The sequence below is a fragment of the Corvus moneduloides genome, chromosome 23 (genome assembly GCF_009650955.1).
Source record: "Corvus moneduloides isolate bCorMon1 chromosome 23, bCorMon1.pri, whole genome shotgun sequence".
Taxonomy (NCBI): Eukaryota; Metazoa; Chordata; class Aves; order Passeriformes; family Corvidae; genus Corvus; species Corvus moneduloides.
The window spans coordinates 6387260-6492561 of NC_045498.1; the positions used below are offsets into that span (position 1 = coordinate 6387260).

The window sequence follows — 105302 nt, forward strand, 5'->3', positions numbered from 1 at the left end:
ATCAGGGGGATGAGACTGGGGTGTTCTGCAGGAGAGAGGGAAAAGCATGAGGTGACACCAGCAATGAAAAGGAGGGAGCAGCCAAAAGCAGCTGCAGCCGAGGAGAGCCGGCACACGGTGGAGGGATCCTGGCAGGGAGCAGAGCGGGGCTCTGACACCGAGATAAACGCTGCTGCTCCATCTCCGAGCTGACAAAGGCTCTGGAAGTGCCTGATCTGACAGCTCTGCTCCCCCCAGCAGCAGCAGCAGCCCTGGCAGGGGAGGAAGGATCGGGAGGGATCATCAGGGGGAGAGAACCGGGATGATCCCGACCCTTTGGCACAGGGAAGCTCTGGCACTCCGTGGGCAATTGGTGCAGCCTGGGGATCTCCTCATCGCCCTCTGATGCTCCCAGGCAGGCTCCGAGGAGCAGCTCTGGCCCCTGGGGTTTTGGCTGCTGGGATTTTGGCTCCCGGCTTTGCAGCTCTGAGCTGGTGAGAGGGGATTGAGCCCCGTCCAAGCCGCAGGCGCTGCCAGGGTGGGGAACCACAGGGAAAGCTCCTGATGGGCTCTGGCACCACAGACCCACCCTGAGCTGAGCTCAGCCAGCTGGGACTCACCAGCCCCCTTTTCACGGGAATTCCCAGGGATGTGGGAACGTTCCAGCCATCCCTGGGTGCGTGGCTGGGGCAGTTCCTGCCCGCAGATGTGGCTGTGCCCTGCCAGAGCCACCATTCAGTCTCTCCAGCCCCTCGAATGCCACCAGGACACAGCTCCAGCCGGGGTCTCTCCCTTTCAGAGCCCTCATTCACACTCCTTGATGATCTCTGGGTATTCCCCGCTGGGGACAGGGAGTGGCACTGAGCTCACCTGGCAGAGCCTGGGGTGGCTGATTCCTCCCAGACTTAGCAGGGAAGTGGGAGAAATTGGGATTTTGTGGGGTTTTCTTTATTTTATTTGAAGAGTCCAGTCAGCAGGAAAAAGGGCCAGAAATGCATCTCACAGAAAAATCCTCCAAGCCCCGTGTCCAATTGGAGCTGCAGGGAGAAATGGAGCTTGGCAGAACAGAATTATCGCAGCTGGAGCTCAGCCAAGACCCCGGGGCTCAGCCCTGCTCCTCCTCCTCCTCCTGGGGAAGTGCCACTGGATGTTTGATGGCTCTATTGGGTCCCAGCACTTGGTTTTATGGATCCCCTGAAAGGCTGGAGCAGCAAACCCCCCCACTGGCTTCTGGCTGGAGCTGAAACTGTGGAGAAACCCCTCTGAATTCCCAAGGCACGGCTTGCTGCACCTGAATTTTCCTTGGCCATCCCTATCCAGGTGCTGAGAGGCTGCTCTTCTTCCCGTGTGGAATACTCTGGCAGGATCAGAGTCCCCACATCTGCAGGCTCTGCTCTGCTGGGTGACCCCATTCCTGACCCCCCCAGAGCCTGCAGCAGGCAGGGAATCCGGGATGGGAGAGTTGTTCCCTGCCCAAGGATTTTCCCGGAGCATCATCAGGTGGCCCTGCCTGGTCCCAGTGACCAGAACGGGCCAGAAAACTTCCATTTTCTGGTTCCTTAGTGTGAAAATTCCACGTGACCCAGGGAAGCTGTGCCAGTGCTCGGAGCAGGGCCCACGTGCAGGGGAGGTTTTTATTAATTATCATGGAACAGCTCCGAGAAACAAACGCAGGTTGCCATGGAAGCACCAGCAGTGACAATGTCACCTCGGTTTTAAGATGCTTTCGATGTTCCCAAAACAATTCCCCTTCTTTTTTGAAATAGACAATGGAAAAATAAATTAAAAAAAAAAAAAAAATTAAACAATGGGCTGTGGCAAACTTGGTGTCCCCTTGTGACAACTTCGTGCCTGAGTCGGCGGGGAGAGGGCAGAGGGGGCTGCAGGTGGAGCCAGTCCAGGAGGCAAATCCAGGATTGGATTTGGGAATGGGGCTGTTCCTTCCCCGTGCAGGGCTGGGGATGCCCAGGGCAGCCACTCTGGTGACCCCTGAGCCTTGGGAGGAGAGCTGAACATTAAAGAGGGGGCACAGAAGCTGCCTCAGAGGATTTGGCTGGAATAAATCGAGATCCTGTCCGGGAGAGGGAATGGGCGAGCAGGAACGCTGGGAATTGGTAATGCTGCGTTAATGAATGCAAAAATTGAAATTATTGGAGAGCAGGGGAAAGCTCCAATAATAAATGCCCGGAGTTCTGCCTGCCCCTTTCAGGCACCTGTGCCAGGCAAAGGTGACCTTTTAACCCCTTTATTTTAATGTACTTTCTGGTGCCTGCCTTGCCCTGGGAATTGTGGTTTTAGGGATGGGGCTGGTGAATCTAAAGGAAAAATCAGCTGTAGCCCCAAGCAAAAAGGGAATTGTGCCACCCAAACCTGGAGAGGGGCAACTCCAGCATTCATGGCTGGCCTTAAAATCTCCCTTGGACTCCCAAGGAAAGCTGCAGCCTGCTGTGTGTTTGAAAAATAGGCACTTAAATGGAGTTAATAATGAGAAAAAGCATTTTAATCAGGAAACTGAAGGCAAAAGTGAACCTTGGTTCTTCTCTGGGCTAGAGAGGGTTTGTTCCAGGCCAAAACAGGGTCCAGAAGCTGAGGGCAAGGTGGGAGCTCTGGCACTCCCCAGCAGAAAAACCACATTTCCCACCGTGTTTCTGAGGGAATTCTTAACAGTGACGAGGCGAGGTTTGTGTTTGGTTGGTTGGGGGGGCGGGGGGTTATTTTGTCTCTTTTTACAAAAACCACCTCCTTTTATTTGAGTTTAAAAAGCATTTTGGTGTTTCCTACCCCTCCCACCTCCTGCCCAGCAGCTGCTGAGGAGCCCAGCCCCGGGTCCCAGGGTGGCTGTGCCAGCAGGGAGCACTTTGGGACAGCCTGGGCAGCCTTTGCTCCCTGCTCCTGGCTGCTGGCTGTGCCCGGAGCCAGCCTGGATTCATGGATTATCCACATGGGGAGCCAGTTCCAGCCCGGATCTGCCGGGGTTTGGGGTTTGGGGCTTGCTCCTGACCTGGAGGGAGCTGTGGCCGGACAGAAACATCCTGAGAGTTGTCCCCTGAACTCGAATTAACCACAGAATGTCTCTTTCACACAGAGCTCTCCCCCAGCTCGTTTGTCTTGTCCTCTTCACGTGGCAGATGGAGAAGACAAAACTCCGAGGAGCCTCATTTGTCATCCCTGGAGTTCACCTGCACCAGCCAAAAGGGCCCAGATTCCCCCAAATCCACAGCAGCACACTCACAGCGAGGCAACGCTGCTTCCATCCCGCTCTCCTTGTAAAAATTGATTGAATTTGTCTGATTTCTCCCTCTGATTCCTCTTGAGAAGAGTCACAAACCATTCTCCTCCTCAGAACTTTGTGCCCCTTGTGGGAAGGAGCCCCATGTTTGTTCTGGATAAACACCACAGCCCTGGCAGAGCCCCAGGGAGGGGATCTGAGGCTCCTGTGCCACGCCTGGGATGGGAAACTGGGGCTGGACGGTTCCTCCCAGTATCAAACTGGTGCTGAGAGCATCCCTGGGGAAAGCCCGACCTCGCCAGGGCTCAGTTCCTGCCCGCTCACACCAGGCACAGCACGGGGATTTCTCCCTCGGGCTGGAGGAGAAGCCAAATTTCCCCTCTCCCGCCCCTTTCCCCAAGCCTGGCACCCCCACCCAGCTGGAATTGGCAGGGTGCTGCTCCCAGGGCTCCCCAGGCTCCCTCTCCAGAGAAAAGAACAACGACAAAGGTGCCTTTTGGGGCTTTTCCTTCCCAGAGGGAAGCACTGCAGGGCTGTGGGAAGCTCGGGGTGCTGCTGAGGGCTGTGTGAGGGGAGCGCTTCTCAGCCCGATGAGAAACCGAGAACAAAGGTGTTTTATACAGCAGGCTGCGTTGAAATCTGAGGGACAATTTAAGCTGCTTTGTGGGGAATAACACGCCTTTGGCTGGGAAGCTGTGTTTTAAACATGGAATTAATGACAGGAGCTCTTGGTGACCCTGTTTGCAGGGCAGGCTCCGCTCTGCACTGGCACTCGAGGGGCTTGGAGGGACTTTAACCCTTCAGGGACTTTTGCCTGGTTAGGGACAAGCTCCTCAGCTCTTTTCTGGCACATCAGAGACCTGGGTTTGGTTTTAACCCCGGTGGGGACCCTCAGAGCCCTGGGTTTGGTCTCTGACCCCGGCGGTGAGCACCAGAGGTTTGGTCAGGTCCCTGCCCACGCTGGGAGCACCAGGTTTGGGGGCAGAGTGCAGGTGCCCCAGGGCAGGTTTATAAGGAGCCAGCCTGGATCCCAACCCTTCTCCTGGTTCATTCCCTTGTGCCTGGGCAGGATTTTGGGGCGATTCTCCCCGTGGCTCCCATTCCACGTGTTCCCCCTGTGCTCCTCCTGGGTCCTGGCTCCCTGCCAGCGCTCCCTTGATGCAGTTTGGCATCTCTGGGTGAGAAGCGCCGCTGCTGCCACCTTCCCCTGTCACTGTCCCTTTCCTGCAGTGCCCTGGCAGCGGATGCCATCAGCTCAGTAATTAGTGTCGGGTGTAATTGAATTGTCAGAGGGAGCTTGCAGCAGGGCCGGGCCAGTCAGGACCTCCTTTGGTCTCTCCTCAGCTTTTTAACATTTTCTCTTCATCGCTCCAGCATTTATTAGTGCTGCTCACAGGTCGGGATTGGCCTGGGAGGTTTTGGGGCAGGGAGGGTTTGGGGCAGGGAGGGTTTTGGGGCTGGGAGAGTTTGGGGCAGGGAGGGTTTTGGGGCAGGGAGGGTTTGGGGCAGGGAGGTTTTTGGGGCAGGGAGGGTTTTGGGGCTGGGAGGGTTTTGGGGCAGGGAGGGTTTGGGGCAGGGAGGTTTTTGGGGCAGGGAGGGTTTGGGGCAGGGAGGGTTTTGGGGCAGGGAGGGTTTTGGGAAGGGAGGGTTTTGGGGCAGGGAGGGTTTTGGGGCAGGGAGGTTTTTGGGGCAGGGAGGGTTTGGGGCAGGGAGGGTTTTGGGGCAGGGAGGGTTTGGGGCAGGGAGGGTTTGGGGCAGGGAGGGTTTGGGGCAGGGAGGGTTTGGGGCAGGGAGGGTTTGGGGAAGGGAGGTTTTTGGGGCAGGGAGGGTTTTGGGGCAGGGAGGGTTTTGGGGCAGGGAGGGTTTTGGGGCAGGGAGGGTTTGGGGAAGGGAGGGTTTTGGGGCAGGCTCTGCTGCAGCTCCAAACCTGAGCAAGGGCCCTGCCTGGTCCCTGCCCCATCATTGCAGCCTCTCCCTGCTCCAAGCTCGGCCAAATCCCCGAAGTGACCGAGGGGACATTCCCCCCCAGTGGCAGCAGATGTGCAGGGGCTGCTCCTGCCCTGCCAGGTGCAGCCAGCTGCTCAAACAGCAGCTGGGAAAGGCTGGGGAGCACCTGAAGTGCTGCTAAAAAGGGCCTGAGGCAGCTCTTGCTCCCTGCTGGTGCTTCCCTTGGGATGGTGTCCCCATCCTGGGCCCTGTCCTGCTCCTCCTGGGCTCTGCTGCCCGTCCTGCTCCTGCTCTCAGCTCTGCCAGGAGGTGTTGAACATCTCTGCTTCCAGCTGAGCAAATCCTTTGGCTTTGTCACAGTGGGGGTAAAAAAAAAAAAAAAAAAAAAAGAGAGAGAAGCCAGCAAAGACTTCCAGAAAAGGATTTGGCGACTTTTTGGAGTGGTCAGTGGCCGCCCTTCCCTCCGGACAGCCGGGGAGGGCCCAGCTCTGCAGCCACGTGAGCGGATCCCAGTTTTTCTATTTAAAGCTCCAAACCCCAGAGTCAGCTCCTCCCCCGGATCCAGAGATTAAAAAAAAAAAAAAAAGTGATGTTTCTCTGCTTGCTGTGTGGATTTTTGAACTCGTGTTATTCATATTTCCAACCACAAAAATCCCGAAACCTCATGTTTTAATGGAAAGGGAGACTTGTAACCTGATAACACCACCCTGGGGGCTGTGTGAAACTCCAGGGCTTGTGAGAACAGGCCCCTGCCAGAGCTTAAAGCACATCCAGAGCAGAGCCAGCACTAAAATGTGACCTCTGCCTGCACAGGCTCAGCGTGAAACATTTATTTTCTATTTTAACTCTCTGGCACCTCTCACACTGCCCCAGCCCTGCCCTTTCTCCATGGGAAGTGTGCTGTGAAGAGAAATCCCTGCTGGAATCCCCCCCTGGGTGCTGGTTACACCTCACCGAGGTGCAGGGATGTCCCAGGCACAGAACAACCTCGGCACACACGGCAAACAACAATCTGGGCTGCAGGGCAAGGAGATTATGGGGATTAAACACGGTGCAGAGAGATGTTTACAATTATTATTAGCTCCTAAATCTGCCCAACCAGAGCAGCACAGGCACTGCCCATCTGTTGTTCTACAACAGCCTCGCTGCCTTTGTTCCTGTCTGCGCCTTAAATTTGATATTCTGGCACAGCCTGGATGTGAAAGCGACACCAGCAACAGCAAAATCTGCCCCTGGTGCTGCAGGGCTGGAGGGGTGGGAGGGAACAGCTTGGGGGGGGAAAGGGCCCTGCAGGGAAAAAAAGCAGCTTGGAGAGAGAGAAATCCCCTCATAAATGCAGGGGTGCAACGGGGAGAGGGCAGAGCAGCACTGCTGGGACCAAAGGCAGCCCCGAGGGTTTTCCGCAGGGGAAAACTGAAAACTGGCTGTGATTGAGAACACCTCGAACCGAGCTGAGCGTGGGGTGCACGGGGAGCTCACGGCTCTCACACGGGTCAGGGTAACCCCCTTGGCATCCTGGTAAATTCCCTCAGCCACATCTGCTCCAGCCTGGCAGGGAAGCGTTGCCCAGGGCTGCCACGGCAGCAAAGGATGGCAGAGGAGAGGATGGGGAATGTGCCAGCAGCTTCCTTGAGGGGATGGGAAGAGGATGGAGCCTTTTTCAAAGGAAATACACAAAAATCAAGAGATGGGGTTTGCAGGCTCTTTCCAGATAAACTCCTCACCTCAGCACTGGGATTATTTCCAAGGGGAAATTTTACCTCTGCCAGGGGAGGATGCTGGGCCCAGGGCAGCCCCAGAGGCTCGGATGGGTGGGGAGGGGGAGGAGCAGGGCTTAAACCCTTCCTGAGACACAAATTCATGGCCGGTTTTCAGCTCAATATTCAGCTCTTTCAAAGCACATTTGACACATTGAAGCACGAGCAGCCCCAAATCCCAGGATGTCCCTGCAAAAATCCTCCAGCCTTTGGGATGGACAGGATTGCAGCTGGGAATGATGGGGGCCTAGCAGTGCCTGGATGAATATTTTGGATTTGCTTGGGGTTGTTTTCAAGCAGAGCATTTCAAAGAGTTGTCTCCAAACGCTTTGTTTTGGTTCGCTGCTGGTGAATAATTCAAAAGGTTTAAAAAGCTGCAATAGCCCTAAAAAAGCCCCTCCTGAAAGGGCTGCTGTGGTTTTCTCTCTCCCTGAGTGACCCTCGAGGGCTTTGGGGGGCTGGTGTGATGTTTGGGGGTGGCAGTGCAGCCACAGGGACACATTTGGGTGCTGGGGCACCTCTGGGGGACCCAATTTCACTCTGCCACCACGTAAACCTGAGCCACATCAGGCAGCCCTGAACCCCTCCACACCCCGGTGGGCTAAGGAAGCAGCACCCGGTGCTGGGAGCCCATCCCAGGGCGGGCAGGGGCACTGGGAACCCATCCCAGGATAGGCAGGGGCACTGGGAGCCCATCCCAGGGTGGGCAGGGGCACTGGAGGCCCATCCCAGGGTGGGCAGGGGCATTGGGAGCCCATCCCGGGGCGGGCAGGGACACTGGGAGCCCATCCCAGGGCGGGCAGGGACATTGGGAACCTATCCCAGGGCAGGCAGGGGCACTGGGGGCCCATCCCAGGGTGGGCAGGGGCACTGGGAGCCCATCCCAGGGCAGGCAGGGACACTGGGAGCCCATCCCAGGGCGGGCAGGGGCACTGGGAGCCCATCCCAGGGCGGGCAGGGGCACTGGGGGCCCATCCCAGGGCGGGCAGGGGCACTGGGAACCCATCCCAGGATAGGCAGGGGCACTGGGAACCCATCCCAGGATAGGCAGGGGCACTGGGAACCCATCCCAGCGTCGGCAGGGGCACTGGGAGCCCATCCCAGGGTGGGCAGGGGCACTGGGAGCCCATCCCAGGGCGGGCAGGGGCACTGGGAGCCCATCCCAGGGCGGGCAGGGGCACTGGGAGCCCATCCCAGGGTGGGCAGGGGCATTGGGAGCCCATCCCAGCGTCGGCAGGGGCACTGGGAGCCCATCCCAGGGTGGGCAGGGGCACTGGGAGCCCATCCCAGGGTGGGCAGGGGCACTGGGAGCCCATCCCAGGGTGGGCAGGGGCACTGGGAACCCATCCCAGGGCGGGCAGGGGCACTGGGAGCCCATCCCAGGGCGGGCAGGGGCACTGGGAGCCCATCCCAGGGTGGGCAGGGGCATTGGGAGCCCATCCCAGGGCGGGCAGGGACACTGGGAGCCCATCCCAGGGCGGGCAGGGGCACTGGGAGCCCATCCCAGGGCGGGCAGGGGCACTGGGAGCGCCGGGCTTTTCCTTGGGCAGAGGAACACCCGGAGCCGAATGGGAATCCCGGCACCCAGAGGTGCAGCAGGGGATGGGAAGGAAACCCCCAGGCAGGAGGAGAAGCCCTCAGGGAGGTCTGGGTTTGATCCTGGGCACAGAGAAGGCGTCGCTGGCGGGATCTGTTTGCCGGGAATGCCTCTCCTGCACCATCCCATGTCCCCTCTGCCTCTGCAGCGCCGATCCTCTCGTCTTTGGGGAGCTCAGGGTGCTGCATCACGGCCCCAGGCCCGGCAGTTTTAGGGATCAGGCTGTCAGCACATGGATAAAGGATCCTGGAAAGAGGATCTCAGTTCCCACTGAATTAAACCCCAGAGTCTCCATGGGAGCGAGTGACCTTTCCCACTGGGAGTACAGACAAGAGCAGGGAATCACCCAGGGCTTGAGGAAGGAGCATTTACTGAGGCTGCAAGGGGCAGCCTGATGCTGCAGAGGACGTTTATTTTCTCAGCCCAAGCTGAAAACTCACAGCAGCTTCCCACAGCTCATGGAATGAAGTGCTTGGAGCGGGCTTGGGAACATTCATCTCTCCAGACTGAGAGGAAACATCCAGCAAAGGTCAGCCACAACTCTTCCCACACAGCACAGGAAACCTTGTCCTGACACAAGCCCCCAGCCCCTCTCCACCAACTGACTGCCCAGGGTCCCATCTGGATGCTGAATTGCTTGGGAATTGCTCTGCCCAAAACTCTCTTGCCATCAGTGTGCTCCAGCAAAACCTTTCCATCTCGGTGAGATGGCTTTTCCCATTGGAAACCTCTTTAGTTTTAGTATTTCCTTGTCTGCTGGTGCTCCCCAGGTTCATGCCCTGCCCCAGGATTGTTCTGGCTGTGACCAGCGTGTGACAAGGTTTGAATAAGTCATGATTTGTGCAGTGCTTTGGTACCCTGCGATAGAAGATGCCCCGTGCATTCCTGCACTGGGATTTTCCCCCCATTTCTTCAGGGTGCATTAAATGTGTGGGTGCTCCAGTTATTTCCTCTAAGAGCTGATATTTTACCCTGCTGTATTTTTATCTTTGCTGCATTATATAACGAGATGTGCCGGTGTCAGTCTGGGAGCTCCAGCGCTGTCAGTGAAACTAATCCAGTTTAACATGAGGCTGAGATGAGGCCTGAATTCCCGGTGATAAAAAGCAGAATTAACCCAAATAAGTGACTAAACTCCTGCTCCCTCTGTTCTAACCCTGGGAGAACGAATTCCAGCCAACACCAGCTAACTTCCCCCCTCAGCTGCATCCCTGGTGTGTGCCAGGAGAGTTTGTACCCCGTGCTTCAACTCCCTGAAAGCTTTGGAGCCAAGGAATCCACGGGAGGAGCTGCAGGAGGAGCAACCCTCCCTTAATGCTGAGCAGCCTTTTTGGTGAGTAAGTTCACCACGAAACACAACATTTCCTGGGGAGCTCAGCTGGGCATGGCTGAGCTGCTCACTTGGCAAAGCGTGAAGAGCACCAAGTGTGAGAGGTGGGGAGGCTCCTGGGGCAAAATGGGACGTGCAGGGTCAACAGGAGGGGACAGAGACCCTTCTGAGGAGCGTTCCCCCTCTCTGAGGCGTGCTTCACCCTCGGGAGAGGAGACTTTCTCTGAGAATGAGCTCCGAGCAGGCCTTTAACTCCCAGGGGAAAATGAGCCCAATCCCTGCGCGGGGCTGCGGATTTTTGAGCCAAAACCTCCTGCCCTTGATGCCAGCCCTGTTCTGTGGGGTCAGGGGGGCTGTACTGGGCTGGGGAGGGCACAGCCCCTCCTGCCTCACGTGCTGGTGACCCCTGAGTGCGACAGGGGCTGATCCCAAATGCCCAAAGGTGCCGCCGTGCCCAGCTGGACACAGGGCCCTTGCCCAACTGCCCTCCCTGGGGCTCTGCTCCATCCCTGGGGCTCTGCTCCATCCCTGGGGCTCCAGCTGCCAGCTGCCACGTCCTGGGGCAGCTCTGTCCCCTGGAGGATGCCCCAGAGCAGACATGACCCTGGAGAGGGATGGGAAGGGACCATCCCAGCCCATCCCGAGGCTGCTCTCGCTCAGGGATGAGGGGGAGCTGAAGGGAAGCCCAGGATCTCTGCTGCCGGGATCCCTGGCCAGCATCCAGGGCACCCTCAGCTCCTGTGGCTCGGCATTCCAGCAGTGCTGGTGTGGATTTTCCATCCCTGGTCCCTCCCAGGGCCACAAGGGCGTTTTTCTCTGCGAGGAAGGGGCTGCGGCTCCGTGTCAGGGTGTGCCAGGCACCTCCTGCCTCCAGCAGCAGCACAGCTGGCACTGAGGGTGTTTTTCCCATTTACAGTTTGCTCCTCGGGTGTCAGATTTTTGGAGGCTGGTGCTGGCCACAGGGAGCAGCTGGGCTGGGGCATTTCCTCTGCAGGACAGGCCTCAGAGCAAATGCTGTGCAGATCTCCAAAAAAGAATGAGATTTACTAATGGTACCCCGAAGTCTGCGGGGCTGGGCTAATTAATAGATGGAATTTGGTAAGAGACATTAAATCTTCTGCTTTCAGGTTTAAGCCAGGCTCTAATTGCTGGGGATTAGGAGATGATCTGAGCCATGCTCTGTGGTGTCTGAGCACCCCTGGAAGGAGGAAGCTGTGCAGGTGGTGCTGGGATGGAGCAGCCCTGGCCATCCCATCCCTGCAGCTTTCCCAAACTGCTCCCGTTTCCCTGCTCAGCTCAGCCCTGGCCCCTCTCTGACGAGGCTGGCAGGCTTTGATTGTAATTAAGCTGCTGCTGCTCCTTGCCCTGGGCCTGTTTTCCATCAGCAGGGGCAGCTCAGCTCAGCCTGGTGGTGTTGGGCATGGGAGAGAAACACGGGTGTGGTACAGGAGAGTCTGCAAGAAATAGAAAATCCAGGCTGTGGGGCTTGGGGGAGCAGGGGATAATTAGTAATGGTAATTAGGGTGTTAATTTGACATCCCCCATCTCTGCGTGATGGGGGGGGAGCATCAGGGGGGGCTTTGCCTGTGGGATTTGGGCACAGCTCTGGAGCAGGGTGAGGATCCTGACCCGCTGGAACAGGGATAAGGGATGGAGTATCCCAGAGAGGGGACTCTTGTTCTGGCCTGGCTGCAGCTCCAGGTTCTTGAGAATGCTCAAACCCTTCCTGCTGTGTGGGAAACACAGGATGGAAAGGCAGCCCCGGGCTGTGGCTCCCAGCACCCACTTGGCTGCTGCTAAAATGAGTGTTTGGTGTCAAAGCTCCTTCCCAGCTCCAGCCTGGTGCTTCCAGGCCATCCCAGGGCATTCCTGGGCATCCCAGCAGCATTCCTGGGCATCCTGGCAGGGAAGGACCCCGGTGATGCTGGAGCTGGTCCCACCTGCAGCCTGGGGTGTGACACTGCAGCCCCTGGCACACTCAGATCCTTATTTGTGCATGCCATCATATTTGCAATGCCCTTTCTCCATAGATCCCGAAGCATGTTAATTGACTCATTAACAAATTGTTAATGACTGTGGTAATTGGAGTCCTAAGCACTCCTATAAATTAGATTTACTGACAGTGAGGGGCTGGGGTGGTTTCATTGAGGCTCGGTGGGGTGAGCTGAGGTGATTCCTGAGCTGGGGGAGCAGCTCAGCCTCTCCTGGGATGCTGCAGGGCCCTGGGAGGAGCCGGGGGAATTTGGGGATCCTGGGGACAGGGAAGTCCCCGTCGCCAAGCTCTCGCTTCATCAGGGCCAGCAAATGTCACTGAGAGCACGTTTGGAGCTGCTGCCGTTATTTTCTCCTTAATGAAATATCAGAGGAAGGGAAAACAGCGGAAAATGTCAGCAATTGGTCTTTTTATCACCCAGGAATTAGACGGGGCCCTCTCAGCCGATTTTTGAGGACGGAACTGTGGCTGGGTTTGGCCGTGGAAGGAGCTCGGATTCCCATCAGGGATCCCCTTTTAAGCACCCCCAGAGATGGTGATTTGCCACAACTGCACTCGGCTGAGAACACGAGGAGAGAGCAAAGCCTGGGGAGGGGGGATGTCCCCGGCTGGGGCAGCCTGGCTTTGCTGACTTCATTAATTAAAGCGGGGAGCAAACGAGCACCCACCCTCCTGCCCCTGGAGCCAGGGCTGCACGTTCGTTTTAAAGATCGCTCGAAAAAAAAAATCAGGGATAGCCCCCACGGGCTGGGAAAACACATCAGCAGTGCGAAACATTGCAGAAGTTTCCCTGAAAAGCAGAAGTCTCCCTGAAAAGCTGCATTTATTTCATTGCAAGCGCCGCGGTGGGGAGGAACTGGCCGGGATTTCTTGGTGTTTCCTGGATAGAAGAGGGGATGCTGGAGGTGAGGAGCTGCTGCACAACGGGAGCCGCAAACTCCTGCGTTTCGGTGAGGCTGCCAGAGCTGGAAATAACCTTGGGAGGAGAGCCCATGCGGAGAGGGGACAATAAAGGGGACACGGATGGGTGGCAGGAGGGTCAGCCCCGTGCTGCTCACCCAGGGAGAGAGAGCGAGGAGCTTTCCCCCAAAAATCGCTGCTCTGCAGGCTCAGCGCCCATGAAAGAAAAATAAATAAATAAATTTGCCTCTGCTTCCCTGGTCCTCAGGACCCGCCTGTCCCGGGATTTCTCCTCCCGGAGGAAAGCCTGGAATCCCCACCCAGGGAAATGGGCGTGGAGCAGCAGTTTCCAGCTGAGCTGCCTTCCTGGGGGAGGCGGCAATTGCAGTTTTTTCCCTCAGCAGGGATATTTTACACTCCGATGGCGACTTCCAAGGGGCCACGTCCGAGACCTTGGATGGATTCAGTGGGAAAACTCCGCTGGATGAGGCAGCAGTGCCCCGGCGCTCTCAGGCTCTGCAATAAAACGCCAGGGGAACAGGGGGACACCCCAAAAGGAGCTGCAGAGGTCAGCCAGAGGATGGTGGCAGCAGGAATTGTGAGGCTCTGTGCCCTTTGGGATGGTGGCCCGGTGGAATTGCCGTGGGCCTGAACTTCCCAGGTACTGGAAGTGGAACCCCCGGTGCAGTGAGGGCTGCTGGGGGGAAGCTGAGCTCATCCAGGATTTATTCAAACATTTGAGCTCGGCTTAAACCCCTGCAGCTTCCAGGTCTGAGAGGGAGCTTCCCGTCAGCAGAGATGGAGCAGGATCTGTGGAAGTGCTGAAATGTGTTCCTGACACAGCGATTTTTTGGGATTTTTGGTGTTTGCATGCTCTGAGCTCTGGGAAGTTTCTCCTTTCCAGTGTTGGTCACTGTCCCCAGCTCACCCTCACCTGCTCATATTCAAACCAGGCACTAAATGGGGACAGACCAGCAGCTCCATCCCAGTTTAGACTGGGATTTCTGGATTCTCCCAGGGAGAGGAACTAGGTGTGACTCCCGTCCCTCACTCAGCTCCCAGCTACAAACTGAGAGGGGAATGGCAAAATCGAACTAAAAGGGGGATTTTCAATTACACAAATGTTTCTGTGAATAATAGGCTTTGGGAGGCATTACTCTCCAAATCCCAAATACGGGGTTTAACCTCCTCATTATTATCCCTTTAATTTCGGAAAGCCTGGGAGGGCCTTAATCTTCCATTCAATCCCGTCCAGGCCGAGCTCGGAGCGGTTGGTGACACGCAGGGGTGACGTGCTCAGGCCAAACTTCATCAAACAGGGTATCCAAACATCCCACCGCGTTTTCCCCTTCCAGGCTGGGGGCACCAAACCCCTCATGGGGGCAAACACAACTTTTTTTGGGGGTCACCTGAGCATGGGGCGAGTGGGGGGAGGGGGAGCCCTTGCCCTGAATTTGAGTGGGGAATGTGGCGACCCCCTTGGGAAAGGGGGGATCCGTATGGGGCTGGGGGTGTCTCTAGTGGGGAGAAGCAGCCCCCGATTTTGGAGGCACTCACAGCCCCCGGGTGTGGCCGGGTCTCGGTGTCCCCGCGGAGTTTTGGGGTCCCCGGGCGGGGGGGTGGGCGTGGCACAGGGCGTGGCGCGCTGTCGTCAGCGCCTCATTTGCATGGCCCCGCCCCCGGACGCGGTCAGCGCTGGCGCCGCAGGAAAGTTTGCGGCGGGGCCGGGCCGGGATGGACGCGCTCAAGTCCGCGGGTCGGGCCCTGCTGAGGAGCCCCAGCGTCCACAAACCCTCGTGGGCCGGCGGGCGGCACAAGAGTGAGAGCCGGAGCCCCTTTTCCCCTCCCCGCACCCCCCTGTCCCGCACCCCGCGCTCCTTTCTCCGCTCCCCGGGCCCCGCGCACACTTTCCCCCCCCTCTTTGCACCTTCTTTTCCCTCTGCTTTACGCCGTCCGCTCTCTCCTCTTCCTCCCACCGCCCTGCACTCCCTTTTTGCTTTACTTTGGGTCTCTCTCGCAGCTCTTCTTTCACTTTTAGCCCCACTTTTTGCCGCACGTTTTGCGCCACCGCGTTGCGCACCCCTTCCCTTGCACCCCTTTCCCCGGGCAGCAGCGGGGCTGGGTGGGTGGCTGGAGCGGTGTCCCCGTGTCCCTGTCCCCGTGTCCCTGTCCCCCAGCCTGAGCCCGGCGGGTACTTTGTGACCTCGTGCCGCTGCTGGCTTCGTCACACGATCGATAGCCCCGTGGCGAGCGGCCACCCGGCCCCTGCCAGGCGCCCTCCCGGGCCAGGGGGGCCCACCCCGCGCCCCCCGAGGCGGCATCGAACTTGTGGCTGCCGCTGATCCGATGAGATCGACCCGGCGTGCTACACCTGGGATTAGGGATAAGCAGCAGCGGGGCACGGACGGGGCTGGCTTGGGGACAGCCGGGGGGGCTGTGTGACAGCTCTGGGGGCTGCCCCGCGTGGCCTTGCCCGGCAGGGATGTCCCTCGAGGCGCTGTGACCTTGCAAACCCCGCCCCGTGCCCTTTGCGGGGTGTTCGGGGGTGCTGGTGGTGAGGGCAGCGTGTGCCCTTCCTCTCCGAACGCACCTCGGTGGCTGCTTTCACACCGCTTCCTTTCCGTCCCGGCGCTGCAGGTGGCATCGGGTGGTGCTCGGGGGGTCCCCGGGCTCAGGGATTTGGGACCAGTGCCCATCCTTGGCACGCAAACCCCAGCCAGGGCTGGGGGGACAGGCGGCACCCCCGGCACCCTCCGTTTCCAGCTGGGACACCAGGGTAGCAGAGCACCCCGCCTGTCCTGGGCTGTTTCCTGCCCTCTCCAGGTGTGTTGGGTGAGAACCCCGCCTTCCTGGGGACCCCTCCCTCCCCTCTCCAGCCGGAGCCGTGTCCCAGGGCTCAGCCTGGCAGTGGGGGCAGGGTTTTTATGGTTTATCTCTCATCCTGCCTCCGCAGGGAGCCTGAGTCACCCGGGGTTGCTCCGGGGGCGTGCCCAGGTCCGCAGCATCCCCGCAGCCCTGCAGGTGTGCAGGGAGCTCTGGAGTTTGGCCCCACGGCCTGCTGGAGGCCTCAGGGCTGTGTTTTGTCTCTGGGAGCCCCATCCCTCCCAGATGTGGTTTCTCCTCCTTCCCCAGGGCTGTGGTTTCTTGCCCTCCTTCAGCACAAGCTGCACATCCTGGGGTGCCAGCCCCGTGTCTGGGAGTTGGTTCCTGCAGTGGAATTTCAGGCTTAGGAACTCCCACCTGACTTCCACCTTGGCCCCACACGTGTCCCTGTATTTAGAACCCTCATTCCAACGCTCCCAGCACTTCAGGGCAGAGGCCAGTGGTGGTTTGCAGGGGGAGAGCAGAGACCTCTGCTCGTGAGGGGCTCCTCAGGGCTGTAGGTGACTGATTTGCCAGGTCACAGCTCCTCGCCTGCCCGGGCTTAGCAGCAAATCCCATCTTACCCTCCTTGTGTAGGTGATGCTTTGTAGGGTCAGTGGGGTTCTGCCGTGGGCCTAGGTGCTCCCAGTTAAACTGGTGGCTCCTAAAGGGTTGCTGCTGTTCGTTGTGGCTCGTGGAAAACGTTTTGGGATTTGTTTTCGCTGCCTTGGAGGGCTGCAGGGGCTGCAGGGAGGCTCCCACGGGAACACCTCGTGGCTGAAGTGCTGCTGCCTCCTCTCACAGCCCCATCTCCTCCTCCAAGCTCCCAGCACGGGGGTCCAGGCAGCAGCTGAACCCTCAGGGATGTTCCTCTGTGTGTGTGTGTGAGCCCAAGAGCCTCCCTTGTGTCTGCAGAGCTGCCCGAGAACTGGACGGACACGCGGGAGACGCTGCTGGAGGGGATGCTCTTCAGCCTCAAGTACATGGGCATGACCCTGGTGGAGCAGCCCAAGGGAGAGGAGCTCTCTGCAGCCGCTGTCAAAAGGATCGTGGCCACCGTGAGTGTCCCTGAGTGGCCCTGCTCTGCTGGGGAGTCTCACTGGGAACAGTTTCAGAGCTGCAGCTGGGACTGGGGGGGCTCAGGATTGCAGCTCCAGAGGGTTTGGGGTTGCAGCTCCAGCCCCTGCAGAGGTGTAGGTGGAACTGCAGACAGTTCCAGGCACTGGGAAGCCCTCGGGATCAGCCCAGGCTCTGGCATGGGACACTCTGGGGAAAGCTGGTGCGTGGCTGAGCTCTGGCTCCCTGTGATAAGCCCGGGTGACGCTGGGTGTGTGAGGAGGCACTGACCTGCTGCAGTCAGCCTGCCCCGGGGCTGGGTCCCCTCAGCAAGGCAGGGACAGCGTTTGGAGCGTGGCCAGCGCCGTTCTGGGCTTGCCTTCCCAGGATTTGGAGGGTTAAGGTGGGAAGGGAGTGGGACAGCTTGCTCCAGTTCCCAGCCAGCACAGCCGCTGTCCCACTGTAACCTCAGAGGGACGGATTTCCAGCCATCCCCCTGGTTCCCAGCCCATTTCCAGCCATCCCCCTGGTTCCCAGCCCATTTCCAGCCATCCCCCTGGTTCCCAGCCCATTTCCAGCCCATTTCCAGCCATCCCCCTGGTTCCCAGCCCATTTCCAGCCATCCGCCTGGTTCCCAGCCCATTTCCAGCCCATTTCCAGCCATCCCCCTGGTTCCCAGCCCATTTCCAGCCCATTTCCAGCCATCCCCCTGGTTCCCAGCCCTCCTCCAGCCCATTTCCAGCCATCCCCCTGGTTCCCAGCCCTCCTCCAGCTTGGAGCCTCCCCGTCTCAGCAGGCTCCGGGTAAAATTAACACTTCTTTAAGCCCTTGTAAAAGTGAATGAGGCAGAGCCCCAGCTGAGCCCTTCAGCCTTGTAAAGCTCAATGGGGTGGGGAGCGCTGGATCCTCTCCTGGCACGTGCTGAGCTGGGCCAGGGAAGGAGGGAATCGCTCCATGGAACGGGAGCTGCTGGCAGAGCCCTTCCCATCTGCTCTGATCGACTGGGAATGGAGCCCTCGAATAAAGCCTCGGGGCTGGGGCAGCCTCAGAGGGGCAGGACTGCTTTGGGCATGGCTTTGAAGTCCCCAGGGAGTGGGGCTGAGGATTCCAGCCTGGAACTGGCTGGATTATTTCTTTTGGAAGGAAGCTGGGCAGCGAGCTGAGTGTGAGCTGCAGGCTGGAAGCACCAGGCCAGTGAATAAGAGAACGTGGCCCATAAAATTCTGGTTTTAATCAGTGTCCTGAGCTTGGTGCAGGGGGTGCTTTGCCCCTGGAGTGGGGTTTGGCAGCACAGCCTGGGAGCCCAGGAGCCATCCTGCTCCCAGCACAGCTCCTGTGGCCGTGCTGGTGGCCCCTTTGTCCAAAAGCAAAACTCGCAGGGTTTCAGCAGAACTCGGCCACAGCAGCCCCCAGTTGGTGCTGGTGGCCCTGGGGACATCCCTTCGGAGGTGCTGGGCCTGTGGGGTGGGTGGGGTGTGTGTCCCTGCCTGGTGAGTGCCAGCACAAATCTGGCAGCAGAACCAGTGATGCCAGTGTGCATCCCCAGGGTCTGCTCACACGCCTCTGGATGTGCCAGCCTTAAAGGCCTGGGCCTTCCCCTCCCTCTTTTCCTCCCAAAGGCAAAAGCAAGTGGGAAGAAACTGCAGAAGGTGACTCTGAAGGTGTCGCCCCGAGGGATCGTCCTGAACGACAGCAGCACCAACGAGCTCATCGAGAACATCTCCATTTACAGGTGGGTGTGGGGCTGCTCTCCTGGCTCTGTGCCCCAAGGCTGCCCCGGTGCCCCCCTGGGTGCGCAGCAGAGGGGTGGGAAGGAAGGTGGGTGATGAATTGAGGTAAATTTAGGGCTGGTGCAGTGAGGGTCCAGCAAGGCTGGGGTGCAGAGGGTGTCAGAGCATCCCTGAGCTGGGGCTGGTGTCAGGGCTGGGGTGACTCATCCCATGCCAGGGAATTCGTTCCCATCCAGCATTGACCTGGGGGTGCTGGAGGGGCCACGTGCAGCACAGTGACCTGCCATGGCTTTGGCACAATTGTCAGCGTGACCGGGAGGTTTTGGGAGAAATGGGAGAAAGGAGTGAACTCCCCAGCGCCTCTTTAATGAATCCAGAGCTCAGCTCAGCTCTGGGAAACAGAATATGGGCCACTGGGCAGAGGCAGCCTCACATGAACAAACTAATGTGCTGTAAATGAAGTTTGAATGTGGCTTTTTGGAACCCCGGCATCTGCTGGGAACTGGGACCTTCCAGTCCCCTCCCTGCAGCTCTCGGGGACAGCAGGAGCTGAAGGGGCAACGTGGGGCCATGGAGGAACTTCCACCGAATTTTTCCCCCTCTTTTCCCTGGGGTTTTCTCTTTCTTTACCCCTCTTTGATCGGGGCAGAGGCTTTGCTGGCTGCCAGCCCTTCCCACCTTGCACTAAACCTGTGCTCAGTCCTGCTGGAGATGATGCTGAGGGAGCCACAGAAGGGAGCACAGCCTCAGCTCCCCAATCTTCTCAGCCTGTTGCTCTTCTGGTTTGTCATTCCAGAGTCATCCCTGCCCTGCCCAGGGGCTGGGAGAGACCCAGAGATCCTGGGGATGCTCAGTGAGGAGGCTGAGCCTCCCTCCCACGTTCCCTGGGCTCGGGGCATCCCGTGCATGCTGCAGCTCCCAGAGCCTGAACTCAGCCTTTCCTGGGCACCCCTGCATCAACTTCTCTCCCTGCTCTGAGCCTGAAGATGACCTCCTAGGCTGAGAGCAGCTCCTTCCTCCTTCCTTATCCTCCAAGGAAAACCTTCTGAGCGAGTCTCTCTTCTGAAGGCAGAGCACTTGTGAGGTGCTGCTCTGCTGGCATCTTTCCCTTCTCCAACCTGTCCTTTCCCACAAGGCTCTTCCTTCTCCTCTTCTCTTCTCTCCCACCTCTCCTTGTGGTGCCCATGGATCTCACCCTGGTTTCTCTTACTGCCCAGCCCCATCCTCCACTCTGGGAAGTTGTCCCCAAGCCTGGTGACATCCCTGTGCTCCCTGCGTGGCCCTGGAGCTGGGCAGGCTCCTGCTGGCAGCCCCCAGGAGGCTTTGGAGCCTCTCCCCGGAGCTCAGAGCCCTCGTTGTGTCTTTCAGGATTTCCTACTGCACGGCAGACAAGACCCACGATAAAGTGTTTGCCTACATTGCCCAGAACCAGCTCAATGAGAACCTGGAGTGCCACGCCTTCCTGTGCACCAAGCGGAAAATGGTCAGTGCAGGGGAGCCGGCGGGGGTGGATGAGAGGAGGAGGAGGAGGAGGAGGCAGAGAGGGGCTGCAGGGCTGAGATCAGGGCTCAGGCAGAGCCAGGGGCCCAGGGAGAGCTCCCAGTGTCCCTCCTGCTGCTGTTACCCTGCAGCTCATCCAGGCTGGATCCAGCCCCTTGTCTTGGCTGGGAAAGCCTCCCTGGAGTGAGGCTGAGAGGAGCTGACCCTGCACCAGCCCCTGAAAGCCCCATCCCAGCTGCAGTCCTGGCTGCTGGGGCCCTGCCCTGCCCCACATCCCCCTCCCTGTGCTGCTGGAGCTCCCAAGCCCGGCGGGCAGAGAGGCTTTGGCAGGAGGTGCCCAGGGGACCCCGCTGGGGGCACCCAGCCAGCAGCTCCGGGCTCCCTGCCCTGGATCCTGGCCCTGCCCTGCCCTGCCCTGGAGGCTCCATGGACAATTTTTAGTGGCATCTTTGTAGCTGGGGCCGTGTCTTCCCCATGGGAGACCCCGCTGTGTGCAGGGGATGGGGCTCGGGGCAGAGACCTGGGTGTGGGAAGAGCCTGGATCTTGCTTTGAACCCTCCTGGGATTTCCTCCTGCTGGTTCAGTGCTCCAGGATGGGCAGGGACCTGGTGAAAAGAGAGGGGAGTGGGGCAAGGAGAGCCCTGGGGGGGGTCTCTGGTGGAGCCAGAGCTGGGACTGAGCCCCCTCCCTGTGCCAGGAAGGGGCTTTAGGGGAGAGGAAGGACAGGTCAGACCCTTCTGCCCCAGAAATCCTTCCCCTGGTGCCTCTTGCAGGGCCCCGGTGGGGAATGGGGTGTCCCAGATCCCCTCTGTTCCTGCCCTGTGCATCCCAGCGTGGTCCTCAGCAGCATCCCCGTGCCTGGAGCTCGGCCACCAGGGCTCTGTTAATATTCTGTGCCTCTCCCGGCTCGTTTTTTTTTCCTTGGAGAGAATAATGGGAGCTACAAGTTGTCTCTCCATTCCACGGCGTGTGCTCCCGTCCTTGCACGGCCAAGATAAGCCTCGCTCTGCAAATTAAAATTTAAATCTTCCTGCTGCTAAAAGAATTATCTCAGTGCTACATCAGCTCAGTGCGTCCCCTGCCAAATAAAGTTCTCCAAAAGCCTTTTGCGGCACAAAACTGGGAATAATTTCCTTTTTCCTGGTCTATAAAACACAGGAACGTCCTGCTGGTGAGGTGATCCCTGCTCCCAGCCTGGGAGCCAGCCCTCCCCAGGGCAGGGTCCCTGGATGCACCACAGCTCCCAGTCACTGGCATATAATTAGTCCATATTTTTAGTTCCTGGGTAATTCTCAACGGTAGCTGGGTCTATTAAACTTGATTCAGATGTGACAGCTTAAATTGTAAACAGCTGTGAGGAGTTTCATACTTAATTACCATATTTAAGGGGTTTTTTGCCATAAAGCATTTGCACTTCCATCAAGGATGTAAATAGCTCCGACATTCAAATGAGCTCTGCTGCTTCCCAGCCTTAATTGGCACTGATGGCTTTGGGGGTCTCCTCACCCCCCTGCCTGGGTTTTGGGGTTTTTTCTGGGTTTTTTTTGGCTGTACCCTGTGTGTGCCCCCCCCATGTCCCCCCCGGGAGCTGCCAGGGGTGCAGGTTCCACCCTGGCTCATTCACAGCTTGATAAAACAAACTCAGCCCCGAGGCTCGGGCAGTGCTGGGGGCGTTCCCCGTTCCCTCCCGGTGCTGGAGCTGCTCCTGAGCTCTGCCTGCTCCTCGTGGAAGTGGCATTTCTGTCACTGTGGCTGCACCTGCGGCAGCTGGAGCAGCTTTGGCGCTGCTGCAGCTCAGGGAGGGCTGGCAGGGAGGGTGTCCCTGCTGCTGCCACAGCCAGGCTGGCACGGGACAGACCCACACTTGGAGCATCCTGGAGCCCGTGGTCGTGCTGGGGTGTCCTTCCTGAGCTCTCTCAGGGGCTGATCCCTGAGAGATGTTGGTGGTTCTGGGGGTTCTCCATGGCAGCTGCAGCAGAACGAGCCCGGGGCTGGGTTTGGGTCACGCTGAGGGGTGGGGAGCAGGGAGAGCCCCCTCAGGAGCAGCTGCTCCTCCCCATCCATCAGCTCCATCCCTGTGACATCCCTGTGACATCCCTGTGACTGCCGTGTCCCTGCCTCCCCCTCCTTCCCTGGCGCCTGGGGACGTGTCTACAACGAGCTGCGTGTCCTACACGGAGCGAGCCTCTGCTCCCATCAATGTTTGATGGCTCTCCCAGCCCGGCAGGAGCAGGGACTGCTCAGATCCAGGTTAACACCACTCTGCAAAGCCAGTGATGGCAGTCCCTGCCTGCCCCAGCAATGTCCTGCCTCTCTGTCCCCTGCAGGCTCAGGCTGTCACCCTCACCGTGGCTCAGGCCTTCAAAATCGCCTTCGAGTTCTGGCAGGCAGCAAAGGAAGGTGAGCTCTGTCCCCTCTTCACGTGGAAGTTCAGGGGGTGGCTCTGGTGTCTTTCCAGCTTTCAAGTGCCTTTTCCTCTCGCCTCCCAAATGTCCAGGTTTCTCTGACAGCCCTGTAAATCCAGCCAGCTTTTGGCTGTGCTGCTTTCCTGCTGAAGGGCCTCAGGTGCCTCAGAGCCCTGGCACTGCTGGGATTTTTGCTTTCATTTTCCATGAGATGATAAAAGCACCCAGAGGTGGCCTGGCCAAGCTGTCCCCATCCCTCCTCCCTAAAAGCTGGCAGGCAGTGATGGGGTTTCCTTCTTTTGCAGAGAAGGAGAAGCGAGAAAGGTCCATCCTGGAAGCAGAAGGGACGAGCAGCCCCGGCTCAGAAGCTCCTGCCCGTCCTGTCACACGTGAGCCACCAGAGCAGAGCTGGGATGGGGGATTCCCCCAAACGGGGATGGGGACAGCCTGAGGGATGGGGGATTCCCCCAAACAGGGATGGGGACAGCCTGAGGGATGGGGGATTCCCCCAAACAGGGATGGGGACAGCCTGAGGGATGGGGGATTCCCCCAAACGGGGATGGGGACAGCCTGAGGGATGGGGGATTCCCCCAAACAGGGATGGGGACAGCCTGAGGGATGGGGGATTCCCCCAAACAGGGATGGGGACAGCCTGAGGGATGGGGGATTCCCCCAAACAGGGCAGGGGACAGCCTGAGGGATGGGGGATTCCCCCAAACAGGGATGGGGACAGCCTGAGGGATGGGGGATTCCCCTGAACGGGGATGGGGACAGCCTGAGGGATGGGGGATTCCCCCGAACGGGGATGGGGACAGCCTGAGGGATGGGGGATTCCCCTGAACGGGGATGGGGACAGCCTGAGGGATGGGGGATTCCCCCAAACAGGGATGGGGACAGCCTGAGGGATTTTCCCTGAGCAGGGCAAGCTCCTGGGAGGGCTCTGAAGGCCAGGAGGAGCAGCACTTCAGGGTTCTTGGCTGCCAGCTGAGTGCTTCCTTCTCCCCCTTAAACTTCTCCTGCTGCCACCCCAAATCCTGCCCCAGGCAAATTGGCTGTGACGTCCTTATGAGCTCAGCCTGGATCTGCACACCCAGAGCTCGGGTTTGGGGTTGTGTCAGACCCCAGACACTCCCCTGAGGGAGAGGAGGTGTGTGAAATAAAACAATTACATAGTAAATCTCCTCAGGATTCGGGGCCTGGCCCTGGGTCCTCTGCTGCCTCCGAAGGGCAGGGCAGGGAGAAGTGGGACAAAAGGCTAATCCCTCCTCCCTGCTGGCCACGGAGATAAGAGGATTTGGCACGGTGAAAAATAGCATTGAACTGGGCTTGCTTCCAGGCTGGCACATCCTGCTTCTTCCTGGGGAGGCTCAGGACTGGAGGAATCTCTCCCAAAGGGTGGCACATTGGGATAATCCAGCCTGGGGCTGCTGTGGATGTAGGAATGGGCTCCAGCCTCTCCCTGGGGGATGCTCCAGAGCTGGGATGCTCCTGCATCCACCCCAGTGCAGGGTGCTGGGGAGGGTTGGAGGCTTCCCAAGGTCTGAACTTCCCCCAGGGCAGGATTTGCCCTCAGTCCTATAAAATACCTTTGTAAAGTGTTGTGGGCTGAGCTGAGGATGTCGCCCAGGGGCTCTTCCCACCTGGGCATGGGACGGCCTGGGGCTCATCCTCAGCATCAGTGGGCACCCAGGAGCCTTCCCAAGGGCTGCATCCCTGCTGGGAGCTCCTCAGGTGCCTGACCTGGACACCCTGGATGAACCACAGCCCCCACTGGGGTGGGTGCAGCTCCTCAGTGCTCAGGTTTGGGGCCATCCTGGAGGAATTCGGTGCAGCCCTTTGCTTGCACTCTTGAAGGGAAGCGGCTCCTGCAGGAAGGTTTGGCTGTGTCTCTGCTCCTCTCCCCTCATTCCCTCTCTGCTCTGCCCACAGCAGCAGCCACAGGGAACTTGCTGGACTTTGAGGACCCTGCCAGATCCCCCCTGGGCAGCAGCACAGAGTCCCCACAGCTGGACAACAGCGGCTTCGGGCCCAGCCCCTCGGTCAACAACAACGTGGTGTGGGTAAGGGACAGCCAGGAGTGCTCCAGCTCCCATCCCGGGGCTTTTCCTGGGATAAACCCGGAGCTGTGGGGTGGCTGAGCTGCTCAGAGAGGTTTTGGAGATGCCCACAGCCGGGAAGGATCGCTGAGTGTTCAGTGCCTGCTGCCCTTTTTAGGTGTGGGGAGGAAATGAGCAGGACGTAAAGGCCCGTGAGGAACGCTGCTGTCAGGTCCTTGAATATTCCCTGTTCTGGAGCAGCGTTTCTCAGGGGTTTGTCACTTACTTGAGAGACCACCCAAGTGCTCTGTGCAGGGGCAGGAATCATGACATTGATGGCTTTTGTTTACTGCTCACTAAAACCAGGTTAAATTTATGTTCATTATTACTCTGACTTCTCCCTGCTCCTGTTCGTGGCTGTGGGAGCTTGGATGGCTTCTTGGAAATGCCCTCAGTCCTCTGGCTGTAATTGTTTCGTGGATCTCTGATAGAAAAGTGATGGGGCAGCCCTGGGTGTGCATCCATCAGGGAGCCTCTCCATGCCCCAGTGCTCCATCGTCCCCTTCAGACTGGAGGAGGGTGGGGTTATATGGGATATTGGGAAGGAATTCCTCCCTGAGAGGGTGGGCAGGCCCTGGCACAGGGTGCCCAGAGCAGCTGTGGCTGCCCCTGGATCCCTGGCAGTGCCCAGGGCCAGGTTGGAGCACCCTGGGACAGTGGGAGGTGTCCCTGCCCATGGCAGGAGTGGGAATGGGATGGGATTTAAGGTCCCTTCCCATCAGATCATCCTGGGATTCTCTGATCCCCAACCAGGCTGGGGCTGACCCTTGAAGCCCCACTTGACCTGAGGTCTCATCCCTGCCACAGACCCCGGTTCTGTTGGATTTTGGGGAATTGCAGGATAAGTGCCTTTGCCTGGAGCCCATTCCTCGAGCCTGGCGGGCCTGAGGCTTTCCAGGTTAAACCTGAAGATCAGCTCTAAGCCCGAATCAAATCCTGGAGGCTTATCAGCAATCTCCAATCCCTGCCTGCTTACAGAGCTTTCATACTTCACTTATTAATTGCATTAAGTCTGTAAGTGCCTCACAGGATTTGGGGAACAGCCCGGTCTGTCCGTAGCAAAGCCCTCGCACCGAGCAGGGAAAACCTTCCTCCCGAGCAGCTCCAGTGCTTTCCCTGGGAAACCCTGGCAGCAGGGCAGAGATAAAGGCTCCCAGAGCTGCTTTTCATGTCCCCCCCTGTGCCAGTGCAGAGCTGCTCTCCGTGATGCTGATCCAGAAAAGCCCCAAGGGACTCCTGGAGCTCTGTCCAGGTCCCTCCTCGTGGCAGAAACCGCGGAGCTGGGAGAGCGAGGGGTGGGTTCATCCCTGTGCTCCACTCGTGGGGTGGATCTAGGGGCAGGATCAGCCTGTTTGGGGATGGAGGGAAAGGACCAAGCCCCGGGACCACCAGGAGTTCACCTTTTCCCCTGGAGCTCGGGCAGAGGAGAGGAGGCAGATTGCAGAGGAGGTGACTGAGGCACTCTGAAGCCAACAGACACAGATATTTTTTGTCTGCCTTGCTCGAGTGCAGAGCCAGATCTCTAAATACACTTTGGTGCAGTTCTCTTAGCAACTACTTGTCTCTCTTTTTATCTCTTAACAAAGGAAATGGATGATGGGCTCGACGAGGCGTTTTCAAGGTAATTCTCATCACTCCCTTCACAAGTTCAGCACTGGGGAGCAGCCCCAGAGACTTGACTGGGGACTGGCTTTTAATAATGCTCCTTAATCTAATCAGGGCCGTGATCTGACCTAGGCAGCTGCTCCATCAGTGCCTCAGCTGGTAATTGAAAGATAGGCTTTAAGGCTGCCTGATCAGCCAAATATTTTGACAACCTTTTAAGGATGGAGAGAGGCTGTGTGTGATAGGGAATTTAATTCCCCGAGCAGTTGGTGTGTCTGCTCCCACTTGCCGAGGCTTTTTCAGGCTGCTGGTCCCAGCTTCTGGCACTGGGGGCTTTGCTCTTCCTCAGCCCACAAACTCAGCCCTCAGTCCGTGGGGTTTATTCCTCTTTCCACTCCAAATTAAGGAGTGGAGCCCGTGCCTGCTGAGCCATCCAGCAAAGCCAAACAAACCCGTTTCCTTTCAGGTGGGTTTTCCTGCCTGTCCTGTGGGGTTGGTGGAGTTTATGTGGGTCCCATCCTCCTCTTCCTCCTCCTCTTCCTGCCCCTCGGGCTGGGAGGTGCTGGAGGAGGGAGTGAGGCAGAGAAGGGTTTGCAGCAGTTCCTGCTCAGCCCTTGGGGTCTCATTTGGCTCTCAGGGATGATTTACAGCTTCCCCTTCCCCGGCAGCCTCGTCCCAGGCTGTGGCTGATAACGGGGCTGATGGATGTCCTGGACTCTCTGTTTTCCTCACCCCACGGGGTGCAGCAGATGTGGTTGTTTTTGGGGTTTGTTCTGCGTTGCTGGATGCTGAGCTGTCACATCACCCTCGGCCCTCTGGTGACTCAGAGTTTGGGCTGCTCATCCTCCGGCGCTCCCGAAACCATTCCTGCCACATCATCACAGCTGCACATTGTCCTTCTTTATTAAAAATCAGGGCTTCATCTCTGGCTTCTTGGGACGTCGTGCCTCCCCCTGGATGAACCCCCAGATGGCTGAGTTAACCCCCAGCCCCGGTGCTGCAGTATTTTCACAGGGGGGGATTTAAATCACACAACAACAAACTGGGGCTCCTTAGGTTTTGTGAAACATCTGGGCTGAGAAGCTCTCCCAGCTGCTCTTGGGGCTGGTAAACATCAGCTGAGCCCTCGGAGTCCCGAGCCAGGGAGCTGCTGCTGGGGCAGGGCTGACACTGCTCCGAGGCTGCTCCTCTGGGGAGCAGAGAGCAGAGCCCAGGGGTGGCTCCGGGGAGGAGAACGCTGCTCTGCCAGGCCAGTAATCTGTGGGATGTCCAGCCTGTAAATTCCCGGGATGCCTGCAGGGGAATTGTTGAGAGAAGCCAGCAGCAAAGCTGCAACAGACTTGAGAGTGCTGCGAATGTTCTGTGCCAGCTCCCCCCTCCCGAGAGCTTCCATTCTGCTGGAGGGTGTTGAAACGCGGAGCTGCAGCGCTGGGGGTGCAGCAGGCACGAAACCACCCGGGTTTGTGTTTCACTCTGTGCTTTTGTGCCCCCTCAGACTGGCCCAGTCGAGGACGAACCCGCAGGTGCTGGACACGGGGCTGACGGCTCAGGACATCCAGAGTGCAGAGACTCTGTCCCCTGTGGACTGGAACAAAATCGACCCCGGCACGGCAGAGAAGGATGATCTGTTCATGTTCTGAGGGCAGAGGCATCCAAGAGAGGAAAACCACTCGGAGCCTGTGGCCTGGATCGTGCTGTTCCGGGTGCTGTAACCGGGGAACCTTCGCAGGGCTCTCCAGCAGCTCAGAGGGTGTCACAGCCCAGTTTAGACCAAAGCTTCAGAAACCTAACGCGGATTTTTGTACCTTGCTTTTATCTAAACCACGAGATGCTCTTGGAGGTATTTATTCACAGTTTACAGGTGTTCCTGGGAGGTGTGGAGAGCATCTGCAGCAGTGCCTGTCCCTGCCTGCAAACAGCCTGGGCACCACCAAAGCCCCTCCGTGAGCAGCCCCCAGCAAAGGGCTGCGGAGGCAAACGCAGCTCTGAGTGTTTCTAATCCACGGATTCGGGAACAACACATCACCTGCCTGGCCAGGGAGGGGGTTTGCAGCAGCTGCTGGCAGTGTGAAATCAGAGAGGGAGCAGAGCTGGAGCTTTTGTGTGAGTGTCTGTGGCACTCTCACAGCTGTCAGTCACCCCGCGGCTCCCGGCTCTCCACGTGGGAATTGACGCTTTTTAACCCAAAGACTCTGCCAAGTTTTGCACTTTAAAACTCGAACTGAAAGCGATGGTCCGAATTGTCAAGGTAAGCAGTGCCTGGAACTTCTCCTCAGAAGCTATTTACCCAAAAAGAACCCACCCTGGCAATGCTGCAGCTCAAAGCTGACCCCTCACCTCTGACCGACTCGAGATCCTAAAGCTCCGTTGGCTTTAAAAGCAAAACCACCAGGGAGGAAGGATTTGTTTGGTTAAAATCTCTTGGAAAGGGCAGCTTGGGAGGCCCAGCAGCACCACAGATCCGTGTTCCCAGCTTGGCCCTGTGAGTTTGCCTGCCCAGGACTTGTTCCTGCCTCAAAGCCACGTGGTTGTTGCTCATTCTGTGGAGTTGGATCAGCAGGAGCAATACCTGGCTGTCCAATTAGCATCAGGTGCCCCTCCCAGTGGTGCTCCCACCCCTTCTCCCTGACAGCCACAGTTCCCAGGGGGCTCAGGAAGCTCCATCTACCCCTGGAACTGAAAATCAGCAATGCAGGTATAAAGTTTATGCTAATCAAAAGATTAAGTTTAATGATCCTAAACAGTCTCACTGACATCTCGCAGTGTTTGTGGCCTTATGTGAAGTGTACTAATCTGTTTTATAGATTTGTAACTTGGGTTTGAAGCACTAATTTCGTTCCCCAGATAGCTCTTTAGAACTCCCCTAAAACTGCTCGCAGGAAGGGAAAAAACCCTCTCTGTCAGCTGTAAGAATTCCTTGGGAAGCAGCTGAGTGACTGACTTAGATTGGAGATATTTTTTTTTCCCCCCAAGTGTGAGTGTGAGAAGGTGTTGAGGACTCGTGGAGCTGACTCATCACGGCTCTGGTGGAACCTGTGCTCTGTGTGTCCTGCTCTGGGCTGTTTAAAGCAGCTCCTGTGTGCAGCAGCAGGATGGGAGGGACCTGCAGAGCTGTGCTGCAGGCACAGGGCAGGGACAGGAACCTGCTGCAGCAGCCCAGCAGTGCTGGAAGCAGCCCCTTGCCCCAGCCCAGGGAGCTCTGATCTCCCCAGGAAGCTGTGGGATGGAGTGTGAAGGTTTCTCTGACCTTTCTCCTTTCCTAGAGACTCCAGCAGCAGATCCTGGAAATGCACAACACTACCCTTGTGTGTGTAGAGTGCTTTTTTTAAGAAAACCTGACGCTGTAAAGAATATTCTGTACTGAGGGGAATAAAAACTCTGCCATTTTTTGAAGCCTCTGTGCTGGGTGACTTCATTCCATTTTCACCGTGCTCCCTTTAATGTGTGGCAGCTTTTGTGGCTCTGGTTGAGTTCTGTCGGTCCCTGATTCATGGCAGGATGTGATCAGAAACGTCCTGGGGAGGTGATTCCAGAGCCATCCAAGTGGGGAGAGAGCTGCAGCTGGACCCTGAGCCATGGTCTGCTCCCGAGGAATGCTGTGGGGCTGGATGTGGCCCCGTGGGATGCACAGAGGGAGCAGGACCCGTCCCTGTGTGGCTGCTTTGGCCTCCAGATGAGGGTGTGAGGAGGGGGAAAAGAGGGGAGGTCAATGCTTCAGGCTCATCTGCGCACAAAGAGGAGCATCAAACCCCAAATCTCTTCACTGACAGCGTTCCTGAGTCACAAAGTGCTTCCCTCTGGGGGCAGCTGAGTTTGTGCAGTTGCCTTTTAGGTAAAGAGCCCAGCACAGCCCTGTGTGCTCAGCCCTCTGCAGCTCCCAGCTGCCCTCACCTCGGCTGGGAAGCACCTGGAGCATCCCTTCGGGGTGCTGACAGACGGAACCCGCGGGTGCCACCCCGTCCCTCCGCGTCCCCGCAGGGCTGCGGGCAGAGCAGGGAGGCTCTGCAGAGCCACCGCCCCCCCTCCCGCGGTGCTAACAAATATAAACCCACTAAAAGTCCATTTTTCAGCTGAAACTGCCTCTTCCAGGGTGAGCTGTCCCAGATTATGAGTGCTGAGCCCTCATGCATAACTGATGGCCCTGCTGAGGAACAAATTGATCCCTCAGTTCTGATGTGACCTTTTTTTAACTGCCAGTTAAGGAACTTTCAGCATCCATTCCCTTCTCCTGCCAGGGAAGGGAGGAGGAATTCACTGCTGAGGGGTGGCTGTGCCATGAAAAGCGGGCTGGGGGCTGCTGGCTCAGCTCCCCCAGCCCCACATTTCTCCAAGGGGGACGTGGGGTGACTTTGGTGCCCGTCCCTCCCCCGGAGCAGCCGCAGCAGCAGCAGCACGGAGGTGGCAGTGCTGTGACACGCTGGGCTGTCACCCTGCCTCGGCACGGGGTGTGGAGGGGCTGGCACAGCTCCTGGCAGAGCTGTAATTTCAGTGCCAAAGATCCATAAACTTCCACAGCACCGAGGGGACCCTGGAGCCCCCAGGAGCAGCTCCAGGAGCAGCTGGAATAACCTGGAGCCGCTTCAGCAGCTCTGACTGCGAGCAGTTTATCAGCAGCGAGCGGATCCTGCTCATGGCAGAGGGAGCCTTAATACTGCATTCATTCATTTCCTCAGCACCTCTCCTCGGTGCCAGGGGAGGGACGGGAGGCAGTGCCCGGGGCTCTGGGGGTTCGTTGTTATTTTTCCTCCCTGCTAAAAGCAGCCGTCCCCAGCGGGCCCCTGGCCCCGAGGAGAAATACGGGCTTTACAAGAAGGAGGGATGTCAAGTCATTGATATCCCTGCTCCTCCCTGGCACCCGCTTGGTGCTGAGCCAGCAGGTGAGAAAAAGCCTACTGAGACACCAAAATATTCCCCAAACACCTCGTTTGTCCCAAACTTTGGCCACGACAGTTTCGGTTTTGGAGCCACCGCCGCCGTCTCTCTGGGCACAGTGGGGGAGATGCCCTGGGGATTTTCCTTCTCTCCCTTCAAACCAGACACTGCAAACTCCACACCTCTCACTCTCTGCCACCAAGGGTTTGTTTTTTTTCACCTTTCCAGCCCTCACTCAATCCCTTCCTCAGCAAACACCCCAGCCTCCACGCCGGGCTTTTCCCGACGTTCCCTGCCAGCCACAGCGGCACTTTCTGTCTCAGCTGCTCCAATCCCACGGATGGCAACACCACTCCAGGCAAAGTTTTTTGCTTAAAAGCCTGGCTGATGATACTTTGCAGGGAGTTATTTGCCTTGTACCTTTGTGTTTCCATCTGCCTGCGCTGATGCTGCTGGAACAAACCCCGGACTCGCTGCTTGTCAGGGCTTGTTTTAGCTCCGAGTCCTCCTCCCTGCCAGCTCCCAGTGTGACATCCCAGCTCCCAGTGTGACATCCCAGCTCCCAGTGTGACATCCCAGCTCCCAGCCTGTCACTCGGCCACTGCCTCGATCACAGCCACGAGCCCCAGGTCTAATTAATGGAATAAAACGTGTAAAAGTACTAAATCTGCTCAGACGTGGCAATTCTATCACTTCTCCAACGCTGTCACAGCACGAGTAAAACTGACAGCAAGGAATAAAACAGTTGCGTCTCTGGCATTTTTTATTACTTTTAATGTGCTGTCCTTTTTTTTTTCTGTGAGTTACTGGAAATTTAAATTATAATGGTATGCTTCACTTAAAGAAAGTATCCATAGCAACAGGAACATCTAAATTATTGCAGGCTGATCACTTCTCTCCTGGAGTCACATCACACGCCTTTCAAAGGCAGTCCCAGAGGTGCAAGATTTTAATAGAATTTTTTTTTTTAACCTTTTTTTGCAAATAAACAAGCGGATACACAGCACTTTCTCCATCAATGCAATACCTACAGAAAGATCTAAAGTGAGTAAGTGCCAGCTCAATTTGCTACTCAGAGAGGGGGGCTCCAGGCTTGCTCTTGAATCAGAGACTTTTTCCTCTGAATCAGTGGTTATTCCGTGTGAAACTGGAGAATTTCTGTGCAGTTCAGCTGCTGGAAATTCTCTTGAACAGGGGGAAGGCAGCAGGGGAAGATCACTGAGCCTGCAGCATCGGAACTGTGCTTGTTTGATTCCAAGCTGGCCATGGGTTTATTTCTATTTTATTCTTTCTACTTGACAGGACAAAGGGAAATGGATGAAAACTCAAAGAAAGTGGGATTAGATGAAATATTGGGGAGAAATTCCTTCCCTGTGAGGGTGGGCAGGCCCCGGCACAGGGTGCCCAGAGAAGCTGTGGGTGCCCCTGGATCCCTGGAAGTGTTCAAGGCCAGGTTGGAGCAGCCTGGGACAGTGGAAGGTGTCCCTGCCCATGGCAGGGGTGGAATGGGGTGAGTTTAAGGTCCCTTCCCACCCAAACCATTCCATGATCCCCTAGAAAACAACTTCTGCTTGACATTTCAAAGGCGATGGGTGAGAGAACACCCAGGTATTTTGCTCCCTCCATCTGTGGCTTTTGGGCTGAGGCAGTTACAGCTTTCCACCCTTAAACAAATTCCTTCGCTTTAATCACGGCAAAAGCCCGAGTGATGCACGCGCCGAGCTGTCAAACGTGAGAAACAAACTCGCTGGAAGAAATAGAAAGGCTTTTTTTTTCTTTAATTCCAATCTCAATTATAGGAATCAAATGCGTCATCTGGATCAATAGTAGGTTGAGATTGCTCAGCCAGGAAGAGTTTAGATATAAAAAGCTGCAGCTGAGAGCCTTCCTCCGAGCTCATGTGTTATTGTAAGTGAAACGATGACAGTGAGCCATGTTTGCAGCCTCCCTTGGACAGCTCAGGGTAAGAACAAAGCTTTGATCAATGTCCTCGTGTGCAGTAACAGGATCCTGAGTCCAGCCAGATCTTATCGTGGTCAGGAGCAGCAGGGATTCGCCTTTAATGTCCTTTGATCCCCACTGCCCCGTGGTCATCGCATCCTGCGGGTCTGCAGTTCACGCAGATCTGTTTGCAGAGACCGTGCAAATCACAGGGGAAAGAGGCAGCCTTTAAAAATACGGGATATTCCTGCTCACTTAACCTCTGTCCAACAAGAGCTGATGTGCAGAGAAGTGGCTGTGGCTCACCCAGCCCAAAGGGAAACGTTAAAAACCGGGGAAGTGTGTCAGAATTCCTTGGGTGATTTGGTCGGTTTGTAAGGAAGGGTGGAGGTGGCTCCCTGTCCGTGGAAAAGGGGAGGGCTGCAGGTTTTGGGCACGGGGTTATCAGGGTGACAGCAGCAGAGGCAGTGACAGGAGCCAGGTGCATCTTCCATCAGCGACTTTCAGATCAACTTGGTTTCACATGGGAGTTAAAAACAGTCAGCACAGAAGGTGGGTGGTTGAAGAGGGTTGAGAATGATGCAAAAAATCTGCTGGACCGGCAGATCCGGCTCAGGTTTGAAAATCACCCTCTCCACAGCTCCCGTGAAATCACCTTTTAATGAAGAGCCTGAAACAGGAACCTGTAATTTCGTGGTTGGTGCACGAGCCAGAGGATGATCCAGCTGACTCTGGCAGAGCTTTCCTGCAGCTGTGGTCCAGCTGGAGTCAGGAATATTTACTGGCTGTTGAGCATGGCTCACCCAGAAATCCACAGCCCTGGCCTGCAGAGCCAGGCACGGAGCTGGAGCATCACTGCCCAGGCTCAGCTCCCTCCCAGCTGTTCGGCATCAGGTCAGGCTTCCCCCTCCACAGCTGGAGCCCTTTGACTCACAGTTTCCCCAAGTCCACCTCCTCACCTCTCAGAGGAACCAAATAAATCCCAAAGCCACGGCCACAGGCTCTGGAGAGGATTTGTCACTGTGGTATGGGGCTGTGCTGCTCTGCTGGCGATTTGCTTCTTATATGGGGCCAGATTTGATCCCCCACATTTGTGTTTGAGGTTTGATGGGTCCATGAGAGTTTGGGGGGCAGTGGGTCGGCAAAATGTGGTTGTGTGTGAAAAGAGCCAGTGCTGGGCAGGCAGGAGCTTTGCTTTTAGGGGACATGAGAGGCTGGACTTGTTTTTCATGCTGGTTAAAGCATCGTGATCCAGCCAGCGGCTGCTGGTGTATATCAAGATTAAATTGGGGAAGGTCTGTCAGAATCTGGGTCACCTGCTCCTCTGTGGTCTCCCGTTTATATTTCGAGCTGGCCTGACTCACGTCTGTGGAATGCGATGGGAGAAGTGGGAAAGCTCCCGGTGCAGTTATTCAAGGGCTGCAGACAGGTAGGAACACACGAGGCATTTCCCAGCCCTGACAGGAGAGGCTCGGCTGCCACACCGGCTGTGCATCACCGCTGCTTCCCCCTGCCCCTGACGCTTTGAGCCTCTCCAGTTCTGCTTTTCGCGTCCTCAGGACGAGAGCGTGGGCTCTGAGGTGGGGATGAGACGGAGCAGCCCAGGCTGGAGCTGCTGCTTGCAGTCCCGGGCGTTCCCTGTCTCGTTACCCCCATTGCACGAGGAGGTGCACTAGTGCCGAGCCCCAAACTGCATCCCTTCCTCTCCCACCTGACACAGCAGCTCAGAGAGCTGCAGACAAGTCTAAAGCTCAGTTGTTTGCTCAGAGGAGAGGTCTGGGCTCCGGCTGAGTGCCCGAGAGCCCCGGGGAGAGCTGCCTGCGGCTGCCGGAGCCGCGTGGTGCCAGCGCGGGGCTGGCCCTGGGCACCGAGCCCTGCGCTCCGCAGCGAGCCCGGGCTCACGGCAGCCCTGGCGGTGGAGGAGAGTCTGGGACGGGGCTGCTGAGGGCAGGGAGCAGGCTGACCAGCCCCAGGGGTGCTGTGTGTGTCCCCACGCCGCCTCTGCCGCCGGTGTGACCCCGCTCTCAGCCCCGCTGCGGTGCCCTCATTGTAACCCGCAGGGAGGCAGGGGTGTCCCTGCCCTTGGGTTGTCACTGCTCCTCCGGTGCTGGCCCTGCCGGCCTCAGTGAAATGTCATTGAATCCGTCTCTTCCGAGTGATTAACCTCCCTCAGAGCCTCAGGATGAGCCACACGCTGGGCCAGGAGCTGGGAAATGTCCGGGCTGAGCATCCCAACCTGCCCCGTGCCTCCTGCCGCAGCTCCGAGCGAGCAGGGAGTGACAAAGGCTCCTTTAAAGCTGCCTGCCCTGATGAGCTCGGGCTTTATCTGATTTGGGCTATCTCAGGGACGTGCTGGAGTGATAACACAACACATTATCTGCAGGGGAGCTCCTGGCTGTGTGTGAGAATCAGTAACGGGGGGAACCATTCTCAGTGCCTGCTCTGGCTGCACGGACACGGCTCAGAACCTGTGCCGAGCTCCAGGCTGCCACCTGAACTATCAGGGCTCTTGAAAGCCACACACAGCTTTTCAAACTTGTTTTTTAAAAATAATTTCCTCTCTCTGAAAGGCCTCTCCAGCCCTGGCACAGCCCCATATTCCCTCTCCTCCTAACAAAGTTTGATCCAGCAGGTGCCAAACTCCTTCTAAAGAGCGAGGAGGTGGCAGCTGCCTCGAGAGGAAAGCCCCTTCCTTGTGACCCGAGTGCCATCAGCCATGTGATCATCAGCCCCTGGGTTTTCCTGCTGTCTCTAGGACTCTCAGCAAAAGGATGTCTGAGAGCTTAAGTTCCTCCTCTTTTATCTCTCAGAGCTCAGAGCCAGCACCGGGGTGTTCTAGGATGAAGTGCAAAGAGCCCTGAGCAAGTTTGGGGGAAAGCTTTGGAAGCAGCCCGTCAGCCAGGCATTAAAGGCTGAGCTGGGTTTGCCTTGGGCCGTGCACTCACAGCCTTCCCTGGGCTCTGCAGGCTTCTCCCAGGGTTTGGGATGCTCCTGGGTGCTGCAGTTCCGTGTCCATCCCACAGAGGAGGAGTCCCAAATCCTCCCTCCTGTCTGTCACACGGCCCAGGGCTGTCCCTGAGGGTCACTCAGTAGCCTGTGCCAGGGTGATGGCTGGGACGGCTGACAAATGGAAGCAGACACAAAGCAACAACCTCAGATCTGCAGAGGTGACATCGCTCCTCCCTCCCAGGCAGCTAAAAATGAGCAATTCCAGCCTCCCTCCCCATGTCCTGCACAGCATTCCTTGTGCTCCAAGGGACATCAGCCTGTCCCAAGCGTCTCTGGCCTCCAACAGACCCAACACCTGGGGGAAAATCACCAGTGGAGAGTTGGCATTGCAGTGACCCAGGCTGGACCATGTATCCCACAGGTCTTACCAAGAAATTTTGAGGGTTTTTTTCCCTTCCCAAAGCCAGTACAGGAGGACACAGCCATGAGACGTTAATTTCCCTACCTGTCCCTTCCCCCAAGACTCCTCAATCCTTCCCTCCCTCGCATTCCTGATACCCGGCAGGTATTTTTATAATCCCGTAATTGTTGTTTTCCCCAGCTCCCATTCTCTGTGTTCCAGCCTGGCCAGAGCCTTTCCCATCTGCATGCAGCCTGCGTGGCTGGAGCAGCCCCTCAGAGACCGGCACGAACACCTCCTCTCCCCTTCTTTGGGCACTGGTGTGAGCTCACTGCTCGCCCACACATGGGGTGGGGACAGGGACAAGGCACCGACCCGGACAGGAGCTGTTGGGGTCCCTGAGGAGGATCTGCTCAGGCTGGGTGAGGATCCAGGGAAGATATTTTTGTTTTTTCCACATGGATTAAGCATTGCTCTGCGTGCGGTTTTAAAGGAGGAAAAGGAAAGATGAAATAGAAGTGGTTCTGTGGGTGCCTGTAGGAGATTTGTCATTTCAAGGGATCTCTTGGATAATGTGGAATGATGAGTCTGAGCTGGGACCACACGGAGACACCAGGAAGGAAAAACATTTCCCTGCTTCACACCAGCAGCATAAAATTGTTTCATTTTCTACCGACCCAGGAAAAATTGAGAGGACACTGAGGGCGTTTCTGAATGGACCTGGAGGGTGAAACCTCCCTCTCCCACCAGCAGCAGGGGCTGTGCTGGCACAGTGCCACCAGTAAAGAGCCCTCATCAGGTCCTGGGTGATACTGGAAGAGAAAAGCCCTCAGTCAGGGGACTGCCGAGCCCTGCCCAGCGCTGGTGCCGTGTCTGTGCCACAGGACGTGTTCTGCTTGCGGATGCCACGAGGAACACGGGACATCAGACTGGCAAAATGACAACAATTCGGTGCAGACCTCTCCAGGCTCCGGTTAAATATAGTGCAGACAGTGATTCATCCCAGCCAGCTTGGGAGTGACCTGTTTTGCAGGTCGGCACAGATGAACTTCACCCTCAAGGTGACTGAAAAGTTATTTTGGGCTGCAGAGAACCCTCTCCTTATTTCAGTGTTTGCCAGGGAGTTGGTGCAGTGCACAGCTGAAGGGGGTTTGGCCTTGAAGAGGGATATGGGCACCCAGGGAAAAGCTCATTTCTAAAACAGAGCAACAGTCCTGCCTTTCATGGGGAAAAAATAACCTGCAGAATAGGCCTGTGACAGCAGCACATCTGCAAAGTGCGCGTTCATCTTCTGTCACAGCTTTAGCTGCCGCCTTCCCGCGATCATTTAAAATCCTAACTCCTGCTCCTGGCCTGGGTTCCAGTGGTGGGACACAGGAACTCCCACTCTGGGAAGGCTGAGCTCCACGGGAGCTCTGTTTTCCTGGTTTGGTTAATGGCTGGAGAGAGAAAAGGGTAACTCTGTAATTTGGCAAAGCAATGCACAGCCAAGCGCTTCAACAGCTTTGGCTCCTCTCTGCAGGGAACAGAAATATATTTATTGGAATATCTGCCCCATTAACCTTATCTTTCCTTCTTCTCTACACATTATTGACCTCTTTGAAAGTGGTTTAAATTCTGCTCACCTCGACAGCCCCTGGGGAGGGGCTGCACCTCCCAGGGATCTGTGCAAAACACGGGAGGAATTTCTCCCAGTGGATCACCTGGTTCACTGCAGAAAGGGGCTGGTGGCACCTGAGAGGTGCCAATAAAACACTCTGTGTAAAAATCTCCACAGAAGATTCTCCTGACGGGCTCCACCCTGAGCCACTGCACAGCTGAGGGATGATTTCAGCCCAGCCTTAGAAGCCACCTGAGGATGGCCAATGGATGCTGCTGGGAGCTGGATTTTCATTGCCATTTTAAAGGACTTTTAGCTCTCTGGAAATGCTTCTTTTTTCCACTATAATGGCAATATTTGTGTTATCCCATTCAAATGCTCTGAGGTGTTCTGATTTCTCTTGGCCTGGCTCATAGCAGCCCGGTTCAAAGGCATTAAAGGGAAATGAGCTCGGCACCAAGGGAAGGGGGGAAACACCTTTCCCTCCAAGAGGGATCTGTTTGCTGGCTCTGGGATGGCACAGGCTGCTCAGTGACCATGTGCAGGGCAGGGACTCTGCAGCCAGCTCAGGGTCTCTCTGCAGCCCTTCAGGAGCACAGGAAACAGTTGAGAGGGGCTGAAGGTTTGACCCAGGGAGTTTATCAAGGCTTTCCTACACAGAGTCAGAATCCAATTAAAGTCAACAGGGTTGGGCAGTAACTTATCCTCTCTGTGGACAAATGGCCAGAGGAGCTCTGTGGCTCATGGAGTTATCACTTGCCATTAAGTCTAATAACTCTGATTAATCTGACCCAAAAGGGTTTTATACTGTTATCTCTTGGTGAAAAAACCCCAAACCTCTGACAGCTGATTTGATAAGGGTTTTTGCAACGTCCATAAACTGGTGGGGTTTAGTCTTTGACTTGTCTCCTAAAAACAAATGTCCTCTGTGCAGCTCTCCACATGGTTTATAGGAAATTGGGGTTTTTCCCCCCAGTATTTTTAACAGATTGCTACAGAGCAGTGAATTAACCCCTGGGGTCTGCTAACCACAAGCTGGAAATGTATCCTAAATTATTGTAGCACTTATCTATTAGTCCAGAAGAATTCACACACTGATCCTCATCTGGAGCTCTCCGCGTTGGGAAAGATCCTCTTCAGACCCGACCAGAGCTGAAAGCTGCCCCAGCCCTGCTGAAATCCCAATTATTGATGAGGGGACAGCCCAGGCAGAGGGGACAATGCAGGAGCTGTTCCTGAGGAGCTCTGAGGCATGGCAATGTATGGCTGTGCTTCATCTTTGGCCAAAACACAGAGCAGAACTGAAAGAATTCTTTTTCTTTTTGCCTTCTGGTCTGTGGACAGTGAATAGGATGAGCAGAAAGGTTTCTCCTCCCCTGCTCCCACAGGAGGATTCATCTCCCCAGCATTTGGAGATGTTGGTCCCTATTTTCTGGCTTGCCTTGAAGTCCACTTGCAAATGTGTTTTTACGATGAAAGAAGGGGTTTTTTTGTGAAATGTGCATTTGTTTCAACGTCCTTGGAGTAAACTGAGCCTAGCCCTTGGAGGAGAACAGGGATGGCTGCTGGAGTGTGAGGAGGTCTCTGGATGCAGGATTGAAGATGGATTGTGCACGTGGTCATCAAATAAGTTGAAATTCAACCTTTGGGAGATTATTTTCCTTAAAAACGAAACCAGTCCTTCACGACTTCTACAAAGCCCAGCAGTTTCCAATGACATTGCTCTGGTTGGCTCCTTCTGTGGCTGGAAAATTCCTGTGTTTTCTCAAACAGGGTCCCCTGGCTCATTTCTGGGCTGTGCTTGGTCCCCATCGATGTCTGAGGACATTGTCACCTCCTGGGTTCTTTCCAAACAGTTCAGGGGTCTGCAGACTTCTTAGGAAACATTGAATAGCCAGATTTTACCTGAAAAAGAGAGGAGATCTTCCAGCTTCAGACAACTCCAGACAGAATCCTGCCACAGACAGCAGGTGGCTCATTCCCAGGGGCCATCGGGGCCAAATCCACTTTGGATTGACTCCAGATGCTTCTTTGACTCAAACCAAATATTTAAGTTTGCTTGAAGATCGTTGGGTTTTCTTAATTCCTCTGTTTGTCCAAGACTGGGTTTGTTTCTCTTTCACCAAGTTCCTCCCTAATTTGCCTTCGGGTCTGGTTTGCCTGAGCTGCATTTCCTGGCAGGTGAAGTCTTTGGCTGAAAATTATTCTTAGACCTTTCCCACTTGGGATCTTATTTCTGAAGCCATCTAAAATAGGCTGTTGCTCCACATTCGCAAGAGCAAACTCATGGCATTCCTCTGGCCCTCTCCTTATTTAAGCAGGGGAAAATGGAACACAGACGTTCTGATGATGCTGATTTTAATGAAAAAAAGGGGGGAAAAGCTGCAGCCTGCTCCATTAGTCACCTGGTGTTACAGGAAAGTAATAAATTGAAATGTTCCTGCTCTCTCCTCCATGCACCTTATGTTGTGTTTCTGCCTTTGTACTATTTTTCAGCGTGTTTGATATTTTCCCTGGCACACAGGAGGCAGGATTGCTGAGATGTAGGCCTGTACCATAATTAAGCAAGATTCCTCCTCCTGTGAGAGCTCATTCCTACACAATTCCGGTGTGAGGGACTCAGAACAGGTTGTTATCTCAGATGTGAATGGGTTTTTTCCCCCCTCTTCTGGGATAGAACACGAGTCTGGCTGAGGTGATGGGCTTTACGTTGTGCAAATGTCTCCCTCCTGCCTGCAGAGAACCGTTGGAATTCTCAGCAAGGCTTCTGTGCATCCCTAAGTGTGACTCTTAACTCAGATAATTAATATCTTCTACGTAGAGAAGAACGTGGAGTTAACAGCAAAGCAGCCAGACCTGCAGATCAGCGTGTGATGATGCCCCTGAATTCAGAGCTTTTTGGGGCTAATTATCCCATTTTCTGTGGCCCGAATGTGGCTGTAGCATTTCTGCAGCTCCAGGTGAGGCAGCTGCTTTCTCTGCCCTGGCCATTCACTCCTGACTGGCAGAGAGGGGGCTGAGGAACCCCTTTTTTGCAGGTTTAGCTCGCTAAAATTCTCTGAATGAAATCAGGGCAAGCCCCACTTCCAGTTTATCCACTTCTGTAACTTCAGCCTGCAAGGGTCCTCCTTGGCAGCACAGGATGGTCAGGAGGTGCTGAGGGGGTCATTTGAAGGAGGAGGAGAAAGGCTGCTCCAAAGAACATCTTTCCACGCCTTTATCCTTCTCCTGCCTTCCTTTCCCACTTTATTCATCAGTTTTCCCCCACCTTGTGCGGGTCGGCGCCCCAGGCTGTGTCAGCTGAATTCCTCTGGGTTCTCCAGCCACCCCGCACAGGTGACACTGCTGTGGTTGGATTACCATTACAATTCAGCCTTTCAGGTGTTTAGTTAGAGTAATTCCTGCCCAAACAACGCCGGTAATCCCTCAGAACGTGGTTTAATCTGACAAGCAGTCCTGCCCCTCACTCCCAGCTCCTGGAGTAACTCGAGGCAGCAGCACTCAGCACCCCTGCAACGCACGTTCAGGGAGCAGATAACGAGCTGCCTTAATTACCCAGCCTTCTCCGCAGCCTCCTGTCCTCTGCTCGTATTTCTAAAGCCTTAAAATAATCGATACCACACAGATTTCTCCTGTCCAGAGTCATTACAGGCCATCAGGGATTGTTTTGCTCATTCTGCCCGCAGTGGAGATGCGCCCTGCTCGGAGAAGCTCCGGGCTGTTGTTTGCAGAATGCCTCGGCCAGGTTTCAGTGTCTGGGCTTCCCCTTATCTGATCCCAAGCAGATAAACCAGGGGCAGCTGCAGTGGGCCTGACACAATTAATAACACCAGCCCGTGCCGCTTTCGGGGGAGGAACAGCGGCTTTGGAAGCTCTGTCCTTCCCCAGACATTCCCGGCTGGACCGCGGGTGAGGCAGAGCCGGGTGGGAGCAGCGGGAGCCGCTGTGCCAGCGGGATGCTGAGATCAGGCTGCGGAGAGCTGAGCCCCAAACTGGGCTGCACGGCCCTGTGGAGTGTCAGAAATGCTGGGAGACGGCTCCTTGTTCTGTCAGCCCCGTGCTTGTTCCCCGGGAGGGGAAGGATCCCTTCGCTTCCACGGCTGGCAACTCCAGCAGGGTTTGCTGTCACCGCCTGCGCTTTGTAGTAGCTATCAGCAGGGTTTAGGTGTCTGGTTTACACGCTGGGGCTGCCCTGTTGTAGGGATGCGCTCAGATGTACGATCCCTTTCCACTACAGGGGAACAAGGCTGGGTTGTTGGGTTGATTTTCTTTTCCTTTCCTTTTCGTTCTTCCTTTTCACTCCTTTCCTTTCCTTCTTTTCCTTTCCCTCTCTTTCATTTCTTTCATTGACTCCCTTCTTTTCCCTTTTCCTTCCTTCCTCTGGCCTCTCCTTTCCCCTCTCCCCCTCTTCCCCTTCCCCTTCCTTCCCTCCCCATCCCCAGGCTGTGTTGGCTCTGCCCCTGCTGCCACTGCCACAGAGCCTCTCTCCCATCTGCCTGCTCCATCCTTTCGTGGCTGCGATGCCCAAAAATCCCCGTCTGGAGCCATTCTGGGAGCCAAAGAGGGTTTCTGGAGTGCTATTCCAGCACTGGGATTCATCCTGGCTGCTCCCGCAGCCAGAACCAGGAGTGTTTTCTGCTCTGAGAGAGGAATAAACATCGAGGCTCTTTGCAAGATAGTCTGGAGGCTCGAGTGCAATAATCGGGCCAAGCTCCTTTGCCCTGAGTGTCATCTATCACTCTGTAGTTTGCTTCCTCACAGAAAGGTGGATATTAAATTCTATTTTTCTTACGCCCATTAAAAAAAAAAAAAAGTAATTTTCTCTAAATTATTTCTTCCAGAGCTGCTAAAAAACAAGAATCATAATGCAGCAGGACCCCCATTTCCCCAGTAATTACACTCTGCCTCCTAACTCCTTCAACACCAATTTCTCGATTTATTTGCCTTCCGTCTGGAACTGCAGTCACAGGCAGAGCTGGGCTCTGTCTTATTATTGCACAGACAAAATTGTTTTTAAAATGTAATTAAACATTTACCTTGAAGACAATGCTTTGTCTTCTTTAAGAAGCATAATATCTTAATTTAACCTAATCTAGAAAACCTTCCATTTCCAAGCTTTTACCTCCAAGACAATGTTATGCTAAACACAAAGCAAAACAAAAAGATTTCCTAATTTAACCTAATTAAAAGATAAGCCTCCAACTTTTCCACCGCCGCTGCCTGGAATGAGGAGTGAGGCTTTGGTTTGCTCAGAACTGCCTATTTTATCATCCCTCTGGTTTGTTCTCTGCTGTCGATTTTTGTTTATTATCCTCCTTGATGCCCCCAAATCCTCTTAGGAAGTGGAGCTATCCAACCTTTCCCATCCTGGGGCCATCCCTAAGAAGATCAAGGGACCACCACCACTGGAACAGCAGAGAGTTTTGGTTTGGTGGGCTTTTCTTTGGTTGGCTTGGGTTTTTTTTTTAAATAAGGATGAGACAAAATGCAGCCTGGCTGCTGTGTGAGGTTTCCCCAGGGAAGAGGAGGTTTAAGGAAGGTGAAGGATTATTTCTGTACGGTCCGAGGTGAGGTGTGGGGAGAAGGCAGGTGGGAAGCCCACGGTGAGATGGTCTCTGGCTGGTGCTGGTCCCCGGGGGATGCCCGAGGTAGAAGCCCTGCCAAAATCCATTCCTGCTCAAAATAATGGAACTGGCAGCTGCCTCGCAGGGTTCTCCCCTCCTCCCGAGCAGAGCCAAACCCTCCTTCGCAAGCCGCTCCCGCGGGCCGTGAGGAGCCTGTGGAGCATCTGCCGTGCCCCGGGAGCGCCGGTGCCAACCCGCCAGGACGGAGCAGCCTCATCCTGCCCTGCTCTCCCTCGTGGTGCAGCCACAGGGCAGGAAGGGAGAGCGGCTGTGCCGGGCTGGCTCCAGCAGCTGCTCCGAGCAGAGCACGCCGTGCCCGGGCCATGGTGCCCGCCTCTCCCTCACGCTCAGCAGGCCCTGCCTGCGAACCACGGCGGAAAGAGCGATTTCAACCCCAAATCATCGAGATGCAAATCCGCCTCGGAGGGTGGCCACCTTCAAGGTCTGCCGGGCAGCCACTGGAGCTAAAAAGCATCACGGTTTTTTGGGGTTTATTTGGACTAAACCTGCAGCAGCTGTGGAGATGAGGGGAAGGTGAAGTAGGACGATCGCCAGCCTGGGGTCAAGGGCAGCTGCACAATCCTGTCATGGCACCTGCTTTATATGCCTTAAAGCACTTTTCACAGGAAAATGACAATATTAGCTGTGTTTCTGATTCTCAGAGAGCGTGGGGCCCTGCAGCACGCTGCCGGCAGCCCCAGCCATCAGCTCAGGTATTTGTCCCCTGCGGTGCCGGTTATTGTGCAGGAGGCACACACTGAGCGCAGGCAGACGCAAACAGCAGATGATTTCTTCCCTCGTAGCTCCAGCTCCTTTCCAGCCTACAAAATGTTCCCTTTTAGCTCTTCCAAGTTTAGTCACAGCCGTTCCCTGGTGGCTTCGTTCACCCTTTCCTGGGAGCCTCATCCTGCCCCCCTCCACCCATCCAGTTATTCCTGAGGGGTTTCAGATGCCTCTGGCTGTGGGTTATGCCCCTTTTTTACCTTTCATTGCTAGTTTTGCAGGTTTGAGTGCGTTTTTTGCTACATTTATGAGCGGAAACTCTGGTTCACTGTCTTCCCCTCTGGTACAGTACTAACTCACAGGGTCACTCAAATTTACCTGGTGACACGTTGAAGGTTAAGGTGAGGATTTAAGGATTTGGGATTAAGATGTGCTTCACGGCACTTGGACCATGGGCTCGTATAAAAAAAAAAGGGGTTCCCAAGATGTCTCCAGCCCCTCTCCGAGACTCCTGCTCCCCTTCTCGTGCCAGGCAGGGAGGCAGTGCCCTCAGGGCCGTGGAACCCACAGGGTACGGGGCCCTTCATGGGGGAATCTGTGGGTAAATCGGTGCCTCAGATCCCTCACGGGGCATGAGGTTCGGGAACGGTGGCGCCAGCCCTACCCACACCTGTCGAGCCCTCACAGCCTCTGGAGCCGCCCCGCGCCCGCAGCCCCTTTTTAAAGTAGCGGCGCCCCCCCTCCGCCAATCGCAGCGCGGACGGGGCGTTCCTCGCAGCCAATGGGAAGCCGCGGCTGAAGGAAAGGGGCGGGGCCACCGCTCTCCGAGCTCGAGCCGGGCAACTGTGGTAAACAAGGGGGCGTGGCCCGCGGCTATCCTGGCGCGGGCAGCAGCCAATGGCAGAGGCCGGGGGAGACGCACCAGCCAATAGAGAGCGAGGGCCGGCGGAGCCGCGCGCGCTGATTGGCTGGCGCGGGCGCGGAGTGACCGTTGGCGGGAGGGGGCGTGGCGGGGGGCGCGGCGGGGGCGGGGCCGGGCGCTGTCGCAGTGAGCGGCGGGGCGGGCGGGGCTCCCGCGCTGCGCGTGAGGGCAGCGGGCAGCGCTGCCGCGCCGGGCCCCGCGCCGGGCACGGAGCCGGGCGAGAACAGAGCCTCCCGAGTAGCTGGGCGCAGTTAGGTGCTTCCCTCCTGCATGCTCGGATGGGCAAGGAGAGGAGCTGTCCCCTGGAGAGCGCAGCCTCTTCCCTCTCCTAATTGAACGGGCACCCGGGAGCGCTGGCAGCAGCGAGGGGCTGTCGCTTTTGGGATGAGCGGGCAGGACTGAGAAGATTTTGCTCACTGTAGGAGCCAGAGAGGCTTGGATTTGTCAGAGGGGTGAGTAAACAGCGCTAGGGGTAGGAGAGCGTCCGCCCCAGCGGGTGTGACGGTGCTTGGGGGCAGCGCTGTCCCTGCCCGCAGGAGAAGCGGCGATTTGGGGGTCGCACGTAGGGTTTCAAGCCGTGTCCTGCTGCCTTGCGGGGTCTGAAAGTAGAGCTCTGTCTCTTCCACAAGGAGAGGATTTGTGTGGGGGGGGTGTATAGATAACTCTACCAGACAGAGATTTGGGAGAAATTTGCCGGGATCTATTTAGCAAAACCAAAACCCGTAAATTTTTGTTGTTGTTGTTGTTGTTACTGTTTTTTTCCTCAAGAAGCTCAGCCCGAGCCGAGCTTTCCGCATGGCTGGTTTGCAGCCCCATCGTCCCCAGCCCTGCGCTGGCGAAGGCAGCTCCTGGCAGAGGAGCGGAGCAGCCCCGTCCCTGCCTGCCTGCGCTGTCCCAGGGCACCCTGCCTCTCCCGGGGTGTCCCAGAGCACCTTGTCCCTCCCGGGGTTCTCCCTCTTGTCCCCCGGACTGCCCCGCCAGCAGAGCCCGGCATCCCGGCGCTGGAGGGGAGATGGTGCAGAGCTGGGAGCTGCTCGCAGACCGGAGAGCTGATGCCAAGTCCGGACAGAGGGAACCGAACTAGTGCCGCTGGAGGGTGGGGGACCGGCCGGGGACAAAGGCTTGTCTCGCCGGCCGCATCTTTGGCGGTGTTGAATGACCGCGCTCTTGTCTCCCCCCACCCCGCAGAAATGCTGCAGCATGAACCCACCGCCGCCTAGAGAGACGGGCTCGCACCGCCCCGGCGCCGCTGCCTGAGCCAGTGCCGGAGCACCGTCCGGCCGGGAGCCCGCACCGGGACCGCCGCCGCTCGCAGCCCAGCCCAGCCCAGCCCAGCCCAGCCCAGCCCCGCGCCGCCGCTCGCCGTCCGGCCCTGGCGGGATGCGCTCGCCGCCGCCTTCATGCCGGCAGGGGGGACGCTGAACCGCCGCTCCGCCCGGCCCGGAGCCACCCACGTGCGGTCCCCGGTGAAGGCGGCCGGTGGTGCTCAGGGCGGGCCCCCGTGAGCCTTTCGCCGCAGGAGCCAGCGGCAGCCCCCGGCGTGGCGGCGGGTCCCGCCCGGCGGCCGCGATCCGGTGCCCCATGGTGGTGCTGCGGAAGCTGCCGGGCATGCCGGGCTGGCCGGCGGCGCTGGGGCTGCGGCTGCCGCAGAAGTTCCTGTTCCTGCTCTTCCTCTCGGGCCTGCTCACGCTCTGCTTCGGGGCCCTCTTCCTCCTGCCCGATTCCTCCCGTTTCAAGCGCCTCTTCCTACCCCGCCGGGCCACCGCCTCCGCCTCCTCTTCATCCTCCGCCTCCTCGTCCTCAGCCTCCTCCTCCTCCACCCGCGACACCGACCTGCCCCGCAGCCCCCCCGCGGCCGCCGAGCCCCGCCACGCCAGCCCCGCCGCCCCGCGCCGCCTGCGGGAGAAGCTCCGCACGGCCGCCCGCATGGCCGGGCCGCCGGCCCGCACCGCGCCCGGCTCCCGGCAGCAGGTGCAGGGCGGCGAGAGCCGAGCCCAGCCCGCCAGCGCCGCGCCCCCGGCCCGGGAGACGCGGGCCCCGTTCCGCTTCGACTACGAGCGGTTCCGCCGGAGCCTCCGGCACCCGGTGCGGGGCGGGCGGCCGGGAGAGGACCCCGAGACCCGCGCCCGCAGGATGAAGATCAAAGAGGTGGGTGAGGAGCGCTCGCACCGCGCCGGCAGCGCTCACGGCCGTGTGCCCGCTCAGTGCTCCCTCGCCTCCCTCCGTGGCCCCCTCGGGCAGTCCTCGCCTCACCTCAGTGCTCACATCCCCCCTCGGTCAGCTTTCACCTCGCCTCACAGCCCCATCACCCCTCAGTCAGTCCTTGCCTCCCCTCACAGCCGCATCGCACTCAGGCAACCCGTGCCCTCAGTTTTCGGGGCCATGTCCACCTCAGCCCTCACATCTGTGTTCCCCCTCAATCAGCTGTCACTGCCCCTCACAGCCATGTCCCCCCGAGTCAGCCATCGTGCCCAGGTCCCTCCTCAGTCAGTCCTTGCCCCCTTCACAGCCATGTCTCCACCTCACTGCCCCCACTCTCCTCACCCACCCTTCACCTTGCCCCCATTTCTCACACAAGCTGCCCGTGTCCCCTTCTCCCTCCTTTTCCCAGGGAAGGTGGCAGGAATTGGGGTGTCCCTTTCCAAGGGAGTGTCCCTGTCACTGAGCACACACCTCCACGCACCAGAGAGGAGACGTTGGGGCTGGCTGGTGGGGTGTGACTGAAATTAGGGAAATTTAAACGTCAGCTTGGTTATTAGGAGGGGAAAAGGGTTATAGGGGGAAAAAACTCACTTGGTGGGAGATGTTTCTGGTTGTGCAAGAGGCTCCATCTCTTGGGGGAGTCGCACAGAAACTGGGAGGTGACAGAACTTGGCTGGTCCACAGGGACGGAGGGATGGGACGTGCCCGCAGAGGAGTCGGGGAGGAACGGGAGGCTCTGTCCCTGTAGATCCCTGTGGGACTGGCACTGGAATTGTCACCCACTCCCGGGAGCTGCCCTGGCCCTGACCCCGCTGAGGCGGGGTAGCCTCGTTGGGGGGGCTCTGGGGGTGTCAGGGCTCGGGGGGTTTGGCCCCGTGCCTCCAGATCGTGCATAAAAGCCTGGCAGCCTCACAGACATCACGGAGCAGGCTGTGACCCAGTTAACCAGGTTTGTGTGGGATTCGATTGTGGCTGTCGGATCCTTTGCCATGATGGATAACCAACTTGGAGGGAATTTTGCTCTCGGAAGAGGTGCCAATAAGTAAAAAGCACAGATTTAATTAAGCAGAGTATAAATTTCCTGGGTCTGTGCTCTCGCAGAGGTGCAGGCATCCAGCGACGGTGCTGCCCTGGGTTGAAGAGAGAATCAAGTCAGAGAATAACGCACCGAGGGCTTTCATCCTCTCCAACCTGCCTCTGAAAAACAGTTTTTAAAGCTCCCCTCCCGCTATCTTTGTCCGGCACTAAAACAAAGGCTGCACCTCTGGTGAAATTCCAACTCCTCTGCCAGGCGACCAGGCACAACGCACCCAGGGGTGCGGGGTTTCTTTATGATCCCAGGTGGGATTGAGCCATCCTTTCCTGCTGCAGGGTGTTTGGAATATTCCAGCACCCGGCCCTCACGTGTGCCTGGATCTCTGCAGATTCCCACCTCCAAGGTGTGTCAGGCAGCACGACATACCCGGGAATATAAGCCAGCTTCCACTCTGTGCAAACTAATCAAATGGAAAAAATCAAATTTAGGGGAAGCGAGTGGCATTCAGTCCTTCATTTGGAGTTAATTATTTTTTAAATATAGCATTATTTCAAGCTGTATGGATTCAGCCCCATCTGTTTCTAACAGCCATAATCAGTGCTGGGTAGCAGAGTTAGAGTTTTCAGGGATGAGAATCCATAAATATTAGTTTTATGCTGACAGCTAATTACTCTTCAAACAGAGCCCTTATTTCTTAAAAGTGCCTACACTTCTGTTTATTCAGAGAGAGAGAAACAAATATGGTGCGAGATATGAGGCTGAACACGCCGAACAAGGGAGGGTGGTGCAGCCTGGGAAGAGATAAGGTGTGTCTTTTTTTTTGTTAATCAAAAAGACAAGAGGAAGACAAACCAGGAAGGTTGGAAGACAAATGCTGTGTAAAAAGAAGCAGATGGAGGGAAAAAAAATAATTGCAAGGAAGAAGTGATGATACAGCCTTTGGATTAGCAAATATTGCTCACATGATGTGAGATGCCAGCAGGGCAGGGGGTGGCTTTGCTGGCTGTTCTGAGGTGTGTGCAGTAGCTGCAAGTGGCTTTTCTCTCCTTCCTCCAGAGCTTTAAGTCCTGTAACTTGCTAAAACGAGTCCCAAACTGTCCTTGTGCTGGAAGCTTTGTTATTTTCTTTGCCTTCCCTCAGGCCATTCTCGCAGGTCAGCACCTCTGTAAGGGGGAGGGTGGATGTGGATGGGATTTGTTGGTGTTTTTTTCCCCATCTGCCTGCCAGATGAAGGCCAGGAGGAAAAACTGGCGCGTGATCAAAGATGCCCAGAGGTGATGCCCAGCCTAGAGAGTTGGAGCTTTCTGTTTTCCACAGGACCCTTCAGTCTGAGGAATTCCAGCCAGGAATCCGAGCTGCTGCCCATTCTTTCCCACCGCCTCTGAGCTGCCTGGTGCTTCAGCTAAAGAAGAGGCTGTTCTGTGTGGAAGGTGTCAGCTCACGTAGCCCTGCTAGACTTTTCCTGCTTGAAAATTAGAGTGTGAAGCCCTGTGGCCTCTTCCACTTTGTTGCTGTTTGGGAAAGCCCTGTGGAGCGTGAGGAGCACTGGAGCTCTTTGCAGAGTGAGGAGCCAGGCTGGAGTGGATCTGCCTCGCTCCTTGCTTTGCGTGCCACTTCCTCGTGGTGCAGAGAGAAAGAGAGGGGGCTCAGCCGCTGGAGGTGGCACGTGGGAGTCTGTTAAGAGAGTAAATGCTGCAGAGAGCTGGGCTGATGTGTGTGTGCAGGTACCTTTGCCTCATACAGACAAGTCCAGGGGTCAGTTAACAGTTGTTTTCTCGAGAAGTAAAAAAGAGAGCACCTGTATTGCACAGCCTTTGCTGCTAAAGGTCACCTGGAGAACGGTCTGGGATACACTGCTGTGTGCTCCTGTGGGCAGCCCAGGGCTGGGGCACTCTGACCTTTCCAGGAGAGCTGCAGAAAGCCAAATAGCAAATCTCCCCATGCCGCAGGTTGGGAAATTTTGGGAGGGATTATTCATCTCTTAAGATGACCTCTGGAAAAGGTATTAGTTGTGTAATTGATCAGTCAGGCATGGCTTTGGGGATTAGCTGATTTTTTACAAGTGCCAAATACAAATCACTGATGCTCAGGAAAAAAAGAGAAGTGGTTGTAGCTGGCGAGTGACTGCAGAAATGCCACAGTGGGATTCCATATTTATTTGCTCTCAACAATTTCCAGATCAAATTGGCTCAGGGAAAAGTCAAAATTATTTCCCCTCCAACTGCTGCCTCTGCAAACTCAGCCTCAGATCTGAGGAAATCAGACCGTGTGGTTCCTGCCTTCTGCATCGTAACCAGTAATAAAGATTTTGCTGGTGGAGCTGAGCTGACAGTTTTGCTGATGATGGATGGAGCCAAACAGGCTGCTCCTTGCTGCACTCCTGCTGCGTTGGACTCATAGATCTCATAGGTGGGGGAAGCAGTGGGGAGAGAGGGAAGAGCATTTCTTTGAAGTGGTTTTATACTGATGCCTTTTCCTGGTCTTAAAATCAAGAGTCAAACATGGTTAGAAGGGAAAAAGGGGTTTTACCTTGGTATTTATTTTAAGGATCCTTAGGTGCACTATGTCCAGGTCGAATGCACTGAAATGCACCCCACAATGCCCCCCAAAAGATCGCATATGTCATTATAGATGTTACTAATTAGCAGATCTATCAAAGATTCCCTAATGAGAGGCTCGAGTGAGCCCCCCTCCCCAAGGAGCCTTCCCCTGGATGGTTCTTTCTTGGTTTACAGAATGTGTTCTGGAGAGGACCTTGGGCTCTGGGGCACACTATCCTCTACCTACGAAGCTTCTGAAATGTTGAGTCTCCTGGCTGAGCAAACAAGGCCAAGAATGGAGGCAAAAAGCACTAAGAATACAGAAGTTGTAAAAAGGTATAACAGGGGTATAAAAGAAAAGGCAAAAAATCATCATGGCATCAATACCAACCCTGCTAATGCCAACCACTGGAACGAGCCAGAGCAGAAAGCTCATCATTAAATACTTCTAGCTCAGCCATGGGGTGTGAGAAAAATGTGGTCAGAGAGATTTACTAGTTTTTCTCCTCTGTTTTGGGTGCAAAAGGCATGTTTCCATGCCTGAGGTGTGGGAATGCCTCATGCCTGAACCTGGCAGTGTCCTCTGTCCCTTTTAAATAAGGGAATGTGTCAAATCCAGGCAGGGATTGTACCCCTGGGTCTGACACCTGCAATCTTGTTTCACAGTGCAGTTCTCTTCATCCTGGCTTTTCCTCCCATCTCCACCTGTACCTGCCTCACCTGGCTGTCGCCTGTCCTCTTCTAACACAGCTCTGAAGATGTGTTTGCTCTCAGAAATCACCCCCTGGGGGGAAGGAGGCCACCACAGCCGGTGTACACAGTCACCCTGCAGTCACTCCACACATCAGCAGGTGGATCAGTCTTTCAAGCACAAATATCTTGACAGTTTATCACTAAAAGGTAATTAGCAAGAAACAGGGACGTTACCAGGAGCTCGGCTTCTGCACCAGGGAAGTCCCTTGGTGTTGGTTGCTGAGTTCCCTTTGTGTGTTTTTGACAGTTGTGACTGCAATGAAAAAAGTGCTCATTTTTGGGGCAGAGCTGGGGAAATGCTGCAGGTTGTCCTGAATTTGTGCCACAGCCCTGACCCCTGCCAGGAAAAGTCTCAGCTCTGGTGCTGGTTGCCTCTGGCACACCTGTGTGGGTGTGGGTGTTCTCCTGGAGCTCACAGGTGCACTGGGGGTGGGCTGTGATCACCAGTTTGTCAAAAGCAGGGCTCGCAGCAGTTCTCAGGCCGAGCTGGGCTGTGAATCCATTATTGGTCATTTCTGACCATCTCCTTTCCACAGCCAGCAGGACAAAGATGTCAGACTTCTCCCTTTGCCTGCACTGTGCAGCTTTCTACTCTTCCATTTGGAGAAAATGCCTTTTCTTGCTGTAATCTGGGGCTGAGCAGCACTCCAGGCCAGTCGAGTAATCTGTCCGTGGTTTCGGTACGTGAGGAGCACCACGCACAGTTCCAGCTGGAAATGCACCTCCCGTGCACATCTTCCTCATGGGGCACGTGGGAAATGCCTGATCCTGTGTGCAGATCAGATGGAAACCCAGGGACTTCCAACAGACTCGCTCAGGCTGCTGGGGGTGAGGAAACCAGTTCTCAGTAAAATATTTACTATGATGGAGTGGAATTATGATCTCAAACCAGTCAGCTGTGCTGTGATCTGATTGTGATTCTTTCTCTGGGGTAGAAATACCTCTGCAAGAGAGAATTTCTGTGCAGTTTGAAGCACTGGCTGGCTCCAGCCTTGCTGGAATTTTCCTTTGCTGCACACTCCTCATGCATTTATTTACCGAACCTGTGCGAGGGGTACTGTAGTGTAAATCCCACAAATGGTGCATGCAGTGGGTTTTTTGCTTCAGTAGCCTCCGGTGGATTCATGCAAACAGAATTTAGACCTGACCTCGAGCCTGTTTCAGCTGTAGGGGATGCAGTTAATTGACTAAAAATGTATTTGTTCTGTTGGTAGAGTGCATGAGCACAGGAAATGCCTGGCGTGCTGTGATCAGCGCTGCAGAGCTGCTTGCCTCAGTGGTACCTCAGAGCTCTCCCGAGCTGAGGGCACTGTGGAATTTGGGAGTGCTCTGCAATTTGCAGACACTTGCTCTTCTCTTCCCCAAATCTAGCACTGAAAGCACTTGTTCCACAACAGCTAAATTTGATGCTAGACTGGTTTCTGAACTGCCTCTTACAGCCAGCGCACGGCTCCAGCACTGCAGAGTTGTTGGCGTGCGGGTGATGAGTGACTGCGAGTGCTGGGCGTGGGGAGATGAGTTTCTAGGATGCTCACAGATGTGTTGTGCTGAAGGACCTGCACCTTCCTGAATCCCTTCAGGAAATGCACATCAGCTCCTTGAAGTTGCGTGGATTGGAAGCCAGGTTTAGGGCAGGGGGATGGAGCCTGGCTGTGAGCTGTCGGTAACATCCTGCTGTAACCTCCCTGCTCTGCTGACAGTCTGGGGCCTGTGCACGTCCAGGTCTTCAAATATTTACTAAAAAGCAGTCACCTGCATTAAGATTCCATCTTTCCAGCCAAAATTTTTGTGGGCTCATGATTAACTTCTAATCAATGATTAAATCTGCCCCTTAATGGGAGAAAGATTTTCGTGCTAAGTGTTCTTTCCTTTGGTTCTGTATGCAAGGCTTTGCCATGTGAGCTCAATCCATCATGTTTGGTTCACTCTGTGATTCTGTTATTGTATAGATTGTTTATCATTTTGATGTTTTTGAATATGTTTTCCTGTATTGAAAACAATTCAGATTTTAGATGGGGAGGCTGAGGGGGAGAAAGGGAAATGTACCTTAGTACTGAATGAGAGACTGACCTGAATATAAAGCTGACATGGAGCTGTCAGAAGGAGAAGGCAGGAAGGAATATTCACTCCCGTGGTGGGATGAGGAAATCTTGGTGCTGGGAGCATTCTGATTTCTAAACTCAAGGAAGAGACTACATTTATATTCTCCAGAAAAATACTTTTCAGTGGATGCTGTGAGTGGATTTGGCATGAGGAGCACACACTGCCATGATTGCTGTCTTTACTCTGGGTCCCCTGGCACTCGAGTTCATCATCTGACACATTTTGGAAGGGCTCCAGAGGAGCTGTCGTGGGCAGTGGTGTCTGTGAGCCACACATAATGTGAGGGCTTTGTGCATGATGGACCCAGAGCATGGCAGGAGACAGAGCACAGTGGGAACTGTGCTGGAGGACTGGAAAATAAACATCCCCTCTTTATGGGACAGGATGGCACTCATTTGTACCCTGGCTGAAGGGGCAGAGCACCCTCTGGTAATTAAAAGCAGGACACTTTGTGTTCTGTTCCTGAGGGCAGATCCATCGTGGCACCGTGTGGAGCCAGTGGGCACCTCTGTGAAATGGGCACACAGTGCTTAATCCCTAATCCAGCAGGGTAATGTGCAGCAGGACTCTTTCCTCCTGGGCTCTCCAGCATTCCCTGGGAGGACACTGGAGCGTGAGTAACAGCAAGAGGTTGCACTAAACTGAAGTGACTTCCGTGCTTCCCTTTTGCATCTCCTTATCCTGACAGCAGAGCTGCAGGGTCCCCTGTGAGAGTGAGTGTCTGCTGCGTGCTGGAGTCAGAGGAGAGCTGTGCAGCAGGTTTGGGAAGGGGAGGTGTGTTTGCGAGGCTTCTTCCCTGAGCCGAAAGGTAACGGAGTGCAGCTTTCTAGGAATGGGAGCCCTGCGTGCTGAAACCCCCTCGTGTCCTTAGAGCTGTCATGCAGCTGGGGACCTTCCCCATCCTTGTGTTTGGGATTCCTTCTGTGTCACCCGTCCCTGCCCAGTGTCCCCCTTGGCTGGGCGAGCCAGAGGCACCGATCCCGGCCGCGGTGCCTGTTCCTCAGTGGAACAGCAGGAACCTTGCACTGGCCCCCTCAGTGGGGCACTCTGGGGGTCTCCCAATGCTGGCAGCTTGCACTGAGCTTTGGTTTCTCTGTGACCTCTCCCCTCTGTCAAACCCAATTGAAGTTTTCCAGCTCAGGAGTTAGCGGGGAGGACGGGCAGACGACAGCGGAGCAGAAAACGGTTCCTGGGTTTATTTGAGCTAATTGTTCTGAAGGCTGGGATTGAGTGGGAGCCAGGAGCTCATTAGTTCTAATCTGGCCTCCAACACTTGCCTTGCGTGGCCCTAGAGCTGTTGTTAGATTTCCTCTCTTAGATATTGCAAGAATAAGGCTGCAAAGAATATTAAAGGCAAGAGATGGAGAAATCCTGCAGCATCTCGTGCCAGCAGCACTAGCACAGGATGATGATATACGGTGAATGTTCCTCCTAGAGAGTGTCCCTTCCCTTCAGAGGGACTCGGTGACAGAACTCCTGCTGATTTATGGAGCAGGATGGCTCTGCAGGCTGTCTGTGCTGAGAATTGGAGCCGTGTTAGCAACGTCCGAGCAGCCGTGTTTTAAAGCAGGGCTCTTGCTCTAATTGTGTTAACATGATTTCCCTGGGCAGGGAGGGAAGTGCAGAACCGTGTACTTTGCGAAGTAACAAAGGATAATTATAAAGTAATCGTGTTTCATCCGTCCTGAAACCCTCCTGCTGCCTGGGTTAGCCAGCAGGATAAAATACAAATAAAACACTTCCAGTGGAAACAGGATTTCTGGCTCTCCTTCCATCTGAGCCTCATTTTTCTCTAGAGTTAACTAGGAAGGACACGTATTTATGTTGGAATTCAGCGCTGATGAACCCAAACAAACCCTTGGCTGCTTTCTGGTGCTGTTTTGGCTTTCCTGAAAGCCATTCTCCAGCACCAAGACCATGTCAGGGTTCCTCAGTGCTGATCCACCATGGCTGCGTTCAATTATCTTATCTCTCAGAGGTTTGTTCTGGGTGTTGCTGATCCCAAACAACCAGAACGTTGTTGCTGCTGGCTGTGGCTCTGCCCACTCTCATCCGTGGCTGCAGAGCAGAATAATTTAAAAGGTTGATTTCTGAAAGGCAGCTCTGGCTGGCGTAGGATGAAGCCATAGACAATTCTGTTCTCTATCTGGTTCTTTCATTTCTGGCTTTCAAAGGCTTAAATAAAACTTGGAGTTGAGTGTTTGGGGTGGGATTTGGTAAGTGGAGGCTTGTTCCTTAGGCCTGAGCAGTTCTGTGGGTGCCGTTTCTGCACTGATGTGGGGTCTGTGAGCAAGGTGGTGCCTCCTGCCTCTAATTTGGATGAGTCTTTATGGCTCTTTTCTGTAGTTTATTACCCAGCTCCCCTCAGTGCCATTCCTTGCTCTATGCTGTCAGCAGCTCATCAGTCACTGTCGTGTGATGGCTGTGCTGGAGCGGTGCCAGGGCCGAGCCTTGATCCCTCTGAGGATGGGAGGTCAGGCCCAATGCAAGCCAGGCCCCTCCATCCTGCCAGCTGAATCCTCACACTGTTCTCACATCCATTCCATCAACCTCATTTTCATCAGAGATCCGTTGTTTGCAACCTGGTTTGTATGATTTATTGTGGGCTCTGGCACTCTTGGAAGGGTTTATCAGCCTCTGGCTAATAAATTCGCTACTGTGGTCCAAGAATTTCTTGTACCACTTTTGTAAGGTGACAGCTGTGACACGTGGCTCTGGGAAGGCTCTGAGTGAGTTTCTTGTGTCTGTTATTAGCTATTACCTGTGATAAATTGTTGGACTAATCTCAGCTGACTACTTAATACTTGAGAATTGCTCTGTTCCTCTCTTCAGAAGTTCCGATCACGAGGAGCTCTGGAAAAGGGAGAGGACAGCAGTGCTCCAATCTGTCCCTCTGAGCAAGGACTACAAAGACAGATGGGGAGCAGGTGAACCAGCAAGAAATCATTAAACTAAACTCATCCTCCCAGATTTCTCCTGCTAAGCCATCCAAGTGTGAGATGAAGCACGAGGTGTGCTGGCAGTCCTCAGCCTCCCTCTTTCTCCTGTTCCAGCATTTGGACTGAGACAAAGCCAGTTTCCAAACAGATGTTCCTCCTGCTCCCTAAATCCATTCTCACAGTGCAGAACAGGAGCGATGCAGGATAACTCTTGGCCTGTGTTTACATTTTTTTTCTTCCCTTCTTTCCTTCCTTCAGTTCTCCCATCTGCTTCTGCTGTGTTTTGGGCCCCTGAGCCATCCGTGTGTCAGAAGCAATTCACACCTTGTGGGTGCTGGGGGGAGAGGCAGCTCAGCTGCTGGGCCTGGAGCGGGAGAGTGAGACTGAAATGGGGAGAGTGAGAGTGAATTGAGCCTCTGAGGGAACCTGGGACAGGGCTGTTCCCTCCTCATGGGAAGGACTCCTTTTGTCTCTTACGGATGTGGTGGTTGTGAGGCTGATCTTCACTTTTTATCTCTGAGAATGCTTTGGAAACGTTCCCCTGGCTGAGCGGGAGCTCTTCAGCTGTCCAGAGAACCCCGGCTCTGGTGCAGCCTGATTTCCACCCCACACAGTGACTGTCAGGGTGTTGCTGCTCTGGGCAGGGAAGGCTTTATTCACCTGCCTCGGGAGGGCTCCGTGCCAGATTTACACACAGATATTCCGGAGCCTGTTGAGTCTCTCTCTTCCAAGCCCACCCAGGATTCCTGCCATGCTCCCACATCCAAGGCTTGGGAGTACCAAGCCTCCTATCTTCTCTGGTTTGTTTCTTTTCATTATTGATCTCTTTGCCACTTGTTCCCCAGCCTGTCAAACAGATGGGCCCAATTCTAGAGACTTCGTTTTTCTTTTTTCTATTTTCCTTGAAAAAGAAAAGCAAAATGTTTCCACACCTTTTCCTTTCCTTCCCTCTCCTTGCAGCATTTTGGGTTACTTATGGCTACAGCTCCTTTTGAGCATCCCCCTGGGCTGTGGCTCTCCAGAAATGAGAATCCTGTGCAGATGGTATCTGTAGGGGAATGGAAAAAGCCTTCCCTTGTCATAATGCAGGTCTGTAAAAACAATCCTGCTTCGTGTTTGTGTTTCCATCCCCCTTCGCTTTCAGTGTGGGGGGATTCTGGGGAGGAGCTGATGGATTCTGGCCTGGCTGTTCAGCTGCTGCCCATCACTCACCTGGAATGCTGGGCACTTTCTAGGAGGATTTGTAGTCTGTGTGTAATTAGGGATTTACAAGGCCCGTGTGCTGTACATGCTTGAAGGGAAGTAGCTGAAATGGAAGAGCCCTCAAGGCAGCCTACAGGAATGAGACAGTGCCCAAAATCTTGAGAGCTCAGGGAATTCATTGCGTGGTTTGTGCTGCAGGCACAAAACCCAGGAGGGGACTCGGAGGTGACATTTGAAGGAGTGTCATTACGAGGGAAGTAATTTTTCCCCCATTTCCCTTCCTTAAAGCATGCTGGACTGCAACAGCAGTCCCTGAGAAAAGCCAGACTGCCCAACCTGGAGTGAAAAGGACTTGAAAAAATGCAAATAGCAGTGTCACCAAAGTGTGCTGGTGGCTTTCTGGTCCTGCTGCTGTCCTGTGTGCCTGCAGGCCTGGCAACAGCTCAGGAGTTGTTGTGTTTGACAGACATCTCCTAATAATACACAGCAAGAGTCAGCTTGGGAAGTGAACCAGGACATTGGGGTGTAAAAACCCCAAACACCTTTTATCAGGACCTTGCATTTCTTCCCTGATTTCCTCACGCTTACAGACATTGCTCAGAGAGCTTCTTCTGCCTTCTGTGGTGACAGCAAGGGAGACCGGAACTATTCCTTTGGTTTCAAGCTCATCTTTCTTCAAGTGTCACCTCTTCAATTTTCAATCCTTCCTGTACCCCGCTATTCACCTTCTCTGAGTTTGCTGCCACAGCGTCTTCGCTTTGGCCTCACACAAGCCCCAGTCAGACCTGCCCTGCCACACTGACCCCAATCCTTTTTGCAGCGTGCCAGGATGACCTGTGGAGTGTCCATCTAGGGACAAACTCATCTCTCTGCTATAACAGGGTCAGCTCCCCTGGCTGGGGCTGCCGGGTGCAGACCGGACATCAGGGGTTGCCTTTTCCTGCCAGCTCCCCAAACCTGGTGACAGCAGTGCCTGAGTGGCCTCTGGAGGTGATGAGCTTAGCACAGGAGGAATATTTATGGTGTTTATTGCTGGTGTGGCTGTGCAGCACCAGCCTGGCCGTGCTCTGGAATATCCTGAGTCTGATCAGCTCCAGGGGCTCGCAGGGAGCACGGAGCTGAAGTGTCAGGGTGGCCAGGAACACAAATTCCTTTTATTCCTCTCAGAATTTTCCCCCGGCTTTGATTCTGGGAAGCGAAGGAGCCGAGGCTGCAGCTCCCCTCATCTCTGCACTAAATCACCGGGTGCTTTGGTCTAGACTTGCAAATTTGTTCTCAAACCGTGGTCGGCCTCTTCCAGGCCAGCATCTCATTACAGAGCCAACTGCAGAATCAACTGCTCGTGCTGACGTTTCCTGATTTAGATGCAGCTGGATCCAGCTGGGGTTTAATGCCTCAGATAGCCCTAGAAGGGTTTTATTTTTTTTCCTCTCTTGACACCGTTAAATCTAGTTGCATTAGGAATTTAATTGGGTGTTAGTTTAATTGTGGTTTGAGCTGTTTTCTCCCATTCAGCTTTCCTAGCAGGGACTGAATCAGGGAGACTCTTGAGTTCTATTTCTGTCCTTGCTGCTAACACTGACAACCTTGAGCTGCTCTGTGCTGGGCTTTTTTCTGTCCCCCTAGTGCAAACCAGGCTTCCAGTCCTGCTTTTCCCCTGATTGTGGTGGGCAGGGGGTGCTTGGCTCTGCAGGTCTGGGCTGGCGAACTCACCATTGCCCAGCTGGACTGGCTGGCTGGGAACAGCAAGGAGAGCTTAAAACTTACGTTTTTTTTATATTGTAACTTGCTGGAAGGTGATTTGTTCTGACTTCCTAAAGAATTCCCCCATTGTTCCAGTGATGGAGATCAGTTTTCTGAGCAGTGTCTTTGGCTGTTGTGCAAGGGAGGGTGAGCTGTGATAGCAGCTGATGGCAGAAAAATCCACCCTTGCAGGTTTGAGAAGGAGCTGCCAGAAAAAAATTGAAACCCCACTCACCTGTTGCTGGAACTGCTCTGTTACATTTACTTCCAGATAAAGCTGCCTGCAGCAAGCAATTCCCAGCTTCTATCTGCCATCTCCACTATCAGCTGATGTGTTTGCAGGCAGGAGCTGACAGAGATGGAGATTTTGGGTTAGAATCCTCCAGGAAGAGCTGGAGCCTCGGGGAGGAGTTCTGTGCCCAGGCTGCTGCTTTAGGTGTGGAAAATGAGCTGTTATCTTGTGTTTAAGGAAAACTTGAGTAGAACAGTGGCAGGTGGCAAAGAGGCGAGGCTTTCCTGAGCTTTGGGTGTCATTCCAAAGGGTGTATTTGCAGAAATCTGCTTTTGAGGGAGTTGGTTCATGACAGGAATCAGCCCTGTACTGTCTGGGAGGCCAATCAGCCTGGAAAGGGTGTGATCCCAGCGCTCCAGGGACACCTTCCACTCTCCCAGGATGCTCCAAGCCCTGTCCAGCCTGGCCTTGGGCACTTCCAGGGATCCAGGGGCAGCCACAGCTTCTCTGGGCACCCTGATTGACCAAGCGAGCTCGGGCTCGAAGCACTCAGCTGTTTCTTTATCCAGTGCACTCTGGATATTTCTGTGTGCAGTACACTCTGGACATTTCCACCATGCCCAGGGGTCTGAGAGGAGAGGGCTGAGGCTGTGTTGTAGATGGAGGGGCCGAGGCCCAGGGCAGTGGAAGTTGCCCAGAGGATGTGTCAGAGTCGTGAGTGGAAGGCACAGAGGAAAGAGCTGGAGCTGGAGTTGGGCCTGTGCTCTCTTGGCTTCCCTTTGGGAGCGACAGGCTCAGGTTTTACCCCTTTGCCATCAGTTAAAAGGATGAGTTTGATTTAAAGTGGGAGAAGAGAGGGGGTGTTGGATTAACAGGTGCCAGGGTGAGGCTCTCGTGGTTGGCAGCCGTGTGAAGGCCGATTAAATGGAAAGCTCTGCAGTTCCCTGAGTGGTTCATTCCAGGCAGGAGCTAACATGGCTGCTGGAAAACAGGCAGGTTAGCCAGCGTGTCTTTAAATTGCTCAGGTTCCTGTTGGGATCTATTGGATTTACTGTAATCTTTAATTATAAAGTGTAATTACTTTAGGATGGATTATCAATGTTGGTGTCCGTCTCCGGGAGTTGCTTGGTAACGTCCCTGGAGCTGCAGCTCCTCCTGCTCTGCACTTCCAGGCTTTTAAACCCAGCCAGTGGCAGCCTCTGGATATCAGTGTCTGCCTAAATGGAACATCTCCATCCACTGGAGTGAGCACACAGCCTTTTTTGTTATCATTTTGCTGTTACATAAAAGCATTACCACGGACAGTGGCCCAGAGAAGTAACCTGAGAAGTTGCTCAGCTTTCTATTAAAGGCTTTCAGATGAATTTTTGTAGCATTCTGCCCTGCTGTTTGCATGGATATTTATATCTCTATGTGATCATACTAAAGGCAGCAACACAAAATAAACATGATGCTGTTTCATTACCTTTTCTGCAGATCCTGAATTATACAGGTTTATGCAAGTCTGATAAGGGAAAAATACATCCATTATTCCAAACAGAAATGAGTTACCCAGTGTGTTCAGGCAGACTTTTTCTTCTTCTTCCTGCAAGACCGACAGTTCCTCTTTTTCTCTGCCTCTTGTCACCTGGCAAATTATATCTTATACAGCAGGGGAAGATAAATGGCATTATTGCAGCTTAAAAACCCAAACTGGGACAGGGCTGCCGTGGGGCAGCAAGGAGGTTAAAGGTGGGAAAGAGCAGAACAGGTCCTACTTTTGAAACTGATAGGACAAATAATCTGCTTCCAGCTGCAGGAAAAGGAAGAGAGGTGGGGGAAAAAACAAGTTAGGAATACAATGGGGAAAGAAATAATTAGGATTACACTCATCCCCCCCTCCTTTTTTTCTTTCTTTTTTCTTCCCTTTTTTTTTTTTAACCCAAACTAGAAGTTTCTTTGATACTTTTTAGTTAAATATTTGAAGGGGAGTTGAAGGAAGGAGGCTAAAGAGCCACAGAAGGGGTTATCTTGTGAAGATAATGGCTTTGTGTAATGTTCCTTGGAAGTGCTTGAAAGGGGCTGATTGGTTGGTATATTTAGATTTCATCTTTTAAGCATTTACTAATTATCCCAGTCTAGATGGATAAAACTAATCAAATAGCTGTTTGGGAATGCTCTGCATTTGGAAATCTTCCCTGTTAACAAAAGGAGGGCAAGCGATGCTGGGGGGGAGCTTTTTCTTCTTTTTCTCCCCCCCCTCTCTTCTCTCCTTTTGCAAGTCCATAAACCCAGAGATCTGGAGTGGTTTAGTTATTAAATGTGCTAAAGATTTGCTAATCTCTTCAAAGTGAAAATGCTTCCTTGGTCAAGTTTTCATCTGAGACCTGTTTCATCATTACCTGGATCACAGCATCCTCTGAATGCTTTTTGTTCTGCTGCTGCCTTTAAGAAACACAGGTGGGCTTGAAAGGCAGGTCCTTTTTGGGTTTGGATGGAGCAAAGCACGAGGAAAGATAAGGGTCTAAATGGTGAAAATGATAGTGCAGGTTTTCAGATTTCAGTTCTGTTGTTTCTAGATGATTTTAATACAGAATTGTCTGGCTGGGCAGCTGAAACTCTCCAAAGTAACAAGTGACTTACAGGTGAAAGAAAAGAAAAGAAAGAGCAGTCTGACAAATTAAGTTATAAATTTGGAAGTCCCTGCTATATATCAGTTGAGACCTACAGTGATTAGAATACCAGGGCCACATAGATAATTACCTATTAGGTGGCAGATGGCTCACTGGTGAGAACAAAATCTAAAGTTATGGATCTATTTCCATAATTTTTGTGGTTCTGGTACCATTTTTCAAATGCAAAGTGGCACAACGTTAACGCTGATGTATTGTGATGTGCCAGGACTGGAATGGCATAAAATATTCACTTCTAATCCTGGCGTCTCATCAGAAATGTGCCTGGAACACCTCACCACACACATTCCCCTCCCAGCTCCATCCCTTCCCTTCCAGCCTGAAGTTTGGGATCTCTGCTCAGAGGAAGCTGCTGTGAATGTGCAGTCCCCACTTTCAGGACTTTGCTGAGTCCCTTCAGTGGTTTGGAAGCTGAGGTGCTAAATTTGGACTGGAGAGGCAGCTGCAGGGAGCCAGAACGGGCAGAGTGGTGCAGATGCTTTTTTGGCTCTTCAGCTTTTCCAGTTGCTGCTTTTTGGAGCCGTCAGTGCAGAGAGGAAGGCTCTGGGATGCTGGGAGATGAAAAGCTGCCACATTCTGCATCCTGCCTCCCAAGTCTAGAGGCTTTAAAGGCAGCCAGCACAGCGTGCTTCACCTAAAGGGAACCTGGCAGCTCGATGAGGCAGCACTTCCAGTCCCATCCATGCCCTGTCTCCCTGATGATCAGCTCAGGACTGAGCAGAGCTTGAGACAGAAATCTTTTGGGGAGGGAATCTCTCGCAGCAGCGTGACAGAGACAGCTGGAACGGCTGAATAGGCAGATGAGGAATGCACGTGTTTGCTCCATCAGCACTCGGAGCCCTGGGTGAAGCAGAGCACTGTGGAGCCTGGCAGGCCTCAGGCCCTCCCTCCTTGCGTGAGGAGAAGGGAAAAGAGGAGATTTCCCCTGCAGGAGATGTGGCTGCTGGAGGCTGACTGACAGGAAACCCTTGGGTAGTTTTCCATCACCTCCCTGGGATGGAGGTGTCTGCAGACTCTGGATCCCAGGGGTCTGTGCCAGCGTGGCAGAGATGGCTGGGTTCACTCTGGACCTTCTGGAACTGAGGGGTTAAAGAAGTTGAGGGAAGGAAATAACTTTAAATGTCATACTCAGCTTAAAATGAGGCTGATTCAGAATTACAGCGTTAGGAGTTCAGGGAACAAAGCAGAATCATTTCCACATCCTCTGCATGTCCAGGCTCCCTGTGTGCCAGAAGGGTGGGTCCTCCTTCCTCAGCTCTGATTGAGAAGAGAAATGAGCCCAGGAGGTGCCTGGCTGTTTCCTTTTGGTGCAGGAGCCCTGCTGCTCGCTGTGGGAACGCTGTCTGTGTGGAAAACACCGTCCTTCCTGCTGGGAGCTTCAGGATCAAGCTCTTGACACATAAAAGCCTTTGCTCTGCATTGTCCAGAGAGAGGCCAGAGCTCCTCAAAGATTCACCCTGTTACGTTCCTGGAGAATGAGAACTTCCCATTTAGAATCTGCTGCCACTGGGGAAAAAACCCCAGAGATTTGGCAAAAATAAAGTGAACACCCCGAGTCATATGACTGGGACACGTTTGAATGCATTTTGTGGAGGGTTTCTTCCCCCACCCCAGGTCATTATTTAGTTCCCTCAGAGCAAAGCTCTCCACTGACTTAATTCATCCCACACTGAGTTTTTAAACCCCAAATTGACTTTATTTGTTTGTCCAGCATTCCGTCTCCTGGTGGTGTCGGAGCCTGAATGTTATCAATCTGTTCAGCAAATGTTTATCCTCCTCCATATGAACAGCTCCAGGAAACTTTGCTTTGGAAGCTTGACGTTTAAAAAGGAGGGGGGAATCTGGGGATGTGGCTTCTTGTTAATTAAGGAGGATACTGCCAGGGGCTTGTGATGCTGGGCTTGTGAAACACACAGCTGGAGGGAAGAGTAAGAACTGAGATGACAGGAGGAATTTCAGACCAAAGTAACCTGCAGATTCTAATCCTGAAATAGAGCAGCAAATGCTGCCGCAGACATGAGACGGGAGTACTCTGTGGAGGAAGGATTTGGTTTAAACTGTCATTTTCCATCAGAAGTCTGGTCTGAGGGAAGCGTTTCAGACTTCTCTTATCTTTGTTGAGCTCGGTGGAGAACGTGGTTGATTCTCTGAAGCCCCTTCTTCCCCTTTGTTATCTTTTTTCCCAGGGATTGAATCAAAGGATGTCAGGTCAGTGCGATGCTGGGGTGGAACTACTCAGAGCCAGGCTGGGGGGTTACAAAAGGCAGCTTTATTTAAGGCACTCCTTAGAAGCTGGCAAGTCCCAGTCTCTCCCACATGAAGAAAGGACACTTGTAGGTTTAATTTTTCCTCCCAGCTGGAGCCAGAGGGACAGGAGGACAGAAAAAGCTGTGCTGGGATATGTGTGTGTGTGTTGGAACTTGCACAAGCAATGCCTCGCAGCCCTCGGGGGAAGGTCAGTGTGCTGGGCCCGGGCAGGACGGTTCAAACATCCCAAAAGGAATTGTTTGAGTTGGAAGGGGTTGCTCAGAAATCACCCAGGCTGTGTGCAGAGCTCTCTGAAGAAAGGACTATGGGGTTTTGATAGAAGATAACAAAATGTCATGGATTTGCCCTTTGTGAATGTATTCTGTTAATTAATAGAATGAAAGCCTCTGTGCAGTCCTTAAGGCCAGCTTCTCCCTGTACTTAGGGACAGATCAGCTTTGGCCTTACAATTTTAGCCCATTTGAAGAACCATTCTGAAACACTGATGCTCCCTGAAAAAGGTTGGAAGTTCAGAGATGGAGACAGCTTTCTACAGTTCCCATTTGGTTTGCAGAGCCAAGGGGGAAAGCATGGTTTTGGTGTGAGATGTGCCAGGTTCTTCACCAGAAATGATGAGTTGGAGACTTCATCCAACCTCTGGATGCATCCCTACTCCTCGTGAATTAACATTTTATAATTAATGGACCATGGGTGTAGCAGTGAGTGGGGAAACTCCCATCGATTCCCAGAGCTCAGGCTGGGAAATTCTCAGTTCTGCTAACTGTTTCCATTCCCTTTTCCCCTCCCAGATGATGAAGTTTGCCTGGGACAACTACAAGCAGTATGCCCTGGGGAAGAACGAGCTGCGCCCGCTGACGAAGAACGGCCACATCGGGAACATGTTCGGTGAGTTGGGCTCAGTTTACTGCAATCTCACTTGGCTTGAGCTTTTGAAGGTCCCATGTCCAGGGCAGCTCCTCTCTCTGCAGTGCTGTGAGGTGTCTGTCACAGCTTTGATCTTGTCCCTCTTGCTGTTGGTGTGAAGCAAGGCTCTGAATCCGTGTCCTGGAGGTGAGCAGGGCTGGGAATCTCGTCCCGGTGCCAGCCTGGGTCACCTCTCCGTGCAGAGCCAGCACAGAGTGCAGAGAGCAGAGCTAGAATGAAAGTGTCTTTATTAAAACGTGAAGCCAGCCCAGCACTGACAATGCTGCTATTTGTCTGAGCTTGTAGGCTTCAGGACCTGACCAAATTGAGCATTTTCTCTCTCGTTTCTCCACTGTTGAGCAAGATGTGAATTCCATGAAATATTGAGTGAATCAATATTAAAAGCTCCTTATGCTACATGCTAACTGGCTTGTATCATTCTACTCTTTAGCAGATTACCTTTTTTTATGTGAGCCACTTTCAGTGCTATTCCCCTGCTCATTCTGGTCGGATACTTGTGGTATTTTTGGGGTATTTGTTGACTTTTTGACAACATAAATTGTCTTTTTACTCCTCTGCACTCAGAGCATTTCCCTGCTCTGCTCCCTGAGCCCCTGCCTGTGCCATGGAGAGCCCAGCACAATCTGCTTCAGCAGCCCTTCCCTATTCCCTATTCCCTATTCCCTATTCCCTATTCCCTATTCCCTATTCCCTTCCCTATTCCCTTCCCTATTCCCTTCCCTTCCCTTCCCTATTCCTGCTGTGCAGAGGGCTCCGGGTTCCTTTCCAAGGGATCTGTTGTGCAGAGATTATCTCCTGGAGCTCCTCACCCAGATCAGGGCACAGCAGAGTTCCTCAGTGGACAGGTTACCCATGAGCTGATTTCCTCGGTGCAGAGGATGGGACCGAGGGTCTGGAGAACCCTCCCATCCTGTTTTACACCCTGTAGGTGTCCAGGTCCTTCTCCACATCAGCTCCAGGACCTGGGGGGGACCTTTCAGGCTGTGGAGATCTGCTTTGTGTGGACCCCAACCCTAATCCTGCTCAGCTTTGGGGGCTGAGATGTGAGACAGGGAAGTGTGAAGGTGGAAGTGGCATCAGGTGTCTCTGACACTGTCAGCCTGGAGAAGGTTTGGGGTGACCTAATTATGGCCTGCCCAGCCCCACTCTGCCAGGAGCCCTGATTTGGGTGGGTTTGGCCTTTGCTTTGCTCTTCCTCCAACCCCCTCCAGCAGCAGCCAGGTTCTTTACTTGAGCATTTGCATGGAGTTCAGCACCAAGTTGAAGCATTTTGCAGCTCTTCCACTCTGGCAAGCTTGTCAAAATTCCTCAAGGAGTGTGCCAGTAAACAGACAAAAATATTGAAAGCTTTAAAATGCATTTATCGTGCTAAAACAATTGACAGTACTTAGGCTTGTTTGTAGTGTGCCTGTGAGCACTCTCAAGGAGAATGCTTTGGAGCACGAGGATTTGCAGACAATTGCAGAAAAGCAGCTACATGGTACATTTCAGCCTTTTAATGGGCTTTTCCTGCTTCTAACTGTGCCTGCTAAAGCAGGGCAGCAGCAGGCAATCCCTTGGTGCAGCCCTCTGCCCCTCTTGCCCTCAGAGACTTAGAGAAACGAGGGCAGGGCGCTGTGGCCCTGCTGTGCTGCCCATTCCCCCTCCTGTCACATCAAGTGTCTTTTTATTCCAGACTCCAGATGGAAAGGAGGCAAACCGGGTGCTCTCCAGGCTGGAAATGTCAATATTAAGCTGAGATTTCTCTGCAGCTGCTTCCACGTGGGAGGGGAGGAACCTCTTTGGGGCTGTTTTCGAGCGTGTTTGTGTGCATGGGAAGCAGTCAGCTTCCTGAAGGGCGATACATTTTGCTGTTGTGGATGTGCTGCTGCTGCTGCTCACTTGGAGCCTTCAGTTTGGCAGCCTCAGCCTGGGGGGACCTGTTCTGGATCAAATATTTCCTCTAATGCAAGGAGAAATACAACTGAACTCTGAATTCTGCTGCTAGAGTGTCCTGCTTCTCCTGACAGCCAGGAGAGAGCATTCCTCCTCCTTTTCCTGCCCAGGTAGAAAACTCTTGGATCCCCAACCCAGTTAATCTCTCCAGAGATGCAACTTTGCCACTTCCCAGGTATTTTCCAGCTACTCCACAGGCAGCATTCCCACTCTCCTGGACTTTGATCTGGTGACTTGGTCTCTCATTCCTGCTGGTGCTCGACGTTCTCCAGCTCCTGTTTCTAAGGCACCACTTTCATCCAGGCTCTCCCACGTTTCTGGACAGAGTTTATTTGCACAGAACTCCTGTGATTGCTGTCATTTACAATCAGTGCAGCTCAAGAGCCCTTTCCTTAAACCCACAAGCTGTGCTCCTTTCATCAGCATTAATTATTCATCAGTGATGCTTGTGATAAGATGTGCCACGCTAACCAGCCCTGCCCGTGCCCTCCAGTGGGGTAAACATGGGTTAGACTTTCAGATGTGCGATGATTTCCCTGGAAATGATGCCATGGGAGTGGGCAAGAGCGCTCCACGAGGGGGGAGGGATGATCTCTGCTGGAACAAACCCCACATCACGAGGTTCCAGGGGCTCCAAATGCTCCTAAAAGGCTGCAGAGCAGGTGGGGGGTTCAGGATTGCCTGCAAGAGCTCTCTGTGCAACTCAAGGAAAAGCTGCAGAATGCCAGGCACCGTTCAAATCGGGCCCCAAACGCGCTGATTTAGGAACTTTCAGGGGAAATGGCACAGCTGAGCTTGTGGCTGAGGGTGAGACTGGAGATCTGCAGGTCCAAATTCTGCTGCCAGTGCTGATGCAGTTACTTTAACCCTTCTCAACCCCCTCAGCACTCCTGCCTTTGGTGCTGTAAGCATGAAATTCCCTGATGTTTGCAGGTGGTTGCTGGGGAGGGCAGCAGCTCTGTGTGTCACAGCCCCTGAGATGCACCTGTCACCGTGAGCTCCAGAGCACTGGATTATTATTCTGCCCACTCCCCAGCTCTGTCAGAGCCACTTATTTTTCTGACAAAATGTTTTTAAATCCTGTTAGCTTTACAGAGCTTCTGTAGCTATGGGAGAGTGAGCTGGCATCTTGTTCTGCTCGTGCATCAGCTGAATTGTCAGTTACATTTTGATTGCACAGTCTTTTAACAATGATAAGGTGAGAAGGCTGATTTTCAGATATCTCTTGAAGTGTGCAGTGCTAGCAGCAGAAGAATCCTTCTTTGACTCATAACCTGAGCCAATTTGCTCTGAAATCAGTGACAGCAAGTAAATATGGAACCTTGCTGTGCTGCTAGGTGTTCTTCACCACCTAAATGCATGTTGGTATATTAATTTCAGTTTAAAAATAGCAAATCCCTAACCAGGTTTCTCCCCTTTTTCCCTCTTTCCCCACTCGAAATCGTGCCTGAAATCGTGAATTGCCTCATCGCAGCCATTGCTCCTCTCAGCATATGCTGAATTTCTGCAACGTGGTGAGGCTGTGGAGCTTCAGCTGATGTGAATCCATGTGACAACTGTCACAGCCAGGACACTGCCAGGTCACCGGGACCGGGTGGCAGAGCTCTGCCAGCAGCTGGGTTGAAAGGACACGAGGTGTTTACTCCTCATCCTGCAGCAGGGCCCTTGTGTTGCTCCACATCTGATTGCCCAGTGACAGGGGACAGGGTGGAGAAATTCCTGGAAAAATCCGTGGCTGCCTGGGCTGTGTTTGTGTGCCGGGCTCAGACTTTGGCCTGAGCTGTTTGTTTTGAGGACAGGAGGTCACTGGCCTCAGCTGCCTGGAAATGGGGCTGGTTTGGCTCTCCAGGATGAAAAAAGGGGATGAAATGGCTGGGGAAGAAAAGCAGTGACCACAGGAGTATACCCAGAGAGGCCTCTGCAAAGGACCAAACTGATTGAGGTCCAGAACCTTCAGGTTTCTTCTGCCTCACAAATCCCACGAGACTTTGCCCCTGCCCTGTGGCACGGTGACCTGCCATGCTCAGATCTGGATGGAGATTCCAGGAGTCCCACTGGAAATTCCAGGAATCTCCACTGGATTTAACACCACCAAGCTGCTGTGACAGCAGCTTTTAACAGCAGCTGCTCTGGGGCTCCCACCTCAGGCGCTGGACCCCAAAACCCCAAAATCTCTATGTCCTGGGGTTAGTCCCTCCAACCACCCCGTCTGGCCAGCTGAGCCAAGCATTTTCCAAAGAGCTGCTTCCTCCATCCAGGGTTTAGCAGGCAGGAAACACACCCACCTCAATTAGAGGCGACGGGAGCTGGTCTATGAATATACAACAGAGGAGAGGTAATTGAATGAAAGTATTAATTCAGCAATATCCCCACCACCAGAAGAGAAACGGGAGCCTCCATTGTGCAATCACTTGCTGCACCTTTGCTCTTCTGTCTCTGGGTCTCTTTCCCCATGATCACAAAATTGCAAAACCCTGGAGAGTCCTTTTATGTGATTAAAATAGTAATAATAATAATAATAATAATAATAATGGCTCTCTTAATTTCTATGCTGAATTATGCCTGCTGCCTATTGCACATGACATTGGATGCTTGGCTCCATGGGCTCTTTAAAGAGAAAAATACCTTGTAATGATGATGTTGTTGGAACTCTGTTGCTCCCTGGCATCATCTTTTTTTTTTTTTTTTTTTCATGTGTAATGTTCCCCAGATGAATAATTTTCAGGAGGGCATTTTGAGTTGACTTTGGCTTTTGCTGTCAGTGAAATCTGCAGTAACAAACTTTATTTCCTGGCAGCAGGAAGCAGGGAATCAGGATATCCTCCAAATCCCAAACTCACTGGAGTCTGGCTGCGTGTTGGAGCTGGCATTAATCCCTTTTGTGGGGTTTTTGTCCCCTGTTTTGAGATCAATCCCGAGGTAATTAATCCGAGATTTGTCCCCACTCCGCTCTCACCTTGGGTCCTGCTGGCAGTGGTGGCTCAAACATCAGAGCTCCACTGAACCCTAAACCCCACACAGGGGTTTACAGGGGCTCAGCTGACTTCTCAGCTTGAAATATTAATTTTAAAAGTTAAACCAGAAAAAACTCCAATGTCTCAGAGTGGCCTCCAGCCCTCCTCAAACACCTTTGCATCAAACCTTGGTTCTGGGGCTGAGCAGGGCAGTGACTGGTGAAAAAGTGTCCTTTGAACCGAGTGGATTCGTGTTAGATTTACGTCTCAGCAAAAAAATAAAGGCAGAAAGGAGAATTGGATGGAGAAGCTGAGATGTGAGAGCCCAGACTGGGGGATCTGGGGACTCTGGTCAGCACAGTTTGGCCTGGGCCAGTCCTGAGCAGCAAACTGGGAGAGCTCCACATTATCTCCATGCAACCCCATTAATCATCCCGGCTTCCTCATGAGCTTCCTGAACTTTCCACTGACCCCAAACAGAGTTTGGAGCTTAATGAGGCCTAAAAGTAGGAGAGAGTGTCTTGGGATTTGTCAGAAGTGCTTCGCACAGCAAAACGGGGGAGAAGGAAACAAAACAAGAAATAGAAAAACAGCCATTAGAGTAGCAAATGGAAACAGGAAAAGGGAGAAAAATGCGTTGAGCTTTGAGTGAAGAGGGTTCTGTGGGGCCTCTTTGGGCTGCTGGGGAGAGGAGCAGGCAGAGATGTGGAGGAAGCCACACGTGAGCGGCCCCGTGGCCGAGCACACAGGGAACAATCAGGCTGGAGCTATTTTGTTATCCTTTTTTCAGGCTCTGGGTGTAATTTAAAATACAGTCAGCTCATCTTCAAGATTTTTCCTTCTTTCCTTTTAATATTTTCTTTAAGCACCCCATTATGGATGTTGCCTGTGCCTCATTCTGGACACTAATTATGCGGAAATAATTGTCTAATCTTCAGAGATATTGAGCGTGTGATTAAAAGGCAGCCAGCTGAGAGTGGGTGGAGTTGGACTGCTCTCAGATCCAGCTCTGGATTAGGAGGCTTTGGTGGCAACTCCACAGCAAAAGCTGAGTTGGAGGCTTGGCACTTCCAGCTGGTTTGAACAAACATCCGGCACCCGCTCCAGGGACCTGGGCACGGCTTGGGAATTGTATGGAATGTGCTGCTGGATGGGGCTTGGAGCAGCCTGGCAGGGTGAGACCTGTCCCTGCCCATGGCAGGGGGTGGCACAGGATGGGCTTTAAGGTCCCTTCCCACCCAGACCAGTCTGGGATTCTGTAGGGAGGGAAATGCCACACCTGGAGCTCCTGACTGCCCTGCTTGGGCCGAAGGTGTCTTTTGGGAACGCTCAGGGCCGGGTGTCTCCTGGCCCCTGTTTGCAGGCCGCTGCTTTGTGAGATCTTTTGCCAGAATCACCGAATTAAGGTTGGAGAAGACGCCCAAGTCCAGCCTCTGACCCAGCACCACCCCCCTGTGTTCAGCACTAGGCCACGTCCCCAAGTGCCACATCCACACTTTGCTGAGCCCTTCCCGGGCTGCGACTCCGCCACTTCCCCGAGCAGGCAGTTCCAGTGCTCAATAACCCATTCCGTGACGAGGTCTGCCCGATCCCCCTCTGGCTCCTGCTTTATTCCAGGAGGAGTTTGCAGACACGACCCCCCCTTCACTACCAGGAACTACAGAAAAAACCAGAGCAGGTTAAGAATATTTTAAAAATACACTTTTAGCTCTGCCTTTTAATGTTGGAAATATCTTGAGACTCCTGGGTTTCTTGCCTTTATCCCTCTGTATTTTAGCTTGTTCTTCTTTATTCAGAGGAGATGGAAACTGTACAGCAAAAAAAAAACCCCACTTACTTTGGTTTTAATTCACTTGGTTTCCACTCTTGAAACTTCTGAAGAGATTAAGCAGGTTCCAAACTGGCTTTGCTGTGTTGGATCTCACATTTAGAACTTACCTGCTTTATCACATCATTTTGTGCCGCTGCTGAGGTTTCTTTCCACCCTCATTATGTATCTCATTGGATATTCATCTCGATTAGTGTTAGATTTTGACATTTTTCTATTCACCTCCAGGAGATCATATATCAAATGGGTCCTGCTACAGAATTTCTTCCTCTGTAATTTCTCCAGGTGCTTGTTTCTGATATTTTGTTTTCATCTCTGCTGCCTTTTCAGGGGAGAGAAGTCCCTTATCTCACTTAATCAGTGGGTTTAACTTCCTCCCACAGGACATCAACTTTCAGATTTGTCACTGCTGCCAGGGCTGGCTCTGTGTGCTCAGAATGTTGTGGTAGGCATTTGTCACTCGAAGACCTTTATGCTTTCAGAAAATACTTCCTTTTAGCCTCCCAGGATTGTTCCTGTCTCTAGAGAGGATATTTTGGAAGTTCAAGGGAATCCCTTAGCCTTTGCTTGAGGCATCAGTGTGAAACACGGGGAGGATTTTTTTTGGACTGACTAAAACTGTTCATCCTTCTTCTGATGTTTTATTCTCAACAGCACTTCTGCACCCTGACACACTTTATATGCAGCTCCCAAAAGGGGGGAGGGGGAGAAATGAGAAAAAGCTCAGTGCAGGAAAATGAAAGCGTTTCAAGAGAAAGTTCTAAAGGCAGAGGTGGTTTCCTCCTAATTTCAATATACCCATAATTTACCTCTCAGGTACAAACACAGGATTAAGAAGACCTGAGTGATTCCTGTTTCTCTCCACAGTGCTTTTATCTGAACACAGGATTGCACTGGGATCGTTTCCTCACAGAGCTGGGGGGTGGGAAAACACAAACTGTGTGAATTCTGAAGTGGGGGATCACAGCATGCCGGGGCTGGGCTTACAGCAGCCTTGATTGCTCCGTTTCATCTCCATTTCCAAGCTCCAGTCTGTGCTGTGTTCTGCCAGGAAGAGAGGGAATTTGGGAACAAAGAAACTGAGGATCAAGGTTTGCCCTTTCATGGACTTCTCCTTCAGGCAGCTGGAAGTGGAAGTCGCCTTCAGGCATTAAAATTAACACCTCTTGCCTCGGCTAGAACATTCCTTCTCTCTTGGCAGGCTCCATCCTGGTTGCTGTGGGAACCAGCATTTTTAATTTCCTGACTTGTGTGTACATCCCAAATTGTAGCTGTGATGTTCTCTGTCACTAAGGTAGCTCTGGGGAAGGCTTGCAGGGAATGGAGCCATCAGAAAGCAAATTACAGAGCACTTCCTTCCCTCGGGACCACTCTGCTGCATCTCCAGGGGGCATCCTCAGGAGGCTTTTTGGAGACCTGCAATTCCCACTCGTCTCAGGGAGCAACAAAACACAAAAGTAGCAGCGAGGGGTCATTGAGTCCTTCCCTTCCCGAGGCTGGAAGGTCCTGGCAGGTGATCCTGCTCCAGTGCTTTCCAGCTTTAAAGCTTGTCCTGGTGCCTGACCGTGCTCTCCTGCAGAGTTAAGCTGTGACTCCTTGGCCTTTCCCTGGCCATGTGCAGAGTGCTTGTACCCTCCCGTTCTTTGCAGCATCTCCCCGTGTCTTTGCAAAACGTTGCCAAGTTTCCCCAAGGCTGAACAGTCCCAGACCTTCCCAGCTTTAACTGCACATTCCTCCTGCTTCCCTCTGGAATCTCCAGATGCTGCTGGAAGGAGACTCTGTGCCCTGGCCTGGAGAGCAGGGCCCTTTCTTGTGTGTGGGATATTATTGCTCATCCTGGGGTGGGCTTTGCTCCTTTTTCCAGCGTTCCAGCGTTGTTGATTTGAACTGGAAATCGTTGGTTTGAGCTGGAAATCGTTGGTTTGAGCTGCATTTCCGAGGGCTGCAGCCTGGGTATGGCTTTCACAGAGTGCTGCCTCACCATTTATTCCTTCTGCTTCATGGTTCGTTGTGCTTCCCCCGGGGCGGAACGCGCCGCGTGGCCTTACTGAATTGCATCCCGCTTGTTCCTGACTATTTTCCCAATTTGCTGAGATTATTTTGATATCTAATCCTGTCAAGCAGCGTGCTGGAGAGCATTTGGAGGCTTTCAGCTGGGGTCTTGTTGGTGTGACTTTAACAATATGGGAGAGAAAGGGAAGAACACGGACAGATGGTCCCAAGTGATGGAGTTACCGTGGCTTAATGTGTTTGTGCTCATGGTAATGGACCATTTGCATTCTCCTGACCCACTGCATTCACAGAGAAAATGTGTTCAGATTCTTCCATCGATGATTACGAGGGTTCCAAGCTCAGCTCATGAGTGCTCAGCAGGTGGCCAGGCCGGCAGCTCTGTTCCATACTGAACAGCAAGGTTAATCCTGTTAATTCATTTGGAGGCAAAGGGTTTCATTTCTTTATCTCTGAATTCTCTCACACCTGGGCTGGTGTTAAGGACCAGATCCTTTCTGGGAGGCGATGTTGGCTGGGCTGTGGATAAAACCACGTCAGGGATGAGTGGTTTTATAACCCAACCCCAACGTGGTGCCTGTTCTGCAAAGCCCATCCAGAGCGGAGCGGATCTGAGGGAAAGTCACTGCCAGGAGTTCCAGGCTGTGCTGTCATAACACATCTGCCACTTTTTGGGAAGTGTGTTTGGGAGATAGAAGGGCACCTTCTGATTGTTATAATGAAGCATCTCTCCTTTGAATTGAGGTGAATTAGCAGTCTCTGCTCGTTAACTGCTACCTGTGGCTCTGGCAGAGCAGGATAATAGTTGCAGGTAGGATGTGTGTGTTTGTTTTAATGGGCCTGTTGGGACCCCTCACATTAAATGCTGCAGGTCCTCAAGGAGGTCTGTGGAGGAGCAATAAATTGAATATAATCAGATTACCTTTAACCACTCCAGAATTAATTTCAAGCATCCAGAACAGGGAGGCACCAGCAGTGTTTTGCCCCAGATGTTGTCTTCCGCTTAACCTCCTTGAACTGCTCCTCCCAGAAGTGCTCCTGGCTTGTCAAATGACCCATCTTTGTCAGAAGTAATTACCTCTGCCTCGCCAACATCTGAGCCCCAAAACCAGGAGGAAAGCTCCTTCCCAGAGGAGCATTTGAATGCTGATCACTTCCAATTTCCTGCCGAGCTCTCCATGGCCCACAGAGCTGCCTGCAATGGAGTCTGTGTGTCACGGAGACAGATGGGAGGCACGTGGAGAGTGGATTTGCAGTATCTCTGCTGTATCAGGGATTGTGTTCCCAGGCTCAGTCAAACCTCCCCCTCCTCCGTGACACTTTGAAACGGGAACAGTTTGATTTGAGCTCCAGGAGGTGTTGGAGTCGTGCAGGGATGAACCAGAGCTGGTTGTTGGAGGATCACTAAATGTTGAAAGATGGTTGGAGAAACTGGGGAAAAGAGGATTAAACTGGGGAGCTGCTGCCAAGTATTAAATACTTAAGAATCAGTTGGCAATAGGTGCTTATCAAATGTCTCCTCTCCCATTCCTCTGAAGGAAATAACTCATCTGAAGGGCTGGTGCTGTGACAAGCAATTCGTTTCTGTGCTGAACACCTTTCTTTTCTTTTTTTCCCAGTGCATAATAAGAATATTGCTAACCTGCTCTCCTCCAGGCTCTGCCTACTTTGCCACGTCCCTAAATGAGCCCAAGCTCTCGTTTTGTGTCTCTCACCCATCACTGGTTCAGGGCAGAGCTGCCACTGCTGCTTCAGCTTGAACGATAGCCTTAATTCTTCAGGGGAGATTGATATTTGAAAAACATGAGTGGTTTGTAATCCAAAAAAGCCATTTCTTCCCCAGCTGGAACACACTCTCTATTAAATTTGATCATAGCAGCCTAAAAGGCAGCACTTGAAGCTGCCTGTCTGTGGTGCCAGCTTTACCTGTGCAGCCCATATGCTGTGGTGCAGGTGGAACTGGGATTCATTAGCACTTCCCAGGAACTCGGAAGATCTCTCCTGTTGACAGCAAAAACCAGACTGAGCTGTCGTGTGAGCCAGATGTTTGGGTGATTTCCCTCATGCCAGCCTTCAAAGTTGCTTGGCTGTGGGTGGGAGGCTCAGCTTGGGCTGGCAGATGGAGCTCTCGAGGCCGTGCTGCCTCTCAGTCGCTTTGCTCGCTCTGCTGCGCCCTGGGCTCTGCTTCTTCCCAGCCACGTGCTCCAGGATTATTGCTCTGCTGTTCCTAAGCATCTTTTCAGGGAATGATCAGCACTTGGACCTTTCCTCAGCTGGGGGAGGTGTGGCTTTAACCACCCTGCAGCACAGAGGGTTTGGGTTGGTTTTGGGTGTGAAGCTCAGAGAGCGGCGGAACCTCGGTGTGGTCTGAGTGATGTCCCGTGTCTCATAAATGCATGGAATTCCCATGGATCCAGAATCCACACCTCCAGGGCCAGGGAACTGATAGCTGAAGAGGTTGCTAGCCTGTTGTTGGTAGCCTGCAAAGCAGGGCCAGCATCCTGTGACTGCTGAATCTGCCAGGGATGGTGAAGAAGAAGAGGCCAGAGCAACATCAACTGAAATCAGAGGGGGAATTGTGTTTTGGGAAGATGGGGGCTGCTTTGTTGGGATGTGGGGGGTGGGTTGGCACAGAGTGCCACCCTGATACCCCCGGGATGGCTGCTCCCAGCTGAGGGGGCAGCAGCAGGGACAGGGCGAGGGACAGAGCTGCCCATGACCCGGCAGGGTTCTGCCAGGTGGCCTTTGCTGCCCATCAGGGGAGCACTTTTGGCATGGAGAGTGCTCAGGGGGTGACCCTTTGACCAGTACCTGGAGAGGAGAGTGAGGAAGATTAATGTGAGGAAGATTAATGTGAGGAAGATTGGAAAATAACCTTGGCCATGAAGTGTTTTTTGATGAGGTCCCTGAAGTGTAGGTGCAGTGGTTTATTTGGAAAGCAAAGAAAAATGAGGTTACTCAAAAGCTAATGGACTTTTTTTTCCTAACTCTGCAAGAGAATGTGCTGATACAAAAAGAAATAGATCTCTTCTAATTCTTGGACTATTGCTTTGTCCCCTCCATCTCTCACTTCTGCTACCTTGTTGCTCAGACGTAATTTGTTTAGTTTGCCTTAAATAAAAGGGAATGTAGTTACTCTGTGTTACAGCTATCAGGTTCACAGACAAAAAACTCAATAAATAAGGCTGTGGCAGGGCTGTAGCTCAGGTCTGGTGTTTCTGGCTTCATCTGCAGTAGGTACCACTCACAGGCGGCTGAAGGACTGGGCTGTAATGGGACGATTGTGGACTTAACTGAGAAATGTTCTTTCTTCCAGAAGAGAAAACCCATTTCCCAGTTCCATTTGGATTTTGTGTTTAATTTGTGTCAGCTGGACCAGTAGTGCCAGCCCTGTCCTGGGGATCCCTGACAGCTGGGGTTGATCCTTGCAATGGGAGCAGAGTCACTTTCCACTGGAGAGCATCTCCTGGAGCTGGGGTTTATCTTCTGTGCCCATCCCTGGTGTGTCAGTGCTGAAAGGAAATGTTAAAAAAGCACCAGTGGGGTGTGTTTCTGCACCATTCCAGAGGGGAGATGGATGGCTGGTGCAGAGTGCTTGGGAAGAACAGAGACATCAGGTCGGATGTGGTGGGTAAATTAATTTTTATTTCTCTAACCAGCACATTCTCTTTCTTTAAACCCTCTTTCTTCTCGTGCTTTGAGGAAAATTCCTCCTGCTTTTTTTGGCTGGCAGGAGAAACTAAAGCCCAGAGCAGGCAGGGAGCTCTGGCCTAAACCCAGATCCCACCTCAGGAGCTGCAGGCTCCCAGCCTGTCGTTGTGTCTGACCCGGAGCTCTCCACACAGGGACTGGCAAATCTTGGCTGCGGGGCAGATTTAGATTTTTCCAGGAGCTGCAGTGATTTTCACAGTTTACTTTGTTGCCAAGATAATCCTGAGCTGTGTAAAACGTCTCTGTGTGGATTTCTCCCAGAATTGGACAGTTTGCCACCAGCCAGGAGGAGCTGTGTGGTGACGTGGTCCCAGGCAGCTCCCAGGCTTCTCACACAGATCTCAGGATAAATGTCAGGAGTCCAGGCTGCTCTCCAAGCCCTGTCAGGGAGAAAAAGGACCAAAAAGAACGGGAAAAGCAGCACTTGGAGATGGTCATTTTTCAGACTCCTGCTGTAACAGGGCACTGGTTTTAATTGAAGTCTTCAGACCAGCAGAACCAGGGGAAGGGATCTCGTGTGTTCCCTCCTGCACCCCGAGAGGTGAAGGTAAACAACCAGTGACAACCAGAGCCCCTTGCGCCTCGGCAGTTAACAAGTTCATCATGTTTCATAGAAACTGCATCCTAATTTTTATTCCAAACAAGATTTCAGCACTAATTTCTGTTTTGACAAATGCGGTTTGACATAAGAACAGTGGGAGTCAAGACCTTTCATTTTTGATCTGGGTTTACATTGCGCTGATCTAAATTCCTCCCCCTTCTGCTCTTGCCTTTCAGTTGTAAACTCTGTTATTAAAGTTAGCAAAGAGCTATTTGAAACTCCCTGTTCTGCAGCATTTAAACAGTCCTGCTGTATGCAAGATTAAGTCTGATATCTTCCTAATGGCTTGTGCTGTTCATCTGAGGCGTTGGCACAATGCGTTACTGTACGGATTTTGAAATGGCTTTGTTGGAAATGAAGGATTTGGTTTCTGTTCGCTGCGTAACTTCATAAAGGGTTCTTTGCCAAATGGCAGGACCAGGCCCCCTGGGACTGAGGGCGTTAGAGACGAGGTTCCCCAACCTCCCTGCTCGCTGCAGGGCCGGTGGGTGTGGGTGAGGTCAGCGTGGGCTTCCATCCATCCCTGGGGCAGACAAGTGATGGCAGCCACTGGGGACCGTGGCTCTGAGCAGAGGTGATACAGCACGAGGAATTTTCTAGGGGAAGGTTGGAATCGTAGGATCTTTAAGGCCCCTTCCAACCCAAAGCAGCCTGTGAAAGGGTAATTTTATTTGAGCTAAACCCTGGCACCAGGGAGTGTTGGGAAGCTGGTGAGGATACCGGTGAGGATGCTCCCATCTCCTGCTGCGTGGGAATCCTTGCGCCGTGTCCAGCTTTCCAAAGGCACACCCTGAACTCCTCCTTGTTCCTTGGACCTCAAAGCAAACCTGGTGGGAGGTGGGACAGGGAGAGTCCTGCCTGTGGTGTGGGGGTCTTTGCAGGGTCCTCGTGCTCCGTGGCTCCCCAGGCACGGAGAGTGTGATGGATTCAGGCAGAGCCTTTGGAAGGATCTCTCCTTCCTGAGGAAAAGGGCTATTTCAGACCCCTCTCGTGCTGAAGCATCCTTGGGTGCTGAAGCATCACTTTTGTGGCTTTTTTTAAGGCTCTCAAGGGACAGACTTGCAGCTGGGAGCTCTTCAAGTCTCTCTCTGGCCTGTGATACTCCGTGGGGGCTATTTTGGGAAGAGGGGAGCGAGGGAAGGCAGCACTCTCCATCCCTCCCATCACAGCTGCTCATCTTTGGAAAATGAGACATTTGCTAAGCTCTGGGTGCTGGACAAGTGCTGGGGTTATAGGCCACTTGTTTAGGTGTTGGGAGAGGCAGGGGCAGGTGAGTCTGGACTTGGACACGTAGATCCCCAGCCTGTAAACACCTCACCCCAAGGGGTGTTTCATTTGGGGCAGAATTCCCCAATGACTCCAGAGCCTGAGTCATTTCCCACAAAAAAAAAATTAAGAAAAGAAGAAACAAAACAAGGCAAAAACCCCCTCAGAGCCACCAACGCCAGCTCCTCTCCACCCAGCACCTTTCCCCAGCGTTATGGTAATGAAGTTAATGTTCATTAGTGCTCTCTGTGGCAGGGTTCAGCGCTGCTCCTGGGGTGGGTGGGAGCAGGAACAGAGCAGCCTTGTTGCCCACACTCCTCTCTCCATTCTTCTGCTGCACAAAAGAGCAAATACAGGGTGGCACTGGCCCTCCTTCAGCTCAGGGAGAGATGAACCTTTGTCTGCTCCCATCAGCTGCTGCTTCTCCTCCCCTGATCATCACTCAGGGGCCGACTCTGGGCAGAGGCCCTGTCACCAGAGCTGCTGTGACATTCAGTTAGAAATGCTCCCAGACTTCTCAGTTCCTCCCGAGGGCCTTGTTCTTCTCTCTGGTCCCAGTGGGACAGGAATGGATGATCCTGGGGGGTCTGTGATTCCGTGGCTGTTGGCTCACTGGGCAGTGAGGAGCTGCTGGAGGAGCTGCTGTGGATCCCAGAGCGGTGCCCAAAGACCCACCTGCCCTTTTGGGATCAGCAAAGTGACTCTGCCTCTCCAGGGTGAAGGTATCCTCGCTCCAAGCCACTTTGGGGGCAGGATCAGGAGTGGCTTTTCATTGCACACTTGGGTTTGTGGAGACAGGCAGAATCTCAGACATGGGGTCCTGATTAAAAGCCACGCTCCCAGCTCTGGGTACTTCCTGGAGGGTTTCTTTTGAGGGTTTCTTTTGAGGGTTTCTTGGTTCCTACTTTAAAGCTCCCTCAGAGCAAGTACAGTGAGGCTGAAACCAGCAATTTTGAGACGAGGGTGTCAGCAAGAGTCAGAAGTGACAGAGAGGGGTTTGATTTAGTTTCGAGCTGCCTCCCCTTTGATTACACCCCTCCCATGCTAATGTGCAGGTCTGGAGAGGTGCTGATTTTGTAACTAACACGAGCAGGAGGTGTCAGGAGGTGTCACCACGCTCCCAAGTGGGTGTGCTCGTGCTGTAAGGAACATGCTGGGATGTGCACACACCAGCTCTGACAGCTGCTGTGTCACAGCTCTGGCCTGCTCTGATGAAGCCAAGTCCAAGCAGGAAGGAGGGAAGATGCTCCCCTAGCAAAGAAGTAACAGGCTGGGGGTCAGGGACCCTCTGGGTGCCCTCTGTCCTGGCCAGGCACAGACACAGCCAGGTCCTGGTTTGCTCCGTGGCTGAGGAGGGGAAGGAGCTGCCTTTCTATCCCTCTGCTGGGACCGGAGCTGACACGGCCCCTCCTGGTGCTGGGAAGGGCTCTGGGAGGAGGAAAGGAGTCACTGAGCATTTGCAGCTGCTTCAAAGCCGGTGCAGAAGAAAGGAAACACGGCCCAGCCCCTGGTACAAAACACACAGCCCGAGGTTCTTCTGATGCAGAGGGTGAGGGAATATTTAAAACAAATGTTTAATGTGACACAAAGACAAAGCAGCAGGGGAGCGAGCTTTGCCCTCCGCTCTGTCAAACGCAGGAGGAAAGCTGAGCCACTCCGAGCAGAGATCGGAGCATGTTCCCAATCCCCAGAGCAGCTCACAGAGTTAAAGGCCTGACTTGCTAAAAACATAAAAGGCTCTGTCAATTCCAGCAATATTTCTCACTTCAATTAATCATCCCAGAAAATGGTGAGTTTATTGTCTTTGTCTCCATTTAGTGTGAGCAAATCCAACTTCCCTCATTGTCTCTCTGCAGATTATGAAAAGCTTTTGTTGATTATGTCATCAAATTAAGCCGAGCCCAGCAGTGTGATTTTCCTCTGAGAACATCACAGTAACAGGCTGTGCCTTAGGTGCCACTGCCCTTCCTTCCCTGTTTAAAATGCTTTCCCTGCCTCCCTGTCACGTCTCTCCTTGCTAACGGGAAAGTGTATAAAAATCACATAATCATTAATATTGAAGAATCATTAGGGCTGATAGAAGCAGCGCTGCCCACGATGATGTTGTTTTTCATGGTCAGTGCTTTTGGCAAACATTCCAGGCCCGCATCAGCCCAGCTGCTTTTTTAGAGCCCACCAGTTGATCCAGTGACTGTTTGACTCCATCCATCCATTGCTCCCAGAGATGGCTCCAGTTAGATGATCATTTCCCAGGCCTGCGGGGGTAAATGGATTTCTGGAGGCTGTTTCAGCTGCCTCCCTCCTCTCACACAGCCCCTGCTTTTGATGCAGACAGCATCCGAAAGGCAGCAATCTGTAGTTGAGCAGTAAAGTCCTGGTTGGGTTTTTATTAAAGCAATGATGTGCTGCCTGGCTGAAAAGTGTCAAAACTGCAATCTTGTAACATCAACAAAATAAGGCAGGATCCTTCCCTACGGGAGGGGAATGCTGAGAGCAGGAATGAGCCCGGAATGGGTGGATGGTGAGCATTGCTCTGGGCTGGAGGGATGATGCACATCAGACACAGTCCCTTTGTCCCTTAGTGAGAGCAGACCAAAGGTTCATGGCACACAATTCACCTTTGCCTCTCTCTCCCCTCCGCAGCCGTTCCTTGGCAGTGCATCCAGCTGGGTTTTCTTCTCTTGAGCAGAACTGGAACTGAAGTAGCACTGGAGGTGTTACAAAAGTGCCAAACCCATCTGAGCATGCAGCGAAAGGCTGGGGGAATTTGGGGGAGCAGTTGGAAGTCTGTGAGTGAGGAGGAGGAACTGACCTGAGCCAAACAGAAATAAGTCTCAGGAGAATCCCTGGGCACGGCAGTGAGTGAGTCTTTGTGGAGAAGGAGGTGATGGGGACAGGGTTGGTACGAGGAGCTTCTGCTGCAGAAACAAAACCTGAACGTCATCCAAGCATCTTTGCTGGCAGAGATTCCCAAAGGTCTGCCAGGGGGTGGGTGGGAATGTGGCTCAGCTGAGCAGTGAGTGTGTGTGAGGTGGTGCAGAGGCAGCCTCACGCCTGTGCTACACCCCAGAGGATGGCTGGTGATGATTCCAAGCTGGAGCCTTGGATGGCTGGTGATGATTCCAGGCTGGAGCCCTGGATGAGTGATGATGATTCCAGGCTGGAGCCCTGGATGAGTGATGATGATTCCAGGCTGGAGCCTTGGATGGCTGGTGATGATTCCAGGCTGGAGCCCTGGATGAGTGGTGATGATTCCAGACTGGAGCCCTGGATGAGTGGTGATGATTCCAGACTGGAGCCCTGGATGAGTGATGATGATTCCAAGCTGGAGCCTTTCACATGAGGGTTTGTGTTGCTGAGTTGCCCAGGGCTGGGAAAGCAGGACGAGTGTTGAGTCAGGATGGGCTCACACCCTTGGCTGCCCCAGGGCAGGAGGAGTTTCAGGGAACCTGAACAGAAAGAAACCCCTGGCACTGAGCTGTTCCAAAGCAGGGTTGTCACATCTCTGATTCCACGGAATGGAATGTGTGGGGCTGTGTGCCCACACACCCTGCAGAGTCTCCTTGGCACATCAGTGCCTCCCTGGGAGCTCTGTGTGCGTCAGACAGCGCCTGGCAGGACGTTTTTTACACACGGTTGGTCCAAGTTCCCGGTTGGAATTTCCTTCAGCTGCGCGTGTCCCATTGCCATCTGCTGGGGAACGGGCAGTGTGCTCGCAGGGAAGGTGCTGCTGGCAAGGGAAGGCCCCTAAATCACCCACTCTGCTCAAGGCTCACTGAGATTCTGGTCTCTCAGCCTCCAGGAGAGGCTGGGGTTTGTGTCTGGGCCGGTCATGGCACGGTGCAGGAATATTTGTGCCCCAGAAAAGCAACTCTGCATCAGGGCAGGAGGATCAAAGTCCTGCCTTGGGTGCTCTTGCACAATAAAACTCAGTCTCTCACAGGTTGTGCTTGGCAGGGGGTTGGAGAGAGGCTGGATGTAGGTTTGCAGCTAAGGCTGGAATTGCTGAGCCACTTTGGCCAAGACAGGACTGGAAACAAGGCCAAGGCTTGCAGTTGTGACTGGGGGCTTCAGGTGTGGACCCTGAGCTGTTCCTTGGGGGAATTCTTCCAGAATTCAGAATTCTTTCGGGCCTTTGAAGATTGGGCCTCTCCAGTTTTGGGTGGCAGAGCTGAGCAGCCCTGGTAGGAGATCCCACCCAGACACCCCCAGCACTGGGAGCTGCTGCCTGCCCCAGCCCCCCCAGGCTGATTCAGAGCTGTGCCTCCATCCCTCTGTTGTGTTCTTGCCATGCAGGAGGCCTTCGGGGAGCAACTGTGATCGATGCCTTAGATACCCTCTACATCATGGAACTCGAGGAGGAATTCCAAGAAGCCAAGGAGTGGGTGGAGAAGAGCTTTGACTTGAATGTGGTGAGTCAGCTGCTGGGAATGCCTGCCTGTGTCACCTGAACAGCCAGTCCTGACCACTGTCTTCCCTCAGAGTCATCTGGGGAGGGAAACCATGAGCTCTGTGAGGGAAGAAACCACTCAGGTGGTTATTTTCTTTTTGAGGCCAAAGGGAACAGTGCAGTGATTCACCCCAATTTTCTGCTGGTCCCAGCAGGGGCTGCCAGATCAGCCTCACCGTGTCTGGCTGAAAATAAGGTTCAGTGTTTAATGGTTCTTGTGTTTTGGTCTGGGTTATGGAAACAGACACTCATTATTAGACACTCCAAGGAAATTTTGCTCATCAAAGAGCAAGTTCTGTTTCATCTCAGGTAAATGTCTGCCTGTGATAAGATGAGTTTCCCTTTTTGAGTTAGATTAAGGTTGTAAACCCAGCTCCCCTTGTCTGGGCCCTTTGTTGGTGTCACTGCTGGGACTTGTGTGACACCTCAGGGGAGCACAGAGAGAGCCAGGGCTTGGAAGGAAGGGCATCCCCTCTAAACATGGCCAGAGGTGCTTCTCTCTGGGGCTCCTGGAGCTTTCCTGGACACTCAGAGCTGTGTTGGGACTCTGGGTGCAGCACAGCAGTGCTGGCAGCTGAAGGGTGCTGTCCCTTCTCTGTCCCTGGAGCCAGCTCCTGGATTCCTCCTCCCCAGCTGATGGGATCTCATCAGTGGAACACACAGGGAATGTAAAAACCAAAGTGCAGCTTAAACTTTTATTTGTTTAATGCCAGTCTAGTTGTTGTGAGACATGGTTCTCCCACAGGAGCAATGCCTGCGGCTGCCTTTGTGGAGAAGCATCGTTTGGGAGGGCACCACTGGCATTCATGGATTCATAAAAGGCAGCCCACATCTGATAAACCTGGTGAATGGTCTCAGTCTGTTACCGAATCGATAAACAAGGGACAAAATCAACTGGGAGATAATTTATCTGGATTTCATAAAAGCTTTTAATCTTGGCCTGCAGAATAGATTGATCTGTAAAGACAAGAGTGAATGCTATGGATTGATCTGTGGAGTCAGGGAGCACAGCACAGGGAGGCAAGGGGGAAATTAATTAAATATTGCCCTGTACAAGGAGCTCTTATAGTCCAGAAAGGCAAGACAGGGACTCCAGGACCCACAAGCTCTGCATGAAACTGGGTGCTGCGATCTGTCTCCAGCAATTCCACTCCTCATCTCCAGGGAGCTCTTGCTGGGATTTGTGAAGGGCACAGGTTCAGGTGCCCCCTGCTCACTGCAAGTGCTGTGTTGGTGGAGGATCTCCCTGGTTTTGGGGTCTGGCTTGGTGCATCTATGTGAGGGTGGGAATCCTTTCTCATGCAGGTTGGGCAGGCAGGAGCAGGTATTTTTGATAGGGCTGTTTTGAATGCAATCCTTTTGACATTTGCTGGTGATCAGCCGAGGTGGTGGAGCTGAGCTTGTCCCAGGTGAGAGGGTTCTGGAGGGATGCAGTGAAGCCTCACTGGGTGTGGGGCACAGGGACACCGTGCAGCCTCTCTGTCCCCTGACCATCACAGCCCCTCTGACAGGCTCTGCTCCCCTCTCAGCCTGCACAGCAAGTCCCTCAGTGGCAGAAAATACCTTCCTGAAGTGAACTGCATCTGCCCAGTGCAGGGCCTTCTCCACAGGTAAATGAAGAAAGTCGTTTTTCCATGGGCTTGTACAGTTTTCCTTTAAATAAAATGTTTCAAGGTGCAAATTTTTATGTCCAACTGACTCACAGCTCTGACTCGAAACAGGGCTGGAATGGCCTGAAGTTGGGGAGTTGGCTGGAATGGGGAGGTTTAGGTTGGTATCAGGAAAAGGCTCTTCCCCCAGAGGGTGCTGAGCACTGCCCAGGCTCCCCAGGGAATGGGCACGGCCCCGAGGCTGCCAGAGCTCCAGGAGCCTTTGGGCAGCACTGCCAGGGATGCCCAGGGTGGGGTTGTTGGGGGGTCTGGGCAGGGCCAGGAGTTGGATCAATGATCCTTGTGGGCCCCTTCCAGCTCAGCAGACCCTGTGATGGTGTGATCTGCCCTGCCTGGCTCAGGGGCTGTCACAGGTGATCAGTGGGGGTGGTCTGGGTCACTGCAGAGCAAAGTGCTGTGAGATGGGCCCGGAGCTGTGGGTGAGGGCTGGGGACCGAGGGCTCTGCAGTTTCCCTGTGCACACCCTGCTCTCAGGGCTGTCCTCGTGTCGTTGCAGAACGGAGAAGCGTCCCTGTTCGAGGTGAACATCCGCTACATCGGAGGGCTCCTGGCCACCTACTACCTCACTGGAGAGGAGGTTTGTCCCCACAGCTCTGAGTGTCCCTCACAGCGCCCAGGAACGAGCTGAGAGGGCTCTCCAGCAGCTCTTCTCTGAGCACCAGATAATCCCCCCATAACCACAGGCTAAACCCATCGTTTTTGTGAATATGGAAATGCCACTAATGTTCCTTTAATTAAGCCTCACATAATTACCTTGCACACACCGTGCACGGCTCATTTGCCAAAGATCTTTTCTCCTGTGGGCAATTCTAGCGAGACACGTTTGCAGTTGGACACATTGCTCCCCGGGGAATGCCGTTTGTGGGGATCTTTGTACTTGTTCCTCTCTAGTCCAAGTCGGGTGAGATTTCATCAGACACCATCCCAGATCCCGCCTCGGGCTAAGGAGGGCAGCTGCTGAGGGACAGGTGCTCCACACTCCGCTGAACAGTCCCTCTGGAGCAGGAATTCCTGAGATAAAGTGCCCTGGGATACAGAGGAGGAGGGTGGCAAACAGGGCAGGGCACCTGGATCTACACCACCTTCTGCTGGACGTGTCCAGGGGCTGGAGTGAGGTGATCCTCAGGGTCCCTTCCTACCCCCAAACCGTTCTGGGATTCCATGGTTCTGTCCTGATGGCCCCTGTGACAAAGTGATGCAGCTCCAGAGTGTCCCCCTGGGTGTCACAGCCCCTGTGGTGGATGCTGCATCCCCCTGGAGCCCTGGATAAAGCATGAGGATCTCATTTCCACTTCCCCCCCTCCTCCCCAGCCCTGCCAGAGGCCGGGGCATAATGCCATAATCTGTTTGATAATGTGCCTGGGCTGGAATTTTACAGCTGGCTGCAGGGAGATGAGGAGATTATTCCTTTGCTCAGGGAGTCTTTGGTGAGCTGAAACTCTGGTTCAAAGGGGAGTTCTGTGAGGACTGGCCCTAAATGAGAGCTCAGCTCTGGTGCTGCCCCACCACAGAGGGTGGGGTGGCTCCTCGTAGTGACACCATTGATCCAGGAGCAGCTCTGTTACTTCAGTTGCATTTTAAATGAGTTCCAGGAATGACTTCCCTCTGTGATTCCCCTCCAGGGAAAACTCTCAAAGACTCAGTGCCCCGACTCAGAGTCTGTCTCAGTGACAGCTTCAACAGGTTTCAGATCAACAGAGCAAAAAGAAACCACATTAAACCACAAAACTCCAGCAGTGACCTCTTGAAGTCCCATCGACAGCTGGGGCAGTGCCTGTCACTTACCCAGTCAGTGTCACCGGGCTGAAAGGCAAAAACCAAGTCCCTGTCTCTTGCTTTCCCTTCTGAACCAACCCCCTGTTTCCATGTGAGAGCATCAAAGGCCTGTGAGCCCACAGGAGAGCTCAGGTTTCCTCAGTGCTGTATTTTTAGAGCAATAAATTCCTGCTTTCTGAGAGCCACCACGACAGGGCTAGAGGTAAAAGGCTTGTGCTTTATCTCCTAAGTCACTTAGAGGCTTCTCCAGATCAGGACTAATCTCTGCAGCGAAGATTAGTGCTTGTATCAGTTTGTCCCAAAATAATTGTGTGTGCTTGCTTTGTGCTGCAAGCCACCATAAGCTGCAATTTGACTGGAAGGCCCAAAACGGAGGCATTACAAATGGAAAAGGGGCAGCTTAGGCATGAAACCACGAATCCTTCTGGGCAGAGAGCTGCAAGGAGAGGATGGTTCGTTTTTACGGCAGGAGATGACACGGGCTGGGCGAGCCCACGCTGTAAATCTAACGGTGCTTCAGCCTAGAAAGATTCCTTCTGATTGTACCTCAGTCATTCCAGCTCCTCGTGTTCTCTGCCATCCTGGGAACGGGAAGAATTTGGAGAGTACTCTTAGGACCAGCTCAGATCACAGGGTGCTGGGCTGTTGTGAGCTGCTCTGGTCCAGGCTGAGGCTTGGGCAGGGGACTGGGTGCTGGTTTAGTGCAGATTTTAGAGGAAATTTAGAGATGCCAAAGGTCAGTGAGACTTCTGGTTCAGATCTCTTGTGCAGGGGAACCAGGGCACAGCACACCTGGAACAGCACTTCCAGTGTTTTACAACGGTGTGTTTGGAGAAGGGGACGTGAAGGAATCCTGGGTGACTCGTTTCATCAAATATTTATCCTCTCTTTTAACAGGTGTTCAAGAGTAAAGCTCTGGAACTCGGAGAGAAGCTCCTGCCAGCCTTCAACACCCCCACTGGAATCCCACGTGGAGTCATCAACCTGGGCAGGCAAGGCACACGTCCTCACAAGCATTTCCTTTAGTTCTGGGTGTTTGGGAAGGACCAGGAGCAGCAGCAGCAGCTCCTCAGAGCTGCCCCCTCTAAAGCAGATTCCTCGAGGTCATTTGCTTTGCCAGCTCAAACCTTGGCAGAGATTGCAGGTGACTCAGGTCAAACCCAGCTGTGTTTTATTAATTTGGGGCTGTCCACAGTTTTTTCCTCTGCCTCCTGACAGGGCTCCCTGCTGCAAGTGCATTTTCCTCACTATCATCTGCTTTGAAAGGTGATTTTGTAGTCTGCTCGTAGCATGGGTTTTTGTGGTGTGCCCAGCTAGATGCGTGTGAATTTATCCAGGAAAAACGGATTAAAAAAATAGGAAAAACTGGGAAAGGGGGTGGATGGGACTGGCTGATGGTTGTGGTGCTGGAAATGGGGGAGAATACAGAACACAGCCCTCAGCCAGGCTCTGTCCTTCCCTTAGAGCCCCCACACTCAGGTCGGTGATGCTCTCATGGCCAGGGGAGGCTGAGTTCAGTAAATCCCTGCAGAAGGTCGGGCAGCAAACAGAGGCAGAGCTGGAGCTGCCCTCCTGCTCCCTGGCTCTCCTGGCAGACAATGCTTTGCTGGTTCTGATGCCTGCAAACAAATCCTGCGGGTGAGAGCTGCGGGAAATGTGGGTTAACAAAGCCTTTCATCCTCACCTCTTGTGAAACTCTGGAAGTCATTATTCAGCCCTTAGCCCAAATCTCCTCCTTGGCTCTGCGAAGCAAAAGACTTCCAAATATTTGGCTCACGCTGCTGCGTTGCTCAAATATCACTGTCACCCCTCAGTTGTCTGATGTGCTCAAGGTCCCGGGGAAAATTGGAGCCACCAGCACGGCTGTAATTGTCCTTTTTTACAGCACAGACACATCCTGCTTCCTCTGTGGCTGATAAAGGCTCTGCATAGACTAACCTTTCACAGAAATGCCAGACCCTCCCCTGCCCTTTGTGAAGACAATTGAAGCAGCCTCTCTCTGCTCAGACTATTCCCAAAATGTTTTGCCGATGACCTTGAGTGAGAGCGAAGAAAATCAACAGAACACCCAGCCCATACCCAGAACCCCATTGCTGCCTGGACCTCTGGCTGTGGGGCCGTGAAACTGCTGTGAGGGCTGGAGTGGGAATCGATTCAGGAGCAGGGATGAGGGGAGCTGTATCCACAGCCTGAGCTGCTGTAGGAACACGATGAACAGCCAAAGGCTGTAAACCCACAAGGGAGGGGAATTAGTGTGGAAGTGGAAGCAGAGGAGGGTGAGGTGAGGCTGTGAGACCACGCTGACCCGAAGAGCAGGGCCAGAACAAAGCCCAGAAGAGTTTTGCAACAAGGAGTTCTCCCTCCAATCCTGGTTGTGCAAGGATGTGCTAATTCCAGAGAGACCTCACCACCCCAAAAGGAGGAGGGTCCTGCAGCATGTGTGGGCCTCTGTTGGTGGCAGCTTGGGGGCGTGGGTTTAGAAGGACATTCAGAAATTGGAAACAAAAACCCCCCTGGCATTGAGTCAATTCTGCACATGCATTTTCGAGGGCTCAAGCACAGACAGCACCCCCAGCTCTTCCATAACCAGCTGGATTTATCTCCTCCTGTCACCTTTTCCTCTGGGGTCCCCTCTCTGCTGATGAGCTTCCCTGTGGCCGCCTGCTGTCCGCTGGCTCTGTGTCCTATCTCACACAGCCTTGTTTTCCATCCTGCTGCTCCAACTGCCTCGTTGTCTGCCAGGGCCTGGAGTTCTGTGTCTCCTCCAGCTGCTGCTCTGTGCTCCCTGTTCTGCACTGTGATCTCTCTCCCTGTGCCTCCCGTGCTCTATCCCTGGCCCTGCTTTCCCTCACATCTCCCTAAACCCTCTGTACCTCCGGATTTTTCCTCACCATCCTCTCCTGGCCTCTCTCCTGACTTGGCACTGGTTTTGCTGCTTTGGATCCCCATGAGGGAAGGCGATGATTTGACATTCCAGACCCACTTATCTGGGAGATAAAGGAGGTTCTGGGCACGTTCTTTTCTCTTGGAGGCCAAGGTCCTTTAAACAGTAGCTTCCTCTGAGCTCTTACAAAACACAGCAGCTGTGAAGGCCCAGTTTGTCCAGCCTGTAATGCTGGTAAAGAATGTTTTCCTGCAGGGGGTCACTGCAGGCTGCTCTTTAACCCAGGGACACGGTGCAGATGGGCTCTGTTTCCTGCAGACCCCTCTCCACGAGCCTTGCTGTGCTGTTTGACCCAAGGCTCAGGCTCCCAGCGGCACATCCCATGCTGGCTGTGGTTTTTGGAAGGGCAGGTCCCTGGGACAGGGCTGTGATGATCACTGTGACCCCACAGAGCTGCTGTGACAACAAACACAGCCCCGCTTGGCTGCTCCAGCCCCGCTGAGCGGGGAGGGCAGCTCTGTGAGGCTGTGTTTGTTACAGCCTCCCTCCAGTGCAGTAAATAAAGGCAAGTAATTGACCCTTTACAGGAGCGAGAGCACCCTGGGGCTGCTCCAGGGTCAGCAGATTCGTGCAGTGCTGCGTTGGATCTCACATTTAGAACTTACCTGCTTTATCACATCATTTTGTGCCACTGCTGAGGTTTCTTTCCACCCTCATTATGTATCTCATTGGATATTCATCTGGATTAGCGTTACATTTTGACATTTTTCTATTCATTTCTTTATTAATTCATTAATGCCACACTCGCCTGGCCAGGACTGGCTCCCGACCCCGCCGGGGTTCTTGGGGTGCCCCTTGGAGCCGCGCTCGGTGCTCCCGAAGCAGAAGTGCTGCTGCAGCCTCTGGCCCTCGGCAGGGCAGGCTGAGCCCGGCACGCTGCTGATCTAATGGCCCTCTTTGTCTGCAGGCAAGCAAACAGCTCAGGACCTGCGATGCTTTTCTCTACATCACAGCCAGGGAAACTTCTTCTTGGGTTTTTTTTTTTTTGTTCTCAGAAGGATCATTAGTTTTCACCTCCTGTAAACAACAAACCCTTCTCCTCTCCCAGCCAAGCTTCCCGGCGCCATCTAGTGTCACCCCCACCCTTCCCTGTCCCTGGAAACCTGTCACCTCCTCGGGATTAACTGCAAGGAGATGGAAAATCAAAGTGACGACACCTCTGAGGTGGCTCTGGGCCAGCACCCGCAGAGGCTGCTTTGGGACCGAGTCCTTACACACAACCCCATATCCTTCAGGACATTGCCCTGTCTGGGGGGTTCCAGAGAGGCCCAGAGCTGTGGGGTACCAGAAGGATATTTTATCCCAAAATATCTGCGTGGGGCAGGGTGTCAGTGCTCTTCCAAAGCTGTTTTTCAGCTGAGCTGTTTGGGAGGGATTCCTCTCCCACAAGAAATGCAGTTTGTGCAGTCTGTGTGTTAGCCCAGTCCTAAACAATCTCTGTAAAACTACAGCTCCATCCCACTGGAACTGATCCTGGAAACCTGTGTCTGTCCTAAATCTCTCTGTGTGTGCTTTCCATGGCCCTCATGACACCTGGGGTGCAGCACATGCCCCTGGCAAGGGCAGAGCTGCCCTGGGACAGGGCCACCGCAGGCTCTGGCTGTGTTTTCCTGGCAGTGAAGGCTCCCTGTTCTCTCCTTGCAGTGGCATGAGCTGGAGCTGGGGCTGGGCATCCGCTGGAAGCAGCATCTTGGCAGAATTTGGGACCTTGCACTTGGAATTCCTGCACCTCTCTGAGCTCTCTGGCAACCCAGTGTTTGCAGAAAAGGCAAGTAACCCCCAGCCTGGGCCTCTTCATCCTCCTGGAGTGTTTTTCCCAGTGTGGGTGAAGTTGTGTGAATTTTACTCAGATGAGGGCATGGCCAAGATGAAGCCATCAGGTGGGTGCAGATCCCTCAGAAACCTGCTTTGAGGGCAGAATCCAAACTGCCCCCCATGAGCCCAAGGGAAATGGGGCTTCTCCAGAGTGCCACAGTGGGGTAAAACCAGTAGGATTGCCCAAAAACCCTTCCAAAATGATGCTTTTCCAGGATATGTCCAGTGCAGGTCTGTCAGCTGTGAAACAAGGAGGGAATTGAAGGAGAGATGGGAAAAAAAGGAGGAAGAAGCCGGGAGAGCAGAGTGGAGCGAGGATGGAGTGGATGGAAAGCAGTGAGGGTGGGATGAGCAAGAGGAAAGTCACAGAGGAGGGAAAAGCAGAGGGTGAAGGGAAACAGGAAACTCTGTGGGAAGATAAGGAGAGGCTGGGGATGTGAAATAAAGAGACAAGCCCGAGGTTCCTGAGGACAGGGATAATGACAAACTGCTCCCAGGGAGGGGGAGGCGAGGAGAGGCCAGGGAAGGGAGCAGTGAAGGAAAGAAAGGGAATGAGGGGAGGGGAGAGATGAGGAAACACTGGAGATGCAGTGCTGAAAACCAGAATTGCATCCTCATTCTGGGTTCAAACTGTGGCATTTTGAGCCAGGGTCAAACCTCTGTCCCCAACCTAATGGATTTTCCTCTTCTCCTCCTAAGCCCGTGGAGGGAAAAGGGTAAAAACCTTTCTAATGGACTCTGCTGGGCTGATGTGTGCACAGAAAATGGATCACATCCACCCTGACACCCTCAGAGAGGGAAAATGTGGGATGGTGTGGGCTCAAACCTGTGGGAAATTACTGCAGAGGAGCAGATCAGCTCATGAACTCCCAGCTTGGGACTTGGGTGATTTTAGCAGGAATTAAATTCCATCTGTGTCTTTTACTCAAACCTGTCATTAATATGCCAAGCTCCCAAACTCCAGTAAACATCACGGAGCCTGACAACTTCCTTGGAAGCACTGGCTTAAGCCTGTAGCCAGCTTTTGGCATGCAAATTGTCAGATTTTGTAAAAGGTTTAGAGTGAATTAGCTGCTCTGTAGGTTATAATAGAATATTTATGCTGCATGGAGTTTAACTGGGTCCCTTAAGGGAAAGGCCGATTGGATTTAATGGGGGTGAAACCAAGGGAGGCTTTAGAGAGTTAAGTGCTGGCTGTTCTGGGGTATTAAAGGAACTGTCCGTTGTTGAAATTAAAGGCCCCAATTCATCACATTAAGTGACCACATGGTGAATTTAAGTGCTGTGTGAGTCACTCATCCCTGCCACTCCTTTCCCTTTGGATCATGGGAAAAATCACCCCTGGCATTGCTCACATCTCACATTTCCACCCAGATCCCCAATCACAGAATCAGATTGGGGTTTGGGAGGCGCCTTAGAGCTCCTCCCATCCCACCCCTGCCATGGGCAGGGACACCTCCCACTGTCCCAGGCTGCTCCAAGCCCCAATGTCCAACCTGGCCTTGGGCACTGCAGGGATCCAGGGGCAGCCACAGCTGCTCTGGGCACCCTGTGCCAGGGCCTCAGCACCTTCACAGGGAAGGATTTCTCCCTAATATTTCATCTAAACCCGCTTCCTTTGAGTTTTAATCCATTCCCCTTTGTCCTGAGCAGCCCTGGCAGCAGAGCAGTAACCCCACCCTTGTGTCTCCTCTCCCACAGGTGATGAACATCCGCAGGGTCCTCAACAGAGTGGAGAAGCCACAGGGCCTCTACCCCAACTTCCTGAGCCCAGTGACGGGGAGCTGGGTGCAGCGTAGGTATCACCCTGCCTCCCCTCCTGCCTGCAGCATCCCAGAGGAAGCAGCAGCCCAAGCAGTGCCCAGGCAGGCAGGCTGTGGTACATGTGATGAGATAACACAGCCTTTGCAGGGTGCAGCGCAGCAGTTGTGCACTTACCCCATCAGCCCTGTGTCCAGCTGAGTGTCCCACGTCCAGAGAGAGAACCAGGGCCTTCCCTGCACAGGGGAGGGTCCTGGCACATGGTCCAGCACACAGGGATTGGGAACCAGCACAGCCCTGTGGGATCCTGCACGGAGCCCACAGAGCTGCTTGGGTGAGATTCCCCTCCGGAGTGGCTGCAGCAAGTGAGGAACCACCTGGAGAGGCAGAGGGCTTGGAGGAGTCGTGGATCCCCCTCAGATCCAGGGATGAATTCTCCTGTGTGCATTCATGTTCCTGTTACCATGGTACCCCTGCAGAGAGTGATTTGGGAAGGAAGGATGAGATAAGAATGTTTTGTTTTCTCCTGTTGGGAACCCAGCACTGGAGATGTGGCACGAGGGAGATCCTGGCTCTGGTGTGCAAGGGGAGCCAGAGTCAGGGAAGGTCTTGGAGAGAGCGGGGGAGTTCTGGAAGCAGTGCCCCCAGGGAAAGGTAACACACACAGCCCCTTCCCCACCCAGGGAGGAGACTGTGCCCCTCCTCTTGGGCCACCCAGGGGCAGAAGTTCCTGGGGTGGGAACAGGAGATGCCACTTGTGCAGCTGTGCCCTGACCTCCACCTTCTGCTCTCTTACTGATCTGCTTGGTTTGGCTGCTGGATTTGATGTTCCTTTGTCAAAGCAAAGTCTCTTTCTGCAGAGGCTGCTTTGAGCCTGTCAGTGGGTGACATGTATTATTTACGAAGGTGACTCTGAGTCCTCACATTGCCTGGTGTCCCCATGTTTTGTTGCACTTTTTGCCGGGCTGGATCACTCCAGACCTTTCCCATTGTCGCTTTTACGGCTCTGGTGGCAACAGTGGCTGAGGCAGGGACAGAGCTCTGGCTGTGAGCAATCCCTGACCTTTCACTGGCAGGGCTGATCCCAGCAAAATGGCTGGGAGGGTCACAGTTTTCCCATTAAACCAGAGCTGCCCTTTGGTGCTGTGAGGAAAAACCAGGTTTCTGTTCACCCCATTGATTGATCCTCGCTCAGGGTTATCCCATCCCTTTGTCAGCAGCTCAGCTTCCCCTCTGCAGAGTTGCTGTTCTGTGTTTCCCCTTGAAGAGCTGATCCCCCATCCCCTGCTGCTCCCTGAGGTTCCCTTCCCTTTGGGTTATTCCTGCTGGCAGCTGCCAGTCCCACACTGCACATCTGGGCAGACACCAGCATCAGTTCTGCCTGCTCAGTGCTGCTGAGGGGACGAGGAGGAGTTCCTGGCTGCTCCGTGACTGATCCCTGTGGAATCTTTGGGAAACTGAGGAGCTCTTACCCAGCTGGGGGCAACTCTCAGCTGGATACCCAGCCCTCATCTCTTCTGCCATGAATTTAATTCTATTTTCTGTCTGCAGATTTCCCTGCATTGCCCTGAAGTTGCTGATGTAAAGAGGGGCCTGTTGGTGCTTCTCAGAGCACATCCAAAGTGGCCTCTGACTGCTTGTGTTGGGAGAGGCAGATTCATGCCAAAGGCCTGGAAATTTCCTGTCTCCCAGACAGACTTCCACAGGCTGTTTGTGGCAGCTGCTCAGGATATGACCTTGGGATCTGACTCCAGATTCCAGGGAGGGAGAAGAGTGATCAGCCCCTTCTGCAGCTCCAGTGCTGCTGGGGAGAAATAGATGAGGACCAGAGCAGGGAGGCATCTGCAGCCTGCTCCCCGGAGGTGCCAGGCTCTCATTTTCTCTCTCGTCATTAAAGCTCTTTGCAGGAAGCTGTTTTCCTTGAGATTGCTGTGATTTTCTTAAAAGGTGTATCTTTGACCTGGCTGAATGAGCAGATGTTGTAAGTAAAGAGGCTGTGCTGCTCCTCAGTGAGTGCAGTTGTTACCTCTGGGAAATGAAAGCCCAGTCCCCTGCTGGAGGCAGGGATTTGTTTATGCAGAGTGCCTGGGAGGCAAACGCTGCCAGGGCTGCTGCCATATGGAAGGCAATTATGTACCAGGGCTGCAGCTTTGGTGAGTTTATGAATGACACACTCAGGATCACAGAGCTGCTCTTTAAAGGCAGGCTGTGTTTGCAAATACTCTGCCCTCTCTCCTCGCACGGAAGCCGCGTGTTTAATCCCATTGTTTTGCCATGGATTATTCCCTGGATCATTGGACACAGTGTGTCAGGGATGTTTGCTCTTCAGGTCAGGAAAATGCATGGCTGTTAGTTTCTGCTGCTGGGAGAATTTAGCATTTGGAATAAGCCTCGGGACTTTTTCTGTGTGCAAGGAGAGGGGAAACAAAAATCTGAGCAGCTCTGAGCACCTGCTGCATGTGCTTAGCTGGGAGATGAGGATGGGGCAGAGCCAGGGGTGGACACTGTTAATTAACAGGGATGGCTCAGTCCAGGGAGGGTAATTTGTCTTGCTCTGCTAAAAATGGGACTGCTTGACTGCTTTAAAGAGTGAGAAGGCTGCTGTTCCCCCAGGGGTACAGTTTGAAGCTGTAAATCCATCCAGCAGCTCCCCCCAGGCACAAACCTGCAGCCATCAGGCCCATTTCACACTGCAACCCCTCAGCACCTCCTGCAAGGTCAGAGCAGGGGGTGCTCTGAGCAGACAGCCTTGGAAGTTTGATTTCTGCAGGGGGAAATATGCAGTGCACATCCCTGTACCTGACTTTATCATTTTAATGTGCCAGCAGCCCCCAGCCTTCCCCAGGGCTCAGAGTCCCTCCGTGAGCCAGGAATACAAATGGCACCACGCAGGAGTGTCTCCAGCAGCCCCTTGCTGGCAGCTCTGTGGGATGCCACACCTCTCCTTCCTTTCCTGAGGCAGGGAGACAGCTCCCAGGGGCTCCATCTACACGGAAATCTATCAATACCCACCACTGCTTTTGGTTTATGAGGGTGGATTTATGATGATGGCTCCATAAACAGGAAGCATCTTCACGTTGCAGTATAAATAACGTGTAAAATAAGGCCTCTGAATGGTTCTGGTAAGGGATACTAATGCTCTGCAAAATGACAGAACATTTTTCTTCTGATTGCACTTTCCACCTTCCTTCCTTTCTGAAAAGCAGTGCTGCAAGCTCTCCCCAGGAAGCTGGGAAGAGGAAGGAGAGAACAAGGGCATTAAATAGGACATGATTGTTTCCCCTTTGTAGAGCAGCTGCTCATTGTATATCACGAACCTGAAGCTCTTTTCTGGCTTTCCCACCCCAGACCACGTCTCCATCGGGGGGCTCGGGGACAGCTTCTATGAATATCTCATCAAATCCTGGCTGATGTCAGACAAGAAAGACTCTGAAGCTAAAAAGATGTACGACGATGCCTTGGAGGTGAGGAGCGAGGTGCTGCTCTGTGGTTTTTGGGGGGGACATGGTTCATAAGAAGGTTTCAGACCTTCAGAATAAGTCCTTGGATTTCCTGGGTACTCACTCCTGTCACTAAGTAACACTGAGTCAGTTTTACTTACTGTCCACCCTCTTGAAATGCTGATTTTCATCCCTTCAGGCGATAGAAAAGCATCTGGTGAAAAAATCTGCAGGAGGCTTGACCTACATCGCAGAGTGGAGGGGTGGCATCCTGGACCACAAGATGGGCCACTTGGCCTGCTTCTCTGGGGGCATGATTGCCCTGGGAGCCGAGCACGCCGCGGAGGAGAGGAGGCAGAGGCACATGGAGCTGGCTGCAGAGATCACCAGCACCTGCCACGAGTCCTACGCACGCTCAGGTGGCCTGGGGGGTCCCTGGGGTCACCCACAGCCCCAGGAGAGTGGGGTTTGCCTGGCAGGGGTTTGCTCTGGGCTGTTCTGTGCCTCAGCCGCATCTGCACCCCTGGGTGGGGCTTTCTCTGGGCTTTCCTGGGATGTCTGGGAGGGACAGAAATGTGCTCTGTGGAGCAGCAGCTGGAGCAGAGGGACAGGCAGCTCCTGGGGCACAGCTGGGGCTGAATCCTGGTCCTGCCTCAGCCACAGTCCCACGGGACATCCCTTTGCAGGCAGGAGGGGAGGATTAGCAGGGATTAATTGCAGAGTGTCCCATTATGGAGCAGAGCAGCTGGGAAGCCCAGCAGGGCAGTGCTGGACACCTGCAGCTGCTGGTGGGAACCAGAAGAATGGAGTTACTGAGCCTCTCCCAGCTGTCTGAGTCCTCATTTCACAAGTACAATTTCCTTCCACCATGCAGAGCTTTGGAGAGCAGTGAGTGGAGAGGAGTGAGGGACTGGGTTGGTTCTCTGCCTGCAGGAGCTGCTTTGGACACCACTGCTTTCTTTGTAGGCATCCCTGCAGCTCCTGGGAGGCTGCAGGCAGCTGAGGCAGCTCTCCAGGACCTTGTCAGGCACAGGTCTGTCTCCACAACTGCATCCAAGGATTGTTCCACACCTTCCCCACACCGGCCAGCCCAGTTTGGCAGCTGGTGCCCAGCATGTTTGCCCAATAAACTTCAAGCTAACCTGAAATGATGTTTGCAAATAATTCTTTTTCCCCCCCTCCAGCACTTACAGAACTAAAACAAGCCATGTGAACTAACAACCCTGTTTTCCAACAGGGAGAGGGTTGGTGTCAAAAGCACAGATCTGAGTGCTGGAGAGTGCTTGCAAGACACTGGGATTTTTAACTCAAAAAGACCAACATACCCCTGATGTTCTGTTGATAAAAGCAGTGAAGTTGGTTCAGCCTTTCCTGATCCCTTCTCTCCAAAGGCGCTGCAGAAGAAAAAGCTTTAGTTGAGTGTTGGCATCCTGAGCAACATAACAGCACCTGGACAGTGCCCCTCTCATGTGCTCCCCTCTCAGTGCCCAGTTCTGTGTGTGCTTCTCCCCAGATACCAAGCTGGGCCCCGAGGCCTTTCGCTTCGACGCGGGCAGCGAGGCCATGGCCACGCGGCTCAGCGAGCGCTACTACATCCTGCGGCCCGAGGTGGTGGAGAGCTACATGTACCTCTGGAGGCTCACCCACGACCCCAAGTACAGGCACTGGGGCTGGGAGGTGGTCAAGGTAAGGCTGGGGAGGGCACAGAGCTCTGCAGGTGGCTGCATTCCTACAGAAAGCTTCGCTTCGGTCGGTGGAAGGAGCGGAAATTATTTAAATGGTGTTAAACACCGAGATACGCCAGAAATGCTCGAGGTCGGGTTGGATGGGGCTCTGAGCAGCTGGGTCTGATGGAAGGTGACCCTGTCCATGGCAGGGGGGTGGAATTGGGTGATTTTTAAGGTTCCTTTCAACCCTAACTGTTCTCAAACCCATGAGCAGTGGGGCAGGAATACACAAAGTGCCTCAGTGTAGGTGTTATTTCCGTTGTGGATGTTTTATTCTCCCTTTTGGGCTGCACTGCCATCTATCAACCAGCCAGTTCAGGTGGCTGGTGTTTCCCTTGCTGTTCCATCAGAGCCAGCCTGGTTCCCAGAGCCTGGAGTAACCCCCACGCCCCTCGGTGAGGGACAGAGGCTGCAGGAAACCTGGAGTTGGATTTGTAAACTGGCTTGGAACGCAGCTGAGGCTGATGGATGAGTTACTCCCCACTGCTGCGTGTTGCTGAGGTCTCTGTTCCTTTCCCAGGCCCTGGAGAAGCACTGCAGGGTGGAAGCTGGGTTCTCTGGCATCCGGGATGTTTACACCACCACCCCCACCCACGACAACATGCAGCAGAGCTTCTTCCTCGCAGAGACTCTCAAGTAAGTCTGGGCTCACAGGGGCCTTCCAGAGCAGCACAATTCCTGCAGCATCCACTTCATGAGCCTCAGATTAAAAAAGGGGAGTCTTTTCTTCCAGGGAGAGGTGTCCCTCCCCAGGGCAGGGGGCTGGAACGAGATGAGCTTTAAGGATCTTTCCAACCCAGCCCATTCTGTGGGGAAACTGGGCAAGGCAGTGGGTGCTGCAAAGCTTTGGGAGTTTCCTGCTGCAGAACCACTGCTGCCATTGGCACCCTCGAGGTTCCTGCTCAGGTGCTGGGTTTGAAGGACTCTGCTGTGACCCAGAGCTGCGTTAGGTGGGAAGGGTGGTGATTTTCCAGGGAGTTGGGAGGGTGTCACCACATACAGAGGCAGCCATCACCTGTGCCTGCCTGGAGTCCCTCCTGAGCTCCTTTAACCCCTCTGTGTCCCTCTCCCGTGGCTCCAGGTACCTCTATCTTCTGTTCTGTGAAGATGATGTGCTGTCCCTGGAGGATTGGGTGTTCAACACCGAGGCTCATCCCCTGCCCATCAACCACACGGACTTTAAAGCAGCAGTGCAGCCCTGAGGCCCCTGCCCAGCTCCTGCTCCCCCAGCCTGGGCAGACTCTGCTTTTCCTTTCCATTAAAGGAATTCCTGTTGTTCCTGAAATGGTATTTGGGGGCACTAGTCCAATTCCGGACAGTATTTTCTTGGGAAGATGAACCATGACTAAGCACCTTCTTTTCCTCTGTGAGGAGCTCTCTTAGGCTGATGATGAGATGTTTATTCTGGGCCATACACAGTTCATAGACATTCCTTTATACAGAGAATTTATATGAAATCCACTGATTTTGCTTTCTAGTGGCCAAAGGACTGGAAGTTTGCCATAAAATAGACTTTACACACACACACGCATCCTCCTTTCCTTCTTCTGTTTCATTTCTGCCTTTTATCTGCTCCTGGATTTATCACCTTTCCAGTGAACAGTTTTCAGTATTCTGGGATTTCTGGTGCTGGGCTTTGGGGGCTCTTCAGGAGGGACAGGAGGACGAGGAAGGGCAGTCGTCCTTGGTGTGGGAGAGCAGCTGGAATGCTTGGGCACGGGTGAAGAGCCAGCTGAGAACTCGGGAGTGAAGGGAGGACAGGGAAAGGTGACGTTTTAGTTGGAAAAGAAAAGGATCAGACCCTCCACACACAGGAGCAGCCTCAGGTTGGAATTTGCAGATTTGCAGGCCCTGCTCCTCGTGGGGGACTTGAACCACCCTGATCCCTGCTGGAGGGGTAACTCAGCAGGACAGGAGCAACCCAGGAGGCTCCTGCAGTGGATTGGTGATAAATTCCTCCTCAAGTGACAGAGGAGCCAACAGAGGGGCTCTGCTGACCCCAAACTGAAGCTCCAAGGCAGCTCTGGCTGCAGTGGCCATGAGATGGTGAGTTCAGGATCCTGAGGGCAGGAGGGAGGGGGAAAAGCTCCACCCTGGGCTCCAGCAGAGCAGACTTGGGGCAGGGAGACCCCAGCGGTCCCCTCCAGCCTCAGCCATTCTGTGACTCTGTGGTGTCAAAATTGTAACTAAACCAAAACCTGTCTGCAGGATTCTTGCTCCTGATGTATTTTTTATATACTTTTTTTCTGTGCTCTTAAAACACATTTACCACCCATCACATCTCATTTAACTTTCCTTTATCGGGTTTTTTTTTGTGTTTTTTACTTTTATTTGGAACTAAATGTTACGAGTCACTTGTAATAATTTTACTGCTGTAATAGTCAGATCTGTGAAGCAGAATAAAAGTCTTGTAAAATAAAAAGCCTGTTGGGGTTGATCCTGTAAAAGACCGGTTACTCCATGCTTGGAACGAGACAATGCTGGTGAATTTAAAGAGTTTTGCACAGCGGAAGTTGATTTCTGGGGGAATCCAGGCAGTGTTTGACAGCAATTCCCAGCTCTCTGAAACAGCTGGATCTGGGATCAGCATTCCCTCTGATCACTGCAAAGCTCTGTGGCCCTGGGGGATGGAACATTTTTGTTCATTCTTGTGACAGCCTCGTGACAGTTGGTTCATTCAGCAACTTGGGGGAAATAAAGTTGCTTTGAGGAAGTTGTGAAAACAGAAAATGTTGTTTCTAAATTCCTGCCTTTGTAATTCCCTGAGAGAAATAAGATTGTCAGATGGGGACTTAGCATTATCCCAGGGATAAAGATGCTGGCTGGTAAGCCTGGCCTAGAGGAATGGTTATTGGTAAATAAACATCTTGGGAGTGAGCTGTGTTATCCGGGAGATTTGGGGATCGGGAAGCTCTCGTAGCTCAAAGGATTTTGATAATGGATTAAGGGAATTTCTTAAATAAGAACGCCCTGCTCTTGGAATAACACAGAACACTTTGCCTGGCAGAATTTAAACCCCCAAAATAAACAGCAAGGTTCTGGTTTCCTTTAGGAACAGATCCTGGTGTTACCTGAGAGCTCCATGGTTGGCTTCCCTTTCACACGAGTGAGTGGCAACATCCCACACCCTGCCAGAGGAAGGTTCCTGCAGCTCAGCAGCCACACCACAGGTCAGGAGGTGTTTGAGCTGCCCTGAGGAGGCAAAGCTTATCCCTGACTCTGCTCCCAGGAGCTCCAGGCCAGGCACAGCAGAAGCTTTTGGTTGCAAGCGGCCGCGCTCGAACGTTTCCGATGGTGCCGAGGCAACTCTGCAAACTCCCCTGCCTGGGCTCCCAGATATCCCTGAAATCCCCAGGGATTAAGCACAGGCATCAAGCTCAGCATGGCCGTGTTTAGCAGGACTTAAGATTTACTCCAAGGATCAGCTTTGTTCCAAGGCCTGGCCCTGATCCACACCAGGGATTTTTCTGTCCCACAGCACTGCAGGTAACGGGAATGTTTGTCCTGCTGTGCCTTGAAATGCTTCTGCTCCTCCCTTCCCCGAGCCCTGGCCGGATGCTGCTGCACCCTGGGAGCCCTCCCTGTGGAAGCAAGGGCTGCATCCGAGCCCAAATTCCTCCTGCCAGGTGGGATTTTCCTGCCCAGAGGGAACCCCTTGGTTTCCAGACTTGGAGCAGGTGAGTAAATGGAGTTGCACTGAACCAGAGGTTTGGCTGTAAATGCCTCACGGGAAGGATCTGGGGAGATGTGTGTCCTTCAGCTGCTTTTCTGCCTTCCAGGCTCAGGCATGTGGGAATTCGGTTGGGTTTTGGTGGTTTTTTCCTGCTTGGAGTCACCAGGCAGTGCCACCAGCCTAGGTTATTGCCCATTTCCCCTGGAACATTCCACTTCTACTTCAGAAGCTGTGATTACCATCTTAATTTTCACCATCAGAGCTTGTGGCCCTCCTTTATATCAGAAGGAATTTCCTGTAAATGAAGTTCTGATAACAGAAAGTTGCATCAGTGGTGGGATGAAAACTCTTCCCTATCACTTGTACAACCATGGGCTGCTGTTGCCTGGCCTGCACAGAGATAAAACAAAACCATCCAGAAAACAAATGCACCTTTTTGTAACCCACACTTCATTTTTATGGCATTATTAAATTCCCTGGGAAGGCTTTCAGCAGAATTGGTTATTGGATTCAAAAGCCTGGCAGCCAGAGTGTTTTTCCACATAGGTTTTGATCTGATCTCTTTATCTGATTGTTTCAGATGTGATGCACAGCCCTGGCTCCCAGTGCCAGCAGGGTCCCAGCAGCTCCTCCTGAGCACGTTCGGGGCTTTGGCCTCGTTCCCTGAGGAGCCTGCAGCAGGGCTCGTGCTGGAGACAGGAACCCTCTCCATAAAACTCCTGCTTCCTGAAGGGTTTTGTGCAGGATTGCAGCCTCCTGAGAAGGAAAGGCCAAGCAGGAGTTAGGAATGCAAGACACAGGAATTGGCTCCTGCTCTGCACTGAAGGGTTTGAAATGCCTCAAACTCCCATTTCCTTTGCTGGCCGTGCTTTTTCTGGGATGAACTCTCTGATTTCCATGGCTGTGAAGCTTTGTCACCTCTGGTTTTCTTGTCCCCTTCAAACCAGACCTGGATGTTCCTTGTTCCTCCGAGGTTTTCATCCCTGCTGCTACCAGCCCCTCACCATTTTCCTTATTTTCAGCCCACCTTTCTCCCTTCTGACCAAGGGGAAGTCTGGAATAGTTTTTCCTGCTGGGTGGAAATCTTCCCTGTTATTTTTTTTTAGGATTCCCTTTGATACAGGTGTGCCTGGGTGGGCCCCAGAGCAGATGTGTGGGTATTTAACATTCTTCCTGAGTGCTGTTACCCCAGGACTCAGCAGTGGAGAGCCAGGAATTGCTGGATTTGTTCTCTTTTCAGGAGCATCAGCTCCCAGCACCCACCCTGAATTATTTTATTTCCCCTTTCGTCTTTCATTCTCTTTCCTATCAAATACTTCCCCCATTTCTCACCTTGATGTGGTGGCTGATGACACTGGAAATGGTTCAGGTGTAAAATGAGCCCTTCTGCCTCTCATCATCCAAACAGAATCACCTCAGCCCTGCCACCACCCTGCCAGGTCCCCTCCACCAGCTCCTGTCCCTGCTCCTGCTCATTTCCCAGACAAACCAGGACGTTTATCCTGTTTCAAACCCTTCCCATCCTGTTACATTCCGTGGTTCGTGCTGGGTTATTCCAGGGAAGCAGCAGCTCTGCACCCCTCACTGCCCAGCCTAATGAGCCTGGGAAGTTTTAAAGCACATCTGCTCCAAGTGCTGAGCTCATCCCCACCTGTCTCCCCTCCCAGACATCATTTCCATGCTCTGTTAATCCCATTCCTCCCCACGGCCCAGGCACTGGGTTCTTTGATGAGTTTTATGGACGTTTTCTGCTGTGGTGGAGCAGAAGGAACCTTCCCCTTCCTCCCTCAGTGCAACAACCCTGATGTGAACCACAAATCTCCCACTTGGTTCCATTGCTGGGCTCCTCTGCCTGGTCCCATCCTCATCCTCCCTCCTCCATCCTCCTCTCTTAATGGCTTGGTCATGCTCTCCCTCTTCTCCATCTCGAGAGTTCTTTAAACCTAAAACAAAAACGATTAGGCAGGCTTAGGAGACAGCAGAGCTTCAAAGGATTAAACGCTGACGCTTCCTGCTACCCTGGTAGAGATCAAACACTCGCTGCTGTTGGCCCTGCAGCGGCAGCGAGCAGCACTAAATCATCCCCAGCAGTCGGGCATTCGGAGCGGG

The 105302-nt window shown here is 53.7% G+C and overlaps 2 protein-coding genes and 1 long non-coding RNA gene across 5 annotated transcripts; all 3 read left to right on the forward strand.

The window, feature by feature from the left end:
- Positions 1-10405: 10405 nt before the first annotated feature.
- Positions 10406-12974, forward strand: LOC116455079. The gene is made up of 2 exons (XR_004244295.1): positions 10406-10937; positions 12671-12974. It is a non-coding gene; the product is annotated as an uncharacterized LOC116455079 (long non-coding RNA).
- A 1437-nt stretch (positions 12975-14411) lies between these two features.
- LDLRAP1 (low density lipoprotein receptor adaptor protein 1) lies at positions 14412-29384 on the forward strand. Of its 2 annotated transcripts, none has more exons than XM_032132458.1 (9): positions 14412-14551; positions 16510-16652; positions 18270-18382; positions 19749-19863; positions 22208-22280; positions 22591-22674; positions 24215-24345; positions 25968-26002; positions 27482-29384. In XM_032132458.1, exons 1-9 carry the CDS (start codon positions 14467-14469, stop codon positions 27624-27626), a joined length of 924 nt encoding a protein of 307 aa, XP_031988349.1. In that variant the 5' UTR covers positions 14412-14466; the 3' UTR covers positions 27627-29384. The 2 variants fall into 2 exon arrangements, with proteins under 2 accessions (XP_031988349.1, XP_031988350.1); XM_032132459.1 differs by having other exon boundaries at positions 24218-24345.
- Positions 29385-45160: 15776 nt separating this feature from the next.
- On the forward strand, positions 45161-101957 carry MAN1C1 (mannosidase alpha class 1C member 1). Of its 2 annotated transcripts, XM_032132720.1 has the most exons (13): positions 45161-45469; positions 46206-47165; positions 65497-65593; positions 84234-84349; positions 86554-86634; positions 88731-88825; positions 92422-92545; positions 94294-94387; positions 97702-97817; positions 97993-98212; positions 99307-99479; positions 100041-100156; positions 100602-101957. In XM_032132720.1, the coding sequence occupies exons 2-13, from the start codon at positions 46599-46601 to the stop codon at positions 100720-100722; spliced, it is 1920 nt and encodes a 639-aa protein (XP_031988611.1). In that variant the 5' UTR covers positions 45161-45469; positions 46206-46598; the 3' UTR covers positions 100723-101957. The 2 variants fall into 2 exon arrangements, with proteins under 2 accessions (XP_031988611.1, XP_031988612.1); XM_032132721.1 differs by lacking the exons at positions 99307-99479; positions 100041-100156; positions 100602-101957 and adding an exon at positions 98760-99097.
- Positions 101958-105302: the final 3345 nt, after the last annotated feature.

What these genes read in the sequence shown, in the direction of transcription:
- LDLRAP1 (XM_032132458.1), top strand. Translation starts at nt 14,467, where the DNA reads ATGGACGCGCTCAAGTCCGCGGGTCGGGCCCTGCTGAGGAGCCCCAGC. An exon ending in GGCCGGCGGGCGGCACAAGA is followed by an intron (nt 14,552 to 16,509) that starts GTGAGAGCCGGA and finishes TTGTGTCTGCAG; the next exon opens with AGCTGCCCGAGAACTGGACG. An exon ending in TCAACAACAACGTGGTGTGG is followed by an intron (nt 24,346 to 25,967) that starts GTAAGGGACAGC and finishes CTCTTAACAAAG; the next exon opens with GAAATGGATGATGGGCTCGA.
- MAN1C1 (XM_032132720.1), top strand. Translation starts at nt 46,599, where the DNA reads ATGGTGGTGCTGCGGAAGCTGCCGGGCATGCCGGGCTGGCCGGCGGCG. An exon ending in ACTACCTCACTGGAGAGGAG is followed by an intron (nt 86,635 to 88,730) that starts GTTTGTCCCCAC and finishes CTCTTTTAACAG; the next exon opens with GTGTTCAAGAGTAAAGCTCT. An exon ending in GACGGGGAGCTGGGTGCAGC is followed by an intron (nt 94,388 to 97,701) that starts GTAGGTATCACC and finishes TTCCCACCCCAG; the next exon opens with ACCACGTCTCCATCGGGGGG.